The following is a 144,179-nucleotide window of genomic DNA, read 5'->3' as shown; positions in this document are numbered from 1 at the left end:
CACACATCACAGGAGCGCCGAGGTTTCGAGGTTCATGAGGAGTTCCTCGTGAATATATCTTGCCCAAACAATCCGCTACCTGGTCACCCATTAATTAAAAAGAAAATAATAATAATAATAATCATAATAAAAAAGCCCACCTGATAAGAAGGGCACCGTGGGGTCCATGGGGCAGGTGCTTGGACACCCCCCCCCCAATACGCAAATCTTGTGATAATAATATAGCAATATATTATCTCACAGAGAAAGATTTTGATAAACTGTATTTCCTAAGTTTCTTACTTGTATGTAAAATGAAAAACGTAAACCTAACTCTGAATGTTTTTATTTATTTTTTTATCCTCCTCCAGACAGCGAAGCACATAGACTCCCGTGCCGTGTTTTTTTTTATTTTAGATCTATTTATTTTTGTTTGTTCCCTACATGTATGAAACCAAATCTTTAAACACAACTGATTTAAGGGACTGTCCAAGTCCTTACTCTGTACTGTTCCAAACAGACCTGTGCGTCCCCACTGTCGGGACACACGTCTCCCTGTTGCTTTCCGTTGCTAGGGGGCTTAATTTAGTTAAAACTGGATGTTTTTGTGTAAATACTTAACTTGTCAATAATAAATCCTGCACTTCTGGAACGGGGAGACCACATTTGCCACGTTACATTACGTTCTATGTACGCGCGCACGCCCCTGATAAAATCGTATATATAGATTGGATTTCAGATTGGAATTTTGCACGATCGCACAAGCCTCCTGTACAGTCTACAGGCCGTCATGAGTTTAACAAACAAACTTTGGTTAAAGCAATTCCTAGTCAAAGCAATTACATTCTAAAGCAATGAGATGTGTAAGGGTATTTCTAAAATGTCCTAATGGTATCAAGGAATCAATATTTAAAGAGCATCGCAGGATATTCCAAGAGTCCGCGGCACAACATTTAAAAGCAGTCCCTCCGAGTTTGGAGTTGGCCCGTGGAACATGTAATGTAATCCAGTCCTGAGAGCGGGTCTGATAAGCTCCTACATTGAGGTTTAGTAGTGAAGTCAGGTAAACTGGTCATTTGTTTTAGGAGCGTTTTGAAAATGAACCAGAGTTGATCTTGTCTCACAAAGACAGGGCCAGCCAAGCGATACACAGCCTCTAAGGGCTTCAGGGTGCTAACAGCAGCATGTCTATGTATTACATCACCACCACCCAACACAGAAAGTAATACAGTTTCAACAATTATTTTCTCCTAAACATGGGAAAGCAGGTTCTATTTCGATAAAGAAAGCCAAGTTTTGGCCGCAGCTTTTCAACCAGTTTATCAATCGTCTGCGTACAGATGGACGCCGCTGGTATTCAAAGACCAGACAATGTCATTGATATCAATTGTGAAAAGGACCGGTCCTAATATCAAAACCTTGAGGGACACCTTTAGTTATCGATAAAAACACAGATTGAACATTACCCGTTTTCACGCACTGCTGTCTATCAGAGAGGTCGTTTTGGAGCCATCTTTACACATTGGGGTCACGTCCAATACTTTGCAGTCCGTGTGAGAGCAGGGAATGATCAACTGGATCGAAGGCTTTTGAGAAGGTGGATGAACAGAGCAGCACAATGCTTCTCCTTATCCACCGCCGGCACAATATCATTTACCATTTAAGATGTTGCAGAGATGGTGCTGTGGTTAGCTCTGAGACCGGATTGGCGAAAATCAACCCAGAATACCTGGCTACAAAAGTCTTGAGTTGGTTGTTTACTACTTTATTCAAGTATTTTAGACAGCACAAGTTAGAGATGGGACGGTAGTTATTTGGATCACTATTATCTCTTTCTTCGTGCGGTGGAGTAAGGTCAGCAACTTTCCACTCTTCGGGAATTATACCTGATGAGATGGATACATTTAAAATATGTGTTATATAATCTGAAATCATCAAGGCAGAGAGCTGGAGAAAGAAAGGGTCCAGACTGTCTTCTTCTCCAGTTTCTTTCTTGGGGTCAGTGGCAAGGAGTGCTCCAGTAACTACATTAAGGAGTGTGAAGGTGGAGGGCAAACTGAGGAGACAGGACTGAGTATGTACAGAGACATCCGTTTCTGGATTACTCATAGATTTACCATATCCCGTGCTCCTATTTTCAAATAGGTGACCGGCTGCAGCAACATGTTTGTTGAAATGTGTGCATATTTCCTTGCGAACAGATATTTCTGACTGACCAGAGTTTACATGTGTGGGCAGGGAAATTGCATTTTTATTCTTAGTTGAATTCACTACCTTGCAGAATTTGGCTGGATTTTAATAACAAACTGAAGATGTTATATTAGTCACTCACACTCACAATCACTCACACAATCGATAATCATTTGTTTTTTGCTTTTTAAACGGGGCATGTTTATTTTCCACTGAGGAGGGAGTATTTATAGAATGATCCAGTGCTCAATCAAGTCCGGCATTTTTAATGTATTTGAAATGTCACCATGAAAAATATCCTGTCAGAAGGCCTGCTTATTGAAGTGTCTTTCGGCAACAACTTGCAACCTAATGCAGGCTATGGGCAAAGGTAACTCATTCCAACGTCATCGACACCAGAAGAAACAATTTAAGCACTCGTACTGGATAATATCACATCAATTAAAGTTGACTTCGAATTTATTTTTATCCGGGTAGGGTCAGTAATCTGTTGGTTTAGGCTGAGATTACCACACACCTCTCTCCAATAATCACATTGGTCAACCAATTAAGGTTAAAATCACCCAAGACTATTATCTCCAAATTACTTTATTGCGCAATTAGATCCGCAAATGTATCCATGACAGGAAATTCGGCAGGGGGAGGTCTATAAATCCCAATCATGACAGGTGAATTATTAGGCCCTAAATTCATAGCAATGAATTCAAAACCTTTCTGCACAGTGACCTCATTAAGAACTGTAGCCTGAAAGACGTGATTTAATAAAAATGGCCAGCCCACATCCTCCCGCATATCTGCCTATTCGAAGTAAAATATATTAATTTAAAGAAAACTCAGAATCACAGATATTTATTTTTTTTAAATTTGTCGGCACCAATATACCAGGGTCTGTTGAAGAAAGCAGAATCGTGAGGTGACCCAGTTTTTGATATCGAAGCATACTTCTTATATTCCGATGAATTAGACCCAGACCCTTTCTATTTTAAAAAGTATGCAGATCAAATACAGAGTCTGGGTTGAAGCCAGACGTACGCAGTGAGGGGAAAGCGGTATGGGACTGTAAGGGAGCCGTGATCAGATTTGAAGTAACAGCCGTACGCTTTGAACGCTGTATTTAAGTTCTAGCAATGGACGTAACAGGAATGGTTGCATAGTTTGTAGTGGAAGGTACAGCAATTCCGTTCAGTTGAGCTGAGTGGGCTGCAGGAGGAAGGGATGGAGGAGGTGACCGTCGAGTGAATGCGTGTGTGGGACTCACTGACCGTCAGGTGGTGAATGCATTGCAGGAGTGCAGTGTGAGTCCAATGCTTATGAAAAGTAGGCGGGAAAGTAGGCGGCTGTTCTCCGGCCCGGAGAGTCTCCGGCATAGAGTGTCGCAGGAAGCGCTCGCATCGCCGCTCGCCGCCAGGGCCCAGGGCTCTGGCGGCGAGCAAGGTCCGGGCCTTGGGCCATGGCTCCTCTATCACAGCCGGCGGGGGCATCAGATGGACCCGACTCACCCGCAGCGAGAATGGACACGGGCCACGGGAGAGTGGTGTCAAAGTCTGTGCCATCACGGGACATGGAGCAGGAGATGTGCTTAGCCTGAGCGCTGGCCATCGAGGTTAGACGCGCAAACGCCTGTGGACGTCTTTGAAGACCGACTTCTCGAGAGCGCTGAGTCTGTCGACCAGGCGCAAACATTGAAGGTTGGCATCGACGCGGGCATAGTTAGCAATATGCAATCTAACAGGCTAACTAGCACTAGCCGCGCACAAACCAAGCAAAAGTCTGTGTTCCAAAATCCGAAAAATCATTTCAGTGCAGGGTAAAAAGCTAAAACAATTATAATAATATCACAGCGTGAACAATCCAGAAATCCGCAATACATAAGCAGGTACAATTAGGAAGCTTTCCTAGATCACTACAGGAATTAGATCTCTATAGATGCGTAATAGCCTTATATCGATAAAAATTAATATTTTGCCCTACACAGCGAAAAGTATGTGGACACGCCTTCTAGTTAAAAGGTTTGGGTATTTCAGCCACACCCATGACTAACAGGTGCATCAAGTCAGGCGCACAGCCATGTAACCTCCTTCGACAAACATCTGCAGCAGAATGGGTCGTACTAAAGAGCTCAATGACTTTCAACGTGGCAGTGTCATAGGATGCCACCTTTCCAACAACTCACTTCCGCCCTGCTAGACCTGCCCCGGTCAACCGTGAGTTTTTGTCATCGTGAAGTGGAAACGGCCCGGGGCAACGGCGACGCAACCCACGAAGGGGGTTACGCACGCCACACGCGCTCACGAAAGCCAATGTGTGCGTTAACGCTGCTCAAACGTGTGGTGGCAGTTCCTAGTGTTTCCCGTAGAGGCGCTCGATAAAAACACAAAACAAACGACACAACTGAAGAAGTACCCGTTTCCAGGAAACGCAAACTGAACCTGAGATGGCGGCGGCAGAAGACCAGCAGCGTCTCCGTGGAAACAATTTGGGCGGACGCTCACCTGTGCGACACTGCGTCTCCACTGCATTCCGACAGCGATTGAGAATATAAGACATTATAACGTTCCCCCTGAGTCGCCATCTTTAAATACCCCGCTCAACGCTTCTTCCTAATAAATGAGTGATTTCGCCCCCTAGTGGATTAGCCATTTATGACTCCGGCAGGGCCCCAAAACGTGCGTATGCTATGTAAGCAAAAGAGTCGCGTGAGGTCACGTCGCTGCGTTGGCGTGCTGGAGCTTGCGTAGGGTATATGACGCTCCTTAGATCACCATGCGCAAAGCCAGTCGTCGGCTGGAGTTGTGTAAAGCACGTTGCCATTGGACTCTGGAGCGAGGAATCACGCTTCACAAAATCTGGCATTCTGATCGACCAATCTGGGTTTGGTGGATGCCAGGAGAACCCATGGCCATGGTATTGAAATTAGGGGTTAAACAAGCACACATTGGTGTGTATATATATATATATATATATATATATATATATATATACACACACACACCAGCACTGAATAGAACTAGAAAGGCTTTTTTTCTCCTTGAATATCCCTCCCGTTCATGTTCCGTTCTTCCGTTTGACATTTTAAAATGACATTTTGAAGAAATCCTGACGCCGTCGACCTGGGCGAACCCGATTTGATTAACTTGCAATTTTAAAGGAAAATGAACAGATTAATAAAGACACGTCTATTTAGAAGTGGAGGATGCCGTCTTTCGGGGGAAAACCGTATAAACACAGAGCGCACAGTTTGTTCGCTGTTCGAGGATTTTATTTATATTCCCGACGTTGCCTGGCGGCTCCCTCTCTTTCCTCCTTTTCTGGAGAGCACATTGATCACTTGAGTGCACGCGGCCTCTCCAGGATATGGATTTCGACTTTGACTTTGACTCTAACACGACTTGTCAGGCGTGGCGGACCCTAGGTCGCGAAAAAGCCGCGGATGTGAGGCCGATGCAGCTGTGCGCAGGCCTTTTCCAGCCCCCCCGAAAAACTGAACTAAAACTGAATGACTAAAATGAAGCTCTACCTGAACCCAGATGTGGTGGGGAAAAAATCCAGGTTCGGAGAATAAATTTTTCGAGGATAATTCATTTGGATAAAATGAAGGTGAACAGTCTGGAAAAACAAAAAATGAAATAAATATACAATTTTAGATTAAAGATCTTCAAAAAAAATTAAGTAGCCGAATTTACAGCTAAAAATATGAAAAATAAACAGAATATAAGTGTTGTTATGTACGGGATAAATCATTGGTATACAGTAGGTATATATTATTACTATATATTTACTACCTAAACGATCTACCTACTAAATGATAACTACAATCTTCAGTGTTATTCCAAGATAAAATTAGTTAGTTCCACTGTTGAATTGGACCTCTGGGTTCATGCTAATGATCAAATCCCCATGGTTAATCCCTAATGTTCTTCCTTGGTTACTGTTGCTGCATCTAGCTTACATCGCTGGGTATAATGAGTTAGCTGCTGCAAATATGCTTTCTTCCATTCTAACACTAATATTTCCACTCGGGAGGATGTAGGAAGGGAATATTATTCATTTTGAATAATCACTTGATGACGCATGGCACAATTTCTCAAACCGAACACCTGGACACCTGGACACCCCTTAAACACCCTTCTGACCACCGATGATGCAGGAGGATGCAGGAGTTTTTATTCATGACGCGGTTTTACTGACCTGGACACACAGAGGGCAAATTAACTAGGGTAAATCCATCTCCCAAACGTGTGTGTGTGTGTGTGTGTGTGTGTGTGTGTGTGTGTGTGTGTGTGTGTGTGTGTGTGTGTGTGTGTGTGTGTGTGTGTGTGTGTGTGTGTGTGTGTGTGTGTGTGTGTGTGTGTGTGTGTGTGTGTTCCTCCCAGTGCCTTCTCAGTGGGAGGAATGTTACTTACTGTACGGAAGTGCTGAGGCGGCATGTCCTCAGCGTGTGCTGCCATCAGCAGTGGAGGGAATGTGTGTGTTGTGTATACGCACACCGCGTGTGTGTGTGTGTTGTGTTCGTGTGAATGACAACGGTGAATGACCTCAGGTGGCCCTTGCGTCTTCTTCAAGGTCCACTGGAGCCACTAAGAGATGTAGGGGGGTCTGGTCCATCAACCCCGACGTGTGTGTGTGTGTGTGTGTGTGTGTGTGTGTGTGTGTGTGTGTGTGTGTGTGTGTGTGTGTGTGTGTGTGTGTGTGTGTGTGTGTGTGTGTGTGTGTGTGTGTGTGTGTTAATGGAAGGGGGAAAATGTGTTTTCCATCTTCCACCCAGGCCGTGGGGGGTCTCGGTATTAGCACATCCGGTGAATGGAAGCGTGGTTTGGGAGGTTGGTCCCTCTTGTTGCCGTCTCTGTAATCTGGCTTCCCAATGTCGCCGCCGCCTCCAGCCGCCCGCTGTTATCTCGACAGGCTGGTTGTCTGCCTCGTGTCGCATAATGGGATGTATTCCGCATCCGCCAACCCCCCCCACCCCCCCCCCACCCCCCGCCTGCCAGCCTCAGATGGAGCTCCCGATAACCACTCTTCCCTCCCGATACTGGAGGTAGTAGTTATGGAGAAATAAAGAAATGTGTGTCCCCAACAGGGGGGTGGCAGTGGCACTGTTTCTGATCTCTATGCGTTTGGTTCACAATCCAGTAAAGGAACCCGTTTGGACAGGGCCTCGCCCCTCGGAGGGCCTTCCGGAGGTTCCAGGTTTCCGGTTCGACTTCACTGTTGTTTCATTTCCGAGATGTTTGGCAGCGTTAGAGAAGGTGTAGTAAGTAGCAGCGGCTGTTTGGATCCTATTTTCACTGTTTTCTCTATAACTAACAATAAAAAAAATAAATAAATCTCAATCTCGGATTGGTGTCCTCGAGACTAAATCTCATTAAATGGCCTTTGCTTCCTAATGTTGATCAGGGTGAGGGTCCTTGAGGTAGAAAAGGGCCGAAGAATGGGTGTGAGCATCTCGCTACTGTGCATTGAGCTCTGCTTCGCTTCACCCGTGTCCTAAAAACTAGGCCAGTGCTAATCATTTTATTTTACCTTGTGTGGTCTGGTTGCCTCATTGTCAACCACTGCCACTTCGCTGTCCATTTGGAACTCTATCTATTGATCTCATTCAGTTATTAAATGCGCCAAATTTGCCCACCATTTTGTCAGCCTTGGCAATCAAAAGCTGATGCAGGGTTGCCAACTTGGCAACCACTTCTAAAAGTTAGTGTTGGGCCCTGCAGGCCTGTGAGTAATATGTATTCATTTATTTGTCATTCATTTTGTATTTCGCTTGTTTGTGTCGTGTAGTATTCATCTTGTTTTTTTTGTCATAACTTATTTTCAGTCGGTCTGTTGATTTCGAGTGGAGTTGACATTAATGTCCGAATTGATGCGAACAAATAAGAAATATTTAATTCCATTCAAATATAATTAGAGGCCAAATTATGTACCGTGCGACAAGCTTAATTTTGATCGATAGAAGGGATTAATGAGTGAGATAGCAAACTGGCGTCATGGACACCCATTTAAATCCTACCTTTACCCTGTTATTCTATTCTTTCTCTATTCTTATTTTCATCTGCAGGGAAAAGAGATGGTTCCACCTGACGTAACAACCTCCATATGTGGGTAGTTACCATAGCAACGCCCATTCAAGGTCAGTAAGTCAGAAATATGGATGAAGCAAGGGTGTTTGTAAAATGTGAATTGTATTTAAAGACTAAAACGAGGAAGGACAATGATGAGGTGGTAACTTAATGAATGCTAAACGCTTTGTGACGGTGGATTTGGGAGAGTCCAGTCCTTTTTTTCTTCCACTGCACTTTTTACGGTGAAATAAGCCCATGGCACTACACCACTATCTTGTTAACCACTAAAACTCTCACAAACCCATACAACTCTGCTTATTATTATTATGGCCTACTAATAGTTAGTTATAGAAGAAGCGATTTGTTTGTTGTGAACAAGTATTTTAAATGACTCCGGCAAAAGAGCAAATCTTCAACTCAATTTTGGCAGAATTTACAACTCTGAGCCGGAACGGTCTCTTCTGACTCTCGTTCAGGAAGGCCTCCCACGCTCACCATGCGTCACACCAACTGAACCAAATGAACCAAGGGTCAAAAAAACGCTCAACTATTTTCACTGAGTGACTCGAAAGGACAGACTCTGCATAAAGAGTCGAACCTTTCATCACTTCTAATATTTTTCACTTTCCGCGTGAAACCTCTACTGATGGACACAGAGCTGCTGATCCTGCTGGAACTGATCAATTAGATGCATTAGTGCAGCCTTGCAATTTTGATCTTGCAACAGAAAAAAAACAGAAAAATGTCCGTTCTTTATTTTCTTTTGTGGAATTTGAAAAATAAAAATTCTCGGCGGTGGTGAGCGGTGGTGGCACAATAGTTGAAGCACGGCAAATGGTATTTTTGGAATAGATTTTTGTGTCAGTGTATAATTAATGTGGAACATATGTAGTGTCCCTAACACAGGCCTCTGATACAGCCCCCTCTGGACCGCCGTGCAAATGTTTTCCCACCAAATTCTCCCTGCGGTGATGCCAATGGATGCTGCAGCGGCTCAGGTGAACATATGGACTTTAAATCCCCCTGCACCCGTCATGCACATGGCCTCCGTCACATGGACAGATTGAGAGATGGAGGTAGAGGGATGACGGGATGTGTGGAAGGATGGATGGGTTCGGCATTGCATATAAATTCAGTGCAAACTTGCTTGTATGTTGGTTTATATGCTGAGTGCTTCAGGCTTATACATTTAATTTAGAGTTTTGGTGAAAAGAACATTGTGAACGCATTCAGTGTGGTCACTGAATGCGTTCATCCACCGAACAAAATGGCCATCGAAGTGTGTGGCGCGCAGAAACCGTCGAACCCACCTACAGTACACGAATGAAGGATCTTTGTGTTTGGGCAGTCCAGACAGGCCGTCGTCCAAGTTTGATCCATATCTGTCTTTTTTTGTGGGATAAGTTAGAAAAAAAACGGTGTTTTTCCCATCTCTGAAAGGGTCAGGTGATAGCACGGCAGAATAGTCATTGGTCAGAGCCAATCGGCTAACGCTTGGAGCGTTATCGTTAACCAATGCGCCAATCATGACACCGAAACTGAAAGGAGAGGACTGCATCAGTCTATCACAAATTATTGTTTTTATCATGTGCGTTGAAATATGTGTATATAATATAGCGTATTGCTTACTATGCCGCCACTGATGACTACCTCCCCGGACAGACTCAGTGCTCTAGAGAAGTCGGTCTTTTAAGACATCCACAGCCTGCGTGAGAATGTGAAGACAAAGAATGAACTGTTTGTGCGTCTGACCTCAATTGTCAGTGCCCAGGCTAAGCACATCTCCCGCTGTGATCCAACTGTACTTTGACACCACTTTCTCTTGGCCCGGATCCATTCTCACTGGTGTGAGTCGGGTCCCTCGGATGCCCCGCCAGCTGTGATAGAGGATCCATGTCCCAAGTCCCGAACCTGCTCCACCCCAGAGCCCTGGACCCTGGCGACGAGTGGTGGCCGGCGTTGGGAGCGCTCCTTGCACTGCACTATACCGGAGACTCTCCGGTTAGAAAACATATTTCAAGCCATGGAGCCCACAGTTGATGTCAGGGATATGCGGGAGTTCACCGGGGGATCACAGTCCACCGTGGCATCGAGGGCACCGAGACACCCACTTCCACCGCCAGCCTCCTCTCCACCGCCGCCAGCCTCCTCCTCACCACCGCCAACCCCCTTCCTCCTCCTCAGGTCCCATGCCTGGGCGGTCTATCCAGCATTATGTCCATTGCCAAGGGAGACACGCTCCCCTCCACCGCCGCCAGCCTCCTCTTCACACACTCCTCTCTCGCTCGCTCCTCTGCTGGTGCGCACCTTGGTACGTCCTCCGAGGCGGCTGCGGAAGGCAGTCGTGCCGGCTGTCTCCCCGTGCTGGTCGTTGGGTCATCCGTGGTCCGTGCATGCGTCGAGGACATTGACATCGCTATCCCACAGCTGCTTAACAATCACCCGTCTGTCTCTGCTGTTGTGGTGCATGTGGGCACTGACTACCTTAAAACGCAGCAATCAGCGAAACGTAAAGAAGATTTGGACTGCTTCATCATCACTTGTATCAAATACGAACCAACAGTGCATTGTGTCAGGCCCGCTGCCTCCCCGCGTTTCAGCGACGTAAAGTGCAGCCGATTGCGGCAGCTGCACATCTGGCTGAAGGGCTGCCGCTGCAACAGAGGCATCCCCTCCACCTTCTACAATAGACTGGATCTTTTTAAGGACGATCGCCTCCGTCCAAACCATGAAGGAGCCTGTCCACTTTCCATAAGCACTGGACTCAGACTGCTCTGCTGCAACGCATTCACCACCTGGCGGTCAGTGAGTCCCACTGTTCACTGTACATTCACCTCCTCCATCCCCTACTCCAGCAGCCCACTCAGCTCAGCTCCTAAACGGGACATTTATGCCTTCCGCCATAACCGCCCTTTTTTATTCCCTTCATAGACCTACGGTAGCACGCTCATTATCACGCCCCCTTATCTAAGTTATCTAATTTCATGCCAAATTATGACAAAATTCTGATTTTGGGTGTTTTTAACATACATGTCTGCTGCCCCAGCCACACTTTTATTACTGATTTTATGGAGGTTCTTGACTCTTTCAACCTCACTCAAGCAGTCAGAGAACACACATGTTCTAAGGGCCACACCCTTCACTTAGCACTGTACAGTGGCCTCAGCCCTGAAAACGTTGAGATAAAGGATGTCTGATCAAAAAGCGGTTTTATTCGGTGCCGTCTTATCCCAATTTTTTATCACTCACACACATTCAGCGAGAAAGTTTTCCGAGCTCTTCAGTGCCGCTGCTTCACTTTTTACTGCCTTTTATCCAGATTTTAACACAGAGGAGCTCGACTCCCATTTTAATGACACGCGTCTGACTGCCCTGGTCTCTGTCGCCCCCATACAAGGACGAAAAGTCAAATAAAACGTGGCAGCCCCGGCGAAATGAATCCACCCAGGACCTCCAGAGAGACTGGAGGAGAGAGGAAGGGAAATGGATGAAGAGCGGTTTAAACGTATTTTATCAGATGTGGAAAGACGCTGTGCACAATTATCAAAGGGCAGTCAAAGAAGCGAGAGCGGCGTTTTTCTCTCACGTGATTGTTGTAAAACCATTCCAACCCCAGGATTTTATTTAAGGTAAGAGACTCCGTCATCGCCCCCGGCCTCACCCCGCCATCTTACTCCGGCGTCACCAGAGATGTGTGAGGAGTTTTTCAACGTTTTTTTTGTTTTTTTTCTCGAAAAAAGCTGAGAATATAAGACAGCAAATTACGCCCCCTGACCGAGTTATACAGTACATGCCAGCAGGGACATTGACGGTTATTTTAGTAATTTTGAAACTGTGTCACTATCATTTTTACTTTAAACTCCGTCCCACATGAAATCAACCACGTGCAGCCTTGAAATTATCCCCACCACATTTCTTAAAGAGGTGACTGACACAATTGGACCCAGTTTATTATCTATTATAAATAGCTCGCTGGAGAAAGGCATTTTTCCTCCTCCTCCTTAAACATGCTGTGGTCCATCCTCTTTTATAGAAACCTCACCCGTCTGTTCTTAACAATTTAGGCGCATTTTTAAATTCCAATTTCTTTCAAAGGTTTTAGAGAAGGTGGTATCTACCCAGCTTTTGGCTTTTATGTGTCATATTAACGTCTTTGAGAAATTCCGGTCTGGTTTTAGAGCTTTACAGAGTACAGAAACTGCCCCCCTCAAAGTAACCAACCTTTGAGCAGCTGACAGGGGGGATAGTGCAATTTAAATTCTTTTAGATCCAAGTGCAGCCTTTGACACTGGAGATCACGCCGTTTTAAAATGACCGTCTTAACACCTGGGCTGGCATGAAGGACACTGCACTTGCCTGGTTTTATTCCCACTTTTAAGAAAGAACCTTCACGGTTCATAGGTGACGACTCATCCTCTGCAGCTCAAATTACCTGTGGTGTACCCTAACGCTCTACTTTAGGTCCAATTTTATTTTCAATCTATGTGCTGCCCCGTGGCCAAATGATCCAAAGACACAACTTCTCTTTTCATTGTTATGCAGACGACACACAGATATACAGTACCTTCCTCTGCGACCTGGCGACCCGAACCGCCTCAGTGCTGCTGTAGGTTGTCTCAATATCAACCGTTGGACGGCGCAGAATTTTCTTCATCTCAATAATTCGAAATCAGAAATCATACTGTTCACTCCCCCAAATTCTACCAGTCAGATTGAGAGCAGCCTTGGCACTCTGTCCACAAATGTCTGTTGCCAGAAACTTGGGAGTGCTGTTTGACGCTGACCTCAACTTTGAACAACAAATCAAAATAATTGTCCAGTCCTGCTTCCTTCAGCTGAGAACCATTTCAAGAATCAAACCCAATACTATCACACAGCGACCTGGGAAAATGAATCCACGCCCTCATCTTCTCACGACTAGACGACTGTAACTTCCCCTCCTTTCCGGCATCAACCCAAAGTCGCTCTCCCTCCTCCAACTGGTTCAGAGCGCAGCAGCTCGGCTTCTCACCGCCTCCAATAGACGACGATCACATCACCCCAATCCTGGCTTCTCTCCACTGGCTGCCTGTTCGCATCGGAGTCGATTTTAAGATTTTACAGATCACTTTAAAAGCACGTCTGGTTCTGACTCCAAGCTCCATAACAGATGTGTTGACCCCATATGAGCCAGTGTGCAGCCTCAGATCATCAGGCGGGCGGGGCCCTTCTGGCTGTTCCAAAGTCTAGACTTTTCTGTCAAGGCCCCTCGACTTCGGAGCGACCTGCCTGAGGAGAGCCGGCAGAGTCAGTGACTTATTTTAAATCGCTTCTCAAAACCCATTTTTATAGATCTGCGCTTACGTGATGTCGCCCCCTTTCTTAATCTATTTTATTTTTTACGTACTTGTTTATTCATTTAAATTGTTTTCCTTTCATTTCTATTTCTCATTATCATATCGTATCTATGATCGTTTTACATCTATCTATTGATTTTTTTTTTTTTTGTCTCCTTATCCGCTTTTTCAATTTTAGGAAGGAATTCAATTCCTGTTTATGAACGTTAAATTCATGATCTGAACACTCTGCTTTTATTTGATCTGTCAAAGCACTTTGTAAACTGTGTTTTTAAAGGTGCTATATAAATAAAGCCATTATTATTATTATTATTGTTATTTTTATTGTTATTCGTCTTTTACAACTGAGTATCTTCTATTCATCATTCATTCTACAAAATAAATAAATAAATGTATCTAGAAATGAATATGTAAATAAAGGTCTTTCCCGACCAGTGAAGGGTTTGTTGAATTCTTTCTCTGGTTAAAATCCCTCTGTCATTCCTCCGTCCACTGCCCTTTTTATTTGTTCACTTTTCTTTGCTGGTTTTTCCGTGTTGACGGACGTGCTCGGGGCTTGGTTCTGAGGATAATCGATGGTGCCAAATTTCCAAGCGGGTGAGGAAAGGTGCTCCTGGACATTTTGGCCAGCTAACTGGCCGACGATCAATGCTTCCAAATGCGGATGAGGCTGGGCAGGGGGCCGGCGGGGAGGGGGGTAGTAATCTAAGACACGACAACAGAATGCAGTCAAAACACGATTTAAGGACATTTTCAAGAGGTTGTTGCTGTAACTGACCGTTCTACTGTATTTTGTGTTATTATCTGTATTTTTAATCCCGCGCATATTGGCAATAGAACACATTAAATATTAAGTCTGTTTAGGTGATATGTTGTACTTAAGTCCAATGTAGAAAATCTACAATGTGTGTGTCAACAGTAACTGCGGATGGTTTGCCATATAGAAGCATTGGGCGATAATTTAACGTTCATTTTGTAATCAGATTTTGTAATCTATTCATAATCTTTGTCACTTTTGTATTTTTTTTTTAAATCTTTGTATTTTATCTGGTGATAAGAAAATATATAATTCCTCACAATACAACTCTTATTTTAAGGAATTTAATAGTTTATTTTTTATTTCTTGTTCTTTTGGCTTGATATACCTGACTGGGTCTAGGATTTGGGATTTGCAACTAGATGAAATGTGAAATATATACTGTAGCAACAAATCTGTGATAATAGCAATAATAAATTGTCCTGTCACACTAAGCCTAAGAAACTGCTCACGGGCCATGCAGAGGCATGTTGCTGTTATGAAATAGTATTTAAACGGGAAATAAAGCGAATCCCGCTTTGCCCCCGGGTTGCTTTGGTCTCCCCGAGTCACCGGAGCCGATAATAAATCACTGTTACACAGAACAGTAAAACACTAGGACCAGCTCCAGCAGGGTTTTTCAACCACCTGTGCCTCAGCACACCAGTGCACCGTGAACATTTTACAAATTCCACTTTAAAAGTATAAATAATGGAAGCTAGCTCTTGTGTTGCAAGATCAAAATTGCCACTCAAGAGGCTGCATTAATTCATCTAATTGATCAGTTCCAGCAGAACAGCAGCTCTGTGTTTGTCAGAATAAGTTTCACACTGGAAGTAAGAAATATCAAAGGGGTGAAAGCTTCGACTCGTTGTTGAGATTTGGTTCTCGACGAGTCACTCAGTGAAAAGAGTCGTTCACTTCTTCCAGCTCTTATTTTTGCTGGGCTCAGAGGGAAGGACTTCTCAAACGACGAGCGAAGAGTCAGAAGAGTCCGTTCAGCTCTGAATTGTTAATGAAACTCTCACAAGAATTGTTTGATTCTGTCAAAATTCATTATTTTGGTGGAATGCAAAGAGTAAATCAGTCACATTCAATATAAAGGATCACAAATCCCAAGAACTTTAATATGTCACAGACTTTAATTTAGTCCTTGGTAATTCCTTGTTTGGGAGACGCTGCTGAGGAGCCTGTGGATGACGGTGTTGGCCGTGAGCTGTTGGGCTGTTAGTCTAACTGCTTTGCCATTCCAAACAGGAAGAACTCACTTCAGGAAACGCTGTTATCACTGTAATCAGTACCCCCTACAGGTGTTTAGATGTAATGACTTCAAAGTGAAGAGTCAGGGTGAGGGCGGATAGATAGCAGATGCATTATGCATCATTATTCATTATTATATTAAGAGATATCTGGCCGAGGTAGTTTTCCCCAATCACTCTGATTCAGGTGTGAAGACGTAATATAGTAATAATTGCGATTGATCCCTACAGTCAACATCTTTTTTGTGATGGTTATCATATCGTAAAAGCAAGTATCGCGATATATTGCCGTATATTTTTTGTTTTTTTGTCCCCTCCCTACAATCTGTTTCCCGCTGCACGACAGCCAAATTGTCTGATGGAATTGTCCTTTGTGAACAATCTAGTAATCACGTTATACTCACACTCTGAGAATCATTCTGAAATACAGTGCAAAAACGTCATTCGATATAAACTGTATATAAAAGCTACTATATGTGTTTGGTGCGTTTTTAAACCAGAGTTAACACAAGGTAAACCAAGGTTTTAAGAAACTATAAAAATCCACCCTTCCCTAATCTGCCGACCGCACTGATATCCTGTTCTCCCCAGTGGCTCCTTGAGCTGCCTTGGCTCCGCGGACGCAGCACATCCTGCCCATACCCCTGTTTTGTCCTGTTCCTTATCCACAGTTGCTCGCTCCCGTCTCTCCGCGGGGAAAAGAAAGAAACAAAAAGCCCAAAAGCAGTGGGGGGCGTGCGGTCCTTCCTTCTTCTTCTCCTTTGCTTTTGCATTTTAATAATTGTAGCTCCCTCAGACTAAGTCACGATACAGAATAGCTGCAATAGCTGCTTGTTTGCCATTCAATTCCTTGTGTATTAATTCTTCTTTTAAATGTTTGGAAAGCAGCGTATCAGGACTTTGTGGACTTGGTGGAATATTGAAGAGAAAAGAGGATCAAACAATGAATAGAACGCTGGCAATTTGTTTTTTCCGCCGGCAGTCAATTACTGTATGAACCTCCTGTCGTGCTTATCTTATATTGGAAGGCAGGAGCTGCAGATAGTGTGTGTGTGTGTGTGTGTGTGTGTGTGTGTGTGTGTGTGTGTGTGTGTGTGTGTGTGTGTGTGTGTGTGTGTGTGTGTGTGTGTGTGTGTGTGTGTGTGTGTGTGTTTGTGTGTGCATGCATGTGTGTGTGGGGGTGTGTGTGTCGGTGTGTCCGTGTGTGTGCGTGTCCATGTGTGTTAAATTTGGAAACTGTTTTTTTTTCTGCATTCATAGACAGTAAGACTCCAGTTACTAGGCTGCTCATATCTGCATTTAAGTGTGATGAATAATTCAGTCTGCACCTCAGTAACTTTAGTTTCTAATACGTAAATAGGGATTATATACTCATACAGTATATACTGATATATAGGTAGGGATAGAGTAGGCGCCGCTTAGAGAGGACAGCTGGAGCATGACAGAGCCTAGGCAGATCCGTGATTGGGGCGTGGCTGACCGAAAAGTGGGAATGAAATGATATCTTGTAAATCTAATTTGAGTGAAGATTCAGCAACTGGGTTGATTATTTCTCGCCTCAAATTTGTTCAGAAACAAATTTTAGTGGACTGGTAAGGTGAAATAAGTGAAAGTTACGGTGAAAACATAACACGGAACTCGTGCTGAAACCCCGATGAATGACGTCTCATTAGCATCACCAGTGCCAGGTTCTCGGGGAGCTCCCCCAGGTCCTAGTGCCCCTCGGGGAGTCCCCTCGTGCGAAAAAATGTTGCGTCGTATGGTGAGGTCCCGGATGATATAGGTATATTCCCACTCACAAACACACACACACACACACACACACACACACACACACACAAAGTGCGTATATATATATATATATATATATATATACATATATATATATATATATATATATACACACACATATTTATATGACGCCATTCTCATTCCATACAGTGCTTGCGTAAAATAAACACAAATATTTCAGGAAAACATTCCTCTGTGTTCTCTGTGACGATTGAATGAGCTTGAGACAATAAATTACATGAAAATAACAACAAATAGCAGGATTAGCATTGAGATGATAATGTACATAATAGCAGTGTAAGGTTTAAAAGATAAGATAATTCGTATAATAATAATAATAACTGGGATTTATATAATGCCTTTCAGGAACCCAAGGACACTTTACAATGGGAAAACAAAAAACAAACAAGGCAGGGTAGATAATAAAACAAGACAGGGTAGAAAATCGAAAAAAGATAAATAACAGAAAAAAGAAAACAAGAAATGGTCAGGGGCATTAGGTGTCGTTGAAGAGGTAAGTTTTTAGCAGACTTTTGAAGGCGGCCAGGGATGGAGCATTCCGAATGTCAGTGGGGAGAGAGTTCCAGAGAGTGGGGGCTGCCACACTGAAGGCTCTGTCCCCGAAGGTTCGAAGCCTCATCGGGGGGGGTGGGGAGCAGACCCGTGTCCGAGGACCGCAGCTTCCGGGATGGGGCATAGGGGTGGAGGAGGTCAGCTAGGTACTGCGGGGCAAGGGCGTGGAGGGATTTGTAGGTTAAAAGTAGGGTTTTATAGGAGATACGGGATTTGACAGGGAGCCAGTGGAGATTGATGAGGGTGGGGGTGATGTGCTGCCAGGGCTCGGTGCGGGTGAGAACTCTGGCAGCAGAGTTTTGAAAATACTGGAGCCTGTCCAGGGCTTTGCTTGGAACCCCGGACAGGACTCCATTGCAGTAGTCCCGACGGCAGGTGATGAAAGCGTGGATTAATGTTTCAGCCACGGACTCTGACAGTGATGGGCGGAGTCTGGAGATGTTCTTGAGGTGGAAGAAGGCAGATTTGGTTATGGATTTGATGTGTGAGTGGAATGAAAGGGATGAATCGACGATGACGCCTCGGTTGCGTACTTCAGAGGATGTATTAGGATATGTAGTCGGATATATTTGAGTTACCATATATCCTCAAATATAAACAGTTACTCAAATAAAAAACGGGCGTGTGGTCAACACAAACAAATAAATGCCTAAACCCCACCTGATTAAAACCAGGGTTAGGGGGGAATCCAAGGATCCCATCAACCAAAATCTCCACACTCCAATGGAGGAATCCACCCCCGTCACACTGAGAGGTGAAAATTGAATAAAATATCTAGTTTACTATCATATGGCGATTATACAGCATATACCGTTTCTCGAACAGAGGTTTAAATGCAGAAATTTGTTGTGATATTTCACAATTATTTCAAGTAAAATAACAATTAGATAGTTCAAAAACCCTCATTTTGAATTCAAAAGGCTGAAGACTAGAAGAGCTATTATTCCCCACACTTGGCCACTTTAAAAAGAGGCTAGTAAAACTTTAAGACTAGTTACTTTAATTTATCAAGTATTGCATACCCGTTTTGTCTTACCTCTTGGTAGTATACTGCAGTGTTTGTCTTAAAACACTGTCTATCTTACCATTCGATTTGACACTGCATTGGCCCACAGCTATTTAAGATGTCCACTATCAAGTTGACTCACTGTCATTGTCTGCAATTTTATTTTGTCTTTCTTTTAGATAAAATCATGTATATTGCTTATACTACACTACTTCTTTCCATTTTAGATTTTTAAATTTTGTTTAAAATGTACTGTTTAAATACTCTTTAAATTCTGTTTTTAAGGACTGTTCTACAATATCCTTATTTTAAATATTATGTAAAGTTGAGTTAGCACTGAGACTAAGAATCTCATTACTGGTAATGATGATTGCATTGTTATCAAGTATTTGACAATAAACTTGAAACTATAATTACATAGACTTCGTTTGAGTGCTCTCATTACAAAGCTATTGAACTTTGTAATTTTAAGAATGTAACTAAAAAAACGGCTCCCAATTTTTAATTAAACAGCTGTGAAATATGTAGATTAAAATGAATCAATAAGACCTGTTCTCATTCATATGACAAAAAACAATTGAACTTTGAAAGCTGACCTCTGGTCAGGGTTCAAAGGACATTATCTCAGGTAATGAGTCAAGTCAAGTCACACTTTATTTATAGAGCGCATTTCATACCAGGGCAACACAATGCGCTTTACAAAGAAATACAAAAAAGAAAGAGATAGATAGCAGTTGTCAGCCGATCATTACAAAATAATGGTCCTGAAACAACAGCAACAACAAAAGCAATAACAAAGACAACAATAGAAGCGACTCAAACCACAGTGGCAACAACAGCAACAGAAAACCACAACAGCAGTAACAACAGCCACAGAAGCAACAACAACAGCAGCAGCAACATTGACACCAGCAGCAACAGCAGCAAAACAACATTAAAAACAACAGCAACAACGCACACGCAAAGACGTCACCGGAACCAGAAGTGGTAGCTCTCACCAGAACCGGAAAGGTCACTCAGGTTAGAGATGGTTAAGTCGAGGTATAAGGTTACGTTAAGTTTAGGTATAAGGTTAGCAGCAGCAACGACAACACCAGTTAAGGTATAAGGTTAGCGACACCAACAACAGCACCAGCAGCCGCGACAATACCAACAGCAGACAACGGCAGCAACAAAAACAGCAGTAACAGTAGTAGCAACAGCGCACAAGCAAAGTCGTCACCGGGTCCGCAAGTGGTAGCTCTCACCAGAACTGGAAAGGTCACTCAGGTTAGAGATGGTTAAGTCGAGGTATAAGGTTACGTTAAGTTTAGGTATAAGGTTAGCAGCAGCAACGACAACACCAGTTAAGGTATAAGGTTAGCGGCACCAACAACAGCACCAGCAGCGGCGACAATACCAACGGCAGCAACAAAAACAGCAGCAACAGCAGCAGTAACAGTAGCAGCAACAGTGCACAAGCAAAGACGTCACCGGGACCGGAAGTGGTAGCTCTCACCGGAACCAGAAATCTCATCTGTATTGAGTCAACAGTGTGTACCATCTCATGTCAGGGTTAGGGGTGAAAATCTGAAATCTCTCACTGGAATGTGATTGTGTTTTTTGTGAAGTTAGCGCCACCTCATGGTGACACACTGCAATTGAATAAATGGGCGTGTTAACAGTCGAAATTAAACACGACCTGTCAGGACACATGAGAAGGAGGGGGAATTCCAGGTGAATGGGAACCGGCTGGGAACCCATGGTGGTTGGCTGGAAACTGGCTGGAACTTGGTTGCAATTCAGCTGTCAGCCTGCTGGAAGAGGCCTCTTCCAGTGGCTCCTACTGTATATTAGGCAGCAGGTAAACAGTCAGTTATTTCAGTCAGGAAAAACGACAGGTTTTGTGGGGTATTCCCAGTATGCAGTGGTTAGTACCTACCAAAAGTGGTCCAAGGAAGGACAACCAGTGAACCGGGACAGGGTCATGGGTGCCCATAGGCTCATTGATGTGTGGGGGAGCAAAGTGAAGCCTGTCTGGTCCGATCCAAGCACAAATTGCTGAAAAAGTTGATGCTGGCTATGATAGAAAGGTGTCAGAACACAGTGCATCACAGCTTGCTGCGTATGGGGCTGTGTAGCCTCAGACTAGTCAGAGTGCCCATGTTAACCTCTGTCCACCACCCTGTCCACAAGCCGGCGGAGGCAGTGTGATGCCCTGGGGAATGTTCTGCTGGGAAACCTTGGGTCTTGGCATTCATGTGGATGTTACTCTGACACATACCACCTCCCTAAACATTGTTTGAGACCAAGCCCATCCCTTCATGGCAACAGTATTCCCCGATGGCAGTGGCCTATTTTGAGCGGCATGAGGGGGAGCTACACAATATTAGCGGTTATTAGTGGTGGTTTAATGTTGTGGCGGATCAGTGTACACATCAGAAAAAGGCTTTTTCCCATAATGCACTATTAGCGCCCTGTGATGTGATGACAGATCTCCCGTGGTGTTTTGCTTCCTTCAGCAGATCAGAGTCCTGCAGTAATGGCTTTTACTTTGGTTATTCATTTTCTTCCGTTTCTTTTTCTCTTTCTGTTACATCTGCAGAATTGCAGTGTCGATGTAAGATGTCGTCCCACAGCTCCGAGTTTATGATTGATCTGCTCATATATTTCTATCAGCACTCGCTTCATCTTGTCCTCACACACACACACACACACACACACACACACACACACACACACACACACACACACACACACACACACACAATGGACATACAGGGCTATTGCACTATGCTAAATGACATTTGTTTTTCTTACTGTTATCTCTTCTCACTCTCTCTCTCTCTCTCTCCTTCCCGGTAATATGTACAGTTTTTGCCGCCATATTGGAACGGGCAATACTGGCCTTTTAACAAATGCAAGTGAACGGGGGAGCTGCGTATTCCCTGGATAACAAGCACTGCAAAAGAAACATTTGGCATTATACAATACACCTGAAATTTTAGCTAAATACAATAAACCCCAAAATTCTATGAAAATGTAGAGACGTGGCAATATGCAACAAACCAAAAAACCATAAACGGAGAAAATACAATAAACCTCTATGTCAACAATATCACAAAAGTTAGAATATATATATATATATGTAAATATATATATATATATATATATATATATATATATAAAAAATTGAATGTAGTTGTCTAACCTCGTATTTCAACCTAAACTGTATTCTCCTCCTCCCCTCAAAGTGTTTTAATGGAAAGTCTCTTCTTCGGGATCGCACGGTGCAGAGTTAATTTGGGCAGATGGCCATGGAGACACGGTGAAAACACTTTAGGAATGACTGCTCCCCTGAAGCACATTACATTACTCCCTCTCTGCTATCTGTCGCTCTCTCTCTGTCTCTCTCTCTCTCTCTCTCTCTCTCTCTCGCCATGACAACGGATAATTAGCGGCAAGCTCTGTGAACGCCTGTTAATGATCAGACTAATAATTATCCTTTTCATTCCTGTACAGTTTAACACCTCTTTTTTTTGTCCATCCATCGTTTATATTATGTTCGGAGAAAGAAGAAGAAGAAGAAGAAATCTGAGTGAGGGATGGGGTGTAGGATGGAGGGGGAGGGAAGAGTGGTCGTAGAAAGAGCGGCGGGAGAACAATATAGAGAGTGAAATGAGAGGTAGAGTTGAAAAGAGAGAGAGGAGGCAACCCCTGATCAGCGTTTGGAGGTGTAGAAAAATTGGGTGGGGCAGGGCCGACGGGCCTGTCCCAAATATGATGAGTGAGTGAGGGAAGGGGAGGGGGGAGGGGAGTGGTAGTAGAAAGAGAGTACGGAGTATAAAAGAGAGAGAGGGACGGAGAGAGAGATTAAAGTTGCGCTCGCTTAATATGCTGCTGGGAGAACCGACAAGGAAACCTAAATGGGAGGACGGGAGGGAGAGAGAGAGAGAGATCAAACAGCCAGTGAAGGGGAGAGAGAGAGAGAGAGAGAGAGAGAGACTGATTGAAAGGATAAGAAGAGAGGGGGAGGAAGGAGGGGATGAAGAAGCGGCCATGATGAGATGGAGACTGAGAGATTGATGACTCTGCTTTTGGTGCGAGACAGAGAGATAGTGCCAAGTAGAGTGGAAGGAGAGAGGGGAACGGAGAGAAAGTATGTCATGATGAAAAGACGACAGAGAGAGAGAGAGACAGGATTCCGAAGCGCGATAAAAAAGAACGAGCCGGTCTTTTTTTTGGGGGGGGGGGGTTTTATTATCTCTTCCCGGCGACTGATAGTGGTCTGAGCGATTCGCCGCTTTTGAACAGACACAGTATCTCTAATAGGATCTCTGGGATTTATTTATTGTTCCCCTCTTACTGTATGTGCGGCGGGGAAGAAGAAGAAGAAGAAGAATGAGAAGAAGAGTGCCACCGCTGCCGCATCAAAACAGATTAGTCATAAAAAGTCTTGTTTGTGGGGTTTCAGGCAGAGATCGGATCAGATTTGCGCCGGCTGAGCAGAACTCTGAGGTTCGGGGAGATGCCATCCATCCTTGCCTCACGATAAAAAAAAAAACCTCCCCCCCCAAATAAAAACACGTTACAAAAACATGTCCAAATGTTTGTGTTTGGCAGGAATGGGCAGTTTGTTCCTTGTTTAGAATGGAACTTTATCCCAGGGTTTTGCCTGTCCACATGTTCAGCTAAACACCACATCCTGAGTTTTAGTCTGTTCACCAGTCCGGGGCTCTCTGAAACCAAGGCACACTTTTTACAATGAACTAATCCCACGGCACTACGCCGCGATCCCGTTAGCAGCGGAAGACGTCACAAAATGTACGATTTGTTCCTGGCGAACAAATCTTTTCGATTCATGGGCAGTCAATCCGGCAAAAGCAAACTAAAAATAATTACTGAGGACGAAATTTAGGTCCATGGCAAAATGACTGCTATAATTCATAATGACCCCTCATATTACCCTTCACTGAGTGACTCATCAAAATCCGAATACAAAGAAGGAGTCGCACCTTCAATCACGTCGAATAGTTTTCACTTTCAGAGTGAAATTTGTCCTGATGAACACGGGAGCTGCTGTTGTGCTGGAACTGATCAGTCAGATGAATTAGTGCAGTTTTGATCTCGCAGCCCAAGAGCTACAGTAGTTTCCACCATTTCTGTATTTCGAGTGGAATTTGAAATCTTCCAAAGAGAAAATATTGTCCTTGTTTAAGGGTTTTGAGTTTTCAAGGTTCAGGAGTTGTGTGTTAAAGCATTGTCACTTCCAATTTTTGAAATGGACTTAAATGCAAAATATGGCAAAATGAAGGACAAATGGTCGGAGGGGTAATGTAAAATGTGAGTGCAGAGTAGTAAACAGGCTAAAACCGAGTCAGACGAGATTCCCTGAGATTGTTCTTGGCTTTTAGCACGAGCAGTGACTGAATAGTTCCTTTCGAGTAGTTCCTTTCTGCCAAGGAAATGCAAACTCTTATTACAAAGATCCCCGCAAAGCTCCCCACATCCCACGAACTGACCCCAGACTGACCGAAATAAAGGGGAAAAAAAGGTTAAAGAAATGCAAATTCTGTTGGTCCAAAACAATTTCCTGAAATAATCAGGCTGCCGTGGGAAGGGCTGCACTGTCTGGTCTATGGGCGGAGAAGAGGGGAGATAAACAGCTTTTGTAAACAGAAGTGGTTGGAGTTGAGGCGGAGCAGGACGTATCGATACAGACGTTCCCCGCGGGGGTTTTCTGGTTCCCCAGACCACAGAGCTCTTAGCCGAGACAGAGATGGAGTGATAGGCTAACCGGTAGCGGCAAAGAGCTGCGTGCTGCGCTGACTGGCGGACGCTGTGGGCTGTGATGAAATCTCAGTCGAGAAAAAGGCCAAGCTCTGCGGCACCCGATGTGATTTTAAGTATTTCAGATAAAATTTAGATTATGTAAAATGAAATCAGGGTGCACCATGTGTATGCAGCACGACGTATGGGGGGTACGGAATTTAAAACCCTTGCCATTGACTGTGTTTTCTTATCTCCAGATGCAGTCGAGTTCGACCCGAGGCTGACGGTGGAGCGGAATACCCAATGAGATCATGGCGGATAGAAGAAATCCGCGCGAGCCTCAGTTCCCGCCGCAGCAACACTAGACTGCTGAGGACTCTATTTAGCCGACATTAATGCCAAGCGGGTTCACAGCGACGGCCTCCAGCTGCGCGGCCAGGAATTGGATAACTGATGGCGGCGTACCCTCCGTCTTCCCAATGCTGCTGCCGGTGGTGACGCCAGCCCAGTGAACAGCGATGCCTTCAAAGGTCTCCTGCTTGTACCTGCTGACGGTGGTGTGCTGGGCCAGCGCTCTGTGGTACCTGAGCATTTCACGGCCCTCCACCTCTTACGTGGGCCAGATGAGCATACCCATCCGCAAGACCTCCAGGCCACACAAGAACACCACCTTCAGCAACATCCGCACGCGCTCCCTCAACCCACACGACTTCGGCTATGTCATCAACGAGGAGAAGAAGTGCGAGGCGGAGGCGCCCTTCCTCATCATCCTCATCAGCACCACCCACAAGGAGTTTGACGCTCGCCAGGCCATCCGGGAGACCTGGGGCGACGAGAGCACTTTCGCCGAGGTGCGTGTGGTCACGCTGTTCCTGCTGGGCCGCAACACGGACACTGTGCTGAACCAGATGGTGGAGCAAGAGAGTCAGATCTTCCACGACATCGTGGTGGAGGACTTCATCGACTCTTACCACAACCTGACGCTGAAGACCCTCATGGGCATGCGCTGGGTGGCAACCTTCTGTCCCAAGGCTCAGTACATCCTAAAGACAGACAGCGACATCTTCGTCAACATGGAGAACCTCATCTACAACCTGCTGAAGCCCACCACCAAGCCGAGGAGGCGCTACTTCACTGGCTACGTCATCAACGGCGGGCCAATCAGAGACATGCGCAGTAAGTGGTACATGCCACGGGATCTGTACCCAGATAGCAAGTACCCGCCGTTCTGCTCCGGCACTGGGTACGTCTTCTCGGCGGACGTGGCCGAGCTCATCTACAAGACCTCCCTGCACACCAGGCTGCTGCACCTGGAGGACGTGTACGTGGGCGTGTGCCTCCGCAAGCTGGGCATCCACCCCTTCCAGAACAGCGGTTTCAACCACTGGAAGATGGCCTACAGCCTCTGCCGCTACCGCCGCATCGTCACCGTTCACCAGATTTCCCCCGAGGAGATGCATCGCATCTGGAATGACATGACCAGCAAGAAGCACCTTAAATGTTAGCAGAGGGGTCCGCACTCCATGCCGGTGGAATTACGACGCTGGGAGGGTGGCGTGTCCTCTCGTAACCTGCTTTGTATTTTTATTTATTTTTTCACCGGTAACGACAAATACTGAGACGGGCAGCAGCGAGGGACGTGTATTGGCAAGCCGCTGAGGGGCACTGTCAAGGGTTTCCTGTTTCTGTACCACAGCCAAAGCAATTTTTGTTATTGCTTATTTTTTGTCACCAAGCTGCTGATGGCTGCTCCTTGGTTTACACACTGTAAATTGAACTATCAGTGATAATGATAACAGTTTGAGACCAGCCAGGCTAGATTCAATTAAAACTCAACCGTCCAGATATTTTGACAGGAAATAGAGGAGCTCACCAGTGTGTATTATCCTATTGCATCCTAACCATCCGAAACCCCTTGTTCGTACAAAAGACAATGTCCACGGTGGTCTTCAGGATATTATGAGGAAATATTTGCCAACATGTGTATTCTAAAGTATACTTCATCTGCGTCTTGGGTTAATTAATCACAACTTGTGATTCTGAATGTTTCTTTGTTGCTCCGGTCTTTGTATGTACGTCAACCTTCATGCAGCAGAGTCTAATTGTTGGATGTTCTGTTTTTCCGGTTGTAAAGCAAAAACCTTGGTTCCCACAGCGAGACAATCCAAGGCGCAATTTGCTCCGAAACACGTGTCGCCGCGTGGGAGCGGCTTGAACGCACCCACCCCCGTGTTGCCCCTGTACAACACTGTAATATAGCTCTTGTTTTCAGATTCAGACATATTTTCTTACAGCAGCTCCAGCAGATCTTTGTATTGAACGCGACCGGTCCTTTCTTCACTGGCGGCATTTGCCGCTACCAGATATATACTATATCCAGGCGGCGTGGTGAAGAAACGGGGGGCTGCTCACGTTCCCAGGAGTGTGTTCCTTGTGGTCAATGTGCGACGTGCGGTTACATCCGATCGGATCTGTTACACTGTAATTCTATTTTCTAAGACTTGAACCGGAGGGAGAACAGCTGTGAAATGCAGCGCTGGTGTTGTACTGATGACATATATTGATATATTTGCGTGCTTTTTCTCCTTTTTAATTTCTTGAGATTAAAACACAAATTGCTTTTGTAACTGTTACCTGTGTTCATTTGTACGAGCCAGCGTGGCACAGCTAGGGGGGCGGGGATACAAAAGCCGTTTCCCATGCCTGTGTGTCAACGCAGAGCGGCGGTTTTACACTCGGAGGTGCCACGGCGGGTGGTAACACCGGACGGTTTCGGCAGCAGAGGACCTCGTTAGGGTCGGCCGGCGTTCGTGGCGACAGCTGCGCTTTGCTGCCGGCGGCTCTCCTCACTGTCAACACGGCGCTCAGAGGCGGCAAGCGGGCAGTTTCCAGGGATGTGACAAGAGTGCGACACTCGGAGCAGCGCGGCCTCTGAGCGGATCCAGGGGTGGGTGGGCATTTTGATGTGATTTGGGTGTGTGCTGTGAAATTGATTAATTCAGCCGTAGGGTCTATAAACGTCAGGCAAATGCCACCTACAGTCAAGTAAACCAATGCTTTCAATCGATTTTATGGGATTATTATTTACCCCTGTATCTAATTCTGGTAAATGACTTAAATGTATACAATGCATGGAGGAGCCCAACTTCAAAATTGGATTCGCCGATGAGCTTTCATTTGCTTCTGGGACTTCAAGATTTCAAGAAAACCGCTATCAACAATCATATCTAGAGAAAGTTCAATACATTTTTATAGAATTCTATTCACTGCTATAATACATTACTTAAGGTACAATAAGGACCTTAGTCCGAATATGTTATTCGCTGATGAGCTTTTATCGACTGCTGAGATTTCAAGATTTAAAGCAGGCTGATATTTTCAATCATAATATAAAAGGGAAATTTTATAGAATTCTATCTACTACTATAACTACTTCTGCTGACGACGCTTTGACACAAAGGGAGGAGGAGCATGTCCGTGTCGTTCCTATGGCTGCATTTAGGGGGCGTTATTTGTCGCTTCCAAATAGTGATAGTTTTCAATCATATCTAGAGATAAGTAAATCAATTTGTATTGAATTCTGTTTCTTGCTACAACACTCCTTCCAATTTACTCGGCTGATTTCAAGCCCCTCAAAACAGGCAAAAAAAACCTCCCAATAAACAGGCAAAACTGTCAATCTTCAACTACCAACCGCCCCCTCAACTACATATAGTGTATATCTCCAAACTGGTTGCATTTTAGTTTGAGCAACATGGATGAACAATCAGCTCCGAACCCCTCTGCTACGAAGGTGAGGAACAGGCATGTTTGGCTTCCTTTAGTAGGCGCCTTTTGTCCCCAAGTGTCCAATGTTACTGAGTGAGCGTTTAAAGCGCACATGGGCGTTATTTAAGTTAAGATGGTCCATCTGCCAGAAGTCAACACTGTACTGCTATTTTAATAATGTTAAAAACAAGGTCATACATTTCATAAAGTAATATCAAAATGTTCACATTTCCGACACGTTCAGTGCTCCACGGCAGCCGTGCAACCTCCAAAAACCGAACAGGATTCGGTGTCTTGCTCAAGGACGCCACGGCCACGTGCCAACAGGACGGCTTCATCCAAATCGGGGATGATCTCCCTGATCACCCCGACATCCAGCAATTTGGGAATTGAATACTGTTTGACTTTAGACAAACCGCTGCGTCCCGCCTGCTGCAGGCCGCGCACGCACACACGCACGCGTGCACGCACAGCTTAGCCCAGTATCATCTCATTTTGGGCCCAGCAGAGAGAGACGCTGGATCCAATCTCTTCAACAGAACTTCCAATAATCACAGCGGACACCGACCACTGGGCTAATGGTCCCCCGTGTGTGTGTGCGTGTTTGAGGGAATTACGATGTGTAAGTGCAGGGGGATGTAATTTGGACTAATTGAGTCACTCCTAATTCAGACAAACCTTGAAACCCATAGGTGTGTGTGAGAATTGTGTTTCAGTGTGTGCGTGGGTGTGTAGTAAACGTGCATGAATGTGTGCAACTCTGTGTTCTGTTGGTGTGTGTGTGTAAATTGGTACGTGTGAGTGCGTTGTACATGTGCAAAAGACTGTGTTTTTGTGTGTGAGTTTCAGTTTGTTTCATGGGTGTGTAGTACATGTACAAATGTGTACAACTGTGTGTGTGTGTGTGTGTGTGTGTGTGTGTTAGAGTTTCTGTTTCTGTTCTGAGTGTGTGTATTGGTGTGTGTAACATGTGCATGTTTCTGCTGGTGTGAATGCAAATCTGTGTGCTTGTCTGTTTTAATGGATGTCTGGTACATATGCGGGTGATTGTTCGGTACATGCTAACGAGACTGTGTGTGTGTGTGTGTGTGTGTGTGTGTGTGTGTGTGTGTGTGTGTGTGTGTGTGTGTGTGTGTGTGTGTGGACATCTGAAGGCTCTGTAACGAGCAGCGTCGTGGGGAGCAGCAACACTCCTACAGGGTTTGTTCTAAGAAGATGCACGCCTTCTGTTCCTCCTCAGAAAACTAACAAAAACGCAGTGAGACACTTTTCCACACACACGCACACACATAGCATTACATTTTGGGAAATCATTTGGGAGCTTGTTGGGGGCGGACATTTTGTTCCTCTTCATGAGAAAATCATCTGAGATTATTTCTTGTTTTGTTGGAGGCGAGTGCACTCTGATCAGCTCTGTAAAAGTTCAGCACAGAAAGTGAAATACATACACACTGGCACTCACTCTTACAATGGATCACACGCTCGCTCACACACTCTCACACTTGTTTACACACTGTACAATATGCTGAGGAACTGAGAAAAGCTGGTCCTGTAATTGGCCAAACAGCCCAGTGGTGGAGCGTTTAAAAGGCTAATGCTCGGGTGGAAATGAAAGCGGGTGGGGGTGATTATTGTGGGATATCTTATGGTTAAATAAGCTGGTAATGAGGGAGGTGGAGCGGGGGAGTCCAATTTCAAAACATGCAAAAAGTGCAGCCAGGAGATGACTAAAAGAGACTTTATTAGGAGCCTCACTGATTTACTGTGGTAGTATAAGGGCTTGTGTTTGATTTCTTATGTTATGTGAATTTTTTATTTTATTTTTGTAGTATCTTCATGATCTGGAAATTTTACTTGATGATTAATTGCCATACACATAATGTTCTCCTAGAAGGCCGCATTGAACTTCAAGGGAAAAACTCTACAGCCTTTTATCTTTTTGTACACTGCAATAAAAATGACAATAATAATGATGATAATAATAAAACAAATATTTCTGTTAGAAATACACGCATTGATAAAAAAAAATACCTAACTATAAAATCCTATATTCAATTATATTGTATTTTTATCCTGAAAACATTGAGTACAATTTCATAGATTAATTAATCATTTGATTAATTTATTAACTAATTAATTAATATGCACTGAACTAAAAATGTGGGGGGAAAAAGCCAATATGCAATAAACCTGAGAATTTACATTAAACCTCAACATTTGCTAAAATTTAACAAGCAATGATAGCATTATATAGCAATACCGATATCTCCCCACCCCCGCACACAAACTTTTTCCCCTCTCCACAGCGGCGTGACCTCCTGGTGACCCACTACTCCCCTGGAAAATATCCCTGGATTAAACTGCCGGCGTGCAATCTGGCATCTGCGCCGTGTCAGCGCTACGGGGGGAAACATCGCTCTTTCATGAGAAACGAGAAGCGTCATATCATCACTCTCCAGGTTGATTGTGATTATTTGACGCTGTGGTTCCGTGACGCCGGCTTTCGATGACGTGGCTGAGCGTGTTCTCGCATTTAAGTCTTTAAAGGATACTTTCCCTGTTTTTCAACCCAGGCCTGTTGTTTTCCATCGTTATCATTTATAGCTATTCATAACAGCAACCTTGCAGCCCGTTTTACTATCTACAAATGTACCACTCTGCCGCAGCTTCTCATTGAGCTTCAATGCCAACCGATGGGGAAAATGTTTAGACTAGAAAAAGTCTAAGCAGATTAGAAAAATATATTTAATCCCCTTTTTGAAAACATGTGCTATGAGTTTGTTGTGGTGATTATTGCTGCATGTCCACAGACGACTAGCATTAGAACAAGCATAAAAAATTATGGAATAAAATGGAATAAGAGGTAAACACAAAATAATTAAAAATAAATAAATACAATCTGCCAAATATACACAAATAGCCGACAAAAGCAAGGTGGTCTAAGACACACTTCCCCAGCTTCACGTGCAGACCCCTGTCTCTTAGGAAGTCAGTTATCCACCTGCAGGTGGAGTTGGGCACACTCAGCAGGAGGAGCTTATCCTGGTGAAGACCTGGGCTGATGGTGTTGAATGCGGAGCTGAAGTCCACAAACAGGATCCCGGGATAGGTGCCAGGAGAGTCCAGGTGATAGAGGATGAACTGGAGAGCCACGTTGACTGCGTTGTCTGCAGATCTGTCGGCTCTGCACGCGGACTGCAGTGGGTCCAGGAGGGGGTTGGTGATGGACTTGAGGTGACATAGCACAAGGTCTTCAAAAGTCTTCATCACCACAGAGGTCAGAGCGACGGTCTGTAGTCATGAGGCATTTTCGCACAGAACAGTTGTGGAGGACTCCCTGAGGGGAACTAGGAACTGAGGAGGCCACCCCGAGAACTAAATACCTTCTTTTCTTTCTTTTTTTAATAACCTGTGCTGTCAGCATGTTGGGTATACAACACAGAGTATTTGTATCCCATTGCATTCAGGACAGAGTTAGTCTGTAAGTGGAGTTCAACTTCTCAACCTGAAATGCAACTCTTTATTAATTCTTAAATCATCAAGAACTGCTGCAATAAATTCTGTCCTGTGGACGACCTGTAGGATGACAAGAGCACAGTTTTTGGTTATAGAGAACCACCACCAACCCCCCTCTTTGGAGAACTATTTATCATGTTTGGGTCTATAAACAACTGATCATTTTCTCCAAGAGGGGGAGAATCACCACGGTGAGACAAATAAACATAGAAACAAACAACATTTACACAAAAACATGAACACTAGATGACAACATGTGTTGAAAAACAGTGAATTAGGTCCAGGAAAACTGGGACTACAACTGGTCATGTGGCCTCTTCCTGTCATAGTTATGACAGCAAATGAGGAAGGAAAGGAGAGGAATGCAACCAGGATGGTGCTGTGGTGCACTTGAAGCAGGTGTGTGTGTGTGTGTGTGTGTGTGTGTGTGTGTGTGTGTGTGTGTGTGTGTGTGTGTGTGTGTGTGTGTGTGTGTGTGTGTGTCTGTGTGTGTGTGTGAGTGTGTGTGTGTGTGTGTGTGTGTGTGTGTGTGTGTGTGTGTGTGTGTGTGTGTGTGTGTGTGTGTCCACCAGTGAGTGTACATGACTTATCCCCGTTGGTAGTGGTGTAGAAGATCGGAATTATGTCGCGGCGCCTCCGAGCAGCGGAAGGGGCCCCGAAGCCCCCCCAAACTCCACAGCCCCGCGGACACCCCTCGGCTGCAGGAAATCCCCGGGTACCCTGCCCTGCGGCCACAGAAGACCCCCGGGCCCCCAGAGGGCCGTGGAGCAACCCCCACGCCCAGCCCTGAGGAGCATGACCCAGTCGCATGGAGCACGAGGAGATCCCGCACCCCAGGGCGGCACACATACAACCATCCCCCGGGGGCAGGCACAAGACGCAGCTGCGGGCACAGACCTTCAGGCAAGTCGAACCCGGATCACTCGCACCCCTCCTGTCCCGCAGACCCTGGTCCGATGGGGTGTTGTTCGGAGTAGGATTGGTGTGCCAGTGTATGTGTTCTAAGATAATGTGAGTGGGATTAAAATTTTTGGACGGACGAGAAGCACGCTTGGGCAGGAGCGTGACAGGCAAGATGGTAGCTGCCCGCCGCATCCCCTCCCACATAGCCTGCACCCCGCCCATCCCGCAAGCCCTCGGTCTGCTGTGTGGTGTATGTGCTGAGTATGAGTTTTGGCAGTGGGAGAAATAGGCGAGTCGCGACCGGATCGATCCAGGGGCGCAGCAGGTCAGGGAGCAACCATGCAGACCCCCTCCCCCTGGACCCAACCGCGCCCCAGTGTGCCCACCTCCTGTACCTGGTGGCAGCCAACCTACAGCGATCAGCCAAGGGCGCAGAGTTCGCCATGCGCCTCCGGCCATGCGCCTCCGGCCATGCGCCTCCGGCCATGTCGGGCAGCTCCGCGCCCCCATCAGCCCCCTGGTCAGCCACAAGCTGCCGAGCATGTGGACTACAGAACAGAGGGCGGCAGACGGCATCCCCACCCACAGCCCGACCCCCCAGCTACAAGCGCCCCGTGCACCGAGAGCGTCGGAGGGCAGGTACCTCGGCAGCCTGGTGTGATGACAAGAGACCGCCCCCCATGAAGGAGGCCACATGGTGATCCCCGCACCTAGCACAGCCAGCCAGGTTCAGGACTCAGGTTGACAGGACCAGACGGGACGTCTAACCAGCCCCGGCACGACGGGCCACATGCCCCCACGGGACGCCGAGGGACACACAGGCCCAGCCAGCCCGCCCACAGGGCAGGCGACCCCAGCGGCGCACCGAGCCGCCGACCCGCCGACCACGGGGCCCGAGACCCGAACCAGCGACCCACACCCGCCGCCCCCACCCGAGCCCCAGAACCCACAACCAAGCCCAGAACCCACACACGGACGCCAGCTGCAGGTACTCCCCAGTAGCACGTGTCCCCCCCCCCCACCCTCGGAGACAGGCCAGCTCAACTCAGGTAAAGGAGCGGGCGCCACCACCCAGACCACCCAACTCCCCCATGGGAGTTGAGAACACCGGCCCACGCACCACGGATGTCCCCAGAGCCGCCCAGGCATCCACCCAACCGCGGAGCCCCGGCAGACCAGGAGGACCCCCACATGCCCCAAAGCACAACGACATTGCACCAACTTTGCAAGTATTAAATGAGGGCGTTAAGTCAGTGATAAAAGTAGCCCATATTTCATTAAATGAATCAACATTGTTTTGGGATATTTCCAATAGTTTTTCCATTGAGATGTAATCTATTAATAACTGCAACCATTGGGATGTGGTGAGATTATCTCTCTTTTTCGAATTGAGTAATATTGTTTTCTTGGCCATTGTTAAGGCGATCAAAATGGGTTGGTGGTGTTTCAGTGGTGGGTTGACTGAGGAGGGGTCACTGAGAAGACATGTAGACGGGGAGACTGGAATGCTGCGACCCAGAAGGGTTAATAGCTTCTTAGTGATGTTGGTCCAGGATGCTAGGATAGGTGGGCAGGGCCAGAAGGCACGAAAGTAGTCATCTCTGGTATCAATGGAACAGTGAGAGCAAATGTCTTCATCCACAAAACCCATTTTGAACATTTTGTGTTCCATGATATGGGCTCTGTGCTATATCTTATATTGGATGAGTTGCATTTTGGAGTTGCGGGTCATAGAAAAGGTGTTGTTGCAAATAAGCTTCCACCGGTTGATATCGACATCAGCAAGGTCTCTTACCCATTTCATTGCAGGTAAAGATAAGGTGTCGTCTGTTTTTAATAAAAGTTTGTATCTTCTGGAAAAGGGATTTTTCAAGTGATCGATATGAGTGAGATGTTCAATCATTTCAGGTGGTTGTAGGATATTGTTCGTCAATTTGATTTGAACTTTTAGAGACTGCTGTAATTGAAGAAATTGAAGGAAGCTGTGGCCACCGATTATACCTTTGGGTTAAGGTTGGGAAGGATATAAGCGGATATAGTGTTTGGAGATAGAGTGTGACCACTGAGTTTTAGGAATTTCCACCAGGCTGACAGAGTTGTTGCAATAATTGGGTTTTTAAAGCAATTATGTTTCCTTATAGATTCAGTAAGGAATGGGTGATCGGATAATAATAACTGCTGACATTCAGATTGTTCAATGTCTCGCCATCCATGGGCCGATTGTTGCTCTGGTTGTAACCATTTAATTATAAATTGAAGATGGTTCGCGAGATAGTAGTATCTTAAGTTTGGGGCTGCCAGGCCTCTGCAGTCTTTGTTTTTCTGAAGTGTTGCTAGTTTAATTCTCGGTTTCTTGTATTTCCAATTAAATTAAACCAATATATATAGAAAATGTATAGTTTATTTTTGGAAGTATATTCATTTTCACTGCTGCTATCCTACCAATTAGGGAGATGGGTAGGTTGTTCCATCGAATGAGGTCTTCTTCAATGGATTTGAGCAATGGAGTGAAGTTAAGGGTAAACAAATCTGATAGATTGGGGGAGATATCAATACCAAGGAATCTAATATTGAACTAAATACCTTCAAGGGTTTTTTTTTTCTGGTTGCATTCACACTGCACTGGAACTCTGAAGTAACATCAGCCAATGGGGTTTCAGAACGAGTTTCCGGTTCCATGTTGTATTTACTCCGTATATTATAGCTTTTTCACCATTTCAGTCAACCAAAATCTGTTTCTCAACAAATTTGAGGCGAGAAATAAGCAATTCAGTTGCTGAATGTTCACTCGTATTGGATCTACGAGGTGTAATTTAAAAGTTAGTTCTGACTTTCATAAGTGAAGGATTCTCATCGGAACACCGCACAGGGATTATTTGTTTCATTCAATGAATGTCGGAAAATAAAATAAATTAAATAAATACATCTACAATAAAAATACTATTATTATTGTTTTTTTATTTTTATTGGTTATTTTCCTATAACTGCCACGTGGGTTGGTGGGTGGTCCACACGCAGAGCGATGCTGTCTGCAGTCCACCAGGGGCGAGGGACCGTGGACTTACGTCTGGACCAATCACCTTGCACTTACATCACTGGTGCTTCCTCTTGTGCTGGTGAGTCCCTGCCCTGGAGTGGGAGCTATAAAAAGTCCCTCAAGAATGGCGTTATAAGAACTATGATCGTTCCAGGTCCTGCAATGCAGACACAAAGATGGAGGGTTCCTCCAAAAGTTCTTAGAACTATGAAAAAGTTGCGATGCGAAAAGGGCCATTGAGTGCTTGACTTTTTACGGGATAGGGATAACATGATGGTCGAGGCTTTGAAGCAGGTTGGCAACCCGCTGGCCTCTCGTGAGGTGTTGTCAGTGAACACCGGAGACAGTTGGTCTGCACAGTGTTTCAGAGTGGAGGGCGAGACAGCATCTGGTCTAGCTGCCGTGGGGGGACTCTGTCCTTTGAAGAGCCTGTTGACGTCTCTCTACTGAATAGAAAAATAAGGTGTGATGGGGGGAGGGGTGTGCTCAGACTGGATTATTCAGGAGAGTCTCTGTCCTTGGTGAGGGGGATTTCGGTGAAGGTACTGGAGTGCTGGGGCCGATGGCTGGGGGGTTGAGAGATGGAGTCCGAGTTGCAAGTCGAAAGTCATTCACAGCGCGGATGGGTTTTTGTTTGTAGTTAGTGATCTGCTTCAGCTCTTTCCACACTGAAGCAGAGTCGTTGGCTGAGAAATGCTGTTCCAACTTCCAGAATACAGCTGTTTGGATCCCCCCAATGCCAAAGGCATGTATTTACCACTTTAAACCCTTCCCTGTCGCCACCCTTGAATGCCTCCTCCTTTTCCAAACTAAGCCGTCTTAGTTGGCTGTGATCCAGGGCTTGTCATTGTTATTACTCACCCTGGTGCATGTTGGTATACAGCTGTCATCGCAGAGGCTGATATATGACGTCACAGCGCCTGTGCTGTGAATTCATTCAGACTGTTGGTGGCGGTTCTGAACATCTCCCTGTCCGTGCGGTCCAGGCACTCATACAGATCCTTCGCTGCTTCGCTGCTCCACTTTTTAGTTCTCCTCGCAACAGGTTTAGACAATTTGACTTTCTGCCTGTATATCAATAATGCCAGTAGAGTAAAAAAAAAGTATGGCCAACCCTGGATTTTATTAACTTTTGCACTTCTGTGCAAATCAGCTCTTTCAGCTCTCAAATCAGCTCTTTTGGCTCGAAACTAGAGGCTAGAAACAGGAAGTTGACAAAAAACGGGCACTTAGCATTATAGTCATGTATTTTTGTATATTTTAAGCCTATTACATGGGCCCTGGATGTAGCCAAAATAGCAGATTTTGAAAAAAAACTTAAACAAAATGCAGTCAACCAGACAGACAATATTGTGAGTTTCCTGTTTTCGAAAAGGAGCTTTAACGTTTTAACTGTTAATTGTGTGCCCCATTGGACTGCATTGAAGTACTGTGAGAAGCTGCAGCAGAGTGTTGAGTTTCTCAATTGTAAAGTGTTCAGTGAGGTTCTGCAATGAGCAGCTATGAATGATGGAAACCAACATTTTAACAAAACGTGGGTGTGAAAATACCAAAGCTATACCTTAAGCCAGGGGTCTCAAACTACAGGCCTGGGGGCCAAATATGGCCCCATAAGGTGCAACACAATTTAATGTACCCAGCTACATGGAGATAATATAATGATAAGGCCCACAAATATTTTTTTCAAATCACAATGCTTATTTAATCCACAAAAATGTTCTTAATGTTTTTAAAATATAAAATCAGAATTAAATAGATCATAAAAGAGCTATTTGTAACAGGATGACGAGGCAATTAAAAAATGTGCGAGAGAAAACAAAACAACAAAAACAGGCCGGTTTTCCCTTGAAGTTCAACACGGCCCCGCCAGAAGAAGACAGCCTGGCCAGTGGCCCCCAGGTCAGGCCACCATATTAAACCTTGATTCAAACACATATAGGCAATACTGTAAAACAAATCTCTGTCGACTTGCATTTGACTTAATGTAGATGGACTTGAAGGTCAAAAAAAAATCCATGCAGCATAAGCAGTGTTATATTCTCGGTCTCAGAGGCTTCCTCTCCTCCTCGGCGTCTGAACATTTTAATTTTGTTTTGAACTGTGCACAAACAAATCAATGGCGGCGGCGGAATCGGCTCGTGGCCCTCGTCGGCTTTGCCTTTGAAGTTCTGCAGTAATGACATTTATTTCGCTCATTTTCGCATCGCATTACTCATCTTAATCGTCATCATTAGCATTTCAAGTTCCAAAATGCATATGTCAGGCAGAATGTACTCGCTGGATCCCTTTTATGCAGATTCGTATCCAAGCATTTAAATAACTTTAATATTGATATATATTATATATATATATATATATATATAATATATATATATATATATATATATATACGGAGCAGCCAGGTCAGTCCTTGTTTGGCAACGGCCTACAACTTTTCAACGCAAAGCTAATGCTCAGCCGTGAGGCAGAAATAAGTCCTGCACTCGTGGAAAAAAAACCTGAATCACCTCACGGATGATAAATTAAGACTTTGCCACCTTGGAGCAGGACACCGGCAGAATTCAAACCTGCTCCTCCTCCTGTTCCTCCATCAAGAGCAGCAGCAGGAGACATGATATTCATAACCTGCTGTAGTCTGTAATCCAGCCCGGATCAGGCCCCTTTTTGGACATATTTGCATCTGCATATTTGTATCTGAGAGGCCTTGGAATTGGGACTCATACATATCTGATGCACAAAACACATCGGTATGGTACTGGCACCGGCACAGGCGAGTGTCTTAAAATGTTGTTTCCAATCATTTGCTGTTTATGACACTTTTGGGGAAACTTATCACTCTGCTGTAGCTTCTCACTGTGCTTAGATGCAGTCCAATGGGGCAAACATTTAAGCCTTAAAATAAATGTTAAATCTCCCTTTAAATGAATAGAAAACTCATAATATTTGTATAACATAAATATCACCTTTTATTTTAAACATTTTATTTGTATTCAGAGTGTAACGTTGGCTACAGCAGTAGGAAGTGTTGCATATTCCCATTTCTAGTCTCTTGCGTTCGTACAAAGGTAGTCAAAGGAGCCTATTCTACAAAGTGCTAAAGTTAATAGAATCATAAAAAACCTGATGAAATGAAGTTTGTGATCATTTTCTGTAAAGACTAAATATCATGAACTTGCTGTTTTCGAAAAGAAGTTTTAGGTGTGTTTTTAGGGCTTAAATGATTGCCAATCAGCTAATACAAGGTTTGAGGTTTGTATTAAAGGATAGGTTTGCCATTTTTAAAGCTGGTTGACAATAGGAAGTGGTGCAACTTCCTGTTTCTAGTCTTTTACGTTAGTGATGATGTAGGCAAAAGAGTGGATTTGTGGAAATGCAAAAGTGTCTTTGTTTTCAGTATAAAAAGACCGTCTGATTATATTATGAGCTTCCTGTTTTCCAAAAGGACATTTGGACTTTTAAGGCTCAAACGATTGCCGCGTTGGACTGATCGGTGTTTTTTGAATGTCTGAGAGTAGTCAGGCAGAGAGTGGAATCTGGACTTGTCATAAATATCTGATGCCACAGTGAAAGATATTGGTATGCACCACCGTCAGGTTAAAGTCTGCATGTATACCTCTGTCGATTGCCCGACGCCTGGCTTTTTGTATTATTCAAACTACCTGTGTACTCACATTCCCCACATCCTGCGGGCCTCACGGATCCGTGAATCTCTCCGTCGGACACGGAGGTGATATCCACCCCATATTCCTTCACCTAACTCGGCAGCCGCTCAGTCAGCCATGGCTAACTCCCGGAGACAGTTGGGCGGATTAGGGGCGCTCTGGATGCCGTTTGCTCACTGTACTGTGTGGCGGCTCTGTCTTTATGAATCATGCATTCTGTAACTGTAGGGCGTACGACCACAGCTCGGTACACATTTCAAACCTGGGAGGCTGGGATACGGCTTGTACGACTATATTACCACACAGAGAACGTTCCTCACATCATCAGCTGGAGAGTTAGCGGGTTGGAATGGAGGCCTGCTTGCTACTCCTGTGTGAAGGGTAAGGTTCTGTTGCCATATTATGGGTGTAGTTGTCTCATAAAAATGGCACTTATCTAACAAAACAAAGCGATTCTGTGGGTGTTTAATGTTTCATACAGATTTTTGCTTCCACTTTTTTTCCACAACTGAATTTGTTTTCCCACCTAACCTGAGCACTTGTTTTGTTTATTTAATCTCAGTGAAATGACACACATGAAGAGTTGATAAGAAACCCGCCGAGTGGGATACTGTTGGGATTGCAGTTTATTATGATCTTCATAAATGTACATTTTTGTCTGGGGGTGGAAGAGGCAAATCAACTTGTCAGGAGTTTATATGAAAACAGGAAAACAAAATGCTCAACAACAAGGACCTGAACAGACAATTTATGTGTTAATCCCGAGGGGACAGGATTGAGTGCAAAAACATTGTTTTGTTTTTTTTGGATTTGGAATCACCTTGGTGAGTGTGGTGTAGGGATGGTGTAGTTTGAGCAGCCACACCTTACCTGGATCTAGATCTAGACAATAAACTGGTGTCTACAACCCCGTCTTCTGTGTCTTCTGTGTCTTCTGTGTCTTCTGTGTCTTCTGTGTCTTCAGTGCCGGAGGTCCCTGAACGTGCCACGTGGTAGGCGAAACTGCCACACTGGCACCAGAACAGGGACTCTCCGACACAAGAAGGGACACAGAGGGTCTGTCCAGAGATGCCGCTGGAACCACCAGCGAGTCAACGGGTGGCCGCACCACCAACCCTCTCCCAACTGGCAGTAGTAGCACACCGGGGGTCTGGCAGAGGACCAGGGAAGAAGCAGCCGCAGCAACCACCACGGATAACCACCTGCAACTATCTCCTCTGTCCAGCAGCCACCACTGGAGCATCCAGCAACCAGGCCACCCCTCCAAGCTGCCCCCACAACAGTCAAGTCTGGCCACCCCTTCACCAGCCAGCACAGCTGCCCGAGCCCCACGCTCCGGAAGCGAGAAGGGGGCAGTCTGTCGTCACCCTGGGGCAAGGAAGCCAGTGGGACCAGTGAATTTTTATACCTAGGCTTTGTCCAGGTATTCTGGCCTCAGTTTAGTGTCGGGGTATGTGGTTCTGTGTCCCTATGCTTGAGGTCCCTGAACCCACCACTTGATTGGCACGTAGTAGGGAAAAATGCCACAGTGTGTAAACAGTATTTTCAACTATATGTTACCGCACACATATTTCAAGGCAGCGTCATAGGAAAAGTACACAATATGCAGAAAGAGGGCTGTAAGTGCTTGGGAGGTGGCTGTAAAAAAACTGGATTAAAAGCGGCGTCATACAATCGGCGGGGGGCGGTGAAGGAAATGTACGTACAGAGAGACTGTAACTACAGATGGGGCAACGGGACACCAGACATTTGTAGCAGGGGCTGCAGACTATAAGGGCTCTGATGCGGGTGGACATAAGGAAAGCTGCAGGCCCAGATGGAATATCTGGACGAGTACTGAAGACCAGTGCTAACCAGCTAGCCCCGGTGTTCACTATAATATTCAACATCTCCCTGGCTGAATCAGTGGTCCCGTCCTGCTTAAAGAGGTCCACCGTCATTCCTGTCCCGAAGATCGCCTCTCCAGCCTGCCTGAATGACTACCGTCCGGTGGCCCTCACCTCGGTGGTCATGAAGTGTTTTGAGAGGCTGATTAAGGATTATATCTGCGCCTCCCTCCCCCGCATCTTGGACCCATTGCAGTTCGCGTACCAGCAGAACACATCCACAGATGACGCGGTCTCCCAGGTACTGCACACCACGCACGCGCCAGAAGGAGGCCTATGGGAGATTGCTGTTCATCGATTATAGTTCAGCTTTCAATACCATAGTCCCCTCCAGACTGGCTGTCAAGACGAAGGAGCTTGGACTGAATACTCCACTGTGTGCCTGGATCCTGGACTTCCTCTCAACCCGGCCCCAGGTGGTTAGGGTGGGGAAGCACATGTCCAGCTCCCTATCGGAACACAGCATCCCCCCAGGGCTGCATCCTCAGCCCCCTACTGTACTCCCTGTGCACACATGACTGTGTGGCCAGGTCCAGCTCCAACACCATCATCATCAAGTTTGTTTGTGGTGGGCCTGATCCTGGGCTGGTCCTCCTGAACGTCAGCAAAACTAAGGAGCTGATTGTGGACTCTAGCTGTGGATTACAACTGAGGACGCATGCGCCCTTGGTGATTAATGGGACTTCTGTCGACAGGGTGAGCAGTTTCAAGTACCTGGGAGTCCACATCACAGAGAATTTAACATGGACTTTACAAACAGACACTCTTGTGAGAAAGGCGAGGCAGTTTCTTTACCACCTCAGGCAGCTGAAGAAATTCTGTGTCTTGGTGAGGATCCTTCTACAGAGTCCTTCTACTGTGGAGCAGTGGAGAGCATCCTGACAGGCAACATCACTGCCTGGTTTGGGAGCTGTACTGCTCAGCACAGGCCTCCCCTGCAGACTGTGGTGCGTTCAGCTGAACGTACCACTGGAATTACACTCACCTCCCTGCAGGACTTATACACCAGGAGGTGTAGTAGCAGAGCCCGCAGGATCATGACGGATCCTCACCACCCCAACAACGGACGGTTCCAGCTGCTGCGGTCAGGCAAGCGCCTCCGCAGTCACACAGCGAGAACAGAGAGACTGAGACAGAGTTTCTTCCCGCAAACCATAAGAACTGTTAATGCTGACCTCACCAGGGGTCCTCACTGAGCCACACACATAGGCTCCACTACCATACTGTACCGTATGTAGCATACTGTACTGCATACTGTATCACTGTTCTGGGTTGTTCGGTGTTACGATATTGCTGCGCCGTACTGTTGTATACTGTGCTGTATATCTCACAAAGACTACCTCACTTTATTCACATGCCACTTTAATGCACATATCTGTATATACATAAATCGCCTATCCCATATACATAAGTCTATCCCATATACATAAGCCTATTCCCTTTATCTTTTCTGTACCCCCACCCTTGAGTTCTTATTTAATTTTATTTTATTCTATAGTATTTGACTTACTGGATTACGTTTTAGGAATCAGTAAGTTAGACAAGTAGAAATTAGGTAGCTGTTGTGTTCAGTCTAGGACATATTGTGTAATCACCGGGTGCGTTGCATTGACATTTCACTGCATATATGTATGAAAGTATGTATATGTATGTGACGAATAAACCTCTTGAATCTTGAATCTCGATTACTGAGGAAAAGAGGGCTATACTGATTGATTGGTTGGATGCTTAGCTGGTTGGTTTGTGGCTGGTTGATTTGTAGTTGATTGGTCGGTTGCTTGGCTGATTGCTTACTTGCTTGCTGGTTGATAGGTTGATTTGGTCGTTGAGTAGTTGGTTCGTTGGTTGAGTGGTTAGTTGGTGGTTGATTGGCTGGTTTGTTGGTTGGGTGGGTGGGTGGGTGGTTGATTGATTGAACCTTTATTTAACCAGGGAGGGTCAATTGAGAGCAAGCCCTCTTCTACAATGGCACCCTGAGTATGGAAACACATGTAAGCACATACAGAGCAATACAATATATTATTACAGAATATGTTATTATATTCTGTAATAATACATGCTTCATTAATACTACTAACTTAAATTAAACATACAGTATACACTATTTTACAGGAGCATTGATGGGTTTAAACTGTCGAATAACAATTAAAATTCATTGAAAGCTATGGTATAGTCTTTAATGTAGCATGTGTGCACTTTATGTGCGTCCTTTATGTTTAAAGTATTTATATTTGGCTAATAGATGAGTACAGTGCAAATCTTCAGAGAAAGGGTTTCGTACTCTTCCTCTACTACGCCACTGGGAAGAGAACTGTTGCAGACATTCAATTATTTCATTTCTTTATTTCTTTCGTATTTCATTTTTGTTTTTGTTGCGTCAATAACGGCATATCTGTTGCCTCCATTCATCCCCCAAAGAAGATAAATGTCTACTTCTTTATGGAGTCCTTTTTCTTGCAGTCTTCTTTATGGATTTCTTATCAGACCCCCTAATAATTCATGCCCGGCATGAAAGTTGCTGGTTTTTTTTTTACTCTGGCTGGTTGCTGGTGCAGGGTTTTATGAAAACGATATATCTGTATATCTTGTGGCATTAAAAAACACAAACTTCATAAAGAACTGTGGGTTGGTTATGAAATGCACGGACCAAAATCTCAGGTGAGAATGACTTGGGCATTTACGAGGATGATACAGCCACCATTTGTCTCCTGCACCAGACCCCTTGAAAGCTGCCCCACAAAGATCCATTAAAATTAAAATGGGTCGAGGAAAAACAAAATAGAGTGATGATGCCGTCATGGTTTCCAGTAAATCAAACGTCTGCGTTCTCTGAAAAGCAGCATTGTCTGTGTAATGCAGCATGCGCTAAACCTTCAAGCAAATAAAAGACAAATTTATGCTAATGCATTAGTTTGTCTAAAATGTCTATGTCGCTGTGTTTTATGTAATTCTATGTGGTGGCCCTGCAAGCACAACAAAATAACATCCAAATAATAAAACAACTCATCTCAAGAGGTTTATTCTTTCTATGAAGACATTTCCATACATCTGGTTTTCAGCCCGAATGCTTCATGAATAGAAATAGCCACAAAATTCCTCGTCATGCCAGTATATCCCTCTGTCATTCTCTGACACAGACAATAACTTTCTTGTAGACAATGTATAAGAATACTGTACTCACTGACAGCCGGTTTTCCGTGTGTGATTTCCTTTCTTCTCCAGCACTCAGACCATGCAGCTCCTCAGACCATGGAGCTCCTGGTTCCTTGAGAAACCGTGAGTCACGAGTTGATGCTTGAAGGCTTTCGAGTGCAGATGTTGCAAACATACACTTTTTTTTTTCCACATCATCTACGCTCCCTCCGTGGCCCTACTCGTCACGCCCGGGCCTCTGGACTCAGTGGTTTGATGCACCCTGAAGATTGGAAATAATTGGTACTGACAAACGCCAGAAACAACCGGGCGAATGGGAATGGACCAAACATGAGGCCAATGATGTTGATGGAGCTGATGATGATGCTGATGAAGCTGATGGATTCGATGAAGTCGATAAAGTTGATGAAGATGATGACGCTAACGAAACTGAGGAAGATGAACGAGCTAATGAAGATTCTGACGGAGCTGGTGAAGATAAAGAAGCTGATGAAGATGATGACGCTAACGGAACCGATGAAGATGAATGAGCTAATGAAGATTCTGATGGAGCTGGTGAAGATAATGAAGCTGATGAAGACGAAGAAGACAAATCTTTAATCATCACACCACACACACACACACACACATGCTTTGGATGGTGGCCAGTGAAATGGCTCCTCTGCATTTGGAGCAGTGGGCAGCATTCGACGACGCGCCCAGGAATGTTCCAAATGTCCATCGCTGGTCAGACGATGATGAGCATGTCTTTGGTGGGGGTCTTTACTGATGTTAGATGGAGGAAACCCCAAGTGAGCACGGGGAGAACATGCAAACTCCACACAGAAAGGCCCCGCTGATGGATCTGATCAAGACGATAGAGCGTCAGAAGATGATGGAGCTGATGAACCTGATGATGCTGATGGAGCTGATGAAGCCAATGGATCTCACGAAGACGATAAAGCTGACGGATGTGATGAAGCTGGGGAAGCTGGGGAAGCTGATGAAGTCAGGGCTGGACTGGGACAAAAAATATTGGCCGTGGCATTTTTGGCCCAGGCGGCCCACCACAATCATTCACAACCCATCAGTGCAGCATGGGTTGTCATCCCCTTAAATATTAATTAAAAAGGGTTACGTAAAAATGTTTTGGCCCAAAACTTCTTGACACTTTTGGCTCCATGAGCCACGGCAACAGAGGACAGAGAGGGAGGGGCGAGGCCTCGTAAGAGATGTGATTGGGCCAGCCCAGTGTCAGTATTGAAAATGAACCAATGCCGCTGCTCTCCCTGCTTTATGCTCCGGCCGTTGGACAAAATGTATTTTTTTTACATCAGCCCCAATGCGCGTCAACCCACCGGGAAAATGCTCGGTATGCCAGATTACCAGTCCACCGCTGGATGGAGATGATGTAGTCGGTGAAGCTTATGGAGCTGATGAAGGTAACGGAGCCGATGAAGATGCCGATGGAGATGATGAAGATGATGAAGACCCTGGAGTGGAGAGGTGAGTTGAGGGCGTCTCTTCAGGAATGTAATTAAACTGTATTAAAAAGTGAGTCTATGTCTGTCCCGGTCTGATTCACACCTGGTAAACACAGTGTCCTCAGGAGCAGCAGGGAGGCTGCAGAGACGGGGGGAGGGAGGGAGTGTGGCGGAGGGACGGAGGGAGAGAGGGAGGAGGCGAAGGTGAAGCAGAGAGATGGAGAGTGGGGGGGGGGGGGGGGGGAGAGGGGGGGGGAGTGAGAGGGAGGGAGGGGTGGAAGGGGGGGGGAGTGAGAGAGGGGAGTGAATGGAGGGGTAAAGGTGGGGATAGAGAGTGTGAGAGGTGAAAGCGAAGAACTACTTTGGGAAAATAAACCCGGGACAGGAAGAAGATTCATCCCCACCCCCAAAGAAATGTTTAATTTCACATTTTGACGTGTATAAAAAAAAATAAATAATAAAATTTCCGGAGCGACGACAGAATACATTTCTTCTGTCGGCACAGCTGTCAGGACACGTCAGCCTTCCTCACCCCCTCTCTCGCTCTCGCTCTCTTTCCAGCCGTCGATCGCTCCGTCCCCTCCATCTCTCGTCTCAGGCAGGAGACCATCCTCCATCCTCTTTTGCCTCCTCACCGCCGGTGTGGCGCAGGCTGCGCGGCGTACACCTGCTTCTTTTTCCAGGCTGCTGGCTCGATCCCGGGCTCCTCCTGGTAGCGTGCTGATGGGCCCCTGAGCAAGACACCCAACACCCCCCTAACTGCTCCCCAGGCGCCCCTACATGGCAGCCCGCTGCTCCTAGATACGTCAGATACTAGGATGGGTGAAGCAAATTTCCCCATTGTGGGACTGATTAGGGTATATAAATAAAAATCATCTCCACATAAGCAGCAGCTAATTATGTAGTTGTCTTACCTTATAGTCTGTGGGCCAGTATTGATCCATCGCACCTCCGTGGCAAACGTCAATCCCATAACGATCGTTACACCCCGGGGTCAAACGACTTTTCAAACGTTTTCAAACACTACCGGCTCATGTTTGGGTGAAGTAAATATGCGAGAGTGTCGTCTCACGTGTCTTTTTACGACGGGGGGGTTGTTTATCCTTTGATAGACAGGCCGCTTAAAGTAAACCCCCTTCCCCAGGCACCACTGCACCTCACCCTGTCTCGCCCCTTCTCTTCTCCTCCTCCTCCTCTTCCTCCTCCTCCCCCATCCCCCCATCTCTCTGGGCCCCGTCGTCTCTTTTCACCTCCGACCCCAACCTCCTTCCGTCACGCCGCCTCTCTTCCTCTCTCTCATTTATGCCTGCCTTTCCATCCCTCCATCTCTGGTGGCGAGCATGGGATCCCTCCATCCCCTTTGCCGCAGAACAAACCTCCCTGCTTCGCCACTCCCCCCCCCCCCCCCCCCACCTCCTCTCTTCTCTTCTCCTCCGTTTCCCATCTCTCTAGTGGTCCGTCCTCTCTTTTAACCTCCATCCCTCCATCACTCCGACTCTGACCTCCCTCCGTTCCTCCGTCCCCGCTCCCAAAAAGCCATTACTCTCTCCGGCACACTCTCTCTACCTTTCGGAGAGGCCTCAGCCGCTGTCTCCTGTATCTGCTTGAATCGCTCTCTTTCTCATTTCTTCACTTTCTCCTCTCTCTCTCTCTCTCTCTCTCTCTCTCTCTCTCTCTCTCTCTCTCGCTCTCCGTCTTCCAGGGAGCGAGGAAAAAAACAGAAATCCTCGACTCGAAACCCCAGAGACCGCTGGTCTCTGCTACGTGCCGCCGGCAGACAGCAGAGCGTTAAGATGGCAAAACAAGACTATATCGGCGATGTCGGGTTTTTTTTTTTGCGGGGAGGGGGTGATGGAATGCATGAATTTGTAGGCGGAGAGGAGGAATGAGAAGAAGAAAAAGAAGAACTTTTTTTTTGTTTTTATCGGAGTAACTTGTTCGACAAGTTATTTTTTTCTCGTCGACACAAAATGCTTGGCGGAAACGATGTCGACGGGAGTGAAAATTGCTCCCATACCTGCATCCGTTAGCTACTAGCCACTGATGCAAATCCAATTATTACAATATTAACTTAATATGGTCGATGAGGGGTTTTTTTCGACAATGAAAAAAAATCAAAACCCGGAGGTAATTCAATCAGCGCTGGAACAGCTGCTGCCATCCATCCAATTTCATTGGGATTAAAGGTGCTTACACCCTTCCTAGACGAAAAACGCTTGTTTTCCCAACTCTTCATCTGTCCAAGATGAAGGCAGCGTGAGCGCAAGATTGATTTGTTAGGAAGCTGCAAAAACTTCACAAGGTCTGTCTCACAAAGAGAGAGAAATTATTTTATTCCTTTATTTTCTTTTATGTTTTGAAACAAACAAGTGGAATGCTCTTTGCTTGGACGTGAGGGACTTGAGCTTGGCCTTGCATTGTCCGTCACCCCTCTCCATCTGACGGATCTCAGAACTTGACTGGTTTCTCCTCCCGCGTTGTGGGGATATGAAAAGCAAAACATGTGAAGACCTGAACCAAATCTGATGACACGAGCCTGTTTGGTGTCAAGGCCATTTTTTAATGGAAAATTCAATCAAACCTCAAGTGTCCGGGAGATTAATGGCTGCCATCATTCAAGCTCGACTCAAGGTGGTGTGTGTGTGTGTGTGTGTGTGTGTGTGTGTGTGTGTGTGTGTGTGTGTGTGTGTGTGTGTGTGTGTGTGTGTGTGTGTGTGTGTGTGTGTGTGTCTGTGTGTGTGTGTGTGTGTGTGTGTGGATGAGAGAAAGAGGGGTGGAGTGAGAGTGGGGTAAGAAAATGAAAATTGATCGGGTTTCCTTGTGATTGCATCAGCGTGTCGGCCTTTCAATAAAAATCGAGCACCAACATGCTTTGGCCCAGTTTCACAGTTTGAAAACAAAAGGTCAACCATTAAAAAGAGGCTGAAAAAGACAAGCCCCGGGTATTATAACTATCACTATAACTATCTGAACTTTCACTACCAGCACTATCATTATCAACACTACCACAACCAGTGGTAGCAGCACTAATCAGCACTATAACTTTCAGCACTATCACTATCCGCAATATCACTATCAGCACTATCACTATCAGTACTATAACAATCAGCACTGTCACTCTCAGCATTATCAATAACCGTTTTTCAGTGCGCGTGCGCGAAAGCTTAACTCTTAACTTTCTTAACTTTTATTCTCTTTTGTTCGTTCTTGTGTTTTTTCCACTCTAACTCTTAAGGAATTTTCCCCTGGGATTATTAAAGTATTTCTGATTCTGATTCTGATTCTGATCACGATAAACACTATTACTACAACTATCAGCACGATCACCACTATCACTATCAGTACCATAACTATCAGCACCATCACTATCAGTACTATAACTAACAGCACTAACACTATCAACACTATCACTACAATTATTAGCACTATCACTATCAGTACTATCTCTATGAACCCTTTGACTATCAGCACTATAATTATCACCACTATCACTATAACTATCAGTACTATCGCCACTATCACTATCCCGACTATCACTATCAGCTACAGTATCAACATTTAAGAGTCAAGAGGTTTATTTGTCACATACATATACATACATTTATACATACTGTATATGCAGTGAAATGTAATTGCAACGCACCCAGAGAATATGCACAACAAGGTCGAAAAATACTAAATACTATGTAATGTAAATGTAATCGACATGGAGGCGCTCGCGCAGGCGACCGCGAGGGGCGGCACCACAATCGCTATTCTGGGTTCTATAATTATATAATAGTATTAATTGTCTGTGTTGTATTAAATATACATTCCCCTCTTCTGGAGAAGAAGCCTACTTCTGAATTTTATCCCTGATGTGGTCTGGATACTAAAGAACTGGTTATTGTATTGTAACAGCTATATATTGACAAATTTGACCAAATTGACTAGAAAAAACACTAAAAGTAAAAGCCATTTCCTGTTTATTTTTATTTAGTTTGTTTTGTTTGTACACAAGATCGTTTCAGTTCGCTTTTTTCTGTCTAGGTTTAAGTAAAATGTTTTTTCACACCTAGTTTTAGTTTTTAGTTTTAGTTAAAGACATTGATATGAGACTCGATATTGTGATATGAGACTAGATATGATCCAGCCCTCCCAATCCATCTGTTTACAACCACTGTTATGTGAGCCACAATAAATGGTTGAATAGATGCTGGTGTCATATTTAAACAAGGGATATTTATATAGAAATAAATTGACTTTAAATTTGGAGTGGATTTAGTTTAGATTTCAGTATCTTCAAAATAAATGTTGGCTCTCTAATGTCAGCACTATAACTATCAGCACTATAACTATCACTACGAACACTGTAACTATCAGCACTATCACCATCAGTACTATCACTATTAGCACTATCACTATCAGCACTAACACTATCACTACGAACACTGTAACTATCAGCACTATCACTGCAAACACTATCACTATCAGTACTATCGCTATCAGCACTATCACTATCATCACTATCAGCACTATAACTATCAGCACCAATACTATCACTTCGAACACTGTAACTATCAGCACTATCATTGTAAACACTATCACTATCAGTACTATCACTATTAGTATTATCACTATCAGTACTATGACTATCAACACTATCACTATCAGCAATATTACTATCACTATAATCACAATGACTACCAGCACAATAACTATCAGTACTATCCCCACTATCACTAACAGCACTATCACTATCAGAATTATAACTATCAGCTCTATCACTTTCAACACTGTCACTATCAGTACTATGACCATAAGCACTATCACTATCAGCACTCTCATTATCAGCACTATAACTATTAGCACTATAACTATCAGCACTATCACTATCATCACTATCAGCACTATCAGCACCGTCACTATCAGCTTTATCACTATCATCCCTATCACCATCAACACTATACTGTAACTATCAATAGTATTCACTATCACTATGAATATCAGCACTAGTGCGATGACTATCAGCACTATTCCTATCAGCGCTATCAGTAGCACTGTCACTGCTAGATTACCTCAGTCGGACTTTACCACATATGCAGTCCATGCCAGTGGTGCCACCTCAGACTCTGCATCCACAGCTCCCAGCTTCAAACGCTATGGACTTGTAAAGTCAACTAAATCTACAACTGTTTCCTGGTGGTTTATGCCTCTATGTTCAACTGCCCTCCAACAATCAGCACCATCGCTTTACATGATCACTATGATTACATGACATTACATGATGTCATTGATCATAGGCTTTTATCTGAAGCGACTTAAAATAATTACATTTGTCCCAGTATCAAACCAACTGTATATCCCAGCCGGCTAAACACTAGAAAGAAGCAGTACCAGCAGAGTTAAGGCTGCCTTATAGCTCTGCATCAAATAGCCACCGTAGGTACGAAACGCTAGATGGCAGTGTGAAGTCTATTTTTGCACAGACAATCAAAACGGATTGCGGATATTTCACGCCACGGATTGAGCGTCATTTGCTGGTCTTTATAATTAGAAGATGATGAGTCGTATACATGTACATATTTTCCAACCTCCTCAGCCAGCCTCTTCAGTCCGCTCCGATTCGTTTTTTTCACTGTTGGCGGATGTCGTTGGGTGATGTGGAGACCTACGGCGTGCCTACAGCAGCTATTCAGCGCAGAACTATAAAGCAGCCTTTGGAGAGGTTAGTTATTCTTTTAATGAAAGTATGAGGGACAGTAAAGAGAAAAAAAAAGATGGTCATGGGGTAGACAGGTCAGTTCAGATTCGGCCGTTCTGCCGCTAGGGAGCGCTCCATCCACCGTTGGGACGCCAGTGATGAGAAGAGTCCCGACTTGAGTTGAATGACCCTTGAGACCACGTCGCCGCAGAGGAGCGAGACGGCCTGAGAGGGTGGAGGAGTCTGGAAACAGACGGAGGAGCAGCGGGATGGACGGCCTTGTAGGAGAGCACCAGCCGTCCTAAATGTGCCTTGAGCAGAGGTGGGAAGCCAGTGAAGTCATCGAAGGAGAGGAGCGACACGAGCAAAGTTTTTGGTCTCCGTAGCTGTGTTTCCACCCAAAGTTCCCGGAACTTTTAGCTCCAGGAACTTTTTCTTCCATGAACTAAAAAGCTCCTGGAATTGGCCCGTTGTTGTTGAGTCCGCTGGCGTATGAAAAAGCAACGGGTGTTTTTACGTTGCCATTTCTGCGCGCCAATATACACATTGGTCCGGTCTAGCAGGTGGCACTAAGGCAGAAGACCATACACCAACAAGAAGAATAAAATGGAAGAAGGAAAGACAACCAAAGCGAAAGTGGAATATCAATTTGGTTGCCTTTCTTTATTGATTTTATTCTTCTGGCCTTGTATTTACTGTTAAAAAAGTATTCACTTTCACAAACAAGATACATATACAACATATTGAAAAACATGAGTTCACACACAAGGAATCGAACCTGGGTCTACTGTGTAGGAGGGCAACATCCTGCTGGCTACAGTATATGCACCACATGACAGTCAGTGTGTTCATATATATATATATATATATATATATATATATATATATATATATATATATATATATATATAGACAGTATATATATACATATGAACATATATATATATATATATATATATATATATATATATATGTGTGTGTGTGTATGTACACACACTTGTCCGTTTTGTCATTTTCTGTTTTTTTTTATTATCAAAAAAGGAAAACAATTCAATTTCCCTTTTTTGTACAAACTGAACATTTTTGGAACAAAAAAAACCCAAAACTGTCATACAGTTGGATTTTAAAATGCTCGGCTGCTCGCCCAATCAGAAATGTTCAGCGCTGCGAGCCCTGCCCCCAAAGCTGCGGTAGTTTTCCTTTGGTACTTCACGTTTTGGTTCCTGGGACTATTTTCCCGGAACTTAATTTAGACCCTGGGCCCTGCGGTGAACACGCAGAGAGCTCCTCCAAAGGTTCCCAGTTTCCGGGGGGAAGTTCCTGCGGTGGAAATGCAGCTTATCACTAGCAGTCCTATCACTATCGGCACTTTCACTTCGAATTAACTTAGAAGATGCTGGAAAATAAAAATGAAGCGTCGCAGGGGAGCCGTGGAGTAAGTGGAGGATGGGGAGCAGGCGGAGGATGGGATGAGGGGGGAGATGGGGAGGGAGATAATAGCGTCAACTGCTGACTGGAGGATCGCTGAGGGTTGCTTTACGGCGGCAATAACGGCCACCTTGTTACGAGCGCCACGGTAAATTAAATACACCCGCGTACACACACACACACACACACACACACACACACACACACCGGTAACACACACCTGCACACTCACGCACACACCACTTTACTGTAACACGCGTCTATTATTTGTGTCAGTGTCAGCTCGAAATCTTTCCCTTCCCCCGAAGCCATACTGACTCACACGTCCCCCCTCGGTACTGTAGGAATCTACACCAATCACGACAAATCACCCCTTCAATTGCTGGTGTTGCCATTTTGTGGGGGGGGGGGGATTTCAGTGTTGTCATCTCTGATTGGAAAACACATTGCTCAGTTTTTCATTTTGGTCGTCGTCACGTTTCAAAAAATGGCTCCGTGTCACGGCAGCCGCCTTCGTTTTCTTTTATCCCGCCGTGGGTCCCGACGTGACGGCTTCTCCACGCAGCGGCCGGGAAAGGTCAGGGGAGGTGAAGGAGGAGGTGGGGATCCGATCCCCATATGATGGGGTGGGATCCTGGTTGGTGGCTGGGTGTGGATTGGGAGGGGTTAGGTCTCGGTTCTGACAACAAGTCTGCTCTTACCCAGCTACAATGAGGAAACAGGAAAATTAAACCAAATATAAATTTAAATACAATTATTTCTCTTAAATACTCACCTTATAGAGTGGGCAATACGTTTTAGCCTGTGCCCTCACCCTAACCCTGTGCACCACACCCAATGGCAACCCTTGTAAAAAAAAAAAAACGAAAAAAAACATCTACCTAACCTAACTCTAACCGTATCCGTAACCCTAACCCTATCCGTACTGTAACCCTAACCCTAATCCTAACCCTCAGAATGCAGCTCTCAAATAAATGAATATAAAAAAAAATATATATATATATCACCAGACTTGCCATTCACCACAGCATGGTTGTGTATTCATTCATCTGTTTTGGAGCAAGATGACAATGAATGATTAACAGTAAGATGAAAATGATAAAACAATAAAATAATTAATCAAAAGCTAAACGCTAAACCACCATCCATTATTCACAGTGTTAATTTAAGTCACAAAAATATATATCAAATAAGTTAAGAGTCTGTTAAGTGAAGTGGATTAGCTATGCAACAAGATGGCAGGTATATGTATATAAAGTAAATTATTCCTGGTCAAACATATTTTTGCATTCTAGGTGGAAAATGGCATGTGAGTCATTCCGGCATGTCAGCATATCAACACCCGTTGCAGCATATTGATCTTTCTTTTGCAAATATGTGGTTATTTGACAGCAGTCTAGCTAAAACTAGCTGAGTTTACAGGTAATTTGTTAAGCAATTAACCTTGCTCTTCCCTCCCTTCAGGGGAAACTGTCAAAATGTAGCTACAAAACAAACAGCACAGAATGTACACCGCGTTCCAAATTATTATGCAAATTTGATTTAAGTGTCATAAAAATTAATTTTTGGGTTTTTCAATTAAACTCAAGGATGGTATTGTGTCTCAGGGCTCTTTGGATCACTGGAATCAGTGTCAGACACCTGTGATAATTAGTTTGCCAGGTGAGCCCAATTAAAGGAAAACTACTTAAGAAGGACGTTCCACATTATGAAGCAGGCCACAGGTTTCAAGCAATATGGGAAAGAAAAAGGATCTCTCTGCTGCCGAAAAGCCTCAAATAGTGCAATGCCTTGGGCACGGTATGAAAACATTCGATATTTCACAAAAACTTAGGCGTGATCATCGTACTGGGAAGAGATCTGTGGCTGATTCAGAGCACAGACGGGTTGGTGCAGATAAAGGCATAATGAGGAAGGTTTCTGCCAGACAAATTCATGGGCATAAGAGAGCAGCTGCTAAAATGCCGTTACAAAGCAGCAAACAGGTATTTGAAGCTGCTGGTGCCTCTGGAGTCCCGCCAACCTCAAGGTGTAGGATCCTCCAGACTCAGTAGGGGTGCCCAATACGGTAGATCGCGAAGGTAGTGCGGGTAGATCGCACGCCATTCAAAAAAATAATAATAACAATAATAAAAAATCTGCAAGGAAAAGACAAAACCGTGGTCAACATGATCATTTCAGTTCAGTAGTGCAACTTCTGTCCTCAAAGCTGCAGCCACATGATTTGGGGAACTTTCAAAACCTTGCATCAAAGCTGGAGACCCAAGGGAAGGCAGGGAGGGGTGCGAGGAGCGCCCCGACAGTGCGCGCTCCACAGAGCAGATTGAAAACTGTCTGTCAGACTTTGACAAACGGTTTCGAGGTGCTTTACTTAAGCCAAACACTTCCTTTATGTGCTCCCCGTTTAGGGAAGATATTGAGGTTGATTCACTCGCATCAAAAATTGCAACGCTGTTTCACCTGAACTGGCCTGCAGTGGAGGATGAGATGTTGACACCACAGGCTGACATTCAGCTCAAGTCCAAGGCTCATGTACAGTTTTAGATCTTACTCACAGAGGTAAAGTACCCAAACATGAGGAAATGTGCTCCCTCCTTGCCTGCATTATTCAGCTCTACTTATTTATGTGAGTCAGCCAACATGAAGACCTATTTTCAAACAATCTTGTTTACTGATGAGTGCTGTGCTACCCATACTGACTGTCATTTGCATCGTCTATTTAGGAAAATCAGAGAAAAATATCGTTTGCATAATAATTTGGAACGTGGTGTATAGAATGTACTGTTGTCTGATGGGTACACTGCTGTGGAAAATGATTACAATAAGGTCTAGAAAGTGTCGTGAGCCCAAAATGTTTTTTTATCTGGACAATTACAAACACCTTTGTTAAAGGATAGGTTCGCCAGGCTCTGCGCCAACCCCGTGGCTGCTTCCGGGCTAGGGCGGCCGTCCTTCCGGGTTAAAGTTGAGACGGTCCGGTTTTTAAATACTGTGTCCGTCTACCGGCGCAGCCTGGAGCCGGATAACATAGGCGGACAACATATCCAACCTCGTAAGTATTTGGGGTGACACTTCTGTCCAAAACGGCCAAACGCGGCCATTTTTACTTCCGTACAACAGCGTGCTGTGTGGGACTGTGGGCGTCTCTGCCCACAGGTAAGGGTTGAGGGAGGGAGACGGAGTCTTTCTGGCAGTGGTGCGCCCACGTGGCGAGAGTTTTTTCTTGTAACCTTGAACAATGAGGTATGCTGGCCACAAGTATCATAACATAGGAAGATGATGATGATGATGATGATCTCGGGCGCAGGAGGAATGGCGCTCCGCTGCTGACGAGCCCACGCCCGACCCTCTCCGCAAGAGAGCCACACATTGAGAAACCTCCCTGCTCGGCGGCCGCGGGAAAGGGAACCGTGCTGCCGTCCGCGGCCGGTGCTTGACCACGGCCCTCTGTCCGCCACAGTGACGTCTTTGTTACTTCTGCGCATGTGGGACGGTTCAGGACCCGTGACCCTCTCCCACTGAATCTGATATTGGCCCCATTCAAAAAAAAATTAATAATGTGAACAGCCTGACGCTCGGAGCAACAAATCCAAATCGAGCACTGAGGCTTGCAGTGCGAACGAAGCCTTAGTGTGTTTTCTGAGCATGTTATGATTGTCACTCATATTCCATTTAATTTTAAATTATTTCTTGCCTAACATTGGCTACGGCAGGTTGCCAGCGGGAAGTGGCACAACGCTCTGTTTCTAGTCACTTATTCACTGTTTCTACCCTAAAACTTCCTGTTTCTAGTCTCTGACGTAATATCTCTTACTTTCTATATCTTGTTCTTTACTTCCTGTTTCTAGTCTCTGACGTTATATCTCTTACTTTCTATATCTTGTTCTTTACTTCCTGTTTCTAGTCTCTGACGTAATATCTCTTACTTTCTATATCTTGTTCTTTACTTCCTGTTTCTAGTCTCTGACGTAATATCTCTTACTTTCTATATCTTGTTCTTTACTTCCTGTTTCTAGTCTCTGACGTAATATCTCTTACTTTCTATATCTTGTTCTTTACTTCCTGTTTCTCGTCTCTTCCTGATGCTTTTCTATTTCTAGTCTCTTCCTGTAACTTACTTCCTGTTTCCAGTCTCTTACCGCCTGCTTCTTGTCTCTTGCTTCCTGTTTCGAGTTTAGCTCTTACTTAATTTTCTTTTACTCTCTGTATGTTGTCCTTTACTTCCTGTTTCTAGTATCTTACTTCCTCTTTCTAGTCTCCTACTTCCTGTTTCTAGTCACTGACCTAATTTCTCTGACTTTCTGTGTCTCTTGTCCTTTACTTCCTGTTTCTAGTATCTTACTTCCTGTTTCTCGTCTCCGACTTCCTTTTCCGAGTCTCTTGCGTAATTTCTGACTTTCTGTGTCTTGTCCTTTGCTTCCTGTTTCTAGTATCTTACTTCCTTTTCCGAGTCGCTTGCGTAATTTCTCTGACTTTCTGTGTTTTGTCCTTTGCTTCCTGTTTCTAGTATCTTACTTCCTGTTTCTCGTCTCTGACTTCCTTTTCCGAGTCGCTTGCGTAATTTCTGACTTTCTGTGTCTTGTCCTTTGCTTCCTGTTTCTAGTATCTTACTTCCTCTTCCTAGTCTCCTACTTCCTGTTTCTAGTCGCTGACCTAATTTCTCTGACTTTCTGTGTCTTGTCCTCTGCTTCCTGTTTCTAGTGTCTTACTTCCTGTTTCAGCCCGCGCACGTCCTGTTTCTGCCCTCTTACTTTGGCTTCGGAACAATTCTTTTTTTTTTTCCTGCAGCATAACACACAGACTGTGGCAACATTGTGAACTTTCCTATTTACGCAACAGGGAATTCAAAGTTGTTTATAGCTCCTGAATGTTCACCTCAAGCAGCCGCCTGCGCGAGCCCTCGCGTCGATTGAGCACATATTAGTATTTTTTGTATTTTTCCGGGGTTAAAAAATGGTTTGAATTGTGTGTTTGATTTAGAAATATATATATATATATATATATATATATATATATATATAGTTTTGTTGAAGTTATTTTTATTTATTTATTTATTGTTTTAATGATTGTGGTTATTTTGAGACGGGAATTAGGCTGCGGGTTCTTTCTTGTTAAAAAATAAAAATAAAAAATGGAAGTGACAGAACTGCCTTGTGTTTATCCTCCCAGGCAGGTGATTTGCTGTGGATTTCCTAAAAACAACTAAACACGCTGAGCAGAGGATCAGCTGCGTTGACGTTACGCGCACACGCGATGAAGACAAACTGTCGCCATTTTACATTTCGGCTCCGCTGACTCACATTTAGTAATTTCTCAGTAGTTTCCATGGTAGCCAAATCTTAATTAAAAAAAAGAAAAAGTATTAATATTGTGGAGTCTTTCACACTCGCTTCACTTCCACCTGCCAAAAAATAAATAAAAAAATGAAACGCTCAACACACCCGCCCATCAAGAGTGTAATCGCATTAAGTTTGAGTGGAATTAAGTTTAATATTAACAACCTGCGTCACAGCTTCTTATTGAGAAACCTGACATTTGAGGCGAAGTTCTCGGCGTATTTTCATTCAAATATGCTGAGTTTAATGAAAAGGTGACTGGGACCACCTGATTTTAAAAGCTTTATGAGGGTTTGGAGTGCAAGGAATATTACACTGAATTCTGTTGCTGTGTTTTGGTAACCCTGCCGATGGTAAACAAATATGTCAAATATCAATGTCCTCGTCTCTGATACCCTCTACTTTGGGTCGTACTGTTTCTAAGTAACGATCACCTCCAGTTTCTGGGTTATTTAAAAAAAAAAAAAAAAGTGTGGTATTCACGATTGAAGATCCCTATTGGCGGGCAATTTCAGCCTAAATAATTAATAAAGAAAATCACTATAATTTTCTGTTTTTATACAGTTACGTGTCTCTTCTGTAAGGAAACGCATTACGGCCAAATTAAATCGTCACTCCACTACTAATGAATTCTGATTACATTTTGAGGAAAAAAAAAGCAAAAATTCTGATATTTCTTTGCTCATAAATCATGTTTTTTTTCTGAAAGTCTGAATTCAGGCTTTTTCCTCTTCTGAATTATTCCATTGTCACACATTTCTTTCGTGTGGCCTCCCTTTCACTCCATTTAAATATATATTGATTGTGTTTGTTTTTTGGTTTCAACCAATCATTTCTTATTCATAGGATGAAAATCTGTCCATTCATTTTGAATTGATTTGCCTGTCATAAGGATCAAAGTCAGTCAAATGAAAATGTGCTAATTAATAACCTTTAACTCAAATGTTTTACCTTTAATTGTAATTAATTATTTTCTATTCAATTTGTTTTTATCACTACTTACTTCTAAATTTAGTTACTTTAATTAAGTTGATTTTTTTTTTTAAGTATTTGTCAATGTCTGTTATTCTACTCCTACCTACATACTCCTAATTTGATGTGACCAGTACTTTGCCGTTCTCTAGAATTTCAATTTGTGCAATTTTCAAGGTCTTGTTTTACATTTTCTTTTTAATTCAGTTCACCCCCAATGATCACATTAGGTTCCACTCAAAGTCACAAGTCCAAAAAAGAGCAGATCACCCATGACTTTGGTCTGGGATCCTCGTACAGGCCACTGAACTTTAGGAGTGATATTTAATTTTTGGACATGACCTTTTTATTTTTCTGGTCTTTTTCATTTTTATTTGTATTTTTTTATTTTGTGTTATCTGAAGTTAAATCTGTTTATCATTATGTGAAGTGTTTACTTTCCAAATGTTCTATATAACTGTCTGTCTGTATCTGTCTGTCTGTCTAATCCTGCAAATTAATTATATTGAATTGTAATGTTGCCGTTTGATAATTCTGCTCATTATTCAATGTATTTGGACTACTTTAATTTAGTTTTATTAAGTTTGTTTTAGTTTAATATAGTTGAACTCAGTTTAAATCAGTTTAATATAGGTTATATGGTATTTAGGTACTTACTTTTATTGGTTATTAGGTGTAGTATTTAGAAAGTAATGTTACTGTGAATTAAGTTTAAAAAATAATGTTAGTCCTATGTCTGCAAATAATTCTCATTATATTGTTTCTTCATTATTTACTCAATATAAAAACGTGTTGATGTTATTGCTTATGTATTGTCATGTTATTTGTAGTGCACACCCTCAGCCCAAACCTAGTTGAGTTCCCAAAATGAGGTCCACAGCGCCTATGGAGGTTGGTCTAGGAAATACAAGGGGTTCTCAGCCAATTATTATTTTTCTTTTAATGACTTTCTTCTAAATTTTTCATATATTTTTTTGAAAATATATTCTACATTTCAAAAATTTAAAATATATTATTTCTTGTGACGTTTGCATTTTTATACAGAAGGATTTTAAACGAAACGTTTGAGTCATCTCATTTTACCCTCCACACAAACTTCATGGCATTCTATTATAGGCCAGAAAAAAGGGAATTGGGGTAAAATAATATTCGAGTAATGGATTCACAGCTAGAAATATATAAATATAAACCGTGCACTTTCAGCCTAAACTTATATATATATATATATATATATATATATATATATCACAAATAATTCATCGCCCCGACAATTAACCCTTTGCATTCTTCCTGCGGTGGAATTCATTCTAAAGTCCAATTCTTCATTGTGCCTATTTTACCAACTCTCTCTCTCTCTCTCTCTCTCTCCTCTGTTACAAATCATCAGCCATCGATGAGCGGGTGAAATACAAGTGTCCCTCCATCTTGTTTATTGCTCCACGGCGCAAAACTCATTTGGCGCCCGTCCTCCCCTCACGCCGTTACGGCCTCCTGACCGCCAGCGCCGTAAATTGTCCAGAGAGGCACTGTCCAGTACACGGGGGGGGGGGGGGGGGGAGGTGGGTGGAGGTGGGGTGATGGGGACGACGATACATCATCCACGCAGGAAATGAACGGCGCAACAATGGCAAGTTATCAGCGGATAGAAGAGCGCCAAAACAACGATGAAAAATACCTTTTTGCCATCGCCATTAAAAGAAAATAATGCGATCGAGAGGCGTCAAGAGGATTTTTAATATCTTCTGCCGTAAACCAAGGCTAATCCATGTCCCAACATACAGTATCAATGCAGACCTGCCCTTTGAATACATTTCAGAGTCCGAGCGGTCGGTAAGATAGCGGCGCGTACCGGTTTCCTTTGTATAGATTATCTGTTTGAACACGTGTAACGTGGTTTTGATCTCCTTTTTAAAGCCCGAAGTTGCAGTTTCTAAGTGGACTTGTCACATCTGTCACGTACCTGCCAAGCAGCCAGTTTCATCCTGCAACTTTTGGAAGAAACCAACAGCATCGGCAAAGCGGTGTGTGTTTTTAAGGTATGATCTATGACATAATTAGAGCAATATGTTTGACTCATAAAGTAAAATGATCATCACTACATATTATAAAAAAAATAATAGTAATAAAATGATTAAAAAAATCCAGATATGGAAAATCTGGTGGGGTATGCACCTCCCGCCCAGCTTGAATGGGCATGACGCCCCTGATTTATAGTACCTGTAGCACTCAAAGTACCAACAACCTTATGATTATGCAGAAGCAATGTGCATTTAAGAATATAAAACCTGAGAGAATATAATTCGGAGATGTACCATTGTGTACAATTTTGAAAGGATATTCCGTCTTTTGGGGGAAATTAGCTTTTTGTCCATTTTACCCATAACCCCACGGCAATACCGCCGTCGTCCCCGTCTGTCCAGTACAGAGACAGCGCTAACTGTGTTAGCTCAATGCATGGTCGCAGAGGGGTTCAGCTAGCCTAGCTCCTGTGAAATTAGGGAAACACAACTTCAATGGTCTCATGCTGACTGACAGTCAACTAGCCAAACTCCTCCTTTATTGTGAATTGAAAAAAAAAAAAATTAGAAGTACGTGAAGGTGGTTTTGCATTTTCTGTCACCGTGTTAAAAGTTTTGTTCAATTTGTCGGGTCCCTCAGCCGGTACCAAGTTGAAAATATCCGATAAACAATTTTTTTACAGGCATATTTATCGATCGAATTCTGTGAAGATGTAGATAATTGAATAAATTTTTCCTTCCCTGTTTGCTCTTATTTGTGCCAATTCAAATGAGAGCAGTATTAATTAATTATTAGTAAATCTTAAGATGGATCTGTTTTGCTTTTTCTTTTTTTTCTTTTTTTTTTTTTGCTATTCCTCCTCTCTGACACCCGGCGGGGACCCGCATCTCTCATCCTCCGTCTGGCGCATTTTGTTTTCATCCATCGATCAATATTGCAATGGGCGCTACATGGCACAAAGTCAAACCGTGTCCTCTCAGCAGCAGCAAGATGAGATCAGAGCGTCGTCTCCAGAATACTAATGCTAATTTGAGCAGGGGGTGTGGGTCCGGGGGTCCAGGAGGTTGCGGTGATTAAAGACTCAATTCCCGGAGGTCATAGCGGTGTGATCACATATTAGCGCCGAGTGATGGAGTGTTTTTGACAGCTGCTCTCCACCTCTACTCCATCGTCCATCACCAACACCAACATTAACAACCGATAAAGCCCAAAACGGGGGGCCATGCCTCAGATAACATAACTCATCTTACCTGTAATATGGGTACTTACCTGTGACATATAGTACATGTAGCATATACTGTCCACATGTAGCATGCGTATGTTACAGGTAACATACTCATGTTGCATGTAAAATACTCATCTAACTTATTTATGTTGCATGTAACATAATCATGTAACATACTCATGTTGCATGTAACATACTCATTGTGGGGGTTTCTTCCCCCAGTTAAGGGTTCAGGGAGGGAGATGGAGTCTTTCTGGCCGTGGTGCGTCAACATGACTTGAGTTTTATTGTCAATTTGTGTCTGGCACGGAGGCCACGGTTATTTATATATATAGATATAGATATAGATATAGAGGAACAATTATAAGATGGTTGATAATAGTCCTCTCGGGCGCAGAGGGAATAGCGTTCCGTTCCTGGGCTGCTCACGAGCCCGTGCGCCGATCTCCTCTGTAAGACAGAAAAAACGTAAAGAAAACTCCCTGCCTCCAGTCGGCCCAGTCAGCGCCCACACGGCTTCACTCGAGGCAGCTTGGCGGCTGCGGGAAAAGGGAACCGTGCTGTCGTCCGCAGCCGGTGTTTGACCACGCCCCTTTGTCCACCACACTCATGTAACATACTCATGTTGTATGTAACATAATCATGCAACATACTCATGTTGCATGTAATATTCTCATGTAACATGAGTATGTTACGTGTAACATACTCATGTTACATGTAACAATCATGCATCATACTCATTTTGCTTGTAACATGCTCATGTTGCATGTAACATAATCATGCAACATACTCATGTTGCATGTAATATTCTCATGTAACATGAGTATGTTACGTGTAACATACTCATGTTACATGTAACAATCATGCATCATACTCATTTTGCCTGTAACATGCTCATGTTGCATGTAACATAATCATGCAACATACTCATGTTGCATGTAATATTCTCATGTAACATGAGTATGTTACGTGTAACATACTCATGTTACATGTAACAATCATGCATCATACTCATTTTGCTTGTAACATGCTCATGTTGCATGTAACATAATCATGCAACATACTCATGTTGCATGTAATATTCTCATGTAACATGAGTATGTTACATGTAACATACTTGAGTATGCTACATGTAACATGCTCAGGTAACATGAGTGTTACACGCAAAATTAGTATGTTGCATAATTATGTTACATGTAACATGAGTATGTTACATGTAACATAGTCATGTTGCCTGAAAATTAGTATGTTACAGGTAACACACTCATGTTGCATGTAACATATCAGGATACATGTAGCATGAGTGTGTTACATGAGTATGTTACATTTAACATACTCATGTAGCATATTCATGTTACAGGTGACATACTTATGTTACCTGCAACAAGAGTATGTTACATGTAACATACTCATGTTACATGTAACATACTTGAGTATAGTACATGTAACATGCTCAGGTAACATGAATGTTACATGCAAAATTTGTATGTTGCATGATTATGTTACATGCAACATGACTATGTTACAGGTAACACACTCATGTTGCATGTAACATATCAGGGTACATGTAGCATGAGTGTGTTACATGAGTATGTTAAATGTAACATACTCATGTAGCATATTCATGTTACAGGTGACATACTTATGTTACCTGCAACAAGAGTATGTTACATGTAACATACTCATGTTACATGTAACATACTTGAGTATGCTACATGTAACATGCTCAGGTAACATGAATGTTACATGCAAAATTAGTATGTTGCATGAGTATGTTACATGTAACATGACTATGTTACAGGTAACACACTCGTGTTGCATGTAACATATCAGGATACATGTAGCATGAGTGTGTTACATGAGTATGTTAAATGTAACATACTCATGTAGCATATTCATGTTACAGGTGACTTACTTATGTTACCTGCAACAACAGTATGTTACATGTAACATACTCATGTTACATGTAACATACTTGAGTATGCTACATGTAACATGCTCAGGTAACATGAATGTTACATGCAAAATTAGTTGCATGTTGCATGATTATGTTACATGTAACATGAGTATGTTACATGTAACAGTCATTTTCAGGCAACATGACTATGTTACAGGTAACATACTCGTGTTGCATGTAACATACTCGTGTTGCATGTAACATACTCATGTTGCATGTAACATACTCATGTTGCATGTAACATATCAGGATACATGTAGCATGAGTGTGTTACATGAGTATGTTACAGGTAACGTACTCATGTTGCATGTAACGTACTCATGTTGCATGTAACATATCAGGATACATGTAGCATGAGTGTGTTACATAGTATGTTAAATGTAACATACTCATGTAACATATTCATGTTACAGGTGACATACTTTTGTTACAGGTGACATACTCATGTTGCATGTAACATACTCAGGTTACATGTAGCATTACATGTAAAATACGGCAACATTTAAAATTTTGGAATTCAGAACTTTTTTTTTAGAAATCGTTGAAATATCTTTTTCATGTTCCAAAGTAGAAAAATGGAAAAAAGCATTCCTGTACCTAGAAAGTCTTCCTAACTGTCTTACTAGCTTATAAAATTGTTGTACTATTTTGGCCAGAGTGGCTAACTTTGAGCTGCACAAGAAAAATGTGTTCATTCATTTAACACTACACATGTTGTAGAGATATTAAACATAGCAAATTGCAAAAATAATATAAATCCATGCTTCACAATCACCAGAAAATGATCAGTCATCCATTTAATAGGTACATAAAATATTATTTTAGTAGATTTTTTCATGATTAATTAATTATTGACATCATATTCATATAAACTGCAACGCAGTTTATATGAATACTTCCTTAGTGATTTCCCTAAATGTAATGTACACCAGGGTACATTTTTTTATTTTCATTTGATTCCTCATTACATTCCTAACCCCAAATATACATTGCAATCCAATTATAGTATTAAAATAAATTGCGCACGGAATTTACAGATTTCCTTCAAACAAACAAACAAACATAATGGATTTCAAGTGAAACGCTCCGGATGCACATTCAAAAACAATGCCATCCCCCACATCTCGATCATGGGTATTATTAGATTTCATATTTTATTAATGGGACTGTAACATCTTGTTTTTTATCCGTGGCTCTCTGGAATACCTAATTCTTATTGGTCAATAGCTGCAATCAGAAAGGTAATTATTGAGAAATAACTGACCGCTGTCTGTTAATAATGACCAATGCCACAAACAACCACTTCTCTGCCTGGATCCACATCCATCACATTGCTCTGCCTACATGCCAATGATAACTCTAGCGAGTGCCAACATTTTGCCACGTAAGGATGTAGCTGTGTAATAAGCGGGATAATGTGAAGCCGGCCGGTCATTATCACAAAAAATAACCCCCTTCAGAGTGATGCAACCCGATCACCCCGAGAACTGAGTTGCAAAAACAATGTAAAATCTCGCTAACTGGTAAACAGCAGCGACGCCCAAATCTCCACTCTAGACATTGGTTTTCCGGTGACGCAGTCCTCGCCACCTTTATTCCCGACGTACGCCAAGTGGCCGCCGCTCATTTGAGCGAGTTGGCCGCGTTAGCTGATGGGCGCGCCCGTGGTGACCAGTTTGTAGTAGGCGCCCTTGAGCGCCATGAGCTTGTCGTGCGTTCCCTTCTCGATCACCAAGCCCCGGGACATGACGGCGATAATGTCCGAGTTCTGGATGGTGGAGAGGCGATGGGCGATGACGATGCACGTCCGGCCCTCCCGGGCTTTGTCCAGGGCCTCCTGCACCGTCTGAAAACGGCCGAAAAATACGGAAACCTCAAAGGAGACCTAGGAAATGGCATCGCACATTTTTATTTTTTTTTCAAATTCGCAAGAACGCCCTGTGCCCGGCCTTGCCTCGCAATTACCGTAATTTCACAATCTCAGCTCTGATTACTATGATTAGGAGGTTGAAGTGGATGTGAATGTGGCATCGGGCTATTTTTGTTCATGACACTTGAATCAAAAATACAATATGCACCATTTGGAAAAGCAGATAATGAACGACTGCGTAATAGTGCCTTCGGTTTCTCTACATCTGGATTAGATATAAAAGCAACACGGAACATTCTGGAAGAGAGCATTCTTTTCTCGCCGCTCGCACGTACCTTCTCGCTCTCGGTGTCGAGGGCCGACGTTGCCTCGTCCAGGAGCAGGATTTTGGGGTCCCGGATTATCGCCCTGGCGATGGCGATCCGCTGTTTCTGACCCCGGGACAGCTGGGAACCCTGGGAGCCCACGTTAGTGTTGTATTTCTGTCGTTAAAAAAAAAAAAAAAGAAGGGGCCAGGACCCGAAAAATCACTTTTACAGGTGAAATGATCAAGCTCCTTTCGATACTTTCAATATCACATGACCATTCTTGGCCTTTTTGGTCTAGTCTAGTCGAGGTGTTGATAAAGTATTTTGTGTCTACATGCTATTTCTAATTCTCTGGACAAAAACTCCTATGAATTATGAAAATAATTAGAAAATATTTTGGACCCATTTTTACAAGATAGAAGCAAGGGCCCAGATCTTGGTTCTTGGCTTGTTTTGATTGGGCTATGATAGACTGTGCTGCCGCTAGTGGTCATAAAATACACGTAACTTTTATAAAAAAAAAAAAAAAATTTAAATCGACTTCTTTGTTTGAATAGAATATTCCCGACATTCCGACAGTCTAACCACTGTCAAGCTGGTTGACGCTTCTGTAGGCCTGATAAAGAAGTCGAACCTCTGGGAGAGACATGACAAAGTCGTGCAGCTGGGCTTTCTTGGCGGCGGAGATGACGTCGTTCATGCCGATCTCCCGTGAGTTGTCGCCGTACTTGATGTTGTTGGCGATGCTGCAGTCGAACAGGATGGGCTCCTGGGAGACGATGCCGATCTTGGAGCGCAGGAAGGCCACGTTCACCCGAGTGGAGTCGTGGCCGTCAATCAGCTGCCAGGCACGGGGTCATTTGTACAATTAGCGCCGCAACAAGTCGGCTAATAAGGCGTCGGTAAAAACAATCGGCCTAATAAGATATTGTGTAGTAATCTCTGTTCTGTGTCTGCTAATTGCGATGGTGTCGAATCTGAAAACATCTCTCACCGCGGCGCGCAGCGTCCAAATTGCCTCAAACACGATTAAGGCTCTTTGCATCTTGGCAGAGATTCGGAATTTGGCACGGACGCAAAAGCAACAACCTGGATGAAGGTTTTATTCCATCTTTTTTTTGTTTAAATCACTGAATCAGCATTGTGTTGTGCATGCCAATTTGCAGCAACACCGCAAACGCCAGATACACTTAAGTTAGATAAACTGCTCTTGGCAGCGACGGCCAGGAGACATATGGACGTTTTAAGGGTTCAGCTTTAATATTATGGGGTAAGTGCAAGTGGATCAGCTATTCAAATAAAGCTGACAATACAGAAAAATATTTAGGGGAAAAAAAACCAAAAAACATTTAAAATCCTCTCCTTGTATAATCAGCTTTAATTAATTAATCTTTTAATTGATTAAAGCTGATTATACAAGGGGAGGAGACTGAAGAGAGGAGTTCAAGCTGACAATACAAAAAATAAAAACAATAAAAATATAGATGTATTAAAAAAAGTTTTTTAAATAACATTCAAATAAAACCAACAATACAAAAAAGATTATCATTCAGTATCAAAAATATACACCCATCAGCCACAACATTAAAACCACCACTAATGACCACCAGTATTGTGTATCTCCCCCTCGTGCCACCAAAACACCAACCCCAACACAAAACCATCAAGCATGGACTCCACAAGACCTCTGAAGGTGTCCTGTGGTATCTGGCACCAAGACGTCAGCAGCAGATCCTTTAAGTCCTGTAAGTTGTGAGGCGGGGCCCCCATGGATCAGGCTTGTTGTTCCAGCACATCCCACAGATGCTCCATCAGATCGGACCCTAACCCCGGTCGTCCACATGATGTAGAAGAAAACATGAATCATCAGACCAGGCACCTTCTACCATTCCTCCATGTTCCAGTTCTGACACACAAATGCTCATTGTAGGTGCTTCCAGCAGTGGACAGGAGTCAGCATGGGCAGCCTGACCACAGCCCCATACGCAGCAAGCTGTGATGCACTGTGTGTTCTGACACCTTTCTATCATAGCAGCATCAACTTTTTCAGCAGTTTGTAGCTCTTCTGTAGGATGATTCCCGACTGGCTAGACTTGGCTCCTCACGTGCATCAATGAGCCCATGGGCGCCCATGACCCTGTCGCCGGTTCACCGGTTCCTTCCTAGACCACTTTTGGGAGGTACTAACCACTGCATACCGGAAACACTCCACAAGACCTGCCATTTGATGCTGACACTGATGCTGGAGTGCACGCTGGAGGATTCGCCACTAGTCCGCGGTAACGCCCGGTAATGCAATTTGCTGAGGGTATGGGCGGTTTGTTAGTCTTCACTCTTATCCTTTCATCCTGCTTCTCCCTGCTACTACTCGCTGTTTCAGCCATTGTTTCTAAACAAATATTTACAAGAACAAGGACAAGCTCAAATCAAAGAAGAAGAAACTATAAGGACAGATCATGGAAATGTTTGTACACTGCTGCTTTGCTGTTGGCTCTTGCTGGTGCCACTTGGACAGCGCTTTAATGCGGACAATGCGGAAAAACAAATGCCAAAAAAAGCCGACTACTTTGCATCCTTGAATGAAATGCCGAGATTGAATTTCATCGGGCATGGATACCTTGTGATTTACTCGATCACCAGGCAAAATGAATATTTCCACGGCACACTAAATAATAACAAACAAAACACTCGGAGAAGAGGAAAGTGGTGTGCTCTCAATGTACTAGTGATCCTGATTTTATAATCTGGCGACGTACAATTAAATCCCGGGCCCATCAACCAACTTTTCCCCGGAACAAACACCAACAAGTGGACTGACAGAGGGGCGGCTGAGTGCGGGCTTCCCTGGGGCGGCAGCCTTCGCCGGCGCGGCAGGCTCGGTTGGAGCGGCAGGCTCGGTTGGAGCGGCAGGCTCGGTTGGAGCGGCGCGCCTCGGGGCTGCGCATGGGTCGGTCGGAGGGGCAGACGCGCGATTAGGCCCGTCCGGGCTGGGGCTTGCACGGGAAGCGTTACGACTGGGGCTTGCACGGGAAGCGTTACGACTGACCAACGAGACCTCAATCCACCTGTCAGCCCTGTTTTCCACCTGGGGGGGAGGGACGCGAACTGTCTAAGTCTGAACAACCACTTTGCGAAAAGGGTATCCGATCAGCACGAAGACCGCATGAATTTTCGATTTTTCCAGACTGTAAATCATGCAAAGGTGAATCTCGCCGCAGCTGTACTTTGTCCATATGTGACAGAAACCACAAGCAACAGAATCGCCACCAGGGGATCAGCAAATAACAACTGCAGGGTGGCACAGCGCAAAAACTACTTTCGGTCAGTCATTTTTTGGAATGCCCTCCCAACTGAAATAAAAACACAAACTGATCTGACAACGTTTAATGAAAAGGTGAAACAACGGCTGAAACAAAACCTGTGATCACTGATCACGTACACATTTCGTATCACAATGATTGTGATGTAATTATTGTACTATCATGTAAAGAATGTCACTACTTATTTTGTGCTTATTTTAACTTACGTATTTCTGCTAGTGATGATGTGTAATGACCATTTTTTAAGTAAGAAAGCCTAACAAGGGACAGGCGTCACAGCGAGAAATCCTATATGCAACACATCTGTTTTAGGTTTTTGTCACCTTTTACAATGTTTCTTGCATTGTCCCTGACAAATAAATTCATAAATAATAAATAAAATACATTTTGGAGATGCTCTGACGCAGTCGTCTAGCCATCACGATGTGGCCCTTGTCAAAGTGGCTCAGATCCTTACGCTTGCCCATTTTTCCTGCTTCCAACACATCAACCTCAAGAAGTGACTGTTCACTTGCTGCCTAATACATCCCACCCCTTGACAGGTGCCATTGGTACAAGATGATCAATGTTATTCACTTCACCTGTCAGTGGTTTTAATGCTGTGGCTGATTGGTGTTTACTGTATGTATTAAAATAATGTATATTAGATAAATAAAATAAAAATATAGCTGACTATACAAGAGCGCCTCTGTATCAAACCAATGCGTGTAAACAAAAGAAATAAATATTACACATAAAAAAGAAATAAGAATAATAATCAATAATCTTAATGTATACTGTACCCATTATTGTATTAGTTTGCTTTTTAGAGTAATTACCCTTCTGAAAACACAAACACATAATTCAATATATGGATTATTATTATTATTTTTTAAGTAAATCAATCTGAATGACTTTGTCTTTCATTTTGCGGGTGATATGTCGTTCTATCTCACCACTCTGCCGCTGTCGGGGTCGTAGAACCGCTCCAGCAGCTGGATGCTGGTGCTCTTCCCGCAGCCGCTGCTGCCCACGAAGGCCAGTGTCTGGCCGGGCTTCACCGACACGTGGAGCCCGTTCAGGATCTGGATGTCCGGCCGGGTGGGGTATGTGAACTTACAGTCGATGAACTCCAGGTCCCCGCGGAAATCAGCCTGAAAAAGACAAGAGCGGCCGGCGGGCGAGAGGATGGGGTGCGAGGTAAACAAACAGCGTTCCCGGGGTGATAGGCCGACTTACTTTAATTCTATTTCATTAGATTCAATAGTTTTTTAATTTCTTAAATGTATTCATTTTTAGGTTTTCTCTACCTTTCTTAGTTATTGACCCGTTTTAAAGTTGGAAACTCCTGGCAAAATATAGAGAGCGGTTAAATATTTTTATTTAAGTAATAGTATTTTTGGCATGAAACCTTTTCTCCTGATGTGCTTATTTGATCCAGGGGAAAAAGAAACTGCTTTCTGCTGAAAACCCCATGAAAAAAAGTTGCAAAGTATTTCATCAGTAGATTATAAATATTGTTTTTTAATTAATGAAGTGTTTTCTTTTTAGCATAAAACCTTTTCTACTGATGTGTATTTTACAGAAACAAAAAAAAAAACAGAAAAAATGTTAAAAACTCAAATATAAAAAAATAAAAAAGGAAATGTAAAAATTAAGCAAATGTAGGGTTAGGCTTAACTTTTAGGGTTGAACTGTTTTTGAGAAAATCTAAAATATACTGGTTTAATTAGCTGAAACGTTTTTTTATTTTATCCAATTACAGTTTTTTTATTTATTTTTTTTAATTCCATTTCTATTCAACCCAAAAGTGGATTTATTGCATCTGGGGTATTCCACAGATATTTTCTGCCCATTGGCTTCCATCAATACCGCATATGATTAAGTCCTATCTCCTCATCATGTTGTTTAACTCAATCTACACTTTGGGGTTATTGAGTCTTGCAAGTTGCACTGTTGCGGTGACTTATAAATCCATATTCAACCCCTACACCTCCTCCCTTTTACATCTCCACTTAATCACCCAAATAGATCTCCCAGATGAAAATAAATCGGCATTCGATTTCCCCTCCTCCCCTCACCCATTTGTCTCCTTCGTTGCTGTAGACTTTGATTTTGGGAACTCTGTCCAGGAGCTGGAAGAAGCGGGCGGCCGAGATCTTGGCCTTTGCGTAGTCCGGCGTGTAGGATGAGGCTCGGCCCAGGGCGGTTCCGCTGGTCACGATGGCCGAAATGACCCTGAGATATCCCGAAAACGTAAACAGAAGACGGTTAGAATGTCACTCTTACCTCTCAGTGGTTTCTGAATTTGGGGGGGGGGGGGGGGGTTCTGGATGAGGATGGCGTTATTTAGCATTATTGCACGGTGGCTCTGTGGTATACTCTCTATTGATTGGTCGATAGCGTCAATCAGCGGTTAGTTATTTATGGGGCTGTGTAGCCGCTGACCGGTCAGAGTGCCCATGCTGACCCCTGTCCACCACCGAAAGAGCCTACAATTGGGCACGTGAGCATCAGAACTGGAACATGAAGCAATGGAAGAAGGTGGCCTGGTCTGATTAATCACTTTTTCTTCTACATCATGAGGACGGCCGGGGTTAGGGTCCGATCCGATGGACACAATATTAGTGGTTATTAGTGGTGGTTTGAATGTTGTGGCTGATGGTTAACAGGGGCCAGCACTTGACTATTTTAACTAGTGTGGAATTTTGTCTCATCTTACCTCACCGTATCTTACACTTTACTTTAAAAGACCCAAACACTGGTGACCATTCCCCAATTCTCAACCATCCCTTTACCTGAAGACCATGCTGAAGTGGAGCCCCTCCTGCCGCACGAGGTACCCTCCGAACCTGTATGAGGCGGAGTTGGCCAGGAAGACCACGCACTGGGCGAAGCCGTAGCACGCCCCGTACACTTTAGCCTTTTGCAGCGCTGCGTGGTACGGCCCGTCCAGCTGCACCTCGTACATCTCCATGAAGCTGCGCTCCTTCCCCAGGCCTGCCACCGTGCGGATGTTGTTCAGCGCCTCCCCCGAAATCTGCAGTGTCAAAAGTGTGTAGATATATAGTAATAAAAAAAAAAAAAATAAAAAAAAAAAATCCAATATCTTTATTTTATTTTTTTAAAATAGGTCTCTGCATCGATAAGCTGTAGGGTAGATCAGTATTAAGCGATAACGTGCTGCCAGCTGGTCATTATTGCAAAATAACACCTGTCAGGTTGTATCAATCTGAAGGGGCTTAATGACTGGCTGGCTGTACGTTATCTCTTTCATTAGCCTCAGACAGAATATTGATTTTTAAATGTTTTTTTATTACTAGTATGTCTCGTGAAAACAGTTCCACAACAGCATAGCAAACTATTGTCCCTACAAAAAACAAAACAACAAAAACAGATACATAACCTATTTACTTATTAATGTGAAATTGGTCATATCCACATTCATCTTTTAAAGTCTTCGATTGTAGTCTCTAAGTAGTACGGCCGGGTGATAAAACGATCTTAATGATTTTTCATGATAAAATCCGTTTTTTGGAGTCCTTTTTCCTCCGACTACAAAGACACGACACAAACAGCCAGGCGTACAGCAAAGAAACAAACATGTTTGATTAGTTGAATTAAAGGAAACTTCTCCAGGGGCCGTGTCTGAATCCCATAAAGAATCACCGGGTCGATCCGTTATGCACGTACACTGGAAACCACTTCTAATGATGGTTACAGTGATCATCAGTCACGGTTACAGTGATCAACCACTTGCATGGTTAAAAAAGCCTGGGACAGAATCATTGTGATTCAAATGCTGTTTAAATAATTTGCTTATAGTAATCAAGTGGTCAGCTTACAGTGTTCATTTTGGGTCTTTTCATACATGAAAAAATATGGAATTATTCTTATTTTTTTTATAGGGTAATTCTATTTTTTTACTCTAGTCCCATGATCCTTTGCGCTGCACTGTCGCTTGCGGTACTATAGCGCCGTCAGGTTGACGTGGGTCTTCCTCAAACACTGACTTGAACTTGAACTCGCCCTCCGTCCAACCCGAGCCCGGCGCCGCCCCCATCACCATAAAAGGAAAGAATCTAAAAGAAAGAATCCGCGTGACCTTACAGTGACCTCTGGTCTGACACATCTAGGTCCGCTCCAAACGTCCCCCCATATAATCACAGAGCACAGATTGAGCAACTCTTCTCACTGTTCTCAGACAACAATGCGGATGTTATATTTAAATGTATATAATGTTATATAACATGTTATATTTATCTCTTTTGTTGATATATATATATTTTTTTTTTATTTTATATATATTTTATTTTAGTTATTCAGTGTTTGATGTTAAGCCATGAGAACACACTTAAAATTGTACATTTAGCATTATTATTATAAAGTGAAAATTATCGAAATCGATCAATATAAAATAATCCAAAAGATCCTGATAAGATTTTTTTTGCCATATCGTCCGGGCCTACTTAGCATTCCAAGATGTTGCCACTAGCTAGTGTCAGCATTAGAATGTAGGCAGAGTGATATGAAGGACATGAATAAAGGCAGAGGAGTTGTTATTATTAACAGACGGTGGTCATCATTCAGAAATAACTGGCTGCTGATTACCGCTATTGGCCAATCAGAATTGAGTATTGCACAGAGCCGTATAATAACACGGTGTGATAAGCTGCCATTGTTCGTTTCAAGCACCATAAAAATCGCAATCTGCTGAAATTACTTCTCATGGATTTTCATTTATTGTATAGCTCATTTGTCAGCGGGAGGATTTAAGGGGGACCAAAAAGTATATAAATACATGCATTGACCCAGATCTGGTTTTATAATAGACCAAGATCTGTGTCTACACAAAGGAGCAACATAAAAATAGCTTTCATTGTTGTGCTGTTCTTCTTATCTATATTTAAAAAGCGCCCCACCCAGGAAGGCTCTGTAGCGGTGACCTTTTAGCGTCTGGATTTATTTTTAATCCCAACTCTCACACGTTAATCAATCGATCAAACTGTTGGTGGATTGCGGCTGAAGGAGATTAACCTGAGTACGTTTGGAGCGTTTGCTCGCATGTGAAAGCATGCATTATTCATACGTGTGGATGCTGTTTACATGTTTGTAACACAGCAGTTGTTGTCAAATGTTTCTACGGGAAGGCCACCTTGGAAGATTAAGTTTATGTGTGTTTATGTAACACACACGCGCGAGCACACACACACACACACACACACACGAAAGGGAGTGGGCCCCTGTGCAACAGACAAGTTGGAACATGTAAACACGTTGTGAGTATTGATTTTAAATGATTGATTTTACTGGGGGTAACATCAAGCTCCCCAGTGGGGATCGAACCCACTGGTGGGCTTCAAAAAGTTTATTATGTATTTATGTGCATGAAAGTAGTCCCACAGTATGTGTTTGTATGTATGGTTGCATGTGGGTGTCATGGTGGCACAGCAGTCAGTGCCGTTGCCTCACAGAGAGGAGGTTAAGAACTCCTACCCTGGAAGACCAGCATGGCAGGTGGCCATTGATTCCCTTGAGCAAGGGAGTCAGAACCTTAGCTTGTCACTGTGCAGAACCCCAGTGGGGCGCGGCGTGTTGGAAAATCTGCATTGTCAGGTGCACGCTGCTGCCGATGCCCTTGAGCCAGGCATTGGCTCAACCTACCTGGGAGTTGGTCACCATGCTGTGGCTTCCAAAGCCTCGTGAGTTAGGATGGGTCAGTACCTGCTGATTGAGCAAGGCACAGCAGTTGACCTGTGGGGTTGATGCTGTGGGCCAGTGCGGGCAACTTAATAGTGAGGGATGAGTCAAATGTAGAGGTGTAGACCCCATGTAGTGTGTGTGTGTATATATATATATATATATAAATAATGATATATATTTAAAATATAAGTATAATAATCCAATTCCTCCTTGGACCCCGAAGGAGCCCCGGTTTGGTAACCCCTGTTATGACCGGAAAATGGCACCAGGTCTTACCCGTCCCGCCGCCTCCATGGCCTGCTTGTCCTGCTTGGCAAAGCCGGTGAGCATCTTGGCCTGGAAGCCTCCGGAGAGCGCCAGGAAGGGCAAGAAGCAGAGGATGACGAGCGTCAGCTTCCAGCTGAAGTAGAAGGAGATGATGAGTGCCACGCCGATGTTGGTCAGGGAGTTGACGATCATCCCGATCTGGGAGCCGGTGGCCTGCAGGCGGGGAGCGAGAAGTTCTAGGTAAGGAGGGTTGAGGAGAGCAACTTGGTGGAGGACTCCAGCTCCAGAAAGTAAACGTGTTGTTGCCATGTTCTCGCTCCAGCCCTGCACTGATCCAGTAGGTTCCAATCTTCAGCTGGTCCTCTGGGTGGAGGCTGATTAGTAAATCCACATGGTTGACTGAAAATCCCTGAGTGGAGTTTTATTTTTACACCAATTAAAAATATATATATATAATTTGAAAATAATTGATAAAGCAAAATAAAATTGTAAATATAGTTATACATGCATGGAAAATCCAGGAAGAATATTGTAAATATTATCAATTATATAATGATGAATAAATGTATTAATTCAAATAAATACATTTTGAATAAGATTGATGTGAAGAATGAGTGGAATTTTACTTTCTGCCTCCTTGGGTGTTAAATGTTATTTGTTGCGCCTGGAATTGTTTTCAGTCTTGTATTTGTAGATACTTTAATTCGGTCCTCCAAACTAACTTTTTTCACCTCCATCCCAGAACCAAAAAAAGAATACTTTGACCATCCGAAAGTGAAAACCATCAACCATCTCTAAATTTTAAATGTTGTTTCTAACTTTATCATCTATAGTTGTTAGTTGCATAATAAATACACCATTATAATGTTGAGGAAATAAATAATTGATTTTGCTCCATTCAAAGAAATGGGTTTTGAACAAAACTGAAAAGTTATCTGTTAACTGTAAAAAAAAAAGAAGAAAAAATAAATAGGACACAGAATTTAGAAACAGAATTTGGGAAAAAATTCTGTGTCTCAGTTGTCTCAGTCTTTGGACCGAGGTCTTTGTGCCATCAAGCCACTACTCCACCACTTGGTCACTGCTTTCACTGGGTCAACAAATGATGCAGCGGGAAAGTTCAGTAAAAGTGAGTAAAAATAGAAAATAATTGAAATAGAAAAATAAAAATTAAAAAAAATTAAAAATAATAATAATAATAATAATAATACAAATCTGTAAAAAAGGTGGTATATGAGTAAGATGGTTGCAGCTCACCCCCTGGACCTGTGAGGCGTCGGTGGCCAGCCGGGTGGTCAGCGCTCCGGGACTGTTCTTGTGGTCGTCGAACCAGCCCACCTCCATTCCCAACATGGCGTGGAAGCCCAGACGCCGCAGCCTGCGCGTCAGCAGCTCGCCCGACTTGGAGAAGGCGTAGCCCTGCGCACAAATTAATTCAGCTGATCATGAGTGAGCTGCGTGATGTTTCCCCACCCCCCCAAAAAAAAAAGAATATCAGAACTGTCCCTTTTTCCCCTTTGGTTCTGAGTTCAGTTTTCCTGGGAGGACACGTTTTTCCCGGATTCACAGTGTGTCAGGCGTGAATCAAACAACATATTGCGTTATTTGATAGTATCAAAAAATGGAAATCCTCTTCTTGCGTTTGCCAGTTCCTCAGTGAGCTGCGCACCTTACTTTTGGGGGGCTGTTTGATTGCGCTTTTAAGGCAGCTGCACATTCATGTATGAGCAAGTGTCGTCTGCGTTGCGTGACGATGGAACTAGTTTAGGAGCGTTTACAACAAGATCTAGATAAGAGGAGCGATGGGGGTAGAGGTGAAAACGCAGAACAGAAACGTCAGTAAGGACCCCCACCAAAAATATGTACACATCATCCTCTGACCAGCGATGGACACTCATCACCGGGTCCCCGGCGCGTCCACGAATGCTGCCCACTGCTCCTGGTTGCCCCCCCGGAGGAAGGACAAGCCAGGATGGGTTAAATGCAGAGGCCACATTTCACCGGCCACCATCCAAAGCGTGTGCACGTGTGTGTGTGCATGTGTTGTTGTGTGGTGTGTTGCGTGATAATTAAAGATTCTTCTTCTTCTTCATCGCTTCACCTTCCGTTATAGTTCCTCTGCAGTGTCACAAGGTGCCGCCACTAGATACTGTTAGCATAAGCGTGTAGGCGGGGGGATGCAAAGGACGTCAATACAGACAGGGAGAAGCGGTTGCCCGTGACAACGGTCATTATTAACAAATCAGCGTTCATCACTCAGAAATAACTGGCTGCCGATTGGCGGCTATTGAGCCAATCAGAATCGAGTATTCCACCGAGCTGAGGAATAAAATTAAACATAATCTAATGTGATGTAGTTCAGGCTATACACAGCTATAGGATGTAGGGGGATTGTACTAACCCCTACCTCGAAGTACTTTCACTACAGACCAATATAATAGAACTAAATGTACAAGAACAGAATAGAGTATCCTCCAGTTTGTTTACTTGGTGTTTTCGGGGGGTGATGACCTAACACGCAGCAATATCAGATCAGGTGGACAGTGTTTTTAACATTCTACACACCTTTACCGTGGTGTGTACTTATGTACTTATCCACTTCGCAGTGACTGCACTGGCAGTTAAGCAGGAAAGTCTTCAAGGGATTTGTTGGCAAGGTGGTGCTGGGGACACCCTGCAGTGCCTGTGATGAACCCTAGGGGGGCATGGACCTCAATTTGGGAAAATTCTTTCTCCTTTCGCTAAATGACACCATCTTTGTTCTATATACTATACTTTTACTAGACGAATCAAATTACCCATTACATCTTTTTTATTTTTTTTATTTTATATCAACCTCGGGCTTTTTGTAGCTCAAATTTTCTTTCATAGTTCTTCTTCCGAGTGAATTCTCTCTCTCTCTCTCTCTCTCTGTGTCTGTGTAAAATAGAGTGGGGCACCACCTGCAGCATCTGGGTGAAGAAGGAGGTCAGGCCAACCATGACGAAGAAGAGGCAGATGCTATCAATCTCCTTCCTCTGGGCCACCGCGTCTGAAATGGAGAAGGTCTGCGCACACACACACACACACACACACACTAATAATAATCCCAGGGAAGTGGAAATAGACGTCATATACAGTAGTGCAGTCCATGCATGCTAAGATTATGTTATAAATGTAAAATCCACACATCTACGCATATATTGACTGTGTGTGTGTTTTTACACACAAACACACACACACACACACACACACACACACACACACACAGACACACACAGTCAGCATGGCATAGCGTCTCCTCTCAGGGTAAATTAAGTCGTGGGTGTTGTGTTTCCAGTGCAGATTGATAGACATGTTTCCTGGTAGCCTCGGCCATCGAGGGGGAACCATCAGCGGAATGAGAGTGGGGACATTTTTCACTCACCGGCAAAACACTCCATCCTGATTAACGCCTTTTTAATCAGGGAGGTCAGGAACCAGTTAACGCAGATTAGCCACTCTCGCGTTTTTGGATCGAGCGAAAGCGCTAATTACAGTCTTGATAAAAAGACAGACGGATAGACAGACAGACTAACCCTATCGGAGAACAAAAAAAAATCCCATCTGAACTGTCAATGAGGATGCAACGCTGGGTTCAAATCAAGGGTTTTAAGTGACTCCCTGGAACCAGCAATTCCACTCGAAACACTCCAATAAAATGCCTAAATTTACATTTAAATTCCAGGTGAAATTGAGCAAAAGCAGATTGTGTCAGCTGATATTTCACCGTTTCAAAAAAACCCAGGTCGCCGCTCCCGCATTGTTAGGTACCTTCCCCCTGTTATGGTATAGTATTGCTATGGTGATCATGCCCATAAATGGAGAATTTGATGATGTAGTTCTTGCCACATGTCCATTCCAATACTTTTTTTTTTTTGTCTCATTACCTTCAACGGTGAATCGTGGAATAGGGCTGCCATGAGGCAATATGGCTGCAAGAATCCAATATGGCTGCCAAAATAACATCCATCAAAATAACAGACCTGGGGACAACTACTACTACTACACAAATTACATTTTTCCAGGTTCCCGTGGAACACGGCATAACTTCCTGCTGTCCCTCGTCTCCACCCCAATACAAACTTGGAGCGCTTCCTTCACTTTTGATTGGGCGGGCAAGACGCACGGTCGGGCGGTGATCGGGCGGGCGAGACGCGCGGTGAGCTGGGCTGGGGGAGTCCGCCCCTGCCCATAGCCACCGCCGGCCTTGTTTTGGGAGTCGTTTTGTTGTTTGTTGTGTAACTTAACATTTTCCATCTGGTTGCATTCAATGGCTCCCAGTATGGCCGCCAGAATGCAATTATGGCCCTGTCTATTCCCCATGTGCCTTTGAGTGTTGAGCACGTTCTGATATATTGGCTAACGGCACAAAGCAGTAGTTCGGTAGAAAATGCCGGCTTGGAACAGTTTAAATGCTTAGTGTTATCATAGCTCGGTGGAAGGTGGTGCTTCTTTTTAATGTCATCGTCTCTGATTCTGCAGAAATATTAAAGAAAAACTCTGGTATTTTTCATCTGAATCCTTTTTTTAAAATTGATCCGGTACAGAGAGAGTAGGCTTCAGTCGACTACCGCAGTCTTGGATCTTGAAATGGACTTATTTTACAGTAAAGTTTTTTTGTTGTTTTTTTTGCATGAAACCTTTTCCGCTGTACCAACAGGAAAAAACAGCTCCTTGCTGAAAACCCCATGAAAAAGTAAAATAATGTAAAAAACAATTAAATTACTATAAAAAAACAACTAATGTATTGTATGTCTTGTTGTTGCCACTGTACAAAAAAAAACAAAAAAGAAAAAAACCATTTATTTTAAATGAAAAACAAGTTAAAGTTTTTGACAACTTTAGGATGGTTAAACCAATTTGGGAAGATTTTTTTATCATCAAAGACACAAGTAAAGGATAACGTAAGGCCAGCCGGTCATTATCACATCGCTGTGATAATGACCGTCATGCTGGCTGCACCTTATCCCACTTATTATATGGCTAATAACATATTCTATATTCTAAATAAACACATGGAAGTGCGTCAAGAAAAAATAAATAAAAGAACCACAGTGATCCTTTAAAAATGAATTTAAATTGGACCTTACCGCTAGGATCTGGCTGAAGAGCAGGGAGTAGACAGGGTTGACGCCGCCGTTCACCGCCGCCCCCAGGGAGCCGAACAGCATGTAGGGCCACTCGGGCACGTTGTACTTGAGGATCCTGGCCACCGGGGCCGGCTCCACGGCCTCCTCTTCCTCCTCTTCCTCCTCTTCCTCACGAACACCGCTCTGCGGGGGGGGGGGAACACACACGTAAGCACACACCCAAACAAGGTCACACACATGAAACTCCCCTGTCGCTCTCTGGAATTTGACCGTTTGGTCGCTGACCCTGCTGAGCAAATATCCACACACACCGGGGGTTGTTCAACTGGTGCGCGGGTGCCGAATGTGACCTGCGCGTCAATATATTTTGGGCCCTTTAGATGAGATAGAAGGTTAGTGATAGGCTGGTAAAAAATGTTATCAAATTTAAATAATTGCACAATTAGGTAAATAAATTTAATAAATGCATTATAAATACATGTATTTAGGTTTGATTTAGTATATACATTTATTCTAAATGTATAAATATGATAAATCATTCAACAACAACAACATATATAAAATAATAATAATAATAATAATAATACATTTAATTTTAAAAAATTTAGGTTTTTTAAAGTACATGTGTTATTAACATGTTAGTTGGCTGGTTAACACAGGACCAAGTGGAAAACAATATTAGGATAAGAAAAGTTACTCATTCGTAGCTGGATTAATGTGAGAAATACCCTCACAGAAATACAGACCTGGGTGTGGTTGGCCAGGGAGACTGAGAAGGTTTCTGGTATGAGGTTGGAAAGCTGAGACCTGGAGCGCTGACGGATGGAGGCTCTGGGGCAGCAAGGATTTCGTCAAAAAAGTCCAAAAACAACTACAATCAACATTTCTTTAATTGATTCTGATTGATGAATACTTGAAATTATGTTATTGTAAATGAGGGCTGGCTGATAATTAACTCAAAAAATTAACAAGGGCTGGGCGATATTGACCAATAATGGCCATATAAAAAATATATTGGACAAATTTAGATAACTTGATGTTTTTGGAGATGACTATTGGTGCTTTCATAAGATAATTACACACCAAAAAATACTGAACATTCTATTAACTGCATTTACATTACAGCATAACTAACATTATATTTTACGTCCCAGTGCGGGGCGCAGGCTTGGAGCACGGGAAAGAAAGTCGCAACAAACTTTTACATGAGTCCTTGTAGATCTAATATGAGTGAGGATTCAACCACTGGATTGCTTATTTCTCGCTTCAAATTTGTTCAGAAACATACTTGGGTGGACTGATAAGGTGAGATCAGTGAAAGTTACGGAGTCAATGGATGTGAAGCTCAAACCCCATTGACTCACAGAACCCAGAACTTGTGCTCAAAGCCAATTGGCTCACAGAACTAGGGGTCTCAGGAGGGTGGCTCCACCCACTTAAACAGAGCGTCCTGGAACGGGATGGTTTAGAGGCATGTTAGAATGGCTCGAATACATAATCTGAGTGGTATTTTCAGCAAATAACTTCCAAAACATGCCTTGGGGACCTCAGAGGCCTATATTAAAAATGTCCGCTTTAAGGCTTGTTACATACCCTATGTAAGCTCCAATACGCCAACGCAGATATGTGACTTTACGCAACTCTTATGCTTACATAGCATATGCCCGTTTGTTAGGACAAAGTGTTGAGTGCGGTATTTGAAGATGGCTACCGAGGAGGAACATATAATGTTGTATATTCTCAATCGCTGTCGGAATACAGTGCAGACACAGTGTCGCACAGATGGGTGTCCGCCCAAATTATTTCCACGCTCATCTTACCTCAAACTGGCACGGTAGCTTCCTGCTCTGGAAAGTCGCAGATTTTCGGACTGTGCGCCATCTGCCACTGATACAAAAAGAGGAAGCTTAATGAGGTTAAGAGGAAGGTAGGGTTTTTTTATACATAGAACAACATAAAATAACATATAATATAACATCGTTTGTAAAGCTTATTTTAATTTAAAGGGAATAATTCATGCAAAGCAACATGCGCGCTTCACCCGGGCTGACACAATCATGTCGTTTTTATTAAATGTCATGAAGAAATAATTGCATCTTTTTTTTTTCCCCTCATCCGTCCATTCATCCTTCCTCACTCTGCGCGGCCTTCTGGGTCAGGGCCTTGTCTCCCTGGCTCTGCAGGGTGACAAGAGTGAAGTAGACTCCCTTCCTCTCCAACAGCTCGTCATGCTTCCCCCTCTCCACCGCTCGGCCGTGCTCAAAGCCAACGATCACGTCTGCGTTTTTGATGGTGGAAAGCCGGTGGGCGATGGAGATGGTGGTGCGGCCCATGCGAACCTGGAAGCACATGGAAGTGGGGGTCAATAGCCTTGATCAAAGGCACAGAAACATTTTATTATTATTATTTACTAGTATGCCTAGTTTAAGTAATATAACTAGTTTTATGACAAGTATGCCTAGTTTTATATCTAGTATGTCTAATTTTATAAGTAGGATATATCGTTTTCTTAGTAGTATACCAAATTTTATAACTAAAATGGCTAGTTTTATAAGTATATTGCAGAGAAATAACACTTTATAACAAGTCACTTATTGGAAAGCATCAAAAGCAGATCAAATCCTGAACAAAACTATTATGTATTTTCATTGCATTCATCCACGCACTATATGAATCAATTATGAATATGAATCCGTTATTACTTTGTCCAGGGCTTCCTGAACCACCGCCTCGCTCTCGTTGTCCAGGGCGGAGGTGGCCATGTCCAGCAGCAGCAGCCGCGGGTTCCTGACCAGCGCCCGGGCGATGGCGATGCGCTGCTTCTGGCCGCCGCTCATCTGACCGCCGCCTTCCCCCACCAGAGTATTGAATTGCTGTGTTAGATAAGAGATAACCGAGAGAAATAACTAAGAGAGGTAAGGGGGCAGGTAACATGAATGATCTGACTCGGCTTCTATAACTTAAGAGAGTCATTGTTATCAATTGTTATCAATTGCAAGAAGTCTGGGATGGACAAAGTGGAAAGTGTTATAGATAGATAGATAGATAGATATGTACTATATCTGTGTCGCCTAATTTTGCACAGTTTATTACCGGTGGATAAAGGGTCAAAGGGGTCCTCAGAAAGAGATTAATCCAACAAAGTGGATCTTGCTGTAAAAAATATTTGGGAACCCCTTATATATTGAGTAAATGTTTCACCTGCGGCAGGTCCATGATGAAGTTGTAGGCGTTGGCCTGCTTGGTGGCCTGGATGATGTCGTCCATGGCGACACCGGGGCAGCCATAGCGGATGTTCTCGGCGATGGTGGTGGCGAACAGCACGGGCTCCTGCTCCACGATGCCAATGAGCGAGCGCAGCCACTGGATGTTCAGGCCCCTGATGTCATGGCCGTCCAGGGTCACCTGAGACCGCCCCCCCCCACACCCACGAAAAAAAAAAAGCAGGTTTGGCTGAGACGCTGGACGCTAACGCAGAAAGTCATTATAGAAATCTGCAAGTGGCTTCGACGGGTTCAGCTAGAGGGTTGGTTTTAGGGTTGATTGGACTATTAGACCTGTGTGGCTTCTCCTCCTCAACTAAAAAAAGCAATTTGCTGCGGCAGGAGTCAAAGGAACAAAAAGAACAGGCTGGAAATGAGTCTACTTTCAATTATAGTGAGAAATGGCTCTACTGGCTGAATAATGTACCATATTATACCGCCATCAGCTCCGAGGGACAGTTATTTTTTTTGTCAGTCACGAGGAAAAAAAAAACCTTAAAGGTAGAAGCTGGTATCGGGGGAATATTTTGTCTGCTGAGTGAAATAGGGGGGCTGGGAGGTTAAACGACTTGCAAGCTGGCGCATAATGACTTGAAGAACTATAGGTCTTCATGAACTTTACCTTGTGCCTGGCGGTTATAGAGCCGTTCTTAGGGCCATTTTTTGGTGCCATTAGAATGTCTAAATGTTTGAGCTCACCATGCCTTCCGTGGGGTCGTAGAAGCGCTGGATGAGCTGAATGGCGGTGCTCTTCCCGGCTCCGCTCGGTCCAACAAAGGCCGTTGTCTCCCCCGGCTTCACGGCAACGCTGAGCTGGTCTAGGATCTGCCATGACAGCCATAACCAAACACTTGGTCAAAATGTCGTTGAAAATAAGTTAAAAATAACTTGGGTTAAAGTGGTAATCTGTAAGATCTTCTGTGACGGGTGGCTTGCACTACAAATCCCAGAAGTCCATTGAATTATTATTATTTTTTTTACTTTTGGATTTCCCCTCGTCAGTCACTTCTCACAGTCTCTTTTCTCTGAGGTTTGCCTTAATTTGATAAATTAATTTATTTGGTTTTCTTGGTTACGTGAGGGGGTGCGGATATTTCTTCATCTGGTGCTTTTCATTTTTGTCAATGTTCTTCCATATCGACAGTTTACTGACCAGAACTAGCTACTTTGCCTTTTCCCTCTATTGAAACTCACCGCAGGGGCACGTGCATCACAGAAATACATTGAATGGCTGCTTCCTATAATGTGCAATCTAAAGTGTCAAATCTGAGATTTATTTTTACAAAACAATCTTATGGATTACCACCTTGAAAAAAAGAAGTGGAGATACCTTGATGTCAGGTCTGGCCGGGTAGTGGAAGGTCACATTGTGAAACTCAATATCCCCTTTGACATTGTCAAGTTTGTAGCCAGCTTCTGACATGCAGTCAATCTCCGGCTCCTTGAAAAAGTCAAACGTGTCAGCGACTGAGTTTAAGAGCGACGCTGTCTTGTTTTCAGACGCATCGGCCTATTTTTATCACTGGACTTGTCGTGTGGTTAAACCTTGCCAAAAGGGAAACATTGAATCTTCTCACCCTATCGATGGTCTCAAAGATGGTGGTCGCGGCTCCTCGGCCCGAAGCAAAGGCTTCCAGACACGGCGAGGCCTGGCCCAGATTCATTGCCCCTATCAAAACACCGAAAAACACCTGCAGAGGGGGGAAAACACAGTAACATACAATGTTTGCTGAGGAATCAGCTGTATCATAATCTGACTGATGGCATAAGACAGGAATAATATATAAAATATGATAACAATCATTGTGGTGCAGGGGTAGTGTGACTTTAGCAGCCACACCCGTCTTGGGTGTAGTAAATTGGGCCGGGGGGGTGGCTGTGCACCTGTTGCTCATGAGAGAAATCGATGCGCACTGGTTAAACCACCCATCCCCACACACACGAGAGAGGGGAGCGCTTCTCATGACAACACTCCATCTGTTCCTAGCGTGTTACATCTGGCCACCCTCTTCGTTAAAATGGTTTGTTTCAACATCATCTCCTGTGTCTCTGTGTCGGGAGCCCGGGTAAAGCCACTTGGGTGGCGTGTGGCAAGGGAACTGCCGAAATAATTAAATAGAGTATATGTTCAGCCATTTTTACATTTAGGCATGTCCACAGTGAAAAAAATGTTTTTGCTTTACTTGGCTGTCCCGCAAATATACAAAAAATAATGAAAATGAAAAAAACATTTCAGAGGAAACGCCGAGAGTCTCAACACATAAAGAAGGATAAAAGTGAAGTTAATGGTCAAATAAGTGTGATTCAAGAAAGAAAAGTGCTTGAGGAGATAAAGTCTCCACAACAAAGCATCTTGCAGGCTGGATAAATGGCTATAAAATAAATCTGGTAGTTTTGTTTTGTTGAATCTTACCTGCAGCAGAGTTCCTGGCGTGTACTCATTGGTGTCCACCACCAGAGTGGAGCCGTACCAGAAGGCCAGAGCATAGCAGAGGAAGATGATAAACCACATGTAGCCGGTGAAGACGCCCATGATCAGGCCCTTCCTGATGCCCCAGCGCTGGGCCAGGATCAGGTTCCTGTCATACCTGGAGGAAGATAGAAGTCCTGTTTCCATGTTTCTGTTCCAGCCCCTGATCCAGCTGGCTCCGCTCGGCAGTTGGGACCTCTGGGTCGATGCTAATTGGATGGATTTGACTCAGAATCCCGGGCTGACTCAATCTCGGGTTGACCCAAGATCCCGGGGTGGGGTATTACTTTCTGAACAGGGATTTTCTCCCTCTTTTGTAGAGGCGTGAGACACCGAAAGAAAGAGTCCTGTGTCGGGCATGTTGGAACTCGGTTTTCTGGCAGGGAATATAAAATACTTTATTTTCTGGACAACAGTTGGTAGGGACAGTAGGTGGTAAGTAGCCAGCAATATTTCCAACATTTGGACATGATTGTTGGCTGGATTCCGTACAATTTGCTATTACTTTGCAAAGAACTGGAAAATTTGCCAGTTGGTTTCATGCGATGAGTGGTTTACTTACAGCGTAAATATGAATTATGCTTTTTTATCTTTATTATATTTCATGGAAAGTCCTGGAAATTTGGTAAAAAGACATTTTGCCTTTAGATGGCCCATATGTAGCTCTGGGCCTGCACAGATGCAAGTCGACTTGGCAAAGTCAAACTGCGATTCCAAACCCTTTGATTGGGATTCCTCTGCGCTCAAGCATAATAAGATACTTCAACCCATAAACCAGATGTGTCTGAAACTCTTAGGCGGCGTGTCATGGCACAAAACTGGACACTAGGGATCCAATCGGCAAGTTATTTCAAGTCACGAAGGTAAAAGGTGATTTGTTCCGGCGGGAGGCAATGATTGACTTATCAAGCGCTTTGTCAACTGCTACCGTGACGGTTGTGTTGACGGGCTCATCTTGCCATCCCTCAAACAGAACGTCGCCTACACATAAAAATACATCCTATTTCACATTTCATGACCACCTTTCCCCCCGGTCGTTCACCTGTCCACTTCCTTCCTCTCTCCACCGAACGCGGCCACGGTTCTGACAGAAGACAGCACCTCGTCGGCCACGGCTCCTGCTCTGGCATAGGCCTGCAGCTCCATCCCGGTCAGCTTGGCCACAAACTACACCCAAATGACAACCAAGGAGAGGGGTCAAGGAGATTTTTTTCTTTCTCCCCATTACTCTGTAAAACGTCCATCGAGCCACTGAGAGAGGAGAGGAGAGGTGAGGTGAGGAGGAGACCCGGGGGCCGTTCATTAATTCATGATGTCTCGACTTTTGGAACAATTTTCTTTTTTTTTTTTTTTATATGCTGGAAATACTAAGCTAAAGGCCACATACGGGTTTGAAATAGCAATTGCTCTGCCTATCTGTGCAAGAAAACTTTAGGAAAAGAACATTACAAGACAGATTTACTCTGAAATAAACAAGCCATCTACTGCATATCTACTAAAGATCGGCATTTGACGCCGCCGATTCTGTTGAATTTTGATTGCCATCCCCTGAGAAAAAGGGGGGTGAAGGGAAAGTTGAAGACGACGGAAATAAGGAACGGCATCGGTCTCACCAGTGCCATGAGACCGGCTCCGAGACCGATCAGCGGGCTGGCCGCGACGATGACGAGGGTGAGCTTCCAGCCTTTGACGAAGCCTACGCAGAAGCCGCACACGAAGGTGGTGAAGCGCTGGATGAAGATGCTCACTTGTTCGGCGATGGCGTCGTTGATCTTGTTGATGTCGCTGTAAGATTGGCAGAAGAAAAATGATACACAGCAAAGAGCATTCAAGCCGCAACTGGTTCCTCCTTCCTTGGCTTCCTTTAAGTCGTAAAGGGGTAATCCGGAAGACCGTCTGCATTGGGTAAATTACACTAAAAGTCCCAGGATTCCTGGTTTACTACTTTCTTTCCTCCAAATTATACCTTCTCCTGATCAATTGATATTTTATTTTTCGGCTGGCAGAGTCAGTGACTTCTTTTAATCACTTCTCAAAACCCATGTTTATAGATCTGCTTTTATGTGATGTTGCCCCCGTTCTTTATCATCTTTATTTTTTACTTTATATTTTTTTCCTTTTATTGTTATTTCTTATAATGTATCTACTTTTTTTGTCTCTTTATCCGCTTTCACAATTTAATGTTTGAATTGAAATGATTGCTGTTTATTAATGTTCCTTTGCCTTTTGAACGCTCTGCTTTTATTTCTCTGTCAAAGCACTTTGTAAACCCTGTTTTGAAGGTGCTATATAAATAAAGCTGTTATTATATTTATTTATATATATATATATATATATATATATATATATATATATATATATATATATATATATATATATCATACACTCATCTTTTTTAGTTTTTTTCATTACATTTTAAATGTATTCACAAAATAAGAACAAAAATATTTTATTTTTTGTGAATGTTCTTCCATATCAACAGTTTACTGACCACAACTAGCTAGTGTGTGGCGGACCCAGCCACCCACATTGCAAACAAGCATATGGAGGAGCACATGCATAGCACAAAATACATTGCCAAAAAGTGCCAGTTACAAATAAGCATAAAATATGTGGGTCTTTTTTAAAAAATGTAATCTCACAAGAACACCACTTTAATTTCTGCTTGTCACTCACTCTGACATGCGGGTGTTGACCTCCCCCACAGAGTTGCAGTCGAACCATCCGATCTCCATCCTCATCACCTTACCAAAGTACAGTTTCCTGATGATCTGGATCTGACGGGCAGCTGACGTCACCCACAGGGAGATCTGTCATTCAGAAGGAAATGAGAAGAGAATAACTCTGTAGAAAGAAAATAAAGAGCCAGCCCTGCCAACATTTCGGTTTCTCAATAGTAAAACTTCCAGGCATGGTTGTGCTTCGAATTACACATGTTTTATAACTGCTATAAATGATAGGAACCGACATTGTTATATGGCCTGTGTTGAAAAATGGAGCGTACGATAATGGTTAAATAAAACAAAACTTTAAACTAACCTGAAAGAAGCCCAATAGGAACACAGCCACCCCGATGGCAATGTAGTACAAGGCAAAATTGGTCATCTCATGTTCAATGTCCAGAAGGCTGAGTGAAAAGTCGGTGAAAACCCAAGATTTCATGAGGAAAACCATCAAACACTGTTTGATAAAATAGATTAACAATAAAAATACAAAATAAAAATATAAGCAATAATAAACAACCTAGCAATAAACATAAACAGGAAAAATAAAACTATAATAAGCAGTAAACAATAAGAAGTCTGCCATAAACAATGAGCGAATGACAAACAATAAGGAATAAAAATTAACAGTAAACAATAAACATGTTGCTAATAAACCTCAAAATTAAACAAATAAAATCAACCAAAACCTACGTTTTCGTGAGGAAAGCAAATCAAACACTGGCTTGTACGGTCACTTTCTCAAAAATGATGCGCACAGTGTAGCTTTGCGGAGCTAGTTCTGTCAGACAACTGGCCGGCGCCACGCGCTTCCATGCCTTTATGGGCCGGCCTATTTAAACAGCCAGTCCCCCCTGCTCTACCTGCTTTGCTTCCTGCTTTGCTGCGCTCCCTTCACCTCCCCCGCATCCACCCATTGGTCTCTGCTCTTCTATCCAATGGGGGATTCAGGCTCATCACTCCTATATTTCCAAATCACTAAATATGTCTGTGTTTGTAGTGGGGGGACAGGCACACACAAGTAAGTGATGCAGAAAACATATCCCCATCACGCACAGTGTTTATTTTTTTCCATAAGGAAACAGAGTAAAATAAAAATAACCTACATCTAAAACCAAAAAAAATAATAAACACTGTTTTGGCCGCCGATCACGGGCGCCCCATCGCTGGGGCGCCGTGGGCACAGTCTGTACCATCAGAGAGGGAGCGATGGGGATGCAGAGCCGGCCCTGCAGGGCTATTTTAGATCGCGGTCTATTCATAACACATTGGGGCTGAAGGCCCACCTCTAACTCTGCCAGTGTCGCCAATGTCCTATTACCGTCATACCTGAAAGTGGGGGGACAAAAAAATCCCGGCGGCCCCCGCGATGCCGCCGCCCCTGATGAGCAGTAGATCCCAGTTGATGCAAAATAAATGAAGGTCATTTGAAAGTAAATCTAAGATAGCTGAATCTAGGCAAGATAGACAAAAAGCAAACTTCGCCCCCGAAACACTGGAGTATCCTTCTCAGCACAGCGACAAGATGCAGCAGAGTGGTAAGTTTCCCAATAGTAAATCGTTCAGCAAGGTTGCCGCTATTGATCATAGACGCTTCTAAATGATGGGAACCGACATTTTTTTATTGAAAATTTAAACTAAATCTAGGTGTCTGAACCTGGGTAAGATGTCAAAAAGTGAATTTCCCGCCAAATAAGTATCCCTCTAAGCACAGCGAGAAGATGCGGCGGAGCGGTGAGTTCCGTTCGGCTGGGTTCGACAGACACTGTCGCTCACCCACAGGACCGTCCCTCCAGAGGCTGCAGCATCTCCCAGGTGTGGTTGCTCAGGAGGCTCAACCCGGTCTGGTTCGCGGCCCCACCCTGGGTCCCCATCCCGGCAGCGGCGGAGGTGTAGTTCCTCTTCCAGCTGATGGTGTTGTTGATGCACTCCTTGCGGTCGTCGCGCAGCTCGTTGAGCTCGATGTCGTAGTCGATGAAGGTGTCGGCGAGCATCCCGAACACCAGCAGTATGAGCGGCTGGGCCGAGCCGTGCAGCACCGCGCACACGCTGCCCACCGCCATCATCAGCCGCTCGCGGCAACTGGCGAAGCGGAACTGCACCGACAAACACAACAACATTGCAAATCGCACAAATAGACGCCATCATGAGTATGCATGGATCGGCCGCGTCGAACTCATGTTTAGGTCACATGCCGGATGAAATTTTGTTTAAGCCGTGATGGGAAGAGGTCTGTGCAGATTTTCTTTTCTTTTTTTTTATTCTTACTTTTTAAATTTGGTTTTCAACATTTTCAAATGTGTTCTTTGAATGTGAATATTTGAATGACGCTGCATGTATTTTTTCTTTTTTTTTCTTTCACCCGATCCCCCGTGATAACAACCGAATATGAAAGTATCAAAAACAATTTCAATTTAAGTATTTCTTCATTTGTTTTTATTTTTCCCCAAATCGGCCTAATAGCTGAATGTGAATATCTTCATCAAAATATTCAATATAAATGTTTTTTTTTCTTTTTCCCCAAATTGTCCCGCCCATCCTTACAATGTGAATGTTTTTATTAAAAATATGTCGATTTTTTAATGTATGATTGATCATTTCCTCTATTGTATTTTACTTTGTGGATATACAGTAAGTTCAGTTATAATTCTGGACGGCAAGATGGACCTTGTTTGTCCACTTTATCTAAAGGTAAAATGACCTTACCAGCTGGAAGAAGCTGATCCTTATGGCCGGCTGCTCCTTCTTGCTTTGAGCTCTGTGTGACAGGGACGAAAATAAATCTCTGATGAATCTCTAATAATTAATCAAGTATAACCACATCAATCACCACTATGATCTACTCCATATTTCTTGACTTACTTGTCGTCCTGGTTGGACGTGGTCATCGTCCTGCGGTGAAGAACAGAGACCAGATCGTCAAGGGACGCTTTACAATAAAGTTATATTGTAATATACGGTACAACACTGGGACATGGATGAGGAAGGATGTAAAACACTCACATGTAGGAAACGGTCGGCTCTGAAACACAGGAACGGAGCAGGCGTTACATTTATAAAGCACCCAGATTTCGGAAATTTGGGCTGAAGCCTCGACCCAAAATGCAAACAGTGAACGCTGAGCTGAGCGAGAGAAGACTGAATTCTTGAAGCACTAGAAAATACTGCTCACAGGGTTTCGGTCCTGATATCATTTATGTTTTATCTGAGGTTTATAACAAATTTTGAAACTCTGACTCAGCCCCCATATAGGCTTTGACCCCGCTACACCTTTATTTACATGGGAATTTTTGGCATATTTCTTACATCTTGCAGAACAGTACAGGACAATACTCTCCGCTTTCACATCATGTCCCTAATATACAGTATCTTACAGTATTTTGTGAAAAATGTAATTTATGCTCTCTGCACGAATCAATGAACCAATGTAAAATCAATGACTGATTTCAAACCAACAAAATGTATGTATGTATTTCTTTGATTGTTTTTTCCATCTAAAATGAATTAATTTGATGCCACTGTCAGTATTGAGTTGCTTTTCTCCCCGATACTTGGCAATTTTGCTCCTGTATTTTCTTTTTGTGTTGAATGCGAATATTTTAAGGAAAACATAAGAAAAACAATCATTTTCCCCAAATCTTCCTGTCATTATAACTGAATGTGAGTATTGAAAATATATAAAAATGTATGAAAATATTTAAAAACAAATCAGTATTTATTTCGATATTTAGATTCTATCCCTAGAATCATCCCGGGGACCTCAGTGCGAGCTGTACCAGGGGTACAACTGAAGCGTCGCAATTTATATTTGATAGAACTGGGGACAATACCATTAAAATGCTACTACTGTATGTAATTTGCTGGCAACATGGTAACCTAGTATCTGTGTATTTAAATGTTGTGTTGTGCAAATATTATTTAGCTCTTCTAGCTATCGGCCTGGTCTCCCTTGAAACAGAGACTGTTAATCTCAATGGAACATTTTTTCGATAGATAGATAGATAGATAGATAGATAGATAGATAGATAGATAGATAGATAGATAGATAGCTAGATAGATAGATAGATAGATAGATAGGTAGATAGATAGATAGATAGATAGATAGATAGATAGATAGATAGATAGATAGATAGATAGATTTGAAGATTTCATTTGGAGGATAATACTACATTGCACAGAAAAGACCTCCCTTTTTAAATGACAGACAGACAGACAGACAGATAGACAGATAGACAGATAGATAAGTAGACAGACAGACTGTACCTTCATTTGATACTTTGTAGGACTGGTTATCGTGTCCCAGCTTCTGGATGCTGTGCAGCTTCACCGATCCGGTCGGCATTCTGACACATCCAGCAGAATCCCCAAAAGAGATTAAAAAAAAAAGGACTTTCAATATTTTTTCATTGAATCCAGGGATTTTGACCAGAAAAAAATAAAGAGATAAACTCTTCAGTGAATCTTGTTGAAATGAAATGTACCTAAAATTTAACACTAACACTAATTGACGAATGTTAAACTGCTACTCCCGTGGTCCTCCGGACTCCCAAATCTCCCCTCAAATCTCAGTTTGAAATCCGTCCAAAGAATGGTTCAAATCGAACTAAATCTTTTCAATGGTCCGTTCCAGAAATGTAAGCTTCAGTTTGAATTCGGTCCAAAGAATCATTGTCCCTTTGTGCACTAAAAATGTGGACGTTCCAGTCCGGCTCCCCACCTCTCAATGTATGTTCTAGGAAGGTACAGACCCTAACCTCCCCCCTTTACTCCCCCGTTATTCTCCCAACACGTGATGTTGTTGATCAGGTAAGGAGCACGGTTAGAGCTTGGGGGGGTCACAGCATTTATGTTTGAACGGTGTAGTGTCCTGTCGGGTGTAAACTCTGCCAAAGAGGCCAACGACCTGGCGGCCAAACACACACGGGTGTAATGGGGGGTACAATAAGAATATTATTAAATGAATGGAGGATGAGGGGAGGATATGTGTTCATACTGCACGTGTTTTTATTAATGAATGAAATGATTTAAATAATAATGAAATTAGTACATTAGTGAATTAATAAAAAAATATGTAATATTTAAAAAATAAGAATAAATAAAAAATCATGAATTAATTATAAATAAATATGTAATTTAATATTCCATAAAAATAATAATATTAATTTAGCAAACGCTTGGTCCAAAGCGACTTACATGAGAAACTAGAAACAATCAAAGTATACAGTATATCGACCATTAGAGCAACCTCAAACTTTAGTGCATGACCTCCTGTTTCTAAATTCAGCCAGATACAAGTATAAGATGCTGGAAGGAATCTGAGTAAAACAGTGTCGTTAGTTTTTTGCTTGTGCATTTTTTGTCGGTTAGGTTCTGCGTAGATTACCGGAAGGTGAAAGCTGTGTCAAAGTTTAATGCCTATCGGACGCCCCACGTTAGGTACGGCTCGATTTTTTACGATGCTGGATTTAACCAAGGGCTATTGGCAGATTCCCTTGGCCCAGCAGTCCAAGGAAAAATCGGCATTCTCAGCCTTTACCAGTTTTGCGTGCTTCTGTTCGGGTTATTTAGACCCCCGCAATCTTTAAGAGATTCATGGACTGCTTCCTGCATCCGCAGGACTTAAACAATGTGATTATTCACAGCAATACGTGGGAGCAGCACCTGCTGCATGTGGGCATGGTGCAAGCATCTTTGAAGAGCGCAGGGCTCACCGCCAACCCAAAGAAGTGCGCTGTTGGGCAGAGGGAGGTACTGAATCTGGGGTATCACTTAGGGGGCGGGGCAACCCCAGGTGGATAAGACCGCTGCGGTCACGAATATGCCGAGACCCAAGACTAAGGCCGTTCTGTCCCAGGAGGTCAAGGATGTGGATCTGCACAAGCTGTACCTCAGCTGCAAGCTTGCAGAGCGGGAGACGAGGTACACACCATAGAGAAGGAATGTCTGGCGATAAAGTGGGATGTCACCACTATCCGCTATAACCTCCTGGGTAGGGCCTTCCCCCTCTGTTCGGACCACGCCCCACTACAATAGCTCCACCGTATGAAAGACACCAATGCGCGGATCACCTAGTGGTACCTGGCCCTCCAACTCTTCAACTTCCGGGTGCTTCAAAGGGGGGCGGGGTACGGCTGTTGGCCTAAGTCCAACGTTAGGGGTGTGTGGTGTGCCAAGAGGTTGTCGTCAAGACGCCGCTGCAGACAGGCGATGCAGGCCCCTATCCCAGGGCCACTCAGCTGCTGGGGATCGGGCGAATCAACGGAGGGGCCCCGCTGATTCTTCTTTAGATTTAGGTTTTTGTTTTTCCCCACAGCGAGGGAAGTGCGTGTTTGCAGGACACGTGACCGGACCCGGCAACACGAGCACTGAGCGCAGCTAACCAGACACGACACGTTTCCCCTGTTTGCAACCGAGCCTATGATACTTCCATTTGGCCTATGATCCACCTTTTTGTTTGAACATTGAATAAATAAATGCCAACTGTTGCTGTTTTGCCTCCTCCTGCCTCCCCTCTCTTATTCCCTGGCCCAGGGCCAGAACACACCACTACAACAGCGTTTCACTCTACAACATGGCACAAGACAAGGATGTCCACTCTCCCCTTTACTATTCGCCATCTTTATTGAACCGCTCGTGGCGGCCATCCATCAAAACAGTAATATCATTGGCTTACGAACAGAAAACTCTGTTCACAAAATGTATTTATATGCAGGCAGTATTTTGCTATATTTACGGAACCCAATATCATCCCTACTGGAAGTGTTCAATCTTATATCAAAATTTTCAGCCTTCTCAGACTATTCAATAAACTGGACTAAAACCATGGTCTTACCAATCAGTGGGGAAGACTGGAATGTTGTAATCCAGAAACTTCCTTTAACAGTCACAACGGGCAACATTAGATACTTTGGTATTGATATATCCACCAATCCGTCAGATTTGTTTACCTTGAACTTTACTCCATTGCTAAAATCCATTGAAGAATACCTCATTCGATGGAACAACCTACCCATCTTACTAATTGGTAGGATAGCAGCAGCTTATTCCACCTAGACCCTCTCTACAATAAACTGTGTATCTGAACCTCATCATATGTGTCTCTGTGCTGGAGGGCTCTGAAACTGCTACAATTACTATATGTATGTGACAAATAAACCTCTTGAATCTTTAACTAACAAAAATAAACTATATATTTTCAATGGCCCCAGTCCAACTTACAGTAAATTGGTTTAATACTCTAGACTCAATAATCAATAAATTCTATTGGAAATACAAGAAACCGAGAATTAACCTAGCAACACTATGGAAAAACAAAGACAGTGGAGGGCTAGCAGAACCAAACTTCGGATACTACAATTTAGTGAACCATCTTCAATTTATAATTAAATGGTTTCAACCAGAGCAACATCGGCCCATGGATGGCGAGACATTAACCAAACAGAATGTCAAGATATATCAATATCTGATCTCCCATTCCTTACTGAATCAAGGAAGAAACTTAATTGCTTTAAAAATCCATTCAACACAACGACTCTGTCAGCCTGGTGGAGATTCAACAAACTCAGTGCTCACACACTATCTCCAAACAAATTCCCTCCAATCTGGCACAACTCGGTTTTCCTGGTTAAAAACAGACCAATAATCTTTAGGTCTTGGAAAAGACAAGGAATTATTCATCTGGAACACATTTTTGAAAACCATTGTTTATATCCTTCCGAGCCTCTCCCCAAAGGTATAATATCAGTTGTCACAGTTTCCTGCAATTCCATCAACTGCAGCAGCCTCTAAAAGTTAAAATCAAATTAACGAACAACATCCTACAACCACTCCGATGATTGAACATTTTACTGATATAGGTAATTTAAAAATCCCTTATCCAGAATATACAAACTTTTATTAAATCTTACCTACCATGGAATGGGAAAGACACCTTGCTGTTTCCACCGATACCAACCTGTGGAAGCTTATTTGCACCTGGTGCAAACACATTTTCTATGACCCGCAATTCCAAAATGCAACTCCTTCAATATTAGGTTTTACACATACAGTAACACATATCACCCAACACAGAATGTCCAAAATGTGCTCAGTGGATAAAGACGTTTGTTCTCATTGTTCCCTTAATACCAGAGATGACTACTTTCATAACATCTGGCTCTGCCCACCTATCCAAACATTCTGGACCAACATCACCAAGAAGCTGTCAACCCTTCTGGGTCAAAGCATTCCAGTTTCCCTGTCAATATGTCTCCTTGGTGACCTCTCCTCAGTTGACCCACTACTCCAACACCACCAACCCATTTTTATTAACCCTTAACAATTTCCAAGAAAATAATATTACTCAATTGGAAAAGCATAGATCTCAAAACCCAAAATCCCAATGGTTAAATTTATTTATAGAATACATCGCAAATGAAAAATGATTGGCAGTATCCAAAAACAAGGTTGATTCATTGAATTAAATATGGGCTACTTTTATCACTGACATAATTCAATCCATTTATACTTGAGTGCTCCTAAGTTGGGGCAATGCTGTGGTGTTTTGGGGCATGTGGGGGTCCCTTGGGTCTCACCGGGGCTCTGCGGTTGGGTGGGTACCTGGCAGATGAAGGGATGTCTGTGGCGCTTGGTGTTGTGGCTGTGGGGGGTCAAGGGGGTTCCAGGGATTGTTAGGGGCCGGATGGTGCTCAGTACATACACCAAACAATAGACCTTGGGTTTGCGGGACTGGTATGTGGGTACGGACTTGGTGGGCCGCTTGCCGACTGGGTTCGAGTCCTGGAGGCTTGCGCCTGGTGCTAGGTGGTTTCTGGCCTGCTGCGACCCAGCGGGTCTGCGGAGACCACCGCCAGGTGCCTTCCGGGGCCCCTGGGAGACAGCTTGCTGTTGTGGGTGTGGGGTGGGGTGCAGGGGGTGGCTGTCGGCCTTTGCTCCCGCTCCACGGCTTCTCTGCAGCGGGTGCCCCGGGTGGTGGAGGGCCCACATATCTGGCGGCCTGCGGGCGTCGTCGCCGGAGGGAGGGGGCTGACATCCAGGTACCCTGCACTGAGCACGCTCGGCTATGTGGATGGGCGCTCGGGGCTTGCAGCTGGATGGGGCGTCTGGTCGGTTGTGGTGGGGCAGGCCTCGCCCTTGCGCGGGGCCTGGGTGGCCGTGGGGGCCCCGCGGACACGGTGTCAGCCTGTTGACGCAGGACCTGGCTCTGGGCCTGTGGTCCAGGTTCTGTGGCTGCATCTTGTGCCTGGACATGGGAGGGGATTGTATCAGTGCGCCTCAGGGGTGCAGGGTCCCCTCGCACACTCCGGGACTAAGTTATGCTCCTCAGGGCTGGGCGTGGGTGTTGCTCCATTGACTTCCGGCTTCTCTGGGGGCTGGGGGATCTTCTGTGGCTGCAGAGAGGGGTGCTCGGGGCTTTCCTGTTACCTCAGCGGTGGCTTCGGGGCCTTTTCCACTGCTTGGAGGAGCTACGATATAATACCGACCTCATACACCTGAATCAATTGGGAAAAGTCCTCACCAGTGGACGGACACACACACACACACACACACACACACACACACACACACACACACACGCCTTGAACACACCCCAACATCCCTGTACTTTCCTCCCAGGAAGAGGCCATGTGCCAAATTGCTGTTCCAGGTTCCTGGAGTTAATTAACTCCGTTTTTTTTTAAACACGTTGTCGTCCGACGTTCCTATGTTTATGTTTTTCCATATGTTGTTTGGTTCTATGTTTAACTGTCTCACCCGTGGTGGTTCTTGTTTGTAGACCAAAACATGGTAAGATAGTGCTCCAAAGAGGGGGATTGGTGGTGGTTCTGTGTAACAAAAAGCTGTGCTCTTGTCATCCCACAGATCGTCCAGAAGACAGAGCTATTGCAGCAGTTCTTGATGATTAAAGAATGAATAAAGACAGAAAAAAAAGGAAAAAAAGAGAACTCATTCCGCACAGTGGGGCCACCATATGGCCTGATATGTGATGCAATGTATGTGGGTGTAGATCCAGTTGCTGCCCTGTAGGCCAGCATCAAGCATTGAACTTGATGTGGGCAGCTGCAGGGAGCCACTGGAGAGAGATAAAGAGAGGTGTGACATGTGCATGCTTTATCTGGTTGAAAACCAGGTGCGCTGCTGCATTCTGAATCATCTCCAGAGGTTTAATAGTGCGCGCAGTGTATAGGCAAAATCCTACTTTCCCCTTATTTACAATAACATGTTATTCGAACACTATCTTCACAGCACACATTCCAAGCGAGTACTCCCCATTCCCTGTTGTCATAAACAACGGGACACCTGTGACCCACATTTGTGGACCTACAGAGGCCCACAGTCTAAAGCAATGACCTCGAGGCCCTGAGGGGCATAAGCAGTTCGTCACTTGGTCGGGGCAGTATATCAGACAGATAGGGCGAGTACGTCGTAAAGATACGCTCCAGACTTAGTGTCTTCAGTGTTACATGTCACACCACATATATACGCCTGCTCTTCCTTCCATCCAGCAGGTCAGGGTGAGCTTGACCACAGGCTGCGTCCTGCCATTCGCTCTCTCCCTCTCCTCTCTTTGCAAAGACTAAAACTCTGTTTCTCTAAAATAAATATACACACGACAACCAATTTGTTCACGATCCTTTATTACAGATTTTGCCACGACAAACTTGGTGTCAGGAGTGGGATCCCCGGACGACCGTCGGACCAGCGGCAGACAGTGACTGATCATCCAGGACAGCAAAAATTAGACCTAGAGTCCTGCCTCTTACCCAACTGCTTGAAGGACGGAGGGACCGTCTGCTGTTGGACCTGGCCGTCTCCGCGGGATCTACACGTTCAAAACTCCTCCAGTACACGGTAAAATACTCACGGATTGATTGTGATTTTGAACAAAATTCTGAAGTTGTGTCTATTTATAAAATAGAGAACTTTTGGAAAATCTGCACAGGTTAAAGTCCTTCTATAATTAAACAAGGTTAAAGTCCTCTAGAAAATAGGAGTTTAGATTCCTTCTATAATTACGCGTTTTTGAAAAAGGAATTATTCAAGGTTGAAACCCTCAAGTAACAGTCCTATTTAGAAAAACATATTCTGTTTCGTAAAAATATATTTAACATATAAATAATGACTGTCGCGTGGGTTTAAAAAAAACAAAAAACACACGTGCAACATGGGGTCCACGCCGAGTAAGGAGAAACCAGATTGGGGTTCTCCGATCAATATGCAAATGAGAAGTAAACATGGGGACAAATGCATGTCATGTATGGAAGAATGGGTCGCGCACGGCGGGTTTCCCGCGAGGGGAAGTTTGAGTCCGACCCAGTTGGGGAAAGTGGGTGAGAGCATTGCGGAGGAAGAAAAGAGATTGAGAAAGAAAAATAAAGTGTCAGTGAAAGATTTAGACAGAATGGATGTCCATAAACAATGTCTGGGGATATGGACAAAGGAGGCAGAAGCGCGAGCCAGAAGTCAGGAAACGGGAAAAAATAAGAGTTTGAAATGTGAGAAATCTGAAATAGCTGAGCTTGCCACTGATACGCCCGTGTCTCCCCTCCCCCCTCTCTATCCGAGTCTGACCTAGGGTGATCATCAGAGACGAAGGGACGACTGGGTGCCCCCATATCCACCACCTTAAGGGGCGCCTAACTGCGCATCAACACCTTCCCCCACTGCCCCTCCGGAGAGCTTCGCGTCCGCGTCCTCTGCGTCCACAACTGACGAGCCCACCCTGCTGACTTCCCCATCAACACCACCGACCCTACTGCGCCCCATGACAGTTCCAACATCACCAAAGAATGTCCTGTCAGCCCTAAATCCCCTTGCCTCCAGCCCACACACAACTTGGGGAGGCGCTGTATTCCACGTTTTAAGCAGGCCATCACAATTCCAAGACCTGGTGGTCCTAGTCCATCGCCAAATGTGCGGCGAGATGCGCGATTCCATCAAAGACTGGCCGGATGTCACCCGTGGAGGAAAAGCCCTCGCGGACATCCTCGGCATCTGGTGCCGTGCATGGCGGCCCACCGCTATTGAATTAAAAAACTGCTCCTCCTCCACTTTAAACCAGAAAACTACTTGCGCATCGCATGCGAGGTAGAAGACAACAACCCAGACCTGCTCCACGCACGCACTGCGGTTTGGGATGATACTGGCCTGGGTCGAATCAATACTCAGCTCCATCGAACGCAACTTCCTGGTCAAATTCGACCTCGGGAAGATCAGAGACTGCCGCCAAAAGCCCGACGAATCAGTCACTGATTTTTATAATCGCGCGATGGACGTTTGCACGTCCTTCTCAGGATACGTCCGTCCTGCTACATTGGATGGTGGTGAGGAATCCACGTTCGAGACCTTCCTTAAAATGGCCTTCTGCGACGGGCTCCGACCGCCGCTCCTGAGACGACTCACGGACAGTCTGATAGGCGGGTGGAGAGATAACCGACTGCCAGACGTCCTGCGTCACGCCAAACACGCAGAGACGAAGGAAAGGGAGGAAGAAAAAAGAACCAGAGACAGACACGAGTTGGCCTCCCTCCAGGCCCACCTTGCCCTGGCATAGCTGAGCACCCCACCGTCCCAGGGACAAGGACGAGGCAGAGGACAACAGCGCGAACGGAGCTTCGGACGGGGACGCAACCAAAGCTACCGACCGGCTTGGAGAACACCGAACTGGGGCGAAGACGGTCGCAGCCGCTGCTTTAATTGCAGAAAAACCGGACATTGGTCCAGGGAATGCCCCGAACCAAATCGGATCCAACGGCGCAGACCCAACCCCAACCAGCACGCCCAGTCGGCCCCGTTCGGATCTGACTGATCTCCTGCCGTCACGCCGGATGAGATGTCCACGACTGTTTTTTAAATCCTTCCTCCAAGTCATTCCACTCTTTTGACTCCACCTGTCCCTTTTGATCCCTGTCACCTTAACATATTTCTCCTCAAAGTCGCTGTAAAGCAATAATAAATATGTGCTCTGAGTTTGCCACACCACAGAACAATGTGTTATTAACCACCCAGCCAAGAAATCACGCCCAATCGCATTACAGTTTCGCAATCGCTTAGACACAATTACCAAATGTGTGCCCTCGTTCTCTAAACAGTACATCAAAACACCATGCCATTAATATTATTGTCCACTACACTATTTCAGTTCTCATTGTGTCCACACAAAATGCAAGACACTAAACGCAATTGTCATCCTGTAGCACGAGTGCGAGAAGGGGGGGCTGCCACCTGCCCGAGGGGGCTGCCACTGCCTCATTGACTCAGTAATAAACCTTAAATTTAAGAAATGAAAAAGTAAAATTTAAAAAAAGAAACTGTTTTTGAATTATCGATAGAATGCGTTTAAATGTGCATTCCTGCATCAGATCCGAAATAGGTGGGGGGGAGCGAGTGTAAGATAGTGATGGTGAACACATCCCCATCACCCACAGTGTTTGTTTGGTTCCATAAGGAAACTGAGTAAAATAAAATAACCTACTTCTATAATAAAAACACACTGTATTGGCACACTGATCATGATCACACCATCGCATCACAGGCAGTACCGTCTGAGAGGGAGAGATCGGGACGCAGAGCCGACCCTGCCAGGCTATTTAAGATTTGGGGCTATTCAGAAAACATTCCGGGCTGAAGCCCCAAACGGCCACCCCTAATGACACCACTGCACAGGGGGAAGGGTATAGGGCTGGGAAGAAGGTGTGTATGCTCGGCACTGTGCCTAACGCTGCCCACCAGAGCTGCCAAGTCTCACGCTTTGACTGTAAGACTCACACATATCAACCTGTTCACATGCTCACACGCTACACCTCTTGGCAGAACCTGTGTGAAACTTGGCAGTCCTGCTGTCCACTAAGAAAAAATCATGGATGAAACGTGAAATAAATGTGATCAAAGACTGACTGAGTAACTGAAATGTATTTTTTTAGTTTGAGGCTTAGGGGTTTTGCCTTGACTGAAACATTCATTTGTGCGTGCATGTAAGCCGTCGCGCACATGCATGTTGTGTAGATGCAATTCTCATTCAACTGTGAAATGACAGGTAAAACAGAGGGTATATTTCTCAATCAGCTATGTACATTTCCCTCTGGCATTGAGACAGTTGTTCATTGGGTGAATGATTGCATGCAAAATACTATGTACAATGAGCATTGTGTTTGTACATAAGAGAAGGCCAGCATGATGGGTTACTGGAGTGAGTAACTTCCCTTCTCACACATGAAGAGTAATGGACAACACATGCTGTCGATTCCATCCCACAGGTGGAAATTGTGAACACTAAAGACTCATAAGCAACAAGAGGAATGAGATGTCAATGAAACAGCTGTACAGGGTTCCATTTGAAAAGAATAGTGAGAGTGAAGGAGCTACGATACCAATATGTACAGGTAAGGCCAGAGGGTAATGTTTGGTGTCAATGACACCATGACAATTACAGTATGTGTTTTTTCAATATGTATGCGTATACTTTCAGACCACAAAATAACAAAATGAGGGCTTGATGTGAACTACTGTTTTTCTGTATTTTGTAGACAGTGATGGAGCTAAATGCAAATAACACCCCACACAAATCTATGTAAGTGGATGAGGCAGGAGTCAACCTGAACAAATTCAGACGGTGTGGCAGGAAAATCATAGGTTATCAAGCCACAGTAGATGTGCCAGGCTAACCCTTCCTCAATCCAGTTGAAGAATTCTTTTCAGCATGGAGGTGGAATGTGTATGATCGCCAGCCCCATAACTAGTTATCTTTACTGGATGCAATGAATGCTGGTTGTGAGGTCATCACAGTTGAGGACTGCTGAGGGTGGCTGCGACATGCCAGGAGGTTTTCCCCTCTGTGCCTTGAAAGGCAAGACATCAGGGACATCAGGTGGGATGTTGATGAAGCACTGTGGCCTTACAGGGAGAGACAGGATGCCCAATGATACCATAATATCAAATGTGATGAATACTATAATAAACAGGTTTTTCTCATATTTGTGTGTCCAGAGAATCTTTTACGTGACAGCACCACTTTGTATGTACACAGTCTGTCCAGTTGTGATGCAAATACTTTGAATTTTGAGTGTCAGGGTTTACCCAATGATCAGAAGGTGCTATACAGATATACTGACTTGGTGTGTTTTAACACTTGTGGTTTACATTTTGAGTGCTATAGGTTCATTTGCATGGGTGGTATAGTGTTATGAGAAATTGTTTTACTCTTGGAAATTGCAATTTAATTTCAGTTTTAAGAGTGAGGTTAGAGTTTCAGGAAATGTATCTAAGCGATTAAAGAAAAACTGTAAACGTTAAAATTAGATTCAATTCCATGTACTGTAGCGTGGAGCTAATGTTAATGTGGCCAAAGCCCATGCGGTCAAACCAACAGGACGCACCTGCACAGCGAGAGGCACAGAAATGCAGAAACAACGCCCCCTGCATGTTTCTGTCGGTGGGTGCATTGCAGTTCAGTTTTCCCAACAAAACATCTGGTTTGTTTGCGTCTTCGGCTCCCCCAACTACTTCCACCATGAATGCTAAGTATTCAAACTTATCCACAATCACTGAATCTTCAGGAACTCTTGGAGTCTGATTCTCCTGTCCTTCTCTTACCAACCCCCTTTTTTTTCGGAATCAGAAACCTTTTTCACTGCTTCAGCATAAGAAACCTCCTTGTTACTTTCTCAAAACTGTTGCCCATCCCTGTCCTCCCCCCAAAGCTTCTACACTTTGCTACTCCTCACACTTGGCAAGCACATGTTCACCTCCACATTTTCCACATCTTAGTAATCCTCGACACATGGTAATAACACTGTCATGGACTTTCATGTTCATTTCAAATCGAACAGCTTCACAAACCTTTGCCCTGTCTATGTCTTTGACTAAATGTTCTATTGATAATTTCAGGGAGATCCCATAGATCAGGGGTGACCAAACTACGGCCCGTGGGCCAACTGCGGCCCGTGGTTCATTTTTAACTGGCCCGCAGCAAATTCTACAAATATAATGGAATATGGCCCACACATGAAATTTGTGCTTGACTGTTTTGTACTCCTAGTTTGAACACTAGGTGGTGCTACTGTGTTGAACAGGGCAGCTTCTCTACAAAACAAGAGCAATCAAAGAACGAGAATTTGACAAAGTTAGCATGTCCAGAGATACAGTTGTGCGGTGAATTGAAGACTTGTCAGCTAACTTAAAACATCAAGTGTCAGATAAAGCTTGTGCTTTCCATTTTTACTCGACACGCCACAGTCAGCTGTTCATTTTTTTTGCGGGGAGTTGACGATAACTTTTGCATTACTGAGGAGCTGCTTCAGAGCTGCTTCATCTGAGTCTTAAAGTCACAGCAACGGGTACAGACATTTTTGAAGCTGTGTCTTTGAGACACAACTACGCAACTTCAGTGTTACCCATCTCTGTGATGTTCTTCGCATCTCAACCGCCAAACTTACTCCTGACCTGCCAGACCATCCTTCAGTCCAAAGTGCAGCATCACTGCTCCCACTGAGTGCAACGCTGTTCCCACTAAAGGTGAGTTACAAATATATTACACAGTATTCATGTGTTAATAAGCCCAATTACTTAATAAATCCAGTCAATTAAAGTTGATAACATTTTCTAACAAATGTTGGTTGATGTGTTAACAAGCCCAATAACTTATTTGCATAACAAGCTTGAAATATACCCATCCCCTTTTCCCCCTTATTTCCCCCCCTTTATACAGGGCCGTGAATTGGGATCAGCATTCTGACTGAGAAGCAGTCTGAGGCAGCTGCCCTACCATAACTTCCTATCTATCAGTGATGATGCATTTTTGAAGGTTTAAAAAATAAAAACCAAGATGAATGATTTTTTTTTTTTCTTTTTTTACATTTAAAAACGTTTTTGTAAATCCTAATTTTGTATTTATTTTTTCAATAAAATCTATTTTTTTCCCATGATTTGATGGCCCAATTGCATTACTCATTGGGAATCGACTTTAACCATACGCTCTAGCAATTTAACCGCTACACACTAAGGCTTTAACCATAGACTCTAGGACTTTAACCCCTTCACACCAAGACATTAACCCCCTACACACTAGTACTTTAACCATACACTTTAACAAACGCTATAGGACTTTTACCCCTACACACTAAGAGTTTACCTCCTGACACACTTGGCCTTAAAAATACGCTCTATGACTTTAACCCCTACACACTAGGACTTTAACCATACACACTAGAACTTTAACCATACACACTAGGACTTTAACTGCTACACACTAGGAATTTAACCCCCTACACACTAAGACTTTAAAATTGCGCTCTATAACTTTAACCCCTACGCACTAGGACTTTAACCATACACTCTAGCACTTTAACCGCCTACTAGTGTGCTTTAATCCCCTAGGATTTTAACTTGGACTTTAACCCCCTACACACTAAGACTTTAATCATACACCATAGGAGTTTAACCCCTACACAACAAGACTTTAACCCCCTACATACTAGTACTTTAACTGTACACACTAGGACTTTAACCCCTACACAATAGGACTTTAACCCCCTACACACTAGGACGTTAATCATACGCACCAGGTCTTTAACCCCTACACACAGGGACTTTAAACCCTACACACTAGGACTTTAACCATACACACTAGGACTTTAACACCTACACACAGGGACTTTAACAATATGCGCTGGGACTTTAACAATACGCACTGGGACTTTAACCACAACATACTATAAGACTTTAACCATATGCTCTAGCACTTTAACCCCTACATACTAGGCCTTCAATCCCCTACACACTAGGACTTTCACTTTATGCTCTAGGACTTTAACCCCTCCACACTAGGACTTTAACCATATACACTAGGACTCTAACCCCTTTGTTAAAGCTAAACAGCTATAAACTTTGTTCGTGGACGGACTTAATCGTTACAGAGGAAATCGGAGACCAATACTTTAGGTTGATAAAATATTTAATCTGGTACAACAGGTGCACATCTTGCACAAGAGGAGCATTTACAGAGCAACGCCACAAAACGATGTCACAGAGGAAATGGTCAACTCTCTCTGGAGAGCTGAGGCTTTATAGGATAGAGACTCTTTTTGCATCATCGGCTTGCTGGAGCGCCTCTGGTTGGAAACAGTTTTTTGTGATCCATATGTCCTTTTGTGACCAGTTATAGACATGTTGTTGCTGCACGTAGCCACTTGATGTTGTTCCACATGTACATGTTAGGACATAATGTCACAATACTTCATAAGTTCAATTGAGAATACACAGAAATTCAAAATTCTTACACCGTTCACACAAGTACTTTAACCATAAGCTCTCACACTTTAACCCCTACACACTAGGACTTTAATCATACGCTCTAGGACTTTAACCACTACACACTAGAACTTTAACCCTGCACTATACCACCTGTGTGTGTGTTACCTCACATCAGTGCGTAACTTGTGCATCATTTCCCAACTTTACCTGATTTTGGATTACGGATTTGGATTGATCGCACCGTGATATCCTTACCATTTCCTGGCTTTGACCCTTGCCTGAACTGTTTTTCGGATTTTTGAACGTGGACTTGGCTTGGCTAACTCTTGGCTAGCGCGAATTTGCCTTTTTGCTTAGCATATCGCTTACTATGCCGTCATCCATGCATACCTCCACGGACTATGGGAACTGTTTGCGCCGGGTGGACAGACTCAGCGCTCTAGAGAAGTCGGTCTTCGAAGACATCCACAGTCTGCGTGAGGACGAGATGAAAAAGGATGAACCGCCTACACACAAGGACTTTTAACCCCTACGCACTAGGACCTTAACCACACTCCTGGGTCTAGGTAATTGGGGCTCAGAATCAGTGTGGCTGTGTACCTGTTGCTCGTCGGTTGGTCTAACTGGTAACAGGTAAAACACACGTACTCAAGAGAGAAGCTGTTGTCATGATTAGTGTCCATCTGCTCCTGGGCTTATTCCACTTAGCCCACTTTCTACAATAAACTGTTTTCCCAAGCTCATCATCTGTGTCTCTGTGCCCCGGGGCCGTGAAACTGCCACACCCAAACTTTAACCATACGCTCTAGGAATTTAACCCCTACAAACTAGGACTTAAACCATACGCACTAGGACTTTAATCATATGTTCTAGGACTGAACTTTAATACAGAGACGCTAACCCTCATTTATCTATCCAACCACTTATCTATCCCTCTATATTGTATAAGTAAAATAAAAGGGATAAAGGAAAATAAATAAAAATAAATAATTGTACAGTTATTAGTTAAAAAAACAAAAACTAATAAAACTAAAAAGTGTTAAGTAAAAATTGTTGCAAATCTAAAAAAAATAAACAAGTTTTAAAAAAAAAGTTAAGTGACAAAAGATAACAGTGGTTCCTACCTAATGTTTCCCTTGTTGTTTCAGTTTATAATGTATAACTGTGTTAACTGAAACAAACAAACAAACAAACAAGCACACACACACACACACACACAGAGAAACACACACTAAGCACACAAGACTAAGCACACACACAAAATCTCATGCAAAAATGTAAATCATTGGTTAAAAAAACAAGCGGGGGGAAAAAGCCCGAGAGAGCTCAAAAGCCAAAGGAGGCTCAAAAGCTAGAAAGAGAAAAAGGGAAAAGTGGGTTTAAAAAAGAAATGCATTTCAAACTTGAAGAAAAGCCAAAAAGCGTCCAGCGGTGCCTCGGGGTGGGTGGGGGGGGGGTTGCGATCCCAGCACGGTGATTGGTCAGCGTTGGCCACGTGACGCCGCTCAAACCTCCGCAGCCCCGTCGACGTCGCGTCGGTAGTTCGAGTCCGGACGCAGCGGAGCAGGTACGTGCGCGGAGGCTTCCAGAGTGGACCGTGGCGAACGTTGCTGTGCGATATTATTTGACGCAGTCTTTCTTCTCTCACTATTTTGATTTTTTTTTGGGGGGGGAAACACGCTTCCATAGCTCGGGCGCGGTGGTCCTGCTTCTGCCTCGTCCGTTTGCAATGCAATACGTGCGAAGTTTCATCGTGCGCGGTTTTTTGGTCATTTGGCACTTATTTCAGGCTTATTTCAGGCTCGGAGACAGATGCCCGTGTCCGATTGAACTTATTGATCATAATTAAAAAAGAAAAAAACCCAGCTCATTGATTGCTTTAGTTTTGGGTGTAACTACATGTTTGTTTTTTTTAATTTATTATGAACCAAACAAGGACTATCGGTGGCGCTCGTAGCCTGGATTTTATGCGCATTTAAAGTGTTTTTATACTTTTGCTTTTGCTTTACTGCTCTACTTGTGTTTTGGCGCTCACAGCCGAGATAACGTCCAGATGCTTGGGGGCAAATGTTTCGTTTGGCGACCACTCCCGACCCTCTCTTTTGTCAGGGCGTCTTGCGTTCCTGCACAACTGACTGGCACAACTGTTTTAGTCGTCATCTCGGTTTTTCTAGCTCGAAAAAAAGGACCATTTGTGTGAGCACTCAAGGTGCTCGACATGCTTTCCTTGTATGACAGGGGTTGATATTTATTCCAAGGTAGAATGGTTTATTTTAGTGACTGAAATGGTCATTGATATAGTATATATTAGAAATCTACTTATAAATATGTGAATACTATATGTACTGTAATATATATTACAAATATTAAAATACATCAATTAAAGTTATTAAAATAATTATTGATGTGCAAAAACCAAATACCCATGTATTAATTTCATTAATATATCAACATGTATGAGTGAATAGTTCACAAAATATTATATGAAAACTATATATTAGAAATCTAATTATAAATATTTTACGACTATATATACTAGACGATATACACTACTCACAAAAAGTTAGGGATATTCGGCTTTCGGGTGAAATTTCAGGATGAACCTAAAATGCACTATAATCTTTACAGGTGAACTTAATTTGACCTTCTCTAAACTTCTGAATGCACATGTCCAACTGTTCAATGTTTCAGTACTTTTTGCACAACTTGCTGTTCTCTCACAAGGAGCTGAACGGCAAAATTCACAACAGGCGTTTGATCCATGAATCGACCAATACATTTCCTGGTTCAATCAGAATTGGTATTTAAACAGTCCTCTTCATCACGCTGTTCACATTTTTACATCATGGGACCAAGACGACACCTAACAATTGATCAACAGGACCTCACCCATTGCGAGGTTTCAAACAGGATGTTCTCAGAGGGAAGTGGCCACTGAGCTTAGAGCGTCAGATTGTCATCAGCAGGTTGCAACAGAGATACAGAGACTGGAAGAGTCACAGAAAGGCATAGAAGTGGACGTCTTTTGGACACATGCTACACTGATGAGCTCTTCATTGTGAACAGTGCCCTGTGGAACCGGATGATGAATGACACTCAACTCCGTGGTCTGCGTGCCAGACGACCTGCAAGGGTACCTGACCACACCACCAGGCACAGGCATCATCGTCTTGCACGGGCCAGGGAGCATTGACGCTGGACGAGGGACCAGTGGCCTCAGTGCTGTTCTCTGATGAAAGTCGATTCACGTTGAGCAGAAATGGCCGCCAACGATGATGGAGACGTCAAGGAGAGCGCTATGCATCAGCCACTGTTGTCACCAAACGACCCTTTGGTGGTGGTGGTGTTGCAGTGTGGGCAGGTGTGTCTAGTCAATACAGAACTGCCCTACACTTTGTGAATGGTACAGTGACAAGGCCATACTACCTGAATGACATCAGTTATCCAGTCATTGTGCCCCTGCATGAACAACACAGGCCTAAGTTCATCTTCATGAACGACAATGCTCCAGCTCATGGAGGTGGCATCATTAGGGAACGGCTGCTGGAGACTGGGGCACCTCAAATGGAGTGGCCTGCACCTTCTCCAGACCTGAATCCCATAGAAAACCTATGGGATCAGCTGAGTAGCTGTGTAGAGGCTTGTAACTCTGTGCCCCAGAACCTCAATGACCTGAGGGCCGCCCTTCAAGAAGAGTGGGGGGCCAGGCCTCAGCAGACAATAAGTCCACTTGTGAACAGCATGAGACGTCCTTGTCAAGCTGTAATTGATGCTCAAGGGCACATGACAAGTTATTGAGACGTTGACATTTTTTGTTGTGGTATACCCACCACTGTTGTTGGCTTTTGGTTTCAATAAATTGTTTGAGATGAGGAAATCACCATTGCATGCTTCTACTTAAATGCCCTACTTTTATGATATAATATCACTGTAGCGTGAACTTTTTACATTTTCCAACAATTTCACCCGAAAGCCAAATATCCCTAACTTTTTGTAAGTAGTGTATATACTGTATATAACAAATATTAAAATACATAAATTAGTTATTAAATAATTATTGATGCACGAAAACAAATACCCAAGTATTCATATTATCAATATATCAATATGTATGAGTGATTTTTCAACAAACTACACTTCATTCCAAACTACAGGGGATAAGTATGAGCTCTGAAGCCCCACAAACTTCCATCACGTTCTTAATTGAGAGTCAGATTCCAGTGGAGCTGCAGGCGGTGATTGTAGAGGTCCAAAGAGAAAACGTTCACACCACTAATGGTTCCCAACTATCTGATTCTATGGCCTCTATGTGCCTCTGACTTCTGACATAAACACATCGCAGTCATCTCAACGTTCAAACTATTAACAAAAAAAAATCCCCATCAACTCCTGACGTTCTGCATCGTGCAGTTGTTCTTCTATTGCTTTTGTTGCCTTGATCCCAACATGAGATGGTGGGTGGACGTTGACACGGGCGGCGGTGCTGCCCCGTTGCAGGATTGCAAATGCCTGCACAGATCATCCTTCCTTATTATTGTGACATGACAGTCAGGACAATGGAAATGACCGTCTGTCCTGCAGCCTTGGTGGCACATACAAAGGTATAGTGGGTTACACGGTTTGCTAAGATAATTTGGATTATTTCCCACAGACCCATAAGTGTTTTTTGTATTATTTTCTTTTTTATACCAAACTGGTTAAAAAAAAATACATAAAATACATTTATGAGGTTATACAACTTAAATAAGTGAAAAATTAAATCATCCTCATTGTTTAATTAGGGGTTAAAAATCTTGATCAATTATCTTTTAAATTATTGAATAATGGGGTCATTAACAGTAATTCCATAATAGCTATGGCAATGCTATACGCAATGCCATAGCTATTATGGAATTAGAGTTGATGCACTGTATTTCCCCTCACACAGTAAAGCATTTAAAACAAACTTAGAATAAGATTAGATAGCCTGGTCTAGGTTTTATAGCTTCCTCTGGTGGGAAATGAAATGATTACATTTTCATCCTCATAACACTCATGACAAATAAGTATTTTAATTTGATTGTTGACTTTGTCAACACGATAGAACACTGAAGAATGATCAATTACAGTTCCTGGTATGCAGTGGTTAGTACCTACCAAAAGTGGTCCAAGGAAAGACAACCGGTGAACTGGTGACAGGGTCATGGGTGCCTAGGACTTTTTTATTTTTTATTTTTATTTTTTGTGTTCAATATGAACAGTAATGATTAATACTTTGTTCAATAAAAAATAAAAATACAGAGGAGTCAGAGAGGAGTGTAATCCTCCAGGAGCTGGAAAACTGAGGATATCGCAAAACAAGCAAGTTACAGTGGAAACTGCTTCTAATGATCACAATTACAGGGATCAACCACTTATATGGATCAAAAAGCTTGGGGCAGAATCGTTCCTATACAAATGCTGTTAAAAAAATGTGCTCATAGCAACTATTACCAAACCGAGGCCCATAAGTTCTGTGACGACTGGGGAATGCCAAAATTTATATATATAATTTACATTTTCAAACAGTCGGTATGTGACAAGTCACCTCTTGAATCCAGGGCTCGACGAGGGGCGTGGAGAGGGAGCGATTTGCCAAATAGCTAGAGCCGGCCCTGTAGAGGGGGTACGCAGCTGGAGGTTGAGTGTGTGAAGGGGCACCGGACTATAAGAGGTTTGGGAACCACTGGCTTATAGTAATCAAGTAGTTTGTTTACAGAGTCCGTTTCTCCAAAAAAAAACAAAAAAAACTGTGTGTTCAAACCAGTTTTGATTTATTTTCCTCAAACCCTATTTGAACAAAACAAATAAAAAGCCCTGCATGTCCTGTGTGCGGCACCGCAGAGCCATTGATACAATTACGTAGATGGTAATCTGCATGATTAGCATCACCTTTCACTTATAGTGATCACTACAAGACGTTTCCACTGTATGTGGAAGGGATTCAGAAGAAAGATGGCGCTGTACTGTGAAAGATGCAGTTTAGCCCGTTACTTACATGTATCAGTTTTGCATCAAATAGTGAATTACACCGCATGCTCAATGTTGCACAGATGTCAGTCACCTATTATACATATTGTTGTAGCTCACTGACTGGAACAGCAAATATTGGATGGTAAATATTTATACAACATCGGGGACAGTGGAAATTAGTTAAATTTGATAGTAAATATTGGATATTAAATATTTGCACATTACACTCTAAACTCCTTTGTGTATTGGTTGCTCCGCGCATGATCATTTACATTACATTTACATTTAGTCATTTAGCAGACGCTTTTATCCAAAGCGACTTACAAGGGAGAATAACGTTCAAGCTACATTGCGACAGAGATTAGTGTAACAATAAATACTGCTAGGTAGTGCTAAGTAATTGTAGGTTAGGACAGGGGGTACTCACTGAAGAGCTGGGTCTTCAAGTGCTTCTTAAAGACAGAGAGGGAGGTCCCCGCTCTGGTCATTTTTGGCAGCTCGTTCCACCAACGTGGAACTACAAATGGGAATAGCCTGGATTGCCGTGGCTGTATGGCCGGCAGAGCCAGGCGACGCTCATTTGAGGAGCGCAGCATCCGGGGGGCAACATGTGCTCTTACAAGAGCATTTAAGTAGGCGGGAGCATTCCCAGCAATCACTCTGTAGGCCAGCATAAGAGACTTGAACTTGGTGCGAGCGGCTACAGGCAACCAGTGGAGCTCCATGAGCAGCGGAGTGACATGTGCCCTCTTTGGCTGGTTGAACACCAGTCGCGCCGCCGCATTCTGATCCGCATCAAGTAAAGTGCAGGCGCAGCGGTGCGAGGAGATCCGTGGCCCCGTGCAAGTTCAGCTTTTGCGCAGCAATCCCTGCTAGGCCAGTACATTTACATTTACATTTAGTCATTTAGCAGACGCTTTTATCCAAAGCGACTTACAAGGGAGAATAACATTCAAGCTACGTACAAAGTAGATGCAATATGGAGGAAAAAACTGATTTACTGGTGACCGAATCCCCCAAGCGCTACAACCCGTCCATACGAGTTTATCCAGGACCCTGGGGCGGAGGTAAGATATTGTTGTCTGCCAAGATATTCGTGAGGAACTCCTCATGAACCTCGCATCTCGGCGCACCTGCAATGTGCGCACAGCGGCTCCACTGCGCTGCTCCATTTGTCCAGAGCAGCAAAACTGGAGCTGGGGGGTCCATGTGCCTTTTTCTTTGGAGCACCTGTCCCTGAAAGTCTCTGTACGGGACTGTAGAGGGGAAGTGGGACCCGATCAGTGGTTCCTGGACAGATCTGAGAGGAGAGGGGGAGAGCCCCCGCCCCCCTCTCTCCGCTCAAGTTTCGGAACATGGTAAACTGCACTTACACCGTTTAAATTCTCTGATTTTTTTCTCAGTCTGTCATCAATTTCATTTATGATCAATTGAGTCGATCGCCGATACAATCATGAATGGGCCCCGGCCACACACATATTATTTATTACTTTGGAATTTTTGTTGTCCATATTTTCATCGTGAAAAATGTTGAAGTTGGAAAAACAGAGCGATGAAGAATAAATCTTTACATTCCCATACTTGTGTAAACGAAATGGGAATAACTTTTGCTGCCAAAAACTGAAATGTTAAGTCAACAGATCTCTCATTCATATACACAGTGTTCTTTTTATACAGAGTACATGTTGATCATTTACAAAGATCACAACTTGTACTTTGACGTTTGCGCTGATAGCTCTGGATCCAGGTCTTTATCTTAGAACTGAAGCTGCTTTTATCAAACCTCTGCGTGGTGTTGTTAACACAGGGTTAGTGTGTCTCTGGGTAAAACACCTGGAAAAAATAAAATAAAATATATATATATTTCGTAAATATGGAGCATTTTAGCGTAAATGATTGCATTGCCGTGCTATTAAAACTTTCAATTCTGATCCTCATTATCTATAATGAAACCTATTGATCCCAACAGTTGTTTAATCACTTTCCTGATAAATCCGCCCCCCCCCCCCCATGTATAGGTCAGAAAACAAAAAAATCATTACCACAGTGATATCCTAAGGTAACGAAATGACACCAGAGCGATAGAAAATGTCAAAAATGTAAATAACAGATTTAGCAAAACAAAACATAACTTCTGTCGCGCTATTGTCGGCATTCTACACGCTAGCATGCCTACGTGCACTAACACTAGCCAGTGGCGCCGTCTTGCGACGCGACATGGAAACTGAAAAAGACTCGAAGAAAAGAATGCTGCTACGTCCAAATTCACTTTAATACCAATCAGGTGAGGTCTGCTGCAGTTGCTAATAAAGTTGGTAACATTTTAGCTGAATTGACCTAAATTCCCCCAGGGTGAGGATTAATAAAGTGTTTGACTTACCGGGAGGAAAATATGAGGTTAACTTTGTGGACAATAATTAATACTTTATAGCCCTATTTGTCTATTTGTCTGCCAGAAACCCTTGAGCATCAGTTTGTTTTGCAGGTTGGTTGACAAATAGATAGAAAGTCATCTGCATGTTGGAAGAAACTTTAAAACTCAAAATGTCAAGAAGACGGGAGGATTCCGTGGAAGGAGGTTTACTGCAGTACACTGAAAAACACCTGGACTATAACATTTTTGACTTTTTTTTTTTTTTTTTAATGCTTTGGTCTCATTTCATTACCTTAGAATATCCCTAAGGTAATGATTTTTGTTGTCTTGCGAACCTAATCGTAGATATGGGGGGTGATTGATCAGTAAAATTATCGAAAACTGTTCTACATGAATGAATCAATAGGTTTCATCATAGATAAAGTCAGAATTGCAAGTTTGAATAGCACGTCAATATAGTCATATGCCCATTTCATATTTGCCAAATATAGTTGTTTTTTTCCAGGTGTTTTACCCATAGAAATTCGAGGAGGTGGCAGAGTTGAGGATGTTGACATTTTCATTGGGAGTGACACGGATGGACAGGATTTAGAATGAGGACATTAGAGGGACAGCTCAGGTTGGACAGTTTGGTGGAAAAGTGAGAGAGGCCAGATTGAGATGGTTTGGACACGTGTGTAGGAGAGATGAGAGTTACATTGGGAGGAGGAGGCTGAGGGTGGAGCTGCCAGGCAAGAGGAAAAGAGGAAGGCCAAAGAGAAGGTTTGTGGATGTGGTGAGGGAGGGCACGCAGGCGGTTGGTGTAAGGGAGGAAGATGAACAGAACAGAAGGTGTTGGAGGCAGAGGATCCGCTGTGGCGACCCCTAACGGGAGCAGCCCGAAGAAGAATAAGTTATTTTTTCCCCGGGTGTTGGGTCAGAGAGTGACTGAGAAAGTGTCGCTGTTACGCACAGTGCTTTTTTTGTTCCATTCAATAAGGACAGCTGAATACATCTTAACTAAAAAACACACTGAGGTTTTGTGTGTGTTATTTGGAGGAACCGTGCGCTGGGATGCGCTGTGCTGTGGCGGGGAGGGGAGGTGGCTGGCGCGCCGATCGTTCTCTCTCTCCGAGTCTCCGTTACGCAGCAGGAGGGGAGGGAGCGATCGGGACACAGTCTGCGCCTCTGTCTCCCTCGCCAGGCACGCACCCACCAATGATCTGGATGCGCAGCGGATACCAGTGAACAGGTTCGTCATATGTCGCGAAACGTTTCTCATAGGACGAATAGTTTTCTAAGTTGTTTCAAGTAGCCCTGTAATAAGCAATAAAGATAATGTGCAGCAGCCATTATCACAGATTAACCCCCTTCAGAATGAAGACCCCGATCACCCGGTCTGTGTTAGGAGTCGGGTAAACCCAAATGCAGGACACACGAAGCTTTGGGAGTAGGTACAGGGCTCAATGTGCAGACAGACAGCAAGAGAATCAAGAACAGGAAACAGATAGGGGGATCAGGAACAGGCAGGGACTCGCAAACAGGAACAGGCAGGGAATAGGGGCCCGGAAGCGTTAGAGGCACACACCCAGGGAACCATGCACAGCACATGCAACAATCCGACTCCGACAGAGTGAATGGGGACCAGGTTAAATACCATTGGAGTGACGAGGAAGATGAAGACAGGTGGTGAGATTACTAACTTGGGGACGGGTGTGCAGTGGCAGGGATGTGATAACAGACAGACAGAGTGAGTTAGAGAGGGGCATAGGGACCTAGAGACAGACAGAGGGAGCTAGAGAGGGGCATAGGGACCTAGAGACAGACAGAGGGAGGTAGAGAGGGCTGGAGGGAGACAGATGGACCTGGAGCAGGCAGGGTCCTGACAGTCTGGAGGTTATTTGGCAATAACGAGGGGCTGGTTGTACGTTATACCTCACATATAAATTGAAAATTATATTAATCAAGACTTTGTACGTTGACTCATAGGCCTCAATAACTTCTCTGGAGCGATGAGTAAAATTGTGATTAGCACTTAAAAATATATTTTTTTGTTTTTGTGTTGCAGCCATGTTTGTGTACCTGCTTAGCCTGGTGGTGTTGTACTACCTGTACCGCTGGTTCCGGGAGCTGGCCCGGGTCACCGACGTGGGCAACAAGCACGTCTACATCACCGGCTGCGACACAGGCTTCGGCAACCTGCTGGCCAGGCACATGGACGGCCTGGGTTACCGGGTCATCGCCGGCTGCTACACCGAAAAGGGCGAGGGGGACCTGAAGAAGAGCTGCTCCTCCCGGCTCAGCACCACCCACCTGGACGTCCGCAGCAACCAGAGCATCGCCAAGGTGGCTGCAATGATCAAGGACATGGTCGGGGAGCGTGGTGAGTCTCAAGCCGTTTCCTCGTCTTCTCATAGAAAGGGTTGGAAAAGTAGATTTTGTTTGGTGGGGTCCTAAACCTGGGGTGCGCAGCACTGAGGTTGAGGCATTTCCTAATGGTTAGATCTTTGTTAAAAAAAAAAAAGTGTTGAAATATAAATTGACACTATTCTTTTTTTACTATTGAGAAACGTACCACTCTGCAGCAGCGCAGTCCAATGGGGCAAACGTTTAAGCCTCAAAACGCTAAGTCTCCTCTTCGAAAAAAAAACCTCTTTTGCTTCCTTCCGTTGCTTCCTACTGCCTGGAAAAATGGCAAACCTGACCTTTAAAACAACTTAATAGTCAAGGCATTTCTGACACCACATTGTTTTCCGGATTCCGAACAGTCGTCGTAGAAGCGCGGAAGAATCAGGCGTCAGAATAAAAAGCGAAAGGCGGATAAAAAAAAGAGAGAAGAGCAACGAATCAATCAGAGGTCCCAGGTTCAAGTGCAGTTTTAAAAACCTTCAAAACCGTTTCAAACCGGCTTGGTTCAGCTCGTCAGGCCTCACTTACCTCCACCAGGGCTTCTCGTGAGCCCGTGTTCCGAGGACCGTGCCTGTTTTTCTCGCCACCCTTGACGGACTGGACGCTCCACCCCCCTCTCCCAGGCCTGTGGGCGGTGGTGAACAACGCCGGCGTGGCGGTCCCGTCGGGGAACTGCGACTGGCTGACCATCGAGGACTACACGTCCATGATGGACGTCAACCTGAACGGGGTGATCGCCGTGACGCTCAGCGTGCTGCAGCTCATCAAGAAGGCCCGCGGGCGGGTGGTCAACGTGGCCAGCGTCTTCGGCAGGATCAGCCCCGTGGGCGGACCCTACTGCGTCACCAAGTACGGCGTGGAGGCCTTCAACGACAGCCTCAGGTGAGAGAGCAAAGGGCAAATGGGGGAGGTTCTTCACCGAGGTTTTACGTCTGGGCGGGTGTCAAAAATGGGAACCAACAGAGGGGAACCAAATTCATCGATATACAAAAAAACTGAAGTTAACGATGAAATATTCCTGGAAATAAGCAATCAACAATAAAATCCGGCAATATGCAATGCACCTCACGATAAACATCATAAAAAAAACATAACGTAGACCTTAAAAATAAACCGCATAGAGAAAAAAAGATCATACACACCAAACTTAAAGAATTAACAGTTAATAATATGCCTCTGTATCAATAACTCACATTCTGACCGTTTTGTGGAATTTGCAGGAGATACATATACTGCTGGATATTTTTTTGGTCCCTGTAGTTTCTATCGTTCCGTTCGTATTGACTCTCAATCTTTCAATTTTAATTGTTCCTTTTCCAGGAGGAACATGTACCCTTTCGGCGTCAAGGTCCTGTGCATCGAGCCGGGTTTCTTCAAAACGGCCGTCACCGACGCTGATATCCAGGTCAGGTGCGCTGAGAGGCTGTGGGACAAACTGCCGCAGGAAGTCAAAGACGACTATGGATACGACTACAAGGACAAAGGTACGGGCAGGCCGGTCGAAAGCACCAGTGCAAACAGAGCTGACGTGAAAGTTGACAGAGCATTGATTGATTGTTTTCTTCCGAAAGGGAAAGGATAGATCCGCCATTTTTCGCCCCCCCCCCCCCCCCCCCGGGCCTTATTGAAAAGTTCCCGTCTTTCATGACCGTTCGCAGCGACAACCTCACTGAAAAGCTTTGCTCCCGAGAAACAGACCACTCTGCTGCAGCGTCTCTCTGGGCTTCTATGCAGCTCAAAGTCAGACCCGCCAGCCCGCACGCATTTTCTGTACCAACCACAATTCTTGGTCAAAATACGTAGGTACGAAATGCCAGCTGAAACTACGCAAAAAAAATCTATTATATTATATGAAAATTAAATAATATAATATATTTAAAAAACAATATAAAAAATTATTAAAATGTTTTTATATATATATATATATATATATATATATATATATATATATATATATATATATCTTTTGTAATTTAATTGCAGGAAAACTATCAATTAATACAAACAATACCGTACATTTATCGTGTATTTAAACGACATCCCTGGGATGGGAGCAGATGTTACGACCTGTGGTTGCGCGAACCCTCCCTCTCCTCTCACTCAACATGCACCGATACACTGTGCACTGAGCGCTACTGTAACGCTGCACTGTGAGCTCAAATGGGAAGTGGGAGAGTTACAATACAGCACAAAAATGTCACCGTAGTGTTTGCATGTAAAACGTCAGATGCACCGATCGATCTACCAGTGACCGGAATCGGTTTTCACCGGCCGATCAGTGCCAGATTTATTTTCAGATTCTGTGCCGGTCAAATGTACACGCCGGTTACTGTGCTCATGTACTGTACTGGTAAAAATGCTCCGATACTCAAACCCGACGCCAACGTAATGTAACGTAGTTGACGCTCAAATGAGAGAGTGTAAGGTGGAAGATGTCGGTACAAGATAAACTAAGAAGATTGGATAAATAATTTATCGCTGTCACAGCAGCGGAGCGACTGCTCTGGTTGTTCGTGGTGCACAAGCTCCCTTCCAGTGAGTGAGAGTGAGAAGAGTCGGCCATTTATTTGATCTTTCATTTTTTTCCGATGATTGCAATGTATTTTGTAATGGCAAAAAAAGTGAAAGACTTTCATTTGAAGTTTAAACTGGATATTTCCATGTTAGTTATATGTTGTGTCCGACTAAAATTGTCAAAATCAGCAATCTCACTTTTGTAGTTACTCAAAAACTGCAGCGGTAGTCGGTATGTGCAGCTGTCCAATCACGTGAGCGTGATCAGATCGCATGATGTACTTGTCATCGACGTACAGCAGACATACCCAACGAGACCAAATGAGAAAAAAGTATTTCTACGATCACAATATAAGCTCAAAATGATGGGACAACAATGTAAAATATATTTAATAGTCAATGTTTTATGATGAACATACAATTGAATGCAAATCTGAATCGGCGTGTCAGAGTTTCAAAAAAACCTGAAATTGAAGCGTCCCAAGAAAATGGCAATCTGTGCATCTCCAGTTGGTAAACATGTTTGGTGACTTTATGAGATGGTGCATTTCAAGGCGTATATCCTCATGAGATAAATTTGTACACTGTTACTACTGTATACTATACTATACTGTATACTATACTGTATCCTCGTTATGAGACGGCTCGGGTGTGAATAACTGATGGGAGTCATTTTGCTGCAGTAACTCCACGGAGACTCCCTGTTACACTCCTGCGGTGCTCAAAATACTTTCCCCATTTTCCCAGGACCTGCCAACCTTGGGAAAATATTTTAAGCATTAAAAAAAAATTGAATCTCCATTTTCAGGGTTTTATTGACCCTCTTGCCCTTCCCGCAAATCAGCTCAATTGGCTGCGTGGCAGCCTGCTGAAGCCAGCGTTACGTTTTGGACATACTGCCGCAATTGCAAAAAGTGGTTTTAAATGACTTGTGATATTGCTGTTCTCCTAAACGTGTTATAAAAATACACTGAGACACGTTGAAGCCTTCCCTTAAAAAAAACGAAAATAAAATAAACGGTCTTCATGTGTAATACCGTCACAAAACCTTCGACACTTCAGCTCCTTGGGCTCCATCCGTGCTGCCACCGAACAGACTCACACTCTGAATGTACTGCGGCAATTGCAAAATATGAAATCACTGTTATTAAACTGCTGATATTGCCATTTACCACCGCAAAGCGTGAATTTTATCTTTTTTTTTTCTGGCTACATCCTTGCTAGAACATAAGAGACTAGAAACAGGTCGTTAACGCCGCTTCCTGCCGATTGAAGAATAGCGAACCTATCCTTCGAAAAAACTTGCGGGTCAAGGCAGAGCGAGCGGCCATCCCGTAGCAATGAACGGCCCCAAAGGTGCGTCCGAAAAACGATCCGAGGCGTCAACGCGTCGTTTGTTCCTTTCTTCAGTGGAGACTGTGGTGAGGAAGTCAGTCCCCCGGATTTCCGACGGCGACCTGATGAAGGTGGTGGGCTGCATGGAGCACGCCGTGTCCGCCGTCCGGCCCCGAACCCGCTACTCGCCGGGCTGGGACGCCAAGTTCTTCTGGCTGCCGCTGTCCTACATGCCCACCTGCGTGGCCGACTACATCCTGCTCCAGCAGGCCATCCCCCCGGCCAAGGCCGTCCAGTAGGAGGCGTGACGTGAACGGAGGTCACCTGCTTTTCTCCACCCTTTTGTGATTTTACGGGGCTTGAGAGAACAAGTGAAATGCTAGAAAAGTTGTGCCCAAAAAACAACGAAGAGAAAAATAACGGATTGAAACTCTTTTTTTTTTTAAACACGCTCGTTTAAATAAGAGGAAGGAAAAGGTTGACGTTTTAATGGATAACGGATGATATTTTTGTTTCTGCGAGATACTGGTTTTGGACTCGCTCGGTTCCCTCACAGCCTGACCGTTGTCCTTTTTAGTAACGTCTGAATTAATATTAAGATAACAAATTAAGATAAGAACCACGTCAATGGCAGGCAGCTTTTTTGTAGTGTGAAATACAAATGACACGTATTTTATTTAAATACATTGGCTCTCACGAGTAATTCGTTTTTTTTTTTCATACATTCAATGGGCGTGTACATGTATTTTGTATCGAGATACATTTCAGTTGTATTTTTGCCGTCTCTGCCTATAACCAGATTCTATGTGGAGTTGAAATAAAATAAACAAACATTAAAACAGCCTTCAGGTTTGATTACTGCCCTGCCCAGAACGCTGGTTCATATGTCTGGCCTTTTAAATGGAATGTAGAAGGTCAAGGACAGAGCCATGAAGATGCATTATGGAAGGATTTACAAAGATAAGAGGAACATGAGTTGAACTGTATATATTGACATAATGTATCATATACAGTTTATGTAGATATATATTGTATATACAACCTATATCAATTGTTATATACTATATCTATATTTCTATTTATCTATATATGTAGATACAGATATAGAGATAAACCTATATCAATTATTATATAGTTTGTTTTTTAATAATATTTTCTTATTTACACAAACTAATTTACCTCTTTATGGAAGGTATAGAATCACTTTTCAAAATAAACTATATATGTAACTGGCAGCCTTACGAAACAGCAATCAGCCCTTAACTGCGGTGCAAATGCACAACATTGTTTTTTGTTTTTAATATATATTATGATATTAGTGGGACTGAGAATACTGTACCTTGGCCAAAAAAGCAAGCACAAAATGTACACACAATGGAATTATTTGTGAGGATTTGTCAAGAACAGGATCTTAAAGAAACAAGTTTGAAAGTTGGTGTACGCTTCGTATCAGTGTCTTTTTTTTCTTTTTCATGAGGACGACAGGACACTGATACGCCACAACATAAAAACCACTGACAGGTGAGTTGAATTGCTCGTCTCGTTCTAATGGCACCTGTCAAGGGCTGGGATGTATTAGGCAGCAAGTGAACAGTCGGTCCTTGAAGCTGATGTGTTGGAAGCAGGAAAAATGGGCAAGAGTAAGAATCTGAGCCACTTTGACAAGAACCAAATTGTGATGGCTAGACGACTGGGTCAGAGCATCTCCATAACAACAGGTCTTGTGGGGTGTTCCTGGTATGCAGTGATTAGAACCTACTGAAAGTGGTCCAAGGAACGACAACCGGTGAACCGGTGACAGGGTCATGGCCGCCCATGGTCTCATTGATGCACGTGGGGAGCCAAGTCTAGCGCATCTGGTCTGATCCCAGAGCTACTGCAGCACAAACTGCTGAAAAATTGATGCTGCTATGATAAAGGTGAACACACAGTGCATCACAGCTTGCCGCGTATGAGGCTGTGTAGCCGCAGACCGGTCAGCGCCCATGCTGACCCGTCCACCGCCGAAAGCGCCTACAATGCTCAGGTGGGTTGGTGTCATTTACCTGGTGAGGAGATGGCAGCAGGATGCACAATGGGAAGAAAAACCCTTAAAATAACCTTCAGATTTTATCACTACCCTGCCCAGAACATTGGCAAACCGGAGGTCTAAAGGCATAATGTTATTCGATTATATTATCTTCCTGTGGAGAGGGCTGGTTCATAATCTGTCTGGCCTTGAAATGGAAGGTGAAAAGGTCAAGGACAAAGCAATGAAGATGCATTATCAAAGGATTAACAAAGAATAAAAGAACGAGATAATATATAGACCTATTAAAGGGGTTTTTGTAACAATATTTTCTTATCTATGCAAACATAATTGAACTCTTTACAAAAAGGTATAGAATCACCTTTCAGAATAAACGATGTAACTTGCAGCCCTACGAGGCAGCAATCAGCCTTTAACAGTGGTGCAAATGCACCGGATTACTTTTTCGAGATTGGCAGTTTGGATGTATTTATCGCTGGAGAGATCAATACAAGTTATATTAGTGGGACTAAACAAAAAAATTGTACACACAAATAAAATTACCAAGAACATGACTAAAAAAAACAAACAAAGTTGGTGTCATGAGTTTCATTTTAACATGAAGACCGGACCCAACAGTCGTGTCTGCCAAATTTACCCCGGAGGAGCAATAAAGTGAGAATTTCTTTCCATGTTTGGCTCACCATTTCAAAAGCTCTCAAAAGGAATAAGGGTTACAGTTTAGAATATTCCACCTTTGAGTATCCAAAGAGCATACATACAAGTTCATTCCTAGAACTCATTGGCGTTTCAGGAGAAACCTGGATAAAGCATTTGATGCACAGAGCAGTCAACAAGCCTCTTTGAACAACTGTTTATTTCACATTGTGACAAAACAAGCTGCAAAACAGAACAGATAGCTTAGCATGGCTCACTACTGCCACCTTGTGGTCAATGTGGATGACAGCCACCATGACATGAAAACCACTGCTGGGAACAAGATCATCCTCGGAAATACAAGTTCACACGAAGTTGTACTTTATGTAAAGAGATCTTTATTCCACATTTCATTGGAAACATTAAATATAACTTTTCGGGATGATGCGACAGGTACATTGACATGTTACAAACCAAGTGCTCCTACTAAACTGGACCGTTGCTCTCCTTCTGGATTCCCTCCATTTTCAACCCCTCTACCCACACGACTGTTTGGATGTTTACGAGTGCTCCTCGGCGAGCTTCGCAGCCTTCTGGACGACTTCCTCGATTGGGCCCACCATGTAGAAGGCCTGCTCGGGCAGGGCGTCGTACTCGCCTGGGGCGGTTGGGGGAAGAAAAGCAAGAACGTAAACAAATAGGCGCAAGGTTCACCGCTGATGCGCCTGAGCGGCAGTTGACGTACCTCCCAGGATGCTCTGGAAGCCCTTGATGGTCTCCTTGAGGGGCACAAGCTTGCCCATGTGGCCGGTGAAGACCTCGGCCACTTGGAAGGGCTGGGACAGGAAGCGCTGGATCTTTCGGGCACGGGCCACGGTCAACTTGTCCTCCTCTGACAACTCGTCCATTCCCAGGATGGCGATGATGTCCTGCAGGGACTTGTAGTCCTGAGGGGGAGAACGTGAAGATTCGGCAACGTAAGTCAGGGTCGGGCGATCGTTCCTGTTTTCATATTGTCCAATCATGGCTACATCCCCAGGGGGGGGGGTTGCAGAAAGTGAGTGGAAAAAGTCTTGTTATGCACAGGGACTTTAGGTTCCATTCAATTGCTAAAACAGAGAAAAGTAAATACATCTACAATTTAAAAAAAAAAAGTATTTATTTTGTTTGGAGAAACTAGGACACGCAGCCAAGCTTGCTCTGATCGTGCAGCGGAGCTCGCTTCTGAATTTTTTTATGATCGTTTAAAATATTTCAACGTAAAAAAACAAAACCTATTTAATTAACGTCTCCTCTATTCCAACAACGGCTCGCTGTCATGTTTCCGTTTAACATCATCTCATCTTCAATCTCACAATCCAGACTGATATATCCATGTTGACTACTCTCATGGAGAGCACAGCTAAGTTCTGCTCTGCAGGAGCATGGAGAACAGCGAATTAAAGATTTAAAATACACTCGTGCTGATGAACAGGCCTCAGCAGGCAGCTCTGCCTGCAACCACAGACGTCTAAGCGCACAGGGTGCAGGTACTACCGATTTTTTTTTTTTTTTTTTTTTTAATAACATCTTCGTTCTGATAGAATCGTTTTAATATCAGTGTAGGGAAAACCAATCGTGGATTATCTCTTCAATCGCCAAAAGCCTAATGAGCATCGATTTAAAAAGACTAAACTAGAAGATGGATACATTTGCCATGAGTAAACCTAAGATTGGAAGTAGAACAAACCAACAATAAACCAGAATGGGAAAAAAAAAAAAAGTTTGGCTAAAAAACAATACAGGTGCGTCTTTAGGAGGTGGCAGGTTTGAGTGACGTTCCTGGCGGCAGGATACCTGGAGGATCTTCTGGACGCCGCGGGCTATGTCGTAGTGCTCCGCCCCAACGATGTTGGGGTCCATGATGCGGGAGGTAGAGTCCAGGGGGTCCACGGCGGGGTAGATGCCCAGCTCGGCAATGGCGCGCGACAGCACAGTGGTGGCGTCCAAGTGGGCGAAGGTGGTGGCGGGAGCGGGGTCGGTCAGATCGTCAGCAGGCACGTAGATGGCCTGAATGGGGCGCGATTGGTTGATTGATTATTATCAGAAACCTCAGCTTTGGATATCCTGGTCGCATATGCCCCCTCCCCCGATGTTAGCTTCAAAATAGATTGGGCACAGCAATGAAAGCCATCACCCAGGCTGTGTATAATTTAAAAATAACTAGAAAAAAGCAGATACAGGCTGTAGAATGATGGCTAGTCTTCCCCACCCTAGTTTAACCTTATAATGACCAATAAAGAGTAAAATAAGTAAAAAGGGACTAAGACTTAGCCCAAAATAATACTTTTCCTTTAATATTCCTTATATACCAGAAATACAGGGTTAAAAAGGCTATATTCTACCTAGCATACTATATTACACAACCCAACAATTTTATTTTGCCTCCACACCGGAGGCAATAAAATCCTCCGGTACCGAAGCCAACAGAGCATCATATACACAGCAGTGGATGCAGTTTGGTTGTGCGACATTCGGGAGCGAGCTGCAGCAGACCGTACCGACCTGCACCGAGGTGATGGAGCCTTTCTTGGTGGTGGTGATCCTCTCCTGCATGGTGCCCATGTCGGTGGCCAGAGTGGGCTGGTAACCCACAGCGGAGGGGATGCGACCGAGCAGGGCAGACACCTGGAAGGAGGACAAGGCTTCAGAGCGGCACCAAACCTGCATCTACACACCATTCTTTAACATTTCCACAGCGATAGCGCGTCAAGTCCTGCATGCCACAACCCCAAAAGATATAAGTTATGGCCGTCTTAATCGATATGTTGTGTGATATAATTGTTACTTATTGTACATGCCTTGTCGTGCCAATAAAGACAATTTGAAATTAATATAATGATCACAGAAACATATCCTTAAAAACAACCATCAACGTCCTTGTATACAAGAACAGATACTTTGTTCATCCTCAGATTTGAAGAGTTTTGCTTCTTGTCCACTTGTTTGAAACTGAATGAGAAACCATGATTTTTGGATCTATAACATCCAACATCCTTCATGGTTTCAATTGAAGACCCAAATCTGAAAATTGACCCAAGTTTTATTTGAATAACTTTAAATGCATTTCGCTCAATTGCTTTGCATGTTACCGTTTGAAGGCCTTTTAATGTAAAGCACTTTCAGTTTCATGTCGTCTATGAAAAGTGCTAAACGGTAAAGGTTATTCATTTTATTAGACTTTATTCACCTCGGAGCCGGCCTGCGTGAAGCGGAAGATGTTGTCGATGAAGAGCAGCACATCCTGACCCTCCTGGTCACGGAAGTACTCGGCCACGGTGAGCCCGGTCAGAGCCACGCGGGCACGGGCGCCGGGGGGCTCGTTCATCTGTCCGTACACCAGCGCCACCTGGTGGCAGAGAGGAGGAGGACGGAGGGACAGACACGGGGGCCGTTCAAAACAAGGTCACGCGGGCTGTGCGGCGGCTTTATTCAAGCTGTAAACCACTACGTGAACTTCATTACCGAGTTAGTAGTAGAACGCACACGTTGGAAATAAAGCGCGCCACACGCTCACCTTGGAGGTGGCGTCCTTCAGGTTGATTACGCCGGACTCTATCATCTCATGGTACAGATCGTTTCCCTCGCGGGTTCGCTCTCCCACTCCGGCAAACACAGAGTATCCACCGTGGGCCTTGGCCACGTTGTTGATCAGCTCCATGATCAATACAGTCTTTCCCACGCCGGCACCACCAAACAGACCTGCAGGAGATGGACAAATGAGTTTAAAATAAAGATCGACGAGGGGGATTCTCTGCTCTGACACTCTCTGCGGAGACAGGTGTATCTTGTATCCATCAAGCCTTGTCAAACACCACAGATCATCATTGGGAGAATGCACATTGATGCACCCGGAGCAGTGAACACAACAGCGTAGCATACTTTGAACCGCAGACAGAGGTGGAATCAGAACTATTGGGCGGTGTATTTATACATGTCTAAACGGTGGTGTAATGACGTAATGCTGCTTGTACACATAATTCAACTACGGCGACCAGACGTCCTGGTTTGCCGCGATTTCAAGCTCCAGCTACGCAGTGTTTTTTTTTGTTTATTCAATTAAAATAAAAGACATCTAGTAGAAACTCTGTTATTGGTTTTGTTTGGAGAGACTGGGATGCACAGCGATCAGCGGAGATCGCGGGGACACCAAACTTTTTATTTTTTAGAAAGGCAAAAAAAAATACAGGACATTTATGAGAAAATACCCTACATTAAACCTAACAGTAATAGCCACATGTAAACACACTGGTAGTCCACCGTTTGTAGGTTTCTGGTGCATGTTCAATCTGCTAAACAAAAAAGTATGTACTAACTATCGTATCACAGTATGTACAGAGTAATACCAGTGTTATTGCACTGATTATTGCAAAAGTTGTGTGTTTGTTTTCACACTCCTAATCTTTCTTCAAACGAATTGTCTTTACAGTAATGCACCAGTCATCACCCTGGCAAATTCCTCGCGTATGGAAATGTACTAAGCGGAATAAACTCAAATTCTCATTGTGATTAATCATCGAAGAATTTTCAGTGGCCAGTATTTTGGGGAAGCCCGTACCGATCTTTCCTCCCTTGGCGTAAGGGGCCAGCAGGTCCACCACCTTGATGCCGGTGACCAGGATTTCCTGCTCGACGCTCATGTCGGTGAATTCAGGAGCCTCGGCGTGGATGGCGGCAGTCCTGGGGAAAGAAAAAACTGCCGTTCAGATTATTTACAACAGAGTAAAAAGAAGCCATTCCAACTCCTGCAATATCCTACTCCATAATGTTTCTCCGGATACTGAACTTACTGCTTTGTGGAGATGGGACCCCTCTCGTCGATGGGCTCACCGATGACATTCATGATTCTTCCCAGGGTCTCAGGGCCCACTGGAATCCTGATGGGGGCACCGGTGTCCAGAACCTTCTGTCCACGGACCAGACCCTCTGTACCATCCATAGCAATGGTACGCACCGTGTTCTCCCCTGGGCAGAACAAAATATAAATACAAATAAAAAATTAACACAACAGAAGGGATTCGCCACAGTGTACCACTGGAAAATATTCTTTCCATTAGACGCTCAAAGTGGAGGAAACTCACCCAGATGCTGCGCCACCTCCAGGACAAGCCTGGACTCACGGCCAGCTACCTCCAGGGCGTTGAGAATTGGGGGGAGGCCCTCGTCGAACTGGACGTCCACCACGGCACCGATGACTGCCGTGATGCGGCCGTTGGCGGTGGCGGCGGCAGCGGCTGGAGCAGCATAACCCCTGCCTGGAGAGATCAATTCATGTGTTTAATGCACTGACGTCCGACAAAAGGCAAAAATCAAGTTCAAGTTCCTTCTGTCGCTCTGAAGGATCAACGGCTTTATAGACCTTACGGCATTGACTGGTTGTGGGAGTTCCATACTCTGAAAAGTGTATGATTACGTTACGCGTATCGTTGCGTTTGCTGACAGCACATGAAACTTACCTTTATTGCAAATAATATAAAAATTCCCCCAGGCTACTTCACAGATTCTGAGCCACATACACCAAAATGATCAACCTGATAGACGCGTTTGCTTTAACTTTGTGGAAGTTTTCGGCCAACAGTTTAGGAAATATTCCACTTTTAGTGCCCAAGAGGTTCCCCTGTGGGAAAGTAAGAGCATTGCAAAATCATCCTGACATTTTGGAAACGCATACAAACATGATAGTGGGGTTCCGCCAATAACCTTGCTCCCCAATAACTGCATCAACTGGTGGCAATCACACGATCGAAAAAATAAACGAGTGTTTAAAAAGGAGATGGGGGACACAATTTCACAAAGATTTGTCTGGGTTTTAATATAATCGACAAGATTTATTGTACAAAGTCAAAGCTTTAGTTAACTTTACAGTCATTGCAAATCAGCATCAATTATCCATATTTGAATACTTTATTATCATCTTCATCGTCATGATTGACTTGTGTTGCTGTAACACGGCAGTTGGCTTCAGGGGCAGATAGAATACATCTGCCTTAATAGTTATTTCCGGGCCCCAAAAATGAACAAGATATATTGAGGTAGAACATGGCAATACTCCTGAACATTAACTTAAATGAATACAAAAAAAAACAAACCTCTGTATCGGTCGAAACAGGAATTTGATCAAGCAAGACAGCGCGGTTTGACAGCGGTCACTCAAGTCAATGCGTCGAAACGAGCTAAACCGTGCGGAACCACACGCTCCCGTGTCTCATTCTGTACCGGACCAACATTTAGGGTGAGAGTTGCTCGCCGGCCTGGTGGTCGGCATGGACTTAGGCTCGCAGCCGGCTCCATTCATTGCTCAGAGGGCACTGCGGGTGCTAAGGTGACACGGCCTGACTGTTAAAACCTCAGCGATCCGCCGTTTCCAGGATCAGAAAACTCGCGTTTATATCGCCAGTACGCGGTGAAAACAGGAAACCGAGGCCCCATCGACGCCTCTCAGCTCAGGCTGCACCGCCTCATGCATTGACACATAAAGGTCATTAGCATTAGCATTAGCATTAGCGCCGCAACGCTACAGCCGCGGCGCGGCCTGGCAGGGCAGCTAGCGCGCCGCCGACGCTAACCGACGGTAACCGTTCGCCTGCTCAGGCAACAACTCCCCATCTTTCCTCCTCGAGTTTCTTCCTCGGGCATATTTCTCCACCCCTGGAGAAAAGCTCCCGCGACTTACGTGCCAGGGCAGGGTGCCCGGGCTTGAGAGCCCGCAGAGCTCCGGAGCAGCAGCGTCCCACGGCTCCCAACATGGTCAAAATGGCTGAAGGTGGAAGGAGAAGGCGCAGCTGGGGCCATATATAAAGGAAGGGGGCGGGGCGGCAGAGTGCGCATGTGCACGACGTCAAACAACTCGTGTGCGCATGCGTGCTGTCAAAAAAAAAAGGTCATGGGTTATTCTGCAGAATGTTTAGTATACATGTTTGTCCCTACAGAGAGACAGACAGGCAGGCAGGCAGACAGACAGACAGACAGACAGACAGACAGACAGACAGACAGACAGACAGACAGACAGACAGACAGACAGACAGAGACAGGCAGGCAGGCAGACAGGCAGACAGACAGATAGACACAGACACACAGACACACAGACACACAGACACACACACACACACACACACACACACAGACAGACACAGTCGACAGACAGACATACACACAGACAAGACAGACAGACACACACAGACAGACAGACAGACAGACAGACATAGACATAGACATAGACATAGACAGACATAGACATACACAGACAGACAGATAGACATAGACAGATAGACAGATAGACAGATATAGACAGACAGATAGAGACAGATAGCGATATAGATAGATAGATGGAAGGACAGACAGACGAAAGATAGATTGACAGACAGACAGAAGACAGACAGACAGATAGATAGATGATACATCGATAGATAGACAGACAGAAAGCTAGATGGACAGATGGATAGATAGATGGATAGATAGACAGACAGACAGACAGACAGACAGACAGACACAGACAGACAGATAGAGATAGATAGAGAGACAGACAGTGTTGGGATCTAGGAACCGATCCCTCCCAGGTTGGTTGATCTCGAGAGATTCTTCAATAAGATGGAGACGGATGCGATGCAGAATGGATCCTGTATTGGCACAATGACAAAGACCAAGAGACGAGCCCAAAGCAAGAGCGACCAAGCGAGAGAGAGTCTCTTCTCAGACACTCCTATATAGTTCCTCATAGGCAAGTCGTCATAAAGGCTATTTGGATGAGAGATGTCATAAAGACACATTTTCTATGTCGGGCGCCATTTTAAGTAAAATGCCCTGTCATTTCTATCAGCCGCCATTTTCTGCGCTATACTACATCCAACAATCCCCCTTTTGACCTCATCAAATATGAGGTCACTCTATAACAGTTATCACAACATATATTAATCAAGGGGAAGGTAAATAAAACATAAAACCAACGATAAACAATTCTTCACAGTGCATTGGGCCAGGAGTGATTGGGCGGAAAAACCCCATTTATCTTTAGCGGGAAAACCTACGGGAAAAACCCCATTTGTCTTTTGGCGGGAAAACCTTACCAGCATCTGTATTACTGAACGCGAGCATCTGTATTACTGAACGCGAGGATGGCATTCGCTCACCTCCTGGAAGAATTAATAACAAAGTCTTAAACAAACTGCACCGATCTAACTCTCTCTAACCTCGTACTAAACTTAAACATTTATCAACCTTGTAATAAACTTAAACACTTATGAACCTTATACTGAACTTAAACACTTATCAACCTTATACTAAACTTAAACACTTATCAACCTTATACTAAACTTATAACACTTATTAACCTTATACTAAACTTAAAACATTTATTAACCTTATACTAAACTTATAACACTTATCAACCTTATACTAAACTTAAACATCCTAAATGAGCAAACAAAAAGTGGTTTCTTATGGAACACTGTCTCCCTGGGTGTGATACTGGATCTCACAGCTTTTCTGCTCTTAACCTCATGCGAGGTGTGCTTACTCCGCTGTTTTGATCTTTCTCTCTTGAACCCTGGTCAACTAAATCCAGCGCAAAGATCAAACACACAATAAACCATAAACAAATCAGTAGGGGAAACAGCTGAGGTCCCCTCCAGTTGGACAGTCTGCTTCTGGGCGGGGAATGGTGATCGTGCCCCCTCGCTCCTCTATGACCTAGGGGAGAGGTTACTAGCACTATCACCCTCGCAGCTAACAATGAGTGCCCCGAATCGGCGGCCGCCACCCGTTCCTCAGGGGTCGGGCGGTGTCGTGGTGCTGTGAGGATCCGGTCGTTGGCTGCCGGGGTTGGAGGCTGCGGCGCACTGACTCCAGTGATACGTGGAGGTCCGCCCACTTTTGCTTGATGACCCTCAGCAGGACCCACTCGGCCATGGGTAGTTTGGAGTTACCCGGGCCTCCCCTTGGTGGACCAGGAACGTAGATGACCAGCTCCAGGGACTGCATCAGGTGGGGTCCACCGCTTCGAAGGAGCAGTTTGCCGCCATGGCCCCTTATCACACTGTTGGCCCTGTACCAGCTCAGCCCTGTCTAGGCGAATGCGTAGCCCCAGGAGGGACACCACCTATGTAGGGGGTACGAAGCAAACAAAACAATTGCAATATATACACACTCCCCCGGGGATTATTTCCCCCCGGAGTCATTGTCCATATCATTTGTACTTGCTGCGTTGCCCAGGGCCACTTCTTTTTCACCGCTTTCAGCCAGACCCAGTCGGAGACTCTTACAGCCTTACCCGACAGTGGGTGAACTCTCCAACGTGGTCCTGTATCTTTGAGGAGAGCGAGAGAGAGATCCAGCAGGTGAGGTCCAGGGGCGTCCCCCTCAGACCCACCGTGGCCAGACTCTCGAACCTCCTTCCTGTGCATAAGTTAAATGGGGCCGCTGTTAGGGGATGCCCTTATTGACATGAGAGCTATCGGAAAGGCTTCTATCCGAGATAGCTTGGAGTCCGCGCAAATCCTAGCCAATTTTGCCTTACGTTCTATTTGCCCTTTCTACCTGCTCATCTAGGGGGCGGTTTACCTAGAAAAAAATCTACATTTTGGATTTAATCTTTTACCTAAAATTTAATGGCTAAAATTTAATGCCGAGCGTTATTCCTAAAATGCATGCTTGTCTTATAATTTTATGCAGATTTTTTATTCTGTCTTTTATTTAAAACATCTGTTCCTTATCCAGACATCGATAATTTGATAGTCAATATGCACAGTTCTGTTAAAAAGGTTTGTGCCCACCTTGTTTTCATGAGCCCGCTCTCGGTGTCTGGACAGGTCGGGATGTTGTCTAGGGGTTTCTTTTGTTTATAACAAATTGTAATTCTGTTATTGTCTTTGTTTTGAACAAATTTCTGGAGCTCTTTATTCTTAAAATGGGTCCCGTTGTCACTTCGGACTTTTCGCGGGAATCCGTGCCGGGGGATGTATTGAGAAATTTGGCCACCGTGGCGCTGTCCTCCCTCTTGGTGGGGCATGCTTCTGGCCAGCCAGTCAGAGCATCCACACACACGAGGCGGTACCGCTGTCGGGAACTTTCCCATTTCCGGCCGGATCCCCGGCCGGGGGTTGTACATGGTGCACACCGGGCAGACCGCACATACTCCTTGATTACGTCGTCCAAATAGGGGTGCCACCAGTGGCAAAGGTTCCGTTTCACCCGAGCCACTCCCACATGTCCCAACCCGTGGGCTTCTCCCACCACACTCTGTTGGAGTCCCGGTGGTAACACTACCCGACCATCCGGGCTTCTCCACAATTCTCCCCCTAATGTCGCTCCCCTTTGGGCCCACAATGTCTTCTCCTGGTCTGTCGCCCCCTTTTGGGCCTCACTAACCATGTCTCACTAACCGTGTAAGTCCTGCTCCCAGTTTCCAGCTTTCCCCTCTGCCCACTCCAGGGCCGCAATGAGTCCCATGACTTCCGCCTTCTGGCTGGGCCGATTGCTGCCCTTTAATTTTAACTGATCGTATCGTCTCGTGTCCAGTCGGAGTCAGTCGGACTACCGCGTATCCCGCTTTCCTCCCTCCCTCCCCCTTTTTTCTGAAACACCCCGTTAGCGACGCCTGGCGTTTCAGAAACATAGAGGAAAAACGGCCGGGTGTAGTCTGGAACGGCCAGGTCAGCTGCGCACGCGAGAGCCTGTTTTAGTGCGATAAACGACCAACGGAGCCCGCAAATTGCGCATGCCTTGTGCGTTAACGAGCGCACGGAGCGGCCCTGTGCAGCCTGCGTAGTCTGGGACATAGGCGCGACTATATCCTGTCAATCCTAAGAATGATAGCATTTGTTTCACCGTCTGCGGAAGCGCGTGATGTAATATGGAGTCTCTATGGCTAAGGAGACATGGGGAACCGCGGTGGGAGCCTAGGGGGCGGACATAAATATTGTGAGTGACAATTTCCCACTCAGTATCCTCAATTTCTCTGAACAAATCTGTTTATACTTAAGTTTGGTCTCGATCGTAAAATAATGTGACATGGGGCGGGTCTTGGGGAACGAGGTAGGGTGCCAGCAGAGAAATCCAGGGTTTCCACCGGGCGGACTGGGCAAGGATCCCTTCAGGATGTGGTCTGCCGGGGGTTACAATTAAACCCCAGTAGTTATCTGCCATTTATGGTTCGGGGGAGGCCAATAGCCCCTGGCCCCCTGCTGTCAGGGCATGGCCGCAGGCCAGTTCAGTTCCATCAGGGAGAGTCACAATTAGTCCATCTGGAGAGCACAACACGCTGGCCACCAATCGTATTAGTAGATCACGGCCCATGAGGTTAACGGGCACTTGGGGAGACATGACGTATGGATAAGTAGTTTTTGATTCGCCAGTCTTGTTGGTAATGGCTTGGTAACGGCAGTTGTTGTCCTACCCCAGAGAAACCCACAACGTTCACGGTGTTGTAAGACATATGGTGAGGCGACAGAGGCCGGTTGAGAGTCGAATGGGTGGCCCCTGTCTACCAAGAACGGCAGCAAGTCGCCTAGCACTTCCATCGGGAGCGTGGGGTCTGCCTGGCCCCCTGCTGTTGGCTTTCTCTGTGGGGTGTGTCACTGCTGGTTCTCAGGGTCTTCCCATCCGTAATCCCGGAGCGGGAAGGCTCCCTCCTCAGGGCCAGGTGCCCGATGTGGGTTGGGGGCCACTCGACCCCCTCTGTAAGGTCCTCTGGACCCAAGCATTCCCCGCGGGTGTGGGGGCTCCTGCCCTGGGTAGGGACATCTCCTTTCCAGATGGCCTCCCTCTCCACACGCGTAGCATCCGTCTCGCTGGGGACATCTCCTTGCCTGATGGCCTTCCTTTCCACACGTGTAGCATCCTCCTTGCCTTGGACACCCCGGAGGTCCCCCTCTCATACCTCGCTGTCCCCATGGTCGAGTCCCATAGCCCCGCCCCTGGCCCCACCCACGCCCTTGAGGCCCTGGAGGGTAGGGGCCCTGTTCCTCCCATAGTGGGATCGGGTACAAATCCGCCTTCTTATCGGTCGCGTCCCGTCGGGCCTTTTTTAGTTCTAATTTTAGTATTTGCAGCTGCAGGTCCTTGACCATGGAAGCTTCCTCCTCTTTGGAGTCGAGCGCTCTCTGCATGTGGTGTACAAAATGTCTTTCCCAGGTCATGGAGGGGCATCCCGGGATGTCGGGATTGGCCATCATGGCGTCCTTTACTGTCCCGGGAGCCCCCTCTAACACCGCCCTCCGATACCATTCAATCCAGTTTCGGTCCTTTTCAGGGTGACTACCGGTCAGATGAGTCCATTCGTCTTTACATGCCGTCAGGTGCTCTCTGGGGGACCGTCCTTCCTTCCAGGGAAACTTAAGGATGGTGGGGGGCACAGTAGGGGGAAACCGCTTGCGTATGGCGTCATTAAGTGGTTGGGCAATCATGTGTAACGGTACCTGATCGGTCGTGTGCGTGGTTTTGGCGTCATGTTCGATCTCTCGCGCCTCCCCCGGAGTCATGCACCGCGACGCCACCCTGTGGTAATCGCCCAGGGATAGGGTGTGGCCTGCCATTAGGCCATTTAATTTTTCCAACCACACCATGCCACCCTCGTATATGAGCAGTAATTTGTCCGCTGGGGCCTGGAGGTCACTCAGCCCGTACGGTTCGGGCCCGTAGGGTAGTCCGGTGCGAGTGTGGGCCGGACTGGTCGCTCCCCCGGTTTGATGTTGGGTACAAGCCGTGAGTTCGGCCTGTCGTCGGGTAGTATCAGTGTCGTCGGGTCGGGGGGTGGGTATTAGCTTGCGCAACGTCACCAGCTTTTTTTCCAAGTTCGCTATTTCCCTTAACACCTTATTTTCCTTGACCATCGTGTCGTCATCAGAACTGCCCTCCTGGGAGGAGTCGTTCATCACCGTCACCGCCCCTTCGTGGGCTCCGATCGTCACTCCCCTTTTTATCCTTCTCGGTTCCCCGTCGTCAGTGTCCTTTGTGTCGTCATAAATGCCTGTCAAAACTCCTCGAACAGTGACTTGCCGGCCTCGTGTTTTAATCCCTCCCATCGGGCGATATTTGCGACACGCCCCCTCGCGGTCCGCAACTTCCCGTTGTTGTTCCCGTGTCTTATTCCTAATTCTGTGCAACGACGTTTGCTCCCACGTCACAGTGCATGGCAGGGGCCCCTGGGGAAGAACTTCCCCGGGCAGCGCCTCCATTTCAGAGCCCAGGTGGTTTGCCGGCCTTGGCCCGCACGGTGGACCGTCCTCGGCCCTCATCGGCAGAGTCCCTGTCCCACACCCGTCAGACCCCCTTTCGGGCCCATTCTCTACCTCAATTTGGAATCTGCCCGAGTCTATTTCCAATATTGGATACATCGCACTGGGCAACGGAGGCGCGGTCGGCGCCGTTTCGGCCTTCTGCTGCAAAGAGGCCTCTTCCTCCATTTTACTCTGTTTTTTATTCCTCATCTGATGATCCATCCCCTGCCAAAACACGGCCCATGAAAACCACTTGCATCTCTGTCCCTCTTCCTCGTCTCTGACCTTATGCAACTTATTTTGTGACAACCATAACTTCCCCTTGACGGCCTCCTCCGCTTCTTCTACCGCTTTCTTATACTCTTTTTCCCTCTCCCACAACACTGGCCCCAACGGCAATTCGTCATCTTGGTTCACTCCCTGGCGCCTCAATGCGAGATTTAACTCGTCTTTCATGTCCTTCCTGTGACCCCATTCCGTCTTTTTGGCCCCTTCCAGAGCCGTCAACAACAGCTCCACTTGTACACTAACCGGTTTATATCCTGCGGTCGACATATTGTCAAACTTTACCTCTCTGTCCTCACCACCGAAAAACCAGGGGTGCTTCCACCCACACACACACGCACTAACACCACACGACCACACGGCCAAAATCAGCCTCCCGATCCACGTCACAGAAAAACCCGGAGCCTCCTTTTACCTTGATGTAATTAATCTGAATTTTAACAAATTTTAACAGTATAACGGTATCCTCGTGGTCCGCCTGTCAAAGTATAACGGTATCCTCGCTGTCCGCCTGTTTCATTCAGTCTAAATTTTCACCTAAATTTTAATTCTTATTGCTGTTACCAGCTGCTCCTTGCTGTTACCAGCTGCTTATTGGCTGTTTATTTAACAGTACCTTGTTACCTGTTTTGTTTAATATTTAACATTTTTCCCCGGCCGGGGTTTGCGAGACCCCAAATTCTCTGTGATGCGGACAAAAAGGCCAAGTCCAACCACACGTCCGTGCTACGCCCATGCGCGCATAGAAACAAGAGACCCCCAATCCTCCGCAATGCGGACAAAAAGGCCCAGTTCCTTGTTTCCCATATATGTTCTCATAAATGTCCTGTACAACGGCTCATATACTTATCAATTAAATGTATAAACGTCCTGGGCAAGGCTCATAGATTTTTATCAATTGACTATGGGGCAATCTGATAAACGTCCTGGGGAAGGCGCATAGATTTATTATCAATCGATTAGGGGGCAAATATATAAACGTCCTATAAAAAGGCTCATCGATTTTATCAAGGTCCGTATACAGGCTCATACATGAATGTATTACCAGAGAGGCACGAGGGAACAGGCCGGCTACAACTTCACCACATATGTACTAACCGCCACAAACTTCAAAATTCTTACACGTGATCAACAGACCATGTATGGACGCAAAGCCCTATTTTGGGACCTAAATCCGCAAGCTTTTACAGCTTCCTAGAGAAAACTGCGGCCGACTACTGGGGGTTCTATCCCAGTCCCACAAATAGTTTTAATACATGTCCGTGTGTTTCACAACCAGCGCACAGCATTGCATAAAAGCGTACATTGCATACATTGCATCCATCTCAATTGTTGCTTAGCTTTAGTTTTTCTCTCCCGGGCCCCCTTTCACTTCCGACTCAAAATTTGACAAAGTCCAATTTGCACGGGTTCGATGAAACAGGCCAGTGCTTACCTTTAGATGTGGGCGACCAAAGTCATCCTTAGGCAAAGGTCCGGGGCAACTTCCGGTCCGTCAATCTCTAGAATCTCCTCGAAATCCCAGACGAGCCCCCAAAACTGTTGGGATCTGGAAGCCGATCCCTCCCAGGTTGGTTGATCTCGAGAGGTTCTTCAATAAGATGGAGACGGATGCGACGCAGAATGGATCCTGTATTGGCACAATGACAAAGACCAAGAGACGAGCCCAAAGCAAGAGCGACCAAGCGAGAGAGAGTCTCTTCTCAGACACTCCTATATAGTTCCTCATAGGCAAGTCGTCATAAAGGCTATTTGGATGAGAGATGTCATAAAGACACATTTTCTATGTCGGGCGCCATTTTAAGTAAAATGCCCTGTCATTTCTATCAGCCGCCATTTTCTGCGCTATACTACATCCAACAATAGATAGATAGATAGATAGATAGATAGATAGATAGATAGATAGAGTTAATATCTTTTAGCTCTCATTCACTCCCTTCTTTATTCTTATTTTTTTTATCCTCCTTTTGTCCTTATTAATTGTTATTTGTGGCGCCGCTTGAACTTGAAATATTACTCCAAACAATTGAGAGGATAACCCCCCAGTGAGGTATAATGTGTTGTTGTGCAATATCTGTCCATCTGTATGTCTGTCCCTGTGCTGCAATAAAGAAATTATAAGTACATATTATAAATGTGCAATATACATAATAAAAAAAAAGTAATAATTCATAGGACAGAACCCAGAGTACTCGTACAGTACCTCGTGTAAGACTTGACTGTACTGTGACTGCATCAGATGTACACAGGAGGACGCTGCTGCACCCCCTGTCGTCTTCACGGCTCTGTCGTTCCCTTACATCTCCAACGAGGAGCGCTGCTGCGTCGACGAGGCGCCTATTCTGAATTCAAGATTTACTCACGATGTTGCGCACTCTTTACAAGCCATACAACATTTTCGCACGCTGTTATCATTAATTATTTCATATTTACACTTATATTCAGCTATTGATTATGTAGTCGTTTTTTTTTTGACTCCCCCTGAAGTGAGACGCCTTTGTCTTTAAATGTATTGCATAATGTGTTATTTTATTTAGCTTTGTTTTATTTTATTTTATTTTATCTTACTTCAAGCCTTTTGTATTTCCCTTTCTATCGTCAATATGGATAACATTATATTTGTGAATTTGTGTTCTTTGTACATACTGTACCATTAGCTATGTATAAACTCAAATAAAATAAAACAAAAAGCAAAATCAAAATCATACAAAAGAAACCCACCCCGACGATAGTTTTGTATGGGTGAGAATAAATACTTATGGATTTTGTTGTTTTCTCCTCATCCCAGGTGCAATAATCTGGCAGAATCTTACACAGAGAATCTCCATTGTTCTACCCTAAATAGAATGTGTTATGGCTTCAGTCATATTAGACAGATTGGGAGAATCAATTTACATATATATTGCACTAATCCAACTCTACGTGGAAAGCCTTGCAGAAAATTGTTATTCAACATGTTAAAATCAGTTTAAACAACCGAAAAACACTGGGATGCTTTCGTAGGAAAAGTGATAACTCAAATAAAAACGACAAAGATCATCCATAACATATACGTTTTATTTCTCTTCCCCTGAACTATTCAATGTGAACCTGATGATTAAACAAGCCCCGACTCCTCTGTTTCCTACAGATTGGGATTTATCTGCTATGTTGTGTATTTTTTTTACAGGGGCAGGTTCCACATGTGCAGCTTTTTTTTATATAATAAAACCAGGGACTTTGCTCTGTAATTGTCCTACAATCCCTCAGCTATAGGAGTTAATAAGCAGTATAAAGTGACATCCGGGTGCAGCCTGAGCAGCCCTGTAGTTTCCTAATTGGCTCTGTGCGGTAAAGACACAACAATTCCCATTTAAAAAACAGATGTACCATATTTTAAACACTAAAAATGCTTTGATAATAAAAAAAAAAAAGGAAGAAAGAAAGGATGGAGGGAAGGGGGACTTAATGAAGTGTTGTGTAAGAAGACAGTCAAACCCACTGTAAGCCACAATAAACACAACCCCTACTCTATGAAAATGGGGAATGTCTCGCCTTCCCCATGTGCTGCACACTGTCCCTGTCCACATTTCTTCGAATTAAATAAAAACACGAACAAAGAATATCTGGGGCCGCTCGTCAGCTTCCTGCATACAAGTTCCACGCGTCCAGGTTTCCATTGAAACATCTTTTACAGATTGGGAGCATATGCTCAATGGTGAAGATGGAGAAAGTTTGACAAGGCGTCAAGCTACATTATTTGGCAACCCATCCGAATGATATACAGTACACTGGGGAAGCATTTGTAGCATCTATATGGCTTTATAGAAATGTTTATTGCTTAATCTTTTTTTCTCGACTTAAAATTTGGGAAATTAAGGGTTTTTAAGGGCATTTTAAATTAAGTGAAACTTGAAAATACAGATTGAGAAGCTTTGAGAAGCAAAAAGGCTTTAAATTAAAATATTTTAATAAGGAAAAGAATACATCAATTGGAACAACTTTAAAAAATGCGTGACATTTTTACCAATAATAATCAATTTTTTATTTTTTATTTTTTGGGGGGGGTCTTAACCTAATTCCTAAATTGGGAAATTAAGGTGTAGGTTTTAAATTGAGTAAAAGCGACATTATAGATTGAGAAGGTTTCACAAGTAAAAAAAGGGCTAAACATAATTACTTGGCAACCTAACCGAATGCTATACACTATGGGGATAATGGATCAATTGGTCATTGCAACAACTTTAAAAACTGGGTTCGCTTTGGAAAATCAAAAAGTTATGGGCGGGGTTTCGCACCTCAAAATTTGGGTATTGTAGGTGTCAATTTTAACTTGAGTAAAACTTAAAAAATAGTTCTAACAAATTCAAGTATTTCTAATTGATCAAATGGGTCTACTTTTCCACGTAAGTCATTTTTTAAAATAAATGCAAAATCTAAAATAAAGCTTAAACCAATACAGGAATAACCTCAGTCATTGTGGACCCTTACGTGTGAGGCAGAAATGACTCACTAAAGCTGTTTTGCTTGTGGTCCGCGCTGTTATTCTTAGCTTTCCCTTCAGAGACGGAAACTTGTCGGAACAAAGGCTTGTGTTTGCTTTTGTGGGATAGTCTTCTCTCAGAATGTGAACGTGATGCCAAAAGGGGGGATAAGTGGATGTGGGTTGCCATTAACGAACACAGTTGGTTACGTCACTCGTTCTCTTTAGTCCTTGGTGACATACGTGTTTATTTACAGAACGTGCATTGTCTTGTGCGGCGTTTAAGGTGAACGCCATCGGAGTGATATCTGATATTACGAACCGAGGGCTGCTTCTGGTAAATGCCGACAACCAGGCAAACAAAAGGGAAAACACCATATATGGTGGGTTGGTTTAGATTGTGAAGTACATAGGGAGGCTTCAAGGTACAAAGCCGACTTCACACCGAATCCTAATTGCATCCGACAGTGGGGTCCTCTCCCCCCCGGGGGGCCGCCGTATGAATTGCGCCTGAGTTTCCTGTCACAAAATACCGCAGGTCAATGAAACGGGAGCGCTCGGCAAAATTCGCCGAATCCGACTCTCCATAGGAATGGATGGACTTCGGCACCGACGTTATCGCTTGTCGGGTTCGGATGTGAAGCGGGCTACATGGAAAATGAAACTGATAATGATTGGTTTGCTGTTTTTTTCCCCCAGCCAGGTCTTATTGAAATGTTGGTTTCCGATCTTTTTTTAAGCTGCTCATAGCAACAACCTCACTTTACACTTTACTCGTGAGAAACTCTGCTGCAGCTTCTCGCTGTGCTTCAATGCAGTGTAATGGGGCAAACGATATAACCTTAGAAATGATAAAATGTCCTTTAAAAAAAAAAAAAAAGAAAAAAAAGATAACTTGTATTAA

The 144,179-nt window shown here is 44.2% G+C and overlaps 4 protein-coding genes across 4 annotated transcripts; 2 read left to right on the top strand and 2 right to left on the bottom strand.

The window, feature by feature from the left end:
• Positions 1–25,219: 25,219 nt before the first annotated feature.
• On the top strand, positions 25,220–26,245 carry LOC307245142 (beta-1,3-galactosyltransferase 1-like; the record flags this gene model as incomplete). Its single annotated transcript, XM_080020572.1, is given in 2 exon segments — positions 25,220–25,249; positions 25,253–26,245. Coding segments are annotated over 2 exon segments (1,023 nt in total).
• A 40,148-nt stretch (positions 26,246–66,393) lies between these two features.
• Positions 66,394–92,513, bottom strand: LOC307248288 (bile salt export pump-like; the record flags this gene model as incomplete). The annotated part of the gene is made up of 25 exons (XM_080024638.1): positions 92,469–92,513; positions 91,539–91,858; positions 90,079–90,166; positions 89,716–89,849; positions 88,653–88,824; positions 88,082–88,206; positions 86,983–87,157; positions 86,147–86,260; positions 85,900–86,010; positions 85,269–85,394; positions 84,508–84,711; positions 84,009–84,179; positions 83,444–83,645; positions 83,127–83,193; positions 82,041–82,137; positions 81,307–81,489; positions 79,138–79,242; positions 77,453–77,614; positions 76,205–76,408; positions 73,024–73,265; positions 72,307–72,463; positions 71,182–71,379; positions 67,561–67,767; positions 66,954–67,100; positions 66,394–66,594 (listed from the first exon to the last, which is right to left on the bottom strand). The coding sequence occupies exons 2-25, from the start codon at positions 91,826–91,828 to the stop codon at positions 66,394–66,396; spliced, it is 3,882 nt and encodes a 1,293-aa protein (XP_079880764.1). The 5' UTR covers positions 91,829–91,858; positions 92,469–92,513.
• Positions 92,514–109,533: 17,020 nt separating this feature from the next.
• LOC307227272 (retinol dehydrogenase 7-like) lies at positions 109,534–123,455 on the top strand. The gene is made up of 5 exons (XM_079996548.1): positions 109,534–109,578; positions 118,424–118,738; positions 119,388–119,646; positions 120,085–120,248; positions 122,689–123,455. Exons 2-5 carry the CDS (start codon positions 118,426–118,428, stop codon positions 122,910–122,912), a joined length of 960 nt encoding a protein of 319 aa, XP_079852674.1. The 5' UTR covers positions 109,534–109,578; positions 118,424–118,425; the 3' UTR covers positions 122,913–123,455.
• Positions 123,456–125,480: 2,025 nt separating this feature from the next.
• On the bottom strand, positions 125,481–132,106 carry LOC307227526 (ATP synthase subunit beta, mitochondrial). Its single transcript, XM_079996879.1, has 10 exons — positions 131,991–132,106; positions 130,399–130,572; positions 130,108–130,282; positions 129,876–129,997; positions 128,835–129,019; positions 128,508–128,666; positions 127,823–127,945; positions 127,115–127,327; positions 126,024–126,225; positions 125,481–125,936 (listed from the first exon to the last, which is right to left on the bottom strand). Exons 1-10 carry the CDS (start codon positions 132,061–132,063, stop codon positions 125,839–125,841), a joined length of 1,524 nt encoding a protein of 507 aa, XP_079853005.1. The 5' UTR covers positions 132,064–132,106; the 3' UTR covers positions 125,481–125,838.
• Between the last annotated feature and the right edge of the window lie 12,073 nt (positions 132,107–144,179).

The sequence above is a fragment of the Zeus faber genome (genome assembly GCF_960531495.2).
Source record: "Zeus faber genome assembly, chromosome: 2".
NCBI lineage: Eukaryota > Metazoa > Chordata > Actinopteri > Zeiformes > Zeidae > Zeus > Zeus faber.
The sequence above is the reverse complement of the archived record's forward strand: the minus strand, read 5'-3'. Positions and strand labels throughout refer to the sequence as shown.

Bases quoted from the DNA above. Each gene is read 5' to 3' on its own strand.
- LOC307227526 (XM_079996879.1), bottom strand. From the start codon at position 132,063: ATGTTGGGAGCCGTGGGACGCTGCTGCTCCGGAGCTCTGCGGGCTCTC. The intron at 127,328-127,822 runs GTCGGTACGGTC...CGCCCCATTCAG, and splicing joins GCTCCATCACCTCGGTGCAG to GCCATCTACGTGCCTGCTGA. The intron at 125,937-126,023 runs GTACGTCAACTG...CAACCGCCCCAG, and splicing joins CTTCCAGAGCATCCTGGGAG to GCGAGTACGACGCCCTGCCC.
- LOC307227272 (XM_079996548.1), top strand. From the start codon at position 118,426: ATGTTTGTGTACCTGCTTAGCCTGGTGGTGTTGTACTACCTGTACCGC. The intron at 119,647-120,084 runs GTGAGAGAGCAA...TTCCTTTTCCAG, and splicing joins GCCTTCAACGACAGCCTCAG to GAGGAACATGTACCCTTTCG. The intron at 120,249-122,688 runs GTACGGGCAGGC...TCCTTTCTTCAG, and splicing joins ATACGACTACAAGGACAAAG to TGGAGACTGTGGTGAGGAAG.